At 53.4% G+C, this 142,089-nt stretch overlaps 3 protein-coding genes across 3 annotated transcripts; 1 reads left to right on the top strand and 2 right to left on the bottom strand.

Annotated features, from left to right (window-relative positions):
* Nucleotides 1-3,222: 3,222 nt before the first annotated feature.
* Nucleotides 3,223-20,619, top strand: LOC124522817 (long-chain-fatty-acid--CoA ligase ACSBG2-like). The gene is given in 15 exon segments (XM_047094451.1): nucleotides 3,223-3,283; nucleotides 3,757-3,980; nucleotides 6,604-6,692; nucleotides 7,219-7,339; nucleotides 12,075-12,173; nucleotides 12,283-12,421; nucleotides 12,542-12,729; nucleotides 13,699-13,795; nucleotides 13,798-14,048; nucleotides 14,544-14,725; nucleotides 14,874-15,110; nucleotides 18,464-18,681; nucleotides 18,938-19,077; nucleotides 19,959-20,205; nucleotides 20,530-20,619. Coding segments are annotated over 15 exon segments (2,382 nt in total). The 3' UTR covers nucleotide 20,619.
* Nucleotides 20,620-23,876: 3,257 nt separating this feature from the next.
* Nucleotides 23,877-91,204, bottom strand: MLLT1 (MLLT1 super elongation complex subunit). Its single transcript, XM_047095509.1, has 12 exons — nucleotides 91,168-91,204; nucleotides 81,406-81,586; nucleotides 74,375-74,457; nucleotides 44,939-45,082; nucleotides 41,490-41,615; nucleotides 37,018-37,572; nucleotides 32,134-32,221; nucleotides 29,757-29,865; nucleotides 27,577-27,676; nucleotides 27,136-27,207; nucleotides 26,859-26,930; nucleotides 23,877-26,658 (listed from the first exon to the last, which is right to left on the bottom strand). The coding sequence occupies exons 1-12, from the start codon at nucleotides 91,177-91,179 to the stop codon at nucleotides 26,530-26,532; spliced, it is 1,671 nt and encodes a 556-aa protein (XP_046951465.1). The 5' UTR covers nucleotides 91,180-91,204; the 3' UTR covers nucleotides 23,877-26,529.
* An 8,484-nt stretch (nucleotides 91,205-99,688) lies between these two features.
* On the bottom strand, nucleotides 99,689-120,182 carry ACER1 (alkaline ceramidase 1). The gene is made up of 6 exons (XM_047096837.1): nucleotides 120,090-120,182; nucleotides 104,956-105,070; nucleotides 104,732-104,873; nucleotides 103,895-104,032; nucleotides 100,645-100,782; nucleotides 99,689-100,330 (listed from the first exon to the last, which is right to left on the bottom strand). Exons 1-6 carry the CDS (start codon nucleotides 120,180-120,182, stop codon nucleotides 100,165-100,167), a joined length of 792 nt encoding a protein of 263 aa, XP_046952793.1. The 3' UTR covers nucleotides 99,689-100,164.
* Nucleotides 120,183-142,089: the final 21,907 nt, after the last annotated feature.

A 142,089-nucleotide genomic window follows, 5' to 3' on the forward strand; every position in this document is an offset into this window, starting at 1 on the left:
CAACAAATAATGATGGAATACGCCAAAAACAAACAAAACACTTCGGAGAACTTAGACCATCACCTCACACTACACACAAAAACGAAATCAAAATGTATCGCACACCTAAATGGAAAAGCCAAAACTACAAAACATTAGGGGGGATAAATGTGCCCTTGGATTAGGTTTCTGAGATATGATTTCTTAGATATGACACCAAAGCACAAACCACAAATTAAAAGAAATGACAAAAAATGGACCTCACCGAAATCAAAAACTCTTGTCCTTCAAAAGATACTGGCAAATAAACGTCAACTCTGCAAGTAAAAAGACAAATGTATTTAAGAATCATGTATTTGCTAGGGGTGTCTGGGTGGCTCTGTCAGCTAAGTGTCCGACTCTTGATTTCGGCTCAGGTCATGATCTCACAGTCATGAGATCAAGCCCCATGTCAGGCTCCATATTGGGCACGAAGTCTGCTTAGGATTCTCTCTCCCTCTCTCTCTTTCTGCCCCTCCCCTGCTCTCTCTCTCAAAAAAAAAAATTAAAAAAAAAGAATCATGTATCAGTTTAAGGACTTGTTGCCAGAATATGTAAAGAACACTTACAACTCAACAATAAAAAAGCAAATGACTCAATTTACGGATTTGAGGGAACATTTCTCTAAAGACAGACAGGTGGCCACTTAACATGTGAAAAGATGCCCAATGTCATTAATCATCAAGGACGTGCAAGTGGGAAGTACAACGTCACAGCACTTTACGCCCACCCACCCAATGCCAAGTGTTGGCAACCACGTGCAGAAACCAGAACCCGTTTCTGCTGGTGGGAATGCAAAATGGCACCGCAACTTTGGAAAGCAAGTTTAGAAGTTTCCTCCAACGTTAAACAAAGAGTTACTATGTGACCCAGCAATTCAGCTCCCACGTATATACGATGCCAAGGAGAGATGACGCAAAAATTTGTATACCAATGTTCATAGCGGCATTATGCATAAGCACCAAACGCTGGGAGAAAATCCGAATGTCCGTCAACCAATGAGTCACTACACAAAACATAGTACATCCAAATAATGGAATGCCACTCAAGCATAAAAATGCTCGAACAACCAACACGTGCAGATGAACTTAGACTACGTGGAAAAGGCCGGACGCAAGAGACCACACGATGCATTACCCTGCTTAGTAATTTCTAATTTCTAATTTCTAATAAAGGCAAAGCTATGGAGACAGAGAGCAGATCAGCAGTTGCCCGAGGCTGGGATGAGGTCTTTTCAGGGTGATGGAAGCGGCCAAAAATTAGAATATGGTGATGGCTTCACAATCGCATGGCTTTATTAAAAATCGTTGCACTGGGTGGATTTATGGGTGGATTTTATGGTTTGTAAATTACAGCTCAAAAAAGCTGGGGGGTGGGAATCGCTCATAAGGCTGGAGGAGGATGTGCAGGAACGACCCCTAGGCCCCCCGTCGAGAAGGCCCCATCACCTCTACAGCAGCCGACGGTGGAATCACACTGCCCCCGCTGTGATCAGGAACACTGTTCGTGCCCAAGAAGCTGCTGATTCGGGAGACTGCTGGCCAAAGCAGGAAGCGGGGGCTCCCACTGCTGGCCCCAGAACCATGTGGCTTCAGCCAGAAACCCCCTTGGCTCTCCCCCTCACGTGACTCACCTCCAAATCAATCAAGATTTGGAACTTCAGCAGCCACCCCAGCAACCTTTCTGTCTCTATGAATCTGACTTAAGTACCTCACAGGACTAGAATCCTACAGTATTTGTCCTTTTGTGTCTCGCTTATCTCACTGAGCATAATGTCTTCAAGGTTCATCCACGTTGTAGCAGGTGCCAGAAACGTCCTCCCTTTTCTAAGGCTGAGTAGTATTCCATTGCGCGGATGGACCACCACTTATCCTTCATCCACCAGTGGACGGTGGGTTTCTCTGAACTACCGTGTGCAAACCCTCTCCGAGTCCCTGCTTCCAATTCTCTTGGGTAGATCCCCGGAAACGGGATTGTGGGGTCACACGATAATGTGATGCTTACATTTTTGAGGAGCCAAAGAGGCCTCTAAATGATCTGTGTGCGAACCGGCCTCAACAGGGTCCAACAAGCTGTGCAAATGCAGCTGCCTACACATCTGGGAGACTAGTCCATCACCAGAAGGTGCTGGATGGACACATGAATTCATGACCAACCAGGCACAGCGAATCAAAGTCCTTGTCGACCTTCTGCCGACCTTGCCTAGCTCTTTGAAACAGTCGGCTTCCTTAGCCTCCGTGCTGCCAGTGCCTTCCAGGCTGCCTCCTCTGTCTCACTACTCCCTGTCAGGCTCCCTCGTGAACACGTTCACTCAAAGCTGTAACAAAGCCGGGCAGAGACTATAAAGTCCCTCCAGCCGCCAGACTGAAACCCAAGACTTTGCTGCTGCCTCCTCCCTGGGGGCTGTCACCTTGGGAACCACTGGCTGGGGGGAGGGGGGGTGGGGTGCAGATAGCGAAGGGCCTTCTTGGGTAGGCCCCGGTCCCCTAAGACGGGCCTCTGCAAAGCAGCAACAGGCCATGTCGCCATCGAGGCTCCAGGCTACGGAATCCACAGTGATGTCACAAAGGCTGGCCACAGGCGGGAACATTCTAGACATCCAGTCTAGAGACGGCTGTCCCCCCTGTGGCTACAGCAGAGGAGGGGGTGACCAAAGCTGATAAAAAGAAGCTGGAGACAGAAGTGGGCACTGCCCTCCCGACGACAGAGAAGGGTAAAAATGTGCTGTGGGTGGAAGGGAGGGGTTGGGAGCTGAGATGTTTCAGCTCCTGCCAGGGATGAACCAGTCTGCATACTGGGTGGGGGATGGGCACAGAAGGCACCAGAAAGCAATTTTTTAGTAACACAGCCGGCAAGACCCCATGCCAATTCTGCCCTCACCACCCATCGCACTTCATTTCCTTCTATGGCCCCCACTTTTCCTTGTACTCCAGCCCTGATGGCCTTCATCACATTACTCTCTTTTCTCAGATTCCTTCTCCCTCTCTTCTTTGGTCACCTCGTACCCCCCCCCCCCGTTTAGAGTAGCCTTGTCCAATCACCCCTGTGACCAGGTGGGACCCCTGTGCCTCCACACAGCTGGACACTCCCAGCCCTCCAACGGACTGTCACTGGATTTATATGAACGTATGTCTCTTCAGTCCCAGGAGACCAGATGCCTCCCAGGCAGTAAGAAGAAGAGAGGCCGAGGGTACTGTGGACACCATGTCCTCGAACAAGCCAAGTCCAAAGGAGAGAGATCCCCGAGCAGAAACTAAAGCTAGAGGTGGGGGGCTCCCTGGGCCCTGGGTGTGGCGTTCTAGAGAAGGTGGGGTTCCCAGAGAAGCCCCTCGGGGATGGCCAAGGGTGGCTGAGCCAGCGCTGGGATCTTTGAGGTCGTGTGGGGCTGGCCGGGAGCAGGGGAGGGAGGCTGTGAACGAAGGTGGATGCACTTTGTCATAGGTGCCCGGTCCTTGGTAAGTGCACGGGAGGGTGGCGGGCCCGTCACTGAGCTGCCCGCCTGCTGGCAGGGGGCCCAGTGCATCTGTCTGTCCACCCGCCCCTGCGCCCTTTTCTGCGTCTCCCCATTCACCTGTCTTCCTCCCTTGGCGGCTGTGTCTTTCTCCCTCCCGCCGCCCTGCCTCTCGCCCCCGACTCTCCCCTGCGTCCTCCGCCCGCCTGGGCCGCCTTCAGAGCCACGGCCCTGCCCCCTTTCACCTACCTGGGGTCTCCTGGCCCCCGGGCTCCGCCTGCCCACAGGCCCCCGCTACTGGACGTCAAGGCGCGACGGCGAGGTGCACCTGCGGCAGGAGGACGCCTTCGCCAGCCAGGCGCCCGTCACCGTGCACGACATGGTCATGAACACGGCCATCAAGTACGCCAACTACATCGCGCTCGGCTCCAAGCACAGGACCGGCTGGCACCTGCTCACCTACATCGAGTACTACGAGGAATGCCGGCGCGCCGCCAAGGCCTTCCTCAAGGTACCACGTGCCCTCCCGCGCCTGCGCGCCGCCCGCCTCTGCGCGCTTGCGCACTGCCGCGCCCGCGCCACTGCGCCTGCGCGCCGCTCCTCCTCTGCCTCCCCGCCTGCGGGGCGGGCGCGAATCCTTTCCCCTGGCTCTGCCCTCGTCTGCGCGTTCTTGCTCAAATCACTCAACTTCCCTCATCGAGAGGTGTACCTTCAGTGCCTGTGATCTTTTTCGTTAAACAATGACCTAGGCTACACTTGCGGTGAGCACAGCATCACGTGTAGACTTGCGGAATCACCGTGTTGTGCAAGTGAAGCTAATGTAACATTAGGTGTCAGCTGTATTTCAATTAACGTTTTTGAAAAATTACTCATTCTCATCATGCCCTCGTTTCCTCATCTGTAACATGGGGGTTCTGTATCTATTTATATATATACATATATATACATACACATATATATATAATATTAAAAGTAGGAAAGTTCTATATGGCCATATCCATTTTATACTTTATTTGTATAGAATTTAGTATAAAACATTGTTATATTAGGATTTTTGTGTGCAAATACATAAAATAAAACATCATAGCACCTCGCACAAAGGTTTGCTACAAGAATTCAGTGAGTGGACACATATCAAATAGCTCCTGGCTCGCACGAAGCATTACTCAGCATTTATTCTTATGGTTGTTACTGTTAATGTGTCTCTTCTCCAATGTCTCATCTTTTGAGCAAGGTCATCCCTGATCACCCTGGATCCCCAAACTCACCCCCCCACACACACACACACACTAATCTCTATCACAGCTCCTTTGAAAATTTTCTGCCCAGCTTTCATGGCCACCTGGTAGTATGATTGTATAATTTATTTGTTTAGCTGGTCAGTTATGAGGGCAAGGGGCCAGTCTGCCTCATTCATTGCAGGCCCCCAGAATCTAGAACAGAACCAGCCCCTTGGGTATGTCTTCAATGAATGAATACCCATCTATCAGATTAGGAAAGAGGATAAGGGACCTCAAGGGACTTCTCCAGTCAATGTAATAAACAAGGATGTGTGAAGTAGACAGTGGTCCAGAGAAAACTAAAGCAGGGAAGGGGGTAGATGAGCTAGGGGTGGGAGTGGAAATTTTAATATATGGTGGCCAGTGAGAGCCTCTCTGAGAGTGATATTTTCGCAAAGACTTAAACAACTTGGTGGGGGGCAGGGAGCCAAGTGAGTATTTGGGGATAAGTGTTGCAGGTAGTGGGAACAAATGTGCAAAGGCCCTGGGGCAGAACAGTGCCATGCATGTTGACTGAATAGCAAAGAGGCCCATGTGGCTGAAGCAGAATGAGTGGAAAGGAGAGAGGGAGGTGGTGAGGGCAGGGGGTAACGGGGACACGTCTTGCTGGGTCTTGTGGGGCTTTTACCAGGAGTGAGGTGGGAGCCATGGAGGGCTGTGAGAGGAGGGATGCGCCCAGAGTTGGTTGCTTACAGGCTGCGTGGAAAAAGAGAGACCCGTGAGGTTGAGATGAAGACGTTTTGGAGACCTGTGTGGTACCCGGAGAGGGGATAGGAGGTGGTCAGATTCTGAAGGCAGAGCCAACATCATTTCTTGACGGATTGGGTGTCAGAGAGAATGAAAGGCACTGAGGATAATCCAGATTTCTGGCCAGTGCAAGTTGGAGGGACTGCTACTGACTGAGATGGCGGAGGGCGGGGCCGGCAGAGGGGGGTGGGTAACGTCAGCAATTTTGTTCGGGCCGTGTTGGGTGTGTCGTGCCTGCGTGACGAGGACACTAGGAGTGGGCAGTGGTGCCCAAGAGTCTGGAGTGGACGGGAACGACCCACCTGGGGATGGCATCACCTGGTCCTGCCAGGACGGGTGAATGTGTATCATCTTGAATGTTTAAGTCAATCCAGATGTCAGCACAAGTGATCATGTGGGAATCCAGAACTTGAGCCATGCAGATGTTCACCCCAATATTGTATCTAATAAAAGTAGAGGGGAGAAAGGATCTTACTTAAGTATCAACCAGTAAGGCGGGGTGGGGAGGCAGTCGCTAAATCATGACATTTCTCTACAATACAATATCATAGAGGTGTTATATCTGATACCATAGAGAAATATTCAAAGGCTGGGGAAATAGGATGCATGGTTTTACGAACAATGGTGGGTTATGATCATATAGGGATAAGTACTGCCCAGATTTTATCAAATATTTATTCATAAAAATGTCGGGGGCGGGCATTTTGTTTGTCTTTTCTCAGTGTTTTCCAATCTCCATCTATCAACATTTGGGGCTGGATCACTCTTTTGTGGAGGGGTCTGTCCTGTACGTTAGACAATGTTTCCTAGCAACCCCGGTGCCCGCCCACTCCATGTCAGCACCATCCCCTTCCCCAAAAATGTCTCCAGATGTTGCCCAATGTCACCTGGAAGGCAGAATCATCCATGTTGAGAACCCCTGCTCCACGTGAATATATATGGTAGCTTGTAATGGGGGGGAGGGGGATGGGCTATTCTATTAGCAAACAGAAGCACCAATGGTCAACAGAGAAAAGAGAGCCCAAGGTTCTCAGCCTGAGGCTCCTGGGCACGTGGGGGCAAGTGGCCGGTGAGCCCCCTTTGCCTCACAAGGGCCTCCTTTCCCAGCTGGGCCTGGAACGCTTCCACAGCGTGGGGATCATGGGGTTAAACTCCGAGGAGTGGGTCATCGCGAGCATTGGTGCTATCATGGCTGGGTAAGAGGAACCAGGTATCGCCCTGGGGTACACGGAGTCAGGAAGCCATCAGCCCAGCAAAGGCTCTTCCCCCCTCCTTCCACCCACCCCCCCGCTCTTGAATCCATAGGGGTCTCACGGAAGAGTCCCCAGCTCAGGGAGCAAACTAAGGCTCCTGCTTGGTCTGTGCTCAGTGGGATTTGTCAAGGGCCCAGCCCTGGGCACCAGCCAGCTCGCCCTTCCGACACTCTCTACCTGTCGAACTCAAACACATCCTGTGAAGCCCAGCTCCCATGACCCCTCCTCCAAGAAGCCTCCCCAGGGCTCCCCAGCATTGAGACCTCCCTCTACCTGTCCAGACTGTTGGGGAACCCCTGGAAGGCAGGGTCCAAGCCCAAGCTGTCCCTGAGTCCCACCTTCAAACAAGGCATATTGGGGGTGTCAGGGGATGTGTGCCATACTCTATGCCCCACCCGAGGGACTGTCTCTCCTATGACGCAACCGGCCTCCTGGGAGCGGGTCCTCACTTCTTGGGTTCTGCTTCCAGAGGCTTCTCCGTTGGCATCTTGTCCACCAACTCTCCGAAAACCTGCCAGGTCATCGCCGAAAGCTCGGAGATGGACATCTTTGTGGTGGATAATGACAGACAGCTGCAGAAAATCATCCAGGTTAGTGACTCGTGCAAAGGCACGAACTTCGCCTAATAAAGAAAAGGAACCCAATGAGCGATGGACCCACCCTCCGTGGTCCCTCATGAGACGGGAACCGCGGATTCCACGGATGGATGGGCCCAGGGCCCCTGTGGGGTGCCAGGCGAGTGATGTTCTGGCCCAGTGCGGGTCCCGGCGCTAACCCCCAACGCACCCCCAACTGGGACTTACACCTTCCCGCTGCAAAGCAGGTAGATCCCCTCCTCCCACTTAAAACAAAAATTATTCCGGTAAAATGCACACAATGTACAATTTACCCTCTTAACCCTTTTTAGTGTACGATTCTGTGGCATTTAGTACGTTCGTAGTATTGTGGAACCATGACCTCTGTCTGGTTCCAGAACATTCCATCACCTGCAAAGGAAACCCTGTGCCTATTAGTGGGGACTCCTCATTCCCCTGGCCCCAGCCCCTGGCAACCCACTTTCTGTCTCTGTGGACTTGCCTGTTCTAGATGTTTCATCTTATCGGGATGGTACAACAGGTCCTATTTGGGGGGAACCCTGAATTTCCCTGGGTCCGGGGCTGATCCGAGTGAGGTGGTTCTGGGCATGGGCGCGATGGTTCAAAGCAACTCCCTGTGAAATGGGGACGCTAAGAGGACCATGACAAGCAGACAGAGGTAAGGAGGCAAAGACAACCACCATGAAACACCCACGAGGATGACTCAAAAAAAAATTTTTTTTAATGTTTATTTATATTTGAAAGAGAGAGAGTGGGGGAGGGGCAGAGAGAGAAGGAGACACAGAATCGGAAGCGGGCTCCAGGCTCTATGCTGTCAGCACAGAGCCCGATGCAGGGCTCGAACTCACGAACCGTGAGGTCATGACCTGAGCCGAAGCCGGGCGCTCAACCGACCGAGCCACCCAGGCGCCCCAGGATGACTCCGATTTTAAAACGGGTAATACCGAGCGCTGATGAGGACCTTCACTGCAAGAAGGTACCGCCACCCTGAGAAGCGGTTTGACGGTTTCATGTCAGGTTAGATAAACACCTACTATGTGGTGCAGCCCTTTCACCCGCGGATATGCACCCAAGAGCAACGAGAACGGGTGTCTCCACTGCGTGTCAGTGTCTGTGGCTGTTCTGTGCATGGAAATTATTCCTCAATAAATTCCATCCTCTCTCGGTCTTGGTGAGAACGTAAAATGGCGTAGCCACTGTGGGACACAACACGACGTTTCCTCAAAACTTCAGAGTTACCAGCAATCTCACTGCTGGCTACATACCCAAAAGAAGTGAAGGAAAGATCTCGAAGATTGTTTTTTTTTTAAGCTTATTTATTCATCTTGTGTGTGTGAGAGAGAGAGAGAGCAGGGGAGGGGCGGAGAGAGAGGGAGAGAGAGAATCCCAGGCTGTCAGCACGGAGCCTGACACAGGGCTCGATCCCACAAGCCGTGAGTGAGATCATGACCTGAGCCGACATCAAGAGTCAGTCGCTTAACCAACTGAGCCACCCAGGCCCCCCACCCCCCGGAAGATATTATTTGTTCGCTCAAGTGCACAGAAGTAGTATTCACAGAAGTCAAAATGTGGAAATAACCCAGTGTCCGCTGACGGATGAATGGACAAACACCATGTGGTCCATCCAAACAATGGAATGTTATCCAGCCTTAGGAAGGAAGGAAAGAGGGCATTCCTTTTTTAAAAACGTTTATTTATTTTTTAAGTGTTTACTTTTGAGAGAGAGAGAGAGAGAGAGAGAGACAGAGGGAGGGTGGGGGAGGGCAGAGAGACAGGGAGACACAGAATCCGAAGCAGGCTCCAGGCTCCGAGCTGTTAGCACAGAACCCGACGCGGGGCTCAAACCCACGAACCCGTGAGATCATGACCCGAGGCGAAGTCGGACGCTTAGCTGTCTGAGCCACTCAGGTGCCCCAGGAAGGGACATTTCTACACCTGCTACAATATGGATGGACCTTGAAGATACTGTGCTCAGTGACAGAAGCCAGACACAGAAGGACACGTCCTGCACGACCCCACTCGCAGGAGGTCCCCGGAGGAGTCCCGTCCACAGAGACAGAGAGTAGATGGTGGGAGCCAGGGCTGGGGCAGGGGGGTGAGGAGTCCGTGCTTCATGGGGACAGAGTCTCAGTTTGGGGGAGATGAGAAAGTTTAGGGGTTCTCTTTTTTTTTTTTTTTTTATTTTTGGGACAGAGAGAGACAGAGCATGAACGGGGGAGGGGCAGAGAGAGAGGGAGACACAGAATCGGAAACAGGCTCCAGGCTCTGAGCCATCAGCCCAGAGCCCGACGCGGGGCTCGAACTCGTGGACCACGAGATCGTGACCTGGCTGAAGTCGGACGCTTAACCGACTGCGCCACCCAGGCGCCCCTTAGGGGTTCTCTTTCACATGAATGCAAATATAATTAACACCACCAACTATGTGCTTAAAAGTAGTTAAGGTGTTAAACTTTGTTGTGTATTATTTTTACCACGATTCTAATTTTCTATGTCTATTAAATAAGTAAATAAACCCAAGACAGGGTCTGTGCAGGTGACAAGGTATGTGCGGCCTGGGTCATTCGCCACCCGGAAGGTGAGCCCCTGCGAAGGTGGGGTCGCAAACTCAGATGCTAAGGGGCCAGCGCAAGATGTAAATAGTGAAACTTACACTGCTCGGCTGTCCTCACTGACCGCTGCTCTTTGCCGTTCGTCTTGTTTGGACCTCAGTTAGAGGGCCACGTCTGGGACAGCAGATGGCTGCTCTGGGTCCTGTACTTTCCCCCCAGGTGATACCTATTTGCTGACATTTCCCACGTTTTCATCTCCAGCTTTCCCAATGGTCACACTGCGACGCCTAAGAAGCATCTTAGGTTAGGTCCAGACCTAACCTCCCGATCTTCCCGCCCACAACCTGCGCCTTCCCTCCGAGTTTCCTGTCTCAGGTGGCGGGTACTTCCTCCCTCCAGATTCCCAGGTCCCCTCTCTCAGGAAATCCTGTTGGCTCTGGGGGATCAGCAGAATGATGGCCGAAGACGTCCACGTCCTAATTCCCGGAGCCTGTGATCCGGGCGCCTCCCGTGGCAAAAAGGCATTTTGCTTTTAGGATTAAGAGTAAGGCCCTTCAGATGGGAGATGATCCTGGATTATCCGGGTGGGTCTCCTATAATCACACAAGCCCCTCAAAGCACAGAACTTTCTCCAGCTGGAGACGGGAGACGTGAGGCAGAAGGGACGGCAGAGAGATTCAAAGCAGGAGAGGAACGCAGCCCACCCTGGTTCTGGCTTTGAAAATGGAGGAAGGGCCCACGAGCCAGGGGATATGGCGCTATCTAGAAGCCGAGAACGGCCTTCAGCTGACAGCCAGGAGGGAGACAGGCAGGCCTCGGTCCTACATCTGCAAGGAACTGAATTCTGCCAACAGCTCAAATGAGCCAGGGTCCCAATGAACAATCCTCCTTGGAGCCTCCAGAAAGGGACCCAGCACCCACACCTGGATTTGGGGATTATGAGACTCTAAGCAGAGACCTGACCCAATCACGCAATATGTCGTACCTTAGTGGCCCCTATCAGCCGTAGGGAATTAACGCAGTCTGCCTTCAAAATGTGCCCAGGACCCCCCAACATCAAAATCAAAACACAACCACCACAACTAAAGTCCCAGTTCAAAAACTGGGCCGAGGACTTAAGTACCTCTCTCTAGAGAAGGAACGCAGATGGCCAATGAGCCGGTGAAAAGATGCCCAACACGTAACGTCATCGGGGAGAAACGCAGAGCGAAGCCACGAAACACCACTTTGCGCCCAGGAAGCCAGTTATTATCAGAAAAGCAGAGGGGCGCCTGGGTGGCTCAGTCGGTTGAGCGTCCGACTTCGGCTCAGGTCATGGTCTCGCGGTTCGTGGGTTCGAGCCCCGCGTCGTGCTCTGTGCCGACAGCTCGGAGCCTGGAGCCTGCTTTGGAATCTGTGTCTCCCTCTCTCTCTGCCCCTCCCCTGCCCTCTCTCTCTCTCTCTCTCTCTCTCAAAAAAAATTAGTTAATGAAAACAAGAAATTAAAAAAAGAAAAGCGGGTGACAAGTGTCAGGATGTGGAACAAGCTGGAAAAGTCTGGCGGCTCCTTACAAAGCCAAACGTAGAATGATCCCGTGACCCAGCGATCCTGCTCCCAGGTGTCTCCCCAAGAGAATGGGGCACAAGTGTGCAAACAAAAACCCGTGCACAGACGTCCACAGCAGCCAAAGCGTGGGGACGGCCCAGCTGCCCACCACCCCGTGAACGGACAAGCAAACTGCGACCCATCCACACCCTGGAGTGGTCGTTCAGCCGCAGGAGGAGTGAGGCGCTTGCACGTGGATGGATCTCGAAGACGTGACGCTCGGGGAAAGCAGCACATAGTGTGGGAATCCGTGTGTCCGAAACCTCTGGAACCGGCACGTCCGTAGAGGCAGAGCGGATGCGTGGTTTCCAAGGGCTGGAGGACGGAGGAAGGGAGTCACCGCTGATGGGGCCCGGCTTCCCTTTCGGGGAGATGGAACGTTCTGGAACCGGACAGAGGGTGACGGTCGCATAACGTGAATTTAGCGGTGCTAAGTGCCGCTGCATGGCCCGCTCTGACATGGTTAAAACGGCAAATTCACGTGCGTTTTGACACAATAAAAGGGAAGGCGGGGAGCGCCCTGGCCGCCCGTGGTAGGAAGCGCTGGGGCTCGGGGCCGAGCTGTCGCCGGCTCTCAAGCCCTGCGCCTGCTGAGCCCCGCGGTATCTGGCGGATCCAGGGCTACTTGAAGCACCTCAAGGCCATCGTCCAGTACAAGGAGGAGCTCCGGACCCGGCTGCAGAGCCTGTATTCTGTAGGTCCTCACCGGGAGCCGGGGGTGGGGAGGGGACGGCCCCGGGGGTGGAGGTCACAGGCCCCACCCACCGCCACCCCCGTGAGCCCGCGCGGCACCCTCTCCGCAGTGGAGAGGCTTCCTGGACCTGGCAGACGGCGTCTCGGAAGACACGCTAAACCAGGTCATCGACTCCCAAAAGCCCAACCAGTGCTGTGCCCTGCTCTACAGCATGTCAGTCGCCGGCCCCCCAAAGCCCGTGATGCTCAGCCAACGACAACGTGAGCGTCCCGCCCGGAGCCGGCAGGCCGGGGCTCCCGGCCTCGCGTGGTGGACGAGCGCGTGCCCCTGGGGGTCGCGGGCAGAAGGGCCCACGGGAGACGGCTGAGGTGCCTTGCAGGTCACGTGGACCACGGAGACCGCTGCCCAGACCCTGTCTTATAAGCGCCCCCCGGAGGAACAGGAGGTCCTGGTGAGCTACCTCCCGCTCAGCTACCTGACGGCCCAGCTCTTCGACGTGTGGGTCTCCATCTCTGTCGCCGGAGCCCTCTACTTTGCCCAGCCGGACGCTCTGAGGGTGAGGCAGAGCTCCTGGGTCCCCTGCCGCGGTGGGTGCAGGGGTGGTTGGGGAGGCCGGCCGGGCGGGGGGGGGGGTCACTCTGAGCAGGGGGGGGCTCACCCCAGCACTGGCATCCCCACCAGCACTGCCCCGCCGGTGGCTGTGCGACCTTGGTCCTTCTCCCCCCTGCGCCTCAGTTTCCCCATCTGTAAAGCGAAGGGGGTGAGCGGACAGGAGCTAGTGTCGTGCAGGACGGGGAGCGTGTACCTGGCTCGTCTCGCAGCGAGAAAATTCCCAGTGCAGGAAGCTTAACTGAGCCATTAAAAGCCTATCAGTGGAAACAACCCAAGTGCCCATCAACAGATAGATGGATAAAGAAATGAGTTCCATCCGTACAACAGAATGTGATCCAGCCTTAGGAAGGGAGGACTTCCTGCCGCCCGTCACCGCGTGGACGGACCCCGAGGACGCCGTGCGCAGTGACAGGAGCCGGACACAGAAGGACACGTCCCGCGTGACCCCACGCACGGGGGATCCCCAGTGGAGTCCCGTCCACAGAGACAAAGTAGATGGTGGGAGCCAGGGGTGGGGAGTCCGTGCTTCATGGGGACAGGGTCTCAGTCTGGGGAGATGGAAAGTTCTGGAGGCAGGTGGCGGGGGCGGCTGCACGACAGCGTGCATGTGCCTGAGGCCGCTGAGCTGTGCGCTCAGAGGTGGTGAAAATGGTGTTTGGTGAATTTTACTTGCAGTTGGAAAAAAAAAAAAAGCACACGAGGTCACTGACATTCATCATGAAATGTCAGTCACGGTTGTGCTGGTTCTCCGAATGTAGAAAAACACAAAATTCCCATCAAGACAGGAAATTAGGGGGAAACGAACACTGACATCGTTGCCCGGATCCTTAGGGCTCCCTCAGCCCAGGGGCTCGAAGGCTTTTCCTGCGAAGGGCCAGGCAGTAAGTGATCTAGGCTTCCCTACATCGTGTAGGTTCCCAGGGAGAGAACACGTACCTGCGGGTTCCCCGCGGCCCAAACCGGAAAACTTTACGGACGACGAAAGTTTCGGTGTCGTGCTTTCACGCGTCACAAAACGGTTGCCCTCCCGGAACTCCTGAGAGGCCTTTTCATAACGTCAAAGCCATCTCGGCTCTGGGGCTGGCCTCTGCCACCCGTGTCCTGGCCGGTAGAAAGGCTGGCTCGGGCGGGCGCGGTGGGATTTGCCTCGCTTGGTACAGATTTCACTCGCCAGCGTTCAGGGTCCATGTTTCGGTGGTGGTCTCGCTGCGGGAACCTTTCCCGGTACCTGGAAGGAGGTCTGAAAAGAGTGACAAGGGCGGAGTTTGTCCGTCCCCGTGCCCTGCTTCCTCCTATTCTCTCTTTCCGACCCCCATCCCTCCCTCGGTATCTCGTCTCGTCTCTCCCTCCCTCCATCTCTGTGGGTCTCTGTATCCGCCCCTTCCCTTCCCGGCTCTTCTCCACGCACCCCTTCACCCCGACTCAGGGGTTCTGGCAGAGGGTGGACAGGACCAGAGACAGCCAACGGCGCGTTGAGCCACCTGGGGAAGGACCCGGATCCTGTGTGTCCCGCTGATGGGGGCAGTTGGGAGCAGACGGTCCCTGCCATCCCCGCCGGAGCTCTGGCCGCGGCTGTTAACTGCCCCCCTGCCCCACTCACCACACGACTCCCGGCCGGGGCGGCGGGAAGGACTTCCAGCACCTGGCCCTGCCGCGGGGCGGGGCGGGGCGGGGGGGGGGGGCGGCCGAGGGCCCAGGGTGCCCGTGGCGGGGGGAGGGGGGGGCTTGGCGGGGTGCCCACTGTGCCGTGTGGCGCAGGGCTCCCTGATAGACACGCTGCGGGAGGTCAAGCCCACCATGTTCTACGGCGTCCCGTGGGTCTGGGACAGATTGCTGGACAGCCTGAAGACCGGCCAGCTGGCCTCCACCCCGTTCCGGAGGAGGCTCGACAAGTGGGCCGTGTGTCTGGGGCTCAGGACCAACAAAAGGCGGATGTTGGGGTGAGGCGGGGTCTCAGGGCCGCCCAGGGTGGCGGGGTGCGGAGGGGTGGGGCGCGTCTGCACCGGTGCAGGGGGGTGGGGGGGGCGCGTCGGGGCCGGGGCGGAGTCCGGAGGCCCAGCTCTGCTCCCCCTGCGTCTGCTCCCCAAGGCAGACCCGCCCCCCCCCCCCGTGCTTCAGCCTGGCCAAGAGGCTGACCTTCAGCCAAGCACGGAGGTTCCTGGGCCTGCAGCGTTGTCGCCAGTACTTCAACCTGGGCACGGGGCTCTCCGGAGCCACCACGGAGTACTTCCTCAGCCTCAACATGCCCATCTGTGAGCTCTACGGCCTGTCCGAGAGCACGGGCGTCCACACGCTGTCCAGGCAGGAGGGCTTCCGGCTGCTGAGGTGGGTGTGGGCGGGGGGGGGGGGGCGGGCGGGCGGGGCTGGCCTTGAACCCCCTTCCCCCACCCCCCCCCACCGCCGCCGCTCACTCCCGGACCAGGTGGGTGCCCGCTATCACCCGGCCCTGTCCCCCCGCAACGCAGACCCAAAGGCCGATGAGTGAAAAAGCAGGTGCACCCAGGTGTGGCATGACCTGGAGCCCTTCCGATTTGCTTTTTGGTTTTGTAATTCGCAAACCATCATTTTTACTAATGGCCGATTATTTCTGCCCCCCTGGCACCTTGGGAGAGAACGCATTCACTGCTGTTGTAAAGGCTGCAACAAACGTTATTTCCTGGTCCCCGGGGGTGGGGGTGGGGGTGGGGGTGGGGGCGGCGGGTGGGAATTGAGGGGCGCTGCTTTGTAGCTGTGTGGCTCTGGGTCCCTCGCGAGGTCGAGCTGCTGGCCCCAGTTCCTCAGTTGGGGGTCCTCCTACCACAGCATCTGCTCCCCTCATAGAGAGCAAGGTGGATGCCACCCTCTCCTCTGGGACAGCAAATAAATGTACGGGACACCCGGGGACGTTTGAAACTTCAGATAAACAACACCTCTCGGGTTATTTTAAAGTATTGGTATAGCCCCCTATAATATCTAGGACGTCCTTGTACTAACCCCAGAACTTGTAATCGAGAGCGCCGAATCCTCACCACTGGACCACCAGGGAGCCACCGAACTTGTAATTGAAACAGACGTCTTACGAGGCACCTCCCATTTGATCTGGCAACCCTATCACGGCCTCACCTCAGAAGTGGCCCTTCGTTATTTCTGCCACTTGTGACGGGTCGTGCGGATCAGCCCCATCCAGGGTGGGAGGGGGCCGCACAAGGAGGTGGATTCCGGGTGGGCAAAGGGATCTTTGGGAGCCACCCAGGAGGCCGGCTACTGCAGCCTCCGATCTAGTTGGGGGTCCCCCGCAGGCTTCCCGGAGGATTCGTGCCGAGTTGAAAGAAGAACGGGACAGAACAGGCGACCGGGGCGAGAGTCATGGCCCTTCTGGTGCGCCGGCTTCCTCTCCTGTCCTGGATCTTCCTCACCTGGGCTCACCTCTCCAACGGGGACAGGGGCAGATTTTACGCAGTACGACCGCGGCCGCGAGGAGGGTCCGGTACGATCGGACCTCCGTTTCCATTTGGGCCGAGGGCACCGGACATCTTAGAGTCTGTGGGGTAGGGGAGGCTGGTGGGGGCTTGAGTGGTCTGGGAGATGGCAGTCGCACACACACAAAAAGCAGGAAGGGAGGGGGTTCAGTAACTCATCCGGGTGTCCGCAGACCGGTGCCGCTCTAGAGAGAAATAAACTCCTCGCGCGTTTCTGGAAGGAGGCGATGGGGTAGGTCAGTGCCAGCCGCCCCTCCGCGGTGGGGCCCGTTACCTCCCACAAGAGCTGGAGGAGAGAGCCAGAGTTTATCTCCCGAATGTTTGCATTTCAAAGGGAGGAGACCGTTCTGGGGAGTAGATTTGCATCTCAAAGGGCGGAGAAAGGACTTATCCGCAAGCTTTTTAAAGGAGCTAGTCTACGGGGGGGGGGGGGGGGGGGGAGGTTAAGCGGCCATCTGGGAAATTCTCCTGGCAGCTCGGGGTTTTCTCGGGCAGGAATGCGGGGGGCGGGGGGATGGAGTCATCCTGGGGATGGGGCCCGCACTTTCAGAAACGCGAATATGTTCTCAGGTCTTTCTGTGTGGGAGTGGATGCAATCGTTCGAGCACAGAACCTGAGGCTCTTAGACGTCAAGGCTAGGACCCAGCGAGAAGAGGGCTCAGAGGAGCCCGACCAGAGTTTGGTCAGGGAGAGACTCACCATCCTTAGTGCGCCTTGGCTTTGGAGGAGGTGGGATCGACTTTCAGCAGAGACAGGACAAAGAGCCAATCACAAAGCACTTACTCACCTCGACCCCCGAACCCAGAGAGGCAGGGCAGAAAGGGGGTCAGGCAGGGAGGCTGAAGGAAGGAGAGGTTACTCGGCCGCTGGGAGGTGGTTTGGGGAGTTTCTGGTCCGGGCCCCAGCGGTGCTTCCTAGGTGGCTGCTTGGCCTGTGTCACACCCCTAGGGTTACAGCGGGGACAACCAGGCGTCACAGAATCCCTCCCACGCGGGGTGTGGGGCTTGCACTAGGCAGCCAGAGACAGCCCTTGATCCTTCCAGAACAGATCACTCCACACAAGCCGTAAAGCGGCCCGTGGTAGGTGGTGTTCGCAGACGTGAAGTCACAACAGGGGCCGCTCACTGAGGGCTCTCAGTTTCCATTCATTCCTTTTGGGCGGTTTGCGCATTCAGGGAGCGTCTGAACGTGAACTCGGAGCATTCAGGGAGCGTCTGAACGTGAACTCGGAGCTCGCGCTGCCCTGGGGGCTGGGCGTCGGCCCTCATGGGGTGTGTCTTAGCTCGGGGCTGGCGTAACGGAGCGCCCCAGACCGGAGGGGGTGCGGGGCTTAAACCACAGAGATTTACTCTCAGTTCTGGAGGCTGCGAGCCCAGGATCAAGGTGCCGTGGATTCGGTTCTGGGGGAGCGCCTCTCTCTGGCTTGGGGACGGCCGCCTCCTCTCCGCGTCTTTGCGCGGTGGGAGAGGCCTAGCAAGCTCACTCTGGTGTCTCTTGGTGAAGGACATCAGACTCATCACGAAGGCCCCACCCTCAGGGCCTCATCTAAACCGAATCGCCTCCAAATACCACCCCCGTTGGGGGTTAGGAATTTGAGGGTGACGCAATTCAGTCCGGGCAGGGTGCATCCTGGGTGTTGGCTGGGCCAGCTTGGAGGCCCTGCCCTGAGTCTCCAGACAGCCTGGGGAAAGCAGGGCAAGGACGGGGGTCTAGGTGCCACGACAGGAACCCTCGAACTTTGAGAGGTGAAGCAAAAGCATCTTCCCCCGGCCCCCATTTCCAAGGAGATAAGCAGGTGGTAAGCTGCCTCATTCTCGCCTGGATCATGGCTTCCTCTCCCTCCCAGATACCTTTCACAGCAACCAATTCCACCCAGATGGTGTCTTGAGTTTACCTGTCCCTTGCCTTGTCCCCCGTACTTACCTGTGGGTTCCCCAGGGGCCGGGGGCCGGGTGTCGTGCGTCCACGTGCCCTGCAAGCTTGGCTCTGAGTCAGGGTGGGCCAAGCCTTCCCTCCCTGGGGGACCGCACCCTGTTTCCCTTCTCCATCTGTCCCCTACTTTGGATCTATGGGACTCTAGCAGCCAGGCGGGCAGAGGAGGCCTGGATCTGACACCTGTGTGCCTGGGGGCAGAGGGGCAGCGAGCAGGGGGCACCCCTAAGCCAGTGGGGATCTGTACCTGGTGTCTATAACCACCCCCTCCCTGCCCACTGTCCCCAGCTGTGGGAAGTCCCTCCCCAGCACCCGCACCAAGACCCAGAAAGAAGATGGGGATGGCATTGGGGACATCCACATTTGGGGCCGGAACATCTTCATGGGGTACCTCGACGATGAGGAGAAAACCCAGGAGAAGATTGATCTCCGTGGCTGGCTGCGCACGGGGGACCTGGGCTTTTTGGACGATGACGAATTCCTCTACGTCACGGGCAACGAAAGGGGTGAGCAAGACCAGGCTGCAGGGTGCTCTCTGCCTCTGACCAGGCCCCACGGGGCTGCTGCGGACGGTGGTGCAGGTTGCACACAGCACGATGATGAGGGACGACTGAAGTCCAGCTTGGAGGAAGGGGCACCCTTTGTATGCTGTCTATCTCTATCTCCGTTGTTTCTGAGCATCCAGGGGTGGCTCTGGGCTCCAGGACAGCTGACTTGATGTAGCTTTTCAGGACCACAACCCTCCTCTCTCTCCGCCTGCAGATCTCATCACCCTCAGTTCAGGTGAGAAGATCAACCCGAACCCCATCGAGGAGCGGGTGAAGAGGCACATTCCCCTTGTCCGCTACGTCGTGCTGGTGGGCCAGGACGCCCCATACCTCTGTGCCCTGCTCACGCTCAAGGTACCTCGGCTGGTTTTGAGCCTCGTGGCAAGTCTGGGCTGTTGGCTGGATGGGGGCGGCCATCCTGGTTTCAAGATGGGGAGACTGGGGCGCCTGGGGAGGGGGTTCAGTCGGTGAAGCGTCTGACTCTTGGTTTCCGCTCAGGTCATGATCTCGCGGTTTGTGAGTTCAAGCTCTGCATCAGGCTCTGTGCTGACAGTGCGGAGCCTGCTTGGGATTCTCTCTCTCTCCCTCTCTCCCTCTCTCTCTCTGCCCCTCCCTTACCCATGAGTGTGCACTCTCTCTCAAAATAAACTTAAAAAAAAAGGGGGGGGGAGGGCACCTGCCTGGCTCCGTTGGTTGAGCGTCCGACTTCGGCTCAGGTCATGATCTCACGGTTCGTGGGTCCAAGCCCCACCTCGGGCTCTGTGCTGACAGCTCGGAGCCTGGAGCCTGTTTCGGATTCTGTGTCTCCTTCTCTCTCTCTGCCCCTCCCCCACTCACACTCTGTCCCTGTCTCTGTCTCAAAAATAAATAAACATAAAAAATTAAAAAAAAAAAAAGATGGGGAGACCGAGGCTGGGAGAGGAGAGGCAGTGGGTTGGTTGCTCAGCGCCAGCTCCCCATGTCGTGGGCCTGGGACATTGGCTGTGCCTGTAGGGGAGAAGCTCCTGGCCCGTTTCCAGAAAAATGGCAGAGGGACTTGAGCCCGGCCCACCCAGCCTCCAGGAAGCGGGGAAGTACTGGGCAGGTCCCCCAGGCTGAGCCCGCTTCCTCATTTGTACAATGGGGGTGGGGACCTGGCCCTCCCAGGGTCGGGACCACGAGTGCGAGCCCCGGCACGGGGAGCCGGGCTCGGGGGCCGCACGAGAGCCACCTGACCCGCCTTCCCCGAACGACAGTGCCAGATCAACACGGACACGGGGGAGCCTCGGAACGCGCTGACCAGCGAGGCGGTCGCTTTGTGCCGGCAGCTCAAGAGCCAGTCCACCAGGCTGTCGGACATCGTCTGTGACAGAGACCCGGTGGTCACAGAGTTCGTCAGTCAGGGGATCGATGCTGCCAATGCAGAGGTCACCTCCAACAGCGCCAAGATCGTTAAGTGGACCATCCTTGAGACGGACTTCTCCATGGCCGGAGGGGAGCTGGGTGAGTGGGCACGGGCCGGGGAAGGGGTCCGGGCGCGGTCGCTCACACCCAAGGCCCTGGGGTGCTCATCAAAACGCCACCATCTCCCGGGCTGGGATCCCTGGCACCTGCATTTTTAACCAGCGCCTCCGAGGAATCTGGCAGGCGGTCGCCCGCGGTGGTCCCCAGACCACCAGGCATTCGGAGACAGGCCTCTCAGACCTCTCTTCCCCGGGCCCCTCAATCCAGTCACCCCTCTGCGTCCTTAGGACAGATCTGGCTCACCGACACCTCATCCTGCAGGGGGTGGGTGGAGGCCCCGCCTCGGACGTGACTCTGTTTCAGGGGCAACCGCCAAACTGAAGAGGGCCAACGTGGGCAAGATGTACCAGCCTGAGATTGAAAGCTTTTACTCGGAGAAGGATGAATACTAGCAGTGGGGGGGGGGGCGGGGGGGGGCTTCCTGCTGCCTCAGGAGACCGCCTGCCGTGGGCCTCCTCCGTCCCCCATTGGATGATCACAGAGCCGCCTTCCAGTGGGAGGGAAGCCCCCATTTTCGCTAAGCCACCCCTCTGGGGCAGTGTTTCAGATTCAAAGGTAAAAGGACAATAAAAATGGTTTCGCCAAAGCAGTGGTGTTTACCCGGGGTGGTCCTGCACCCCCAGAACATGTGTGGCGACGTCTAGGGGACATTTTGGGTTTGTCCCAACTAGGCAGGCAGGTGCTAGGGGGCGCTCGGTGGGGGGAGGCCAGTCAGGGCTGTTGCCCCACAACCCACAGTGCACAGGGGAGCCCCCCACACCAGGAAAAACTGCCTGGCCACAAAAGGTCAGTTGTGCCTAGGTAGGTGAGGGGCTGCGAACGGAAGGCTCTGGAAAAGTCAAAAACAGGGCTGATGAAGCTCCTAGGTTTCTTTCTCCACTTTGAGAATGTGCACCGTCTACCTGAGAAGCCGATCCCGCTGCACCGCCCGGTAAACCTCTCCAGAGCCGGTGCAGGAACATCCCACCCCCCAGCCCCCCACCGCTGTTTGCAGTCACCTAGTCACCTGGAGAGAACGGCTGAGGCCTCGCCGGGCACCCACCAAACGCCAGGGCAACACGCGTTCGACAGTTACGGTTGCAACCAAAATGCTAACAGGAAACTTCAGAACAGCAAGATAAAGAAAACGCTAGTTCCGTGAGGAAAGCGAGCATGCAAGCCTGTGCGGGGAAACTCTGAAAAGGGAAGAATAATTAACGAAGCCGGAGGGGGGGGGGGGCTAGTCCTACCAGAGAATAAATTACAAAGCAGCCGTAATTAAAAGCTCAGGGATGGGTCGTAACTGACATCTGCAGAGGAGGGGAAGCCCGGCTCAGACAGAAACGCGTGCAGGGGTGGAGGAATGCACCAGAAACGGCGTTTCGGCAGGTGCAGGTGAAGGAAGCACCGTCAGTCCGCCGCTGGGGACTGAGCGCCTCGCATCACTTCCGGGGCCCTCCCTCATGGTGAAACGGATTCCAGATGGGACAAACTGAAGGGTGAAGGACGGAGGGAGGGAGGGAAAGGGGGAAAGACATTAGGTCGCTGGAAGAAACCAGGGGAAAGCGAAGACCTGTATCCTCCCCAGGGAATAACCACCCCGAAGCCCCGGGGCGGGGGGGGGGGGGGAAGCTTGACGTAAACGCAAGGCGTGGGCGTGGCAGGGACGCCGCGCGCCAGACGTACAGGCAAGCGGTGGGCGGGGGGACAGAACGCGCTGCCGAAAGCTAGTGTCGTGCTCCACGAGGGGCTCCCAGAAATGACTCGCAGACACACAAGCACGCAGGTGTCTACACACGCGGGCAGAAGGCGGGGGGGGGGGGTGGTGGGCGAGGCGGGTGCCCCGGGAGGCTGGAGACCCGGTGGCACCGTGCACGGGGAGGGGGGGGGGTGGCTATGCGCAGTCACGGCAGGGGACCGGGGAAGGCCGGCCAAATGAAGGAATGCTCAGATACCCTGGGGGAAAAGCGTGCGGGTGTAGGAGTTCTGTCTTGGTCGTGAGCGGACGATGGCTCTCCAGGGACACGTAAGAAAGTGGACACGGAGAAGCCAGGAATGAGGGTCACTGCTCACTGTGCAGTGCCCTTGGAGCCTTCGGACTGGTCTTGAGTTTGCATCACTAAAATACAAACTTAAAATGTAGGATTTGAAAATATCCAAGGCCAGAGCTTTTAAAAGGGACAAAGGTGTCATACTGATTGATGAAAGAAACACATCACGGGGCGCCTGGTGGCTCAGTCGGTTGAGCGTCTGGCTCTGGATTTCGGCTCAGGTCACGATCTCGGGGTTTGTGAGTTGGAGCCCCAGGTCGGGCTCTGTGGTGACAGTGAAGAACCTGCTTGGGACTCCCTCTCTCTCTCTCTGCCCCTCCCCCGCTGTCTCTCTCTCTCAAAATGAACTTGAAAAAAGATCCCCAAAATGTATGGAAACTGTTTTCACTAAAAGACAAAAAGAAAACTTTAAAGGCACCAGAGACCAGACTCAAAGAGGCAAGAGACCAAAGTGCTGGCTTCTCAACAGAAAAGGCAGGAGGCAGCCAGCCACACCCCTGCCCACCCTCAAGTGCACTTAGCGGAAACACCTTTAGGAACGAAGGATGAAACGGAGAGGTCTTTTTTGCACGAGCAGAAGCCGAGAGAATTCACTGCTGCTGCTAATTCCTCAGGCTTAAGGACCGTGATCCCAGATGGACCCACGGGAAGGAGGACGACGCTACAAGGCGTAGACACACGTCCGCACTTGCAGGAGCACGTGCCTGGGCTTGAGTCTCAGAAATGCGCCTACGTGCCATCCCCCAGGGAGGCGGACTCTCCAGGGCTGCCTCACCTGCCCGTGGGGACTCTGTCAGCAGCACCCACACCACCCCGTGCTTGCGACGAGTCCGCGAGTCCTTCTTAGCACGGCGCCTGGCCTGTGGCGAGCCCTGCTGCATTCTTACCCCCAAGTCGTCCTTCACTGCGTCGTGGGGGCTGGGAGCCGTGGGAGCCACTCCAGATCCTGCTTCGGGAGCTCTGATCAGAAACTGTCCCAGAAGACTCGCAGAATCTTTCTCCGATACGAAAGATAGGGCAGGGGAGGCCATTGCCCTGATGCTGGAAGTAGAAATTTTGGCTACTGCCAAGAAGAAAGGCTCCTGAGGTTCCGGTATGGCCAGCCGTCTCCCTTGCGCCTGCCGAGAGCGGGGTGGAACTTTCGCAGAGGCCGGGCCGCTTACATGGGACCCCGCAAGAGCTCAGTCTCCTCGGGGCTCACTCAGCCCTGCCACATGGGGTCCTAGGCAGAGCCCACCGCGGGCAAACCAGCAGACGGGCACCCCGGCTCTCAGCAGAGGTGGTCTTTACCCACATTTTCCTACCTATCTCACCTTCTGTCACCTAACTGTCCACCCATCCTCCCATCCTGTGAAGTCAGGCTTGTCTTTCAACCCCAACCCTGCCCCTTCCCCCAAGGAAAAGAACACACGTCAAAAGCTGGACCCGAGGCCACATTTTCCACCGTCATTCCCCTCTTGGATTTCCAGTAGTTCCGACTGTTCCTCCAGGATGCTAACCTTGCTCACCGCCCCCCCCCCCCCCGCGACCCCATCCCCACTCCTGCTGCCCAGGCTGGATGCCAGCCCTCTGTCCTCTTCCCGGTTGTACCAGGGGGAATGAAGCGGACGCATGAGGCTCTGCGCGTGAGTCTGCTTTCCCATCTGACTTTATTTCACTTTTTTTTTCTATAAAACTCCTCCATAATCTCACAATTTGACAAAAAGTTTAAAATTCAGGACAGAAACAATCCTGCGACTCGTTACAAACACGATTCTCCTTTATTCCTTTTATCCAGGAGTTGGTCTCAGGGCTGATGAGTGTCCTAGTTCCTAGTGAGACACATTCTTCGTAAAAACCCTTATGGGCAAGAAAGGTATTCGATACCTTTTGCTTTCAGGTGTCGGTTTACACTTTGTTCAGGAGAGAGCAAAACACAGGGATCTGCACTGGGGGCAGGGGACTTAACACTAAACACGCGGCAATCACAAAGTGCCGGCCCCTTCCTATGGAAGCGTCCCCAGAGCCCTCGTGGGCCCAGCTGCCGGGCAGCTGGGGGTGGGCCGGGGAGGGGGGCAGCCGGGAAGGCTGCGGTCAAGGCCCTGGTTGCCTGGCACGTCCATCAGGTGATCATGGGGCCAGCACTGGACCCAGAGCAGCTCTGGGGGACAGCACTGGGGCCTTCTGGCCAGAGGAGGTAACTGAGAAATGGGTTGGTGCTTCCGAAGGCCCCAGAAACAGCAGGAGGGGCCAGACGCTGCTGCTACTGAGGGCAGGCCGAAGCCTGGCCTTCCTCCAGCTGCTTCCTGGGGACAGCCCGGCTCCAGACAAGAACGCTGCCGGAGTCCGGTGTGGAGCCCGGGAGGGCCTGTGGCCCTTCCCAGGAGATGCTCCGGAAGGGGAAGGGCTGGCGCCCTGGGGCTCAGGCTCCCGGCCATGGCCCCCAGCAGCCTCTGTGCAGAGGGCCGGGCAGCTGCTGCCTTTCACATAGCCCACGTCAGGCTAGTTCCTTCTGTCCACTGTCTTAGAGTTTCCAGAGAAGAGAGGTGCCCCACTTTGGAGTATTGTTGGCCTGCCTGGGGAAGGGGAAGGGGACGGTGACGGCACGGAGCCTGCCACACAGGCCCGCCCTCTTCCTAATACCTCAAGGCAGTGGGGTCAGGAGAGAATCAGAGCAGATGGCGAGGAGTCGTGGCGGTTTCCTCTGAAAGTTCTCGGGCCTTCCCGGCAAGTTCTGGGGATTTCACCAGGGAGGCTGAAATTTGGGGAAACCTTGGAGGCAGGTCTCCCCAGGGAGTGTTTAGGGTCTGCCTGACAGACGGAATCGGGGACACACTAGTCGGGAACCACAGGGAAGGGGAGCTTGGCACTCCCCGCATCGGAGCTCCCGACAGGCGGGGAGGAGAGGCCCTCTGAGGGTGGGCTGGGGAGAGAGGGTGAGCCCACCTCGGGGCCCTGGTCCTTTCCCCCCACACAAGTCAGGGCGGGGGCACTGGGGGGTTAGAGGCTGAGCAAACAGGACCCCAGCCCCCAGGAGCCCCACCCAGGGTGGGCTAACCCCATGAGGGCATTCTGGCTGAGAGGGTGGGGAGCCAGCTTGGCCCTCGGAGAGTCTCAGGCATGCGAGGAGTCAGGTCTCTGGACTGGCGTTGACTTGAAGGGGTGGGACGGCCAGGCCCGAACCAAGAGAGGGGTGCCCGGGAGGGCCTGCTGCCGGCTGGGCCCTGGCTCGAGGGGCTGGCTCTAAGTCCTGACGCTCCTCAAAAAACTCCACAAACTATCTCGTCTTATTTGGCAAAAGCTCATTTTTTCAAAGTTCGAAGACTCCAACGACAGAGAGGAGGAAGAGGACCCATGGAAGGAGGAAGAAGACGAGCCGTGGGGGGCAACACACGACATGGCCCGTGGCTGGTGGAGGCCAGGAGGTCTGCTCCTGGAGGCGGCCGCCGGTCTGACCAGGCGCCAAGTGCGCGGAGGCCCCTGGGTGCCGAGGACCCGCTGCCCCGTCGTAGTGTTCGCCGGCCCTCGGCTGGGTCCTCCGGGCCACGGGAGGACGAGACATCCTTGGAGCCGCGAAGGGCGAGTCCTCCCCTCGCCTCTTAGAGGCGCCGGCGATGCTCCAGCTGGGCCTCCGGCCCCGCGACAAGACCAGTGGGAACGTCTTAACCTAAAAGTCCCGCCTTACTCACCCCCCACCCCCCACGTGCACTGCTGCCACGGAAACGCACACCCGGAAACCGCTCTGGTACCTACAGTGCATACACATACGCTAGAGAGAGAACTGTACAGACAGAGTCCCAGCACAGTGAGAGCCCGCGGGGGACTGCACCCGGCCTGGCGCGGCCCTGGGCACGGTGGGTGTGTGGGAACCGTTGGGGGAGGCTGGAGGCAGTGCCCCGGCTGCTCAGAGAGCCCAGGGCAGTGAAACCATGCCATGTGTCCTGCGGCGGAGCGGGGCCCCCACCGCGGGCCACGTTTCCTCCCCTGCTGAAGTGAGGCCTGGTGCTGCCTTCAACACAAGCTGCTTTCCGAGGGGGGCCCAGGTGATGGCCCCTGAGTGTTGGGGAGCAGCGGCGCCGGCCTGCCCCCCCTCAGCCTCAGGGCTCCCGATCCGGTGGTGGGGAGGGGGGGCCGGGAGCCGACGAGGAAAGTGCAGCTGGCCGTGCGGGCCGAGGACAGGGCGGTCACTAAGGCAGTGCTGCGGGTGGGTGAGTCGAGAGAGAAGAAGGAAGGCGGGGCCTGGGCGTGGCCTCCCGGGGCCCCCGGTGAAGAGGGCCCGGCACCCGGCCCAGGGTCATGTGGCCACGGCCTCCAGGTAGCTCTGCAGCTTACGCACGGTAGTCTCGTCCAGGGAGAAGAGATCAAAGTCAAAGGTGGTGTTGGTGACGTTGAAGTGGCCGGTCTCCTCAATCAGGTTCACGATCTGGAAGATGGGGCAGGGCAGGTGGCTTAAGAGAGCAGGAGGCTGGTCTGGGGTGGCCCTCACCCCTCACCCCGCCCCCTGTCAGGCTCTGAGGGAGAGGAGGAGGAGAAGGGCTCCCTGGGAATGTCCCCCAGCATGCACGCCTCCAGGGCACCCCGTGCCCCAGACGCATCTGAGAGAACCGCGGGGGGTCCCCACACCTGTTGCAGCACGTTGCGCTCCCTCAGGGCCATCAGCCTCCGGTGCAGCTCCACCAGCTCATCCGTGTAGGCCTGGGGGTGACGGAGGGGCGCTCAGCCGGTGGCCGCAGCGCCACCCTGCCCACAGTCCCACCCATCTGGGCCCAGGGCGCGGGAAAGAGGAAGGCCTCAGGCACCCCCTGGGTGAGGCTGGGACAGGGCACAGGCCAGAGGAGTCTGTCCAGCTCTGGGGGCCCAGAACTTCCCTCCTACCACCCGCCGGGCCCCAGTCGTCCACCTTGTCGTAGGTGCCCCTCTTGAGGATCTTCTCGGGCTTGCTGCAGGACTCTGGGCTCCTCCGGCCTGACGCCTGCAGGGCAAACCCAGATCTGCTCTGAGCTCTTGCCCTCACTCACCTCCTCCCCCAGCCCGCTGGAGGCTCTCCCACCCGCCCCCAGAGCCTGCCTGGAGCCCTGGGGCTGGCTCCTATCCTCCTCCTTCTGACCCTGACTCTAAAGGCAGCCAACCATGGGCAACAGATAGATCTCTGGGGTCTGGGGGGAACCAAGCCTCCCTCTGCCCCCACCCTCAGTCTCCATTCCTTGGAGACCACAGTCCACATCCCGCAGCCCTGCCTCCAGGACACGAGGGCTGAAGCAGAGACCTGCTCGCCCAACAGACCACCTCCTCCTCCTCCTCTTCCTCTGAGTGGGGGCCACCTGGGCAACCCCCAGCTTACCTTGCTGTTGGGTGGGGGTGGCTTCTTGGAGGGAGGGGGCTCCCGGCTGGGCAGGCAGGAGTCGGCACTGTTGTCACTTTCACTGTCACTGAAGCTCAACCTGAACACAGGACACAGCACCCTGTCAGGCCCCCGCCACCTGCTGCTCTGGGGACCTGCGCTCCCGGATCCTGCCCTTCGTTCTTGGTTCGGCGCTCCGCTAGACCCCAGGAGACCAGCCTCACTCGGCACAGAGCCCCAGAGCAGCACGCTGGCACTCTGAGGGGCTACGTGGGGCTCCGGGGCCAGCACACAGCCCAGTGTCGGTCTGCCGGTCTCACTCCTGAGCTCAGCTCTGCTGCTGGTGACCCTGCAGGCAGAGCCACCTGCGGCAATCTGCCCAGGGTGAAACCTCGGCTCCCACCTGAGCTGACCCCCTCTGGACGGCAGGCTTCTGGCAGGGACGTCAGGCACCTTGTGCCCGGGAATAAGCATTCAGGCTGTCTCAGGGGAAGGGCGTGGCGGCTCGGGGTCACAATCCCCAGCACGCATGAACCTATAGCCCCGTCTCTCTCACTACATCTCTTCACACAAAATATGTCGGCCCGTCCGTCGCCTTTAGCCCTCTCCAGAGTCTCTCGAGGCATAGTGAGCAGGTGTGGAGGGAACTCATCCGTGGGAAGAGTCTCCGTCCGGGACCCCCAGTCCCTGGGGACACCCCGGCCTTGCCATAGTCAGGAGGAGTCCCCCAGGCCTGCCAACATCTACACACGGCACATCCACCTGCTGCTTTCTCCTTCTGCCTGAAACAGGCCTCCCCGCAGAACGCAGCGCACGAAGTACCCGGGTACACGGTGGCCAGAACCTTGGCCCTGGGGGCTCTGGCCTCACTCCTCCAAGGCCACGGCTGTCCTGTCCTCAGACGGGCTTCTCCCACAAGAAGCACCAGCCCCCAGGGCCCTGCTGTTCTCGGGGGGCCCAGGGCCTGCTCTCTCCCAGACTCCTGCAGCTGCAGGTCTGCCGTGGGCGGGGGGTGGGGGGGGGGTGGGAACAGGCCGGCGGGAGGTCTCCTCGTTGCCCAGGTGGCACTATAGTGTCCCCTACGCCTGCGGGCCCACCAAGTAGCACCTCCCGAGAAAGCAGAGGGAATAAGGTGGGGCTCTGTCAGCTCACCCCAAGCAGCCACAGTGCCAGCGTGACCCCTTCCCTGGAGCCCCAGGAAGCCCCTGAAAAGGACACTAAAGGCCCTTCTGCACATCCGGTCCCCGTGCTGTGCCGGGAGCCCCTCAGGACCGGACTGACACGTGTTAGAGCTCTCAGCATCCCGCTCCCAGTGCCGCGCACTGCCAGCACACCGGGCGGTCATTCCCGTCATCCCCCCTGCCCGCGCCCCAGTTTCCCTTACCTGGAGGGTGCCGGCAAACGCAAGAGCCCGTTTAAGGACTCTCTCGGACGCAACTCTGGGCGGCGGGCTTAACCGGCATGACTAACAGCGCCACGGCAAGCACCCGTTGGGCGTCCCTGAGCCCGCTGGGTGCAGACCCAATGCCCAGCCCATCTGAAAGATGAGCCACTGAGGTCGCGAGGTCTTGGCCTCCCAGGCAGGAGGGCCTATATCAAGACAGGGCCGCTGGCTCCCGGGTCTGCCCGTTCTGCAGGCCTGGCGCCGAGGCCGGCATTTGCTCTGGGCTGCAGGCTAAGAACACACAGCCATCCCTGAGGTGGGCCCGCTCCAAGGGTCCGGGGGCGCCCAAAGGAGGAGCCTCAGCTCACCCCGCTCTGAGGAAAGGACAGATGTCACCCTCCCTAAGCCAGCAGGCAGCCACAGCAGCTCCCCACGCTGGGGTGTGTGCCGGTCCCAGGACGGTTTCCGGGCCGCCCTCACCCCGGGCCACACAGGGGCAGAAGGGTGAGGGGGAAGCGGCCCCCTGGCCCGAAAGCAGAGGAACGAGCCTCCCCCTACACCCTGAACCGGCCGTCAGGCTGCTGTGCGCTGCCTCACTCCCCTCTCGGCTGGTGACCGGACCTCCCTCCCTGCCCTCCCTGCCCAGCAGGCACCTCGGGAGCCACAGCTTGGTGGAACTGAGAGAGCACGCAGCCCCCAGGGGTGCCTCGCGTGGGGTGCTCCGGGGACACGCTCAGCCCGGCCCCGCCTCCTCGCCCCCTCACCCGCCCTGCTCGCTCCCCGAGGGCCCAGGCACCTGGAGTCCCTCCCAGCATTGGTCTTCCCAGAGGCCTCCTCGCCCGACGAAGAGTCGTCTTCGTCGGATTCCTCCGACTGCAGGTCCTCCACCATGGAGCGCAGGGGGCCTGGGGAGGGCAGCAGGGGAGGCAGGCAAGGGGACAGAAGCAGGATCAGGGCTCTGCCTGCACTCCACAGGTTCCCCTGCACGCCCGGGGCCACGCGGCCCTTCTCGAAACCGTGACCCCCAAACACACCCACACAAACCTGCCTCGGAGGTCCCTCCGGCCACCTGAGGTCTGCCACCCGCCTCCAAGAGCTACCCCCGTGGCCACCCCCTTCCTGAGGGACCCCCTGGCTCCCCACCCCCTACCTTCCTGGCCCTGCTCGCAGGCTTCTGGCCCCTGGCTCTGCTCGCAGGCCTCTGGCCCCTGGCCTGCAGCGGGACTGCAGGGCCCCTCCATCGCCCAGGCTGAGGGGCAGCCCTCCTCTGCTCCGGGTGTGGGGAGCACAGCCTCTGCCTGGAGTCTCGGCAAGCCAGCCCCGGCCTGGGAGGGCAAGGCAGCCAGAGCCGGGGGCACAGAACCCTCCCGGGCAGCCTGCGCCCCTACGCCGGCCTGCCCAGCCCCTCAGCAACCCCCTCCGCTGCTCTGGGCCAACCGTCCGCTCCTCTCTCCAGAGGCCCACAGTTCCAGTCCCCTACAGTCGGCATCTTGGTTTATATTCCTGTTACCAAGGCAACAGAGGGACACAAAGCCCTCAATTACCTTGGTCACATGATCCCGCTCGGGCAGGTTCCCCCTCCCTTCCCCATAGATAAGAACCCTTGGAGCGAGTGTGGGCTTTGAGCATCCCATCCCCCATTCCCCTCAGCGACTGCAAGTCTGAATTCCAGGCAGGCCATACCCTACCCCACCCCCCCCCCACGATCCACTCCCCAGCTCTCCCCAACCCTTGAAAAAAGGATTCTAGGCTGTGGGGGCAGGAAAATCTTGGCCCAGTTCAGCAGAAGTAATGGTTCCAGTTTGAGGGTGGGCCCCTTGCTGCCCTCACCTCAGCACCCTGTGTGTGGGCTGGGGCCCCGAGACCCACCCTGCACCCAAGGAAGGCCCTCCCTGCTCTGGGGCAGCCAAGTGGGCCTTATGCCCTCTTCCACCAAGCCTCCCCGAAGGCATGAGGGAAGACGGAAATGCAGACTGCTGGGGTCTGAGCCTGAGTATCAGCCAAATTACGCAGCAAGAGCAGAACCTATCCTGCCCCATCCACGAAGAGCTTTGCTGGGGTGGGGGAGAGAATGGGAGCGGGGGTAGGGTAAGGATGGGGGTGAAGACTGGGGCAAGGATGGGGTGAGGACAGGGATGGGGAGGGGTGAGGATTGAGGCAGGGGTGGGGTGAGGATAGGGATGGGGGAGGGGTGGGGGTGAAGACTGGGGCAGGGGTGGGGTGAGGACAGGGATGGGGTGGGGTGAGGATAGGGATGGGGGAGGGGTGGGGGTGAAGACTGGGGCAGGGGTGGGGTGAGGATAGGGATGGGGGAGGGGTGAGGATGGGGGTGAGGATTGGGGCGGGGTGGGGTGAGGATGGGGGAGGGGTGGGGATGGTGGTGAAGACTGGAGCAGGGGTGAGGTGAGGATAGGGATGGGGAGTGGGAGGATGGGGGTGAAAACTGGAGCAGGGGTGGGGTGAGGACGGGGATGGGAACGGGGAGAATGGGGGTGAGGACTAGGGCATGGTGGGGTGATGACAGGGATGGGGGAGGGGGAGGATGTGGATGGGAGGCAGAGGAAACAGTGGTCTATCTGGGATGGGCTGCTCGAAGGAAGGAAGGAAGGAAGGAAGGAAGGAAGGAAGGAAGGAAGGAAGGAAGAGAAAGGGACCCTCCTCCAGAGGCCCACCAGCAGCAGCACCTCATCAGCAAGGCTCGAAGCCTTTGTCACACAGCTGGGCAGACCCGAGGGCCCCGGAGACTGACCCCAAAGACGAAAGACCACCAGAAAGGGCAGCACCTCTCACACCTGGCTGGTGGTCAGGGGACCTGCTTCTGTTTTGTTCTTTCATACGGATCCCCTGAGCTTCCAAAGACCCAGGTCTGCGGATCTCCGGGGGCCAGTCCTGGAACAGTCCAGGGCAAGGCAGCCCAGGTGTGGGGCCCCCCCACCCTTTCCCACCACCCCCGCTCCCAGGAAGCTGTCAGTGAACTTTTATGGCAGGGGCAGCAGCGTTGAGACACGGGTGTGCCGATGCTCAGGCGGGGATCAGCCCCCATGTGAGTCGGTCACGTGGAGGAGACCGTCGCGAACCCCTCGGATTCAGTCCCAAACCCAGCGCCCTACTGGCTCCAGGTGGGCGGCGGCTGCCTTTGCACAAGAAAACTCCCTTCCTCGTGCACCACGCACCTTGACTGTGGTTCTGAGACGGCTCGAAATCCGAGTCGGAGCTGGAGTCGGAGCTGGAGCTGGAGTTGGACGGGCTCGACTGGGCAGACTTCACCCGCGACAACAGGGACGGGCGGGACAGTGGGAGAGGAGACAAGGAGACTCTTCAGTACGAGGGGAACGAGCGGGCGATGAATGCCTCTGGCCTTCACCGAGTCTCGGCCCAGACCCCCACTCCAAAGCTCGCCGAGGCGCCAGACCCCAGCACCCCCTGCCTAAGGCACACATGAGCTGGGCTCCACGGATGGCCCAGCTCCCGGCTCCCCCTCAGCCCCAGGACACCGGTTAGCATTCAAAATGCAACGCAGGACTTTTCTTTTCCCACTGAGAGACTTGAACTTTCTAGCAGTTCCATGAGAAGCTCCAGATCACACCTGCCTGGGCAGGGGGACAAGGAACTAGACAAGCCGTTGATGCAGGGCAGGGGGCGCTCCTCTGTTTGTGGGCCTTCCTCTGGTGACAGCATGCCCCAGCTGGTGTGGGCGGTGGTGGTGCTGTCACAGGGCACAGCTGAAGGGTCTGGACAAGAAAGATGGGTGCAGAGACCCCTTTCTCATCCTGCCCGTTCCTCACAGCCCATCCCAAGGCTGACGCATGATCAAAAGGCGTCTTCCTGCCACGTGCTGTCATCCACCGGGCACCTGAGGTCATGACGAGCATGTGTGCACATGACCAGCAGGTGAGGACACGGTGGCCTGTCACGCTCAGAGCCGGCCAGTCACACCCCTTCCTCTTTCCTTTTTGCGGTCAGCCACCCCAAACTCAGCCACCAGGGGGCAGTAAAAGCCAAAAGAGGACACTAGATGGTAGATAGGATGGGAGGTGGGGGGGTGGTTAAGATGCCTGGGGGTTGCGCCTCTCTTGGTGGACAGGGACCTGGATAGGGACCATTTGCTTCAGACGCATGCATGCTCGTGGCAGGGGCCTCCGGCCGTGCCACACAGTGCTGCGCCAGAACAGGGGCAGCGTCTGTTCCCAGGCCCTTGCTTTCTGCCAACAAGCTACTCCAAAGGGGCAGCATGGTAAGCGTGGGCCAGGGGGCACAGGCCCCAAAGGGCATAAGAGCATAGTCCAGAGCTCAGAAGGTCTGCCTTGGCCCAGAGTGCCCCCAATGCATGGGGGGGTACTGCCTGAGACCAGCAAGGCTGTCCTCGGGACGGGCTATCCAGCCCTCTGGCCTCAGGATCCTCTGAAGGAAATGACAGCTTCAGCACCTGGGATCAAGCACCTCCCCTTGTCAAGAGGAGGGAGGGGGCCGGGAGACGGGCAGAGGCACCCAGCAGCATCTGCGCAGGTGTCTCAGGAGTGAAGAGCCCAGAAGAGCCCCTGACCTGTTGGGGCAGAGGACAGCCCCTCTAGATGGTCTGTGGACCAGGGGCGGGCCCCAGCCCATGCAAGGGGCCCTAGGAAGGCACAAGTCTCCTCCTCTACAGACCCATGAGTGATCCAGGCTGCCCCGGGGACAGAATACTTTGCACCTGATGAGTTAAAGGAGTGAGTCCTCCAGGGTTTACCACAGTCTTCCAGAACCCACTCCCACCTTCCCGACGCACCCCTACTGATGTCCCCTACTCACCCACCTTCACACTGGCCAACGACGTTCTCTGGGAAGCCCTCCCTGGGGAAACCCGGCCTGGACTGCCATCAAGCACTGACCACTGAAGAGGGGCCATCCAGACCAGCATGACCCCACGACCCCCAGCAAGGGGCCCAGCTGGGCCTGGAGCCGCAAGGCGCCTCCGGCATGTAGACCCCGAGTTCTTATTCTGGCCCAGGGGTGCTGCATTCTGACCCTAGCTTTCTCACCAGCATCCCCAGTTTTAAGCCTCAGTTTCCCGATCTGTGAAAGAGCGAGTGTGCCGGCCTCTGCTCAGTGTGTACAGGTGTGTGTGTGCCGGATGCTAGCACATGGAGGTCAACGCCAACTGTGCCAACGGACCTCTGGGGCACAGGCCTCGGGCAGGACTGGGCCAGGGACGTGAGAGCAGCAGGGGCTGTGGGGCGGGCACAGAACAGCAGGGCCACGTGCTAGACCAGGGGTGGCGGCAGCGCCCGGTGGGGAGACGGGTCGGCAGACTCTGGACACGGGGAGCCCCCAAGAGGCCAGCCTGGACCCTGTGTCAGAACAGGCGAGCACTGGTGGTGTCCCTGCCGAGCAGTCGGACGTGCTTCTCAGAAGGACCTGTCCCTCTTCCTCCCACGCTAGCCCAGAGGACAGGGAAAGGGAGCCCAGAAATGGTTTCAGCTAAGACAGCCCAGAGCAGGTGTGGGTCAGAAGTGCACAGGAGGTCACTGTGAGCGCTGCAAAGTGTCCTGGTGCTCAGGCCACATGGAGTGTCCAGAGGGAGGACAGAGGGCCTCCTGGGCCGTGACTGGATGGGAGCCACTGGCTCAGGAACCCCATGGACCAAAGAGGCCACAGAAAAGCCACTGGAGGAGCTGAGGAGCTCGGCCCAGGGACTCAGACAAGGAGCTGCCCAGCTACCTCTGAGGGCTAAGGGGAGAGGCGACTCAGGGTCCACACACTGGTCAGAGCTTTCCGGTGGCGGCGTCCCATGTGGACTCCAGGGTCGATGGCCTGAGACAGTCAAGAGAGGCCCAGGAGGCCCGAGTCTGGAAGGCTATCTCGCCTCCTCCACCAGACATCTGTGCCTCACTGAGACCCCAGGGTTGTCAAATGGCAGCCAGTCACGATCTGGCATCCTGTTGGTGGCTGGGTCTCACGCCTACGTGGACCTCAAGTGGCTAAGCCTTGTCATTCAGAAGTCTCTCAGGATACAGAGCCCAGGGCCACTCTGGGCGTCCAGCCAGCCCACTCTGAGCAGAAGCCCCCAGGTGCTCACGACGACCACACCTGGATGGCAGTGTGGTCACTGGGGCAGGACACAACATGCAGCTCAGGTGGGGTGCCGGGGGAGGCCCCCGCCTCTTCCCAATGCAGGTCCGCCAGCCCCGGGCGCAGAACGGCCTCGCTTAAAAGCGCCTGGGATAGAAAAGAGGGACAGTGCCTTCTGGGTGTGACAAGTGCTGGGCACACGGCACTGCCAGTCCTGTGTATGTGTGTGTGTGTGTGTGTCCCTAAGCTGGTGGGATGCACTGTTACCCACAGGCTCAATCATCGCCTCCACAGACTGCCCCTAGGAGCCACACGCTCAAGACATCGGTGCTGCTGACACCATCCACCCATGGCTTCGTCTCTGGGAGCCACTGTCAAAGTCCCTGTGGAGCTCTGAGAAGCCACACTGGAAGGCAAGCCTTCTGCCCCCGAGAGTGAATGGGGATTCATAAACACAAAAGGGACAGTGTGGAGGTTCCTCAAAAAATTAAAAATAGATCTACCCTATGACCCAGCAACAGCACTGCTAGGAATTGACCCAAGGGACACAGGAGTGCTGATGCATAGGGGCACTTGTACCCCAATGTTTATAGCAGCACTCTCAACAATAGCCAAATTATGGAAAGAGCCTAAATGTCCATCAACTGACGAATGGATAAAGAAGATGTGGTTTATATACACAATAGAATACTACTTGGCAACGAGGAAGAATGAAATTTGGCCTTTTGTAGCAATGTGGATGGAACTGGAGGGTATTATGCTAAGTGAAATAAGTCATACAGGGAAAGACAGACACCATATTGTTTTCACTCTTATGTGGATCCTGAGAAACTTAACAGAAGACCATGGGGGAGGGGAAGGAAAACAAAACAAAACAAAAAGGTTAGAGAGGGAGGGAGCCAAAGCATAAGAGACTCTTGAAAACTGAGAATAAACTGAGGGTTGATGGGGGGTGGGAGGGAGGGGAGGGTGGGTGATGGGCATTAAGGAGGGCACCTGTTGGGATGAGCCCTGGGTGGTATGGAAACCAATTTGACAATAAATTTCATAAGGAAGGAAGGAAGGAAGGAAGGAAGGAAGGAAGGAAGGAAGGAAGGAAGGAAGGAAGGAAAAGAAAGAAAGAGAGAAAGAAAGAAAGAAAGAAAGAAAAAAGAAAAGAAAAAAAGAAAAGAAAAAAAAGAAAAGAAAAGGAAAAAAAAGAAAAGGAAAAAAGAAAAAGAAACACAAAAGGGCACTGTGGGCTGGAGCTGGTGATACTCAGCCCCCCCACCCCTGCCATCCATCCAAGCACCTGTTCTCTGACCCCTTGAGCCAAACAGCACTCGGAGATGGGCTGCCACCCGAGACCCCGGCGAGGTCTGGCTCCGCAGGCAACAGTCTGCCTACTGGCTGCTTTGTGGCTCAAGCCATCTCTGATGGTGACCTTAAGAACCGCCTAGAAACGCTGACGTGGCAGGAGTCCCGAGCCTCCCACGGTGACAGGACCTAGCTCCCAGAGAGGGGCTCCAGCCAGTGCTTAGAAAACATCCAAACTGTGTGCACAGGAGGGGGTGGTGGGAAGTATGGGGAGGCCTCGGAACCCACCGAGGCTCAATGGCCAAAGAGCGGGACGAAGACGCTCAGGGACGCCCCACTGGCACCGGGAGGAAGTCCCCGATGGCACTGACCCAGCAGCGGCCAGGAAAGGGGCAACGTGACACGCAATCAGCCACCGGGACCCTGGCCCGTGCAGGGGGCTGCCCAAGGAAGACAGCCGTGAACTCAAGGACAAAACCATCACGCCCTACCAGAACTGTCTTCCCCTAAGCCCTGTGTCCAGAGTTTCCCAACAGAAGGAGAAACTGAGCCTTAGCAAGGTGTGCAGGTTTGCCCAAAGCTACAAAGAGCAACTGGGGGACCCCAGATCCCAGCCTCCTCGTCTAACCTTTGGGCCAACAAGGCCCCAAACAGCTCAGAGCCAGGAGAGAAAGGACAAGGCAAGGGGGCCGGTGGGGGAAGGACCACCTCACCTCTGTCTTGAAGGACGCCTCATCCTCCGAGTTGGACTCCTCCACCTCCGGGGGTTTTTTGATCTCCCTGGGCTCACTCTCGGCCTTGACTTTCTCCCCTTTGCCGCTGCCCTTGTCCTTGGCTGGCTTTTTGTCCGAGAAGGAGGAAGACGAGGTGCGGGGCGAGGTGCTGGGGGCGCTCCTGGACCCCTTGGAGCTACTCTTCTTCTGCTTTTTGGCGCTGGGCTTGGGTGAGTCGGCGGCAGCCGGCCGCTTGCTGGAAGACTTGGGCGGGGGTGGGGGCGGGGGCCCGCCCTTGGGGGACATGCTCTCCAGTTTGGTCTCCTTCAGGGCCATCTTGGGTTCCTTGAAAGCGGCCTTGGCCGGCGGGGCCTTCTCTTCCTTGGGCGGCCGGCCTTCGCCTGGCTTCCGCGTGGCGTCCTTGGTGCTCCTGGCCTGCTCGCGCTCCGGCTCCTTGGAGGGGGCCTTGCCCTCGGAGTCCTTCCGTGGCCGCTCCCGGTGCTCCTTGGCCGTCTTATGGGTCTTGCAGGCCTTGCTGCTGTCCCTGCTGGCGTCCTGAAATGCCGGGGCAGGAGGGGGAGAGACACGGTCAAGTGGCATCTCGGGGTCGCCCTGCTCCGCCTCCCCCGACCCCTACAAAGTATAATCCACCTGATTCAGACTCAGCTAGAGAAAATCTTCCATAAAGCGAAAAAGTAAGGCAGCAGGTGAGAGTTTTAAATGGAGCTGTCCCTTTAAACTACTGGGAAGTGTCAGCAGGTCCCGGGCGACTGCAGGCTAAGATGCCCCTCTGAATTGAACTGACATATTCCCTGAGGGATTCAAGAAGAGCACACGGTGAGTCAGACACGAGACAGGCAGGCCACACGTACCCACTCCCGCTCCAAACTCGCTGCTTCCCGCTGGCCCGGGGGAGCAGAGGCTGCGTGCGGCGCAGGGGGTGGGGGAGCTGAGGGGCACCGGCAGGCGGGCCCCCCCCACCTGGTCCCAGTGCACGCCCAGCACAGCTCTTCTTTGGTCCCCACAGCCAGCATTTACTGAGCACCTGCTGGGCTCCCAGGTGCTGTGCAGAAACAGCTCCTCAGACCCCTCGCCCTCTCGCGATCAAAGCCGCCTGGGCAGCATTTCTAAAACACACACGATTCTTGGGTCTCCGCCTTGGGAATTCGGAGGGTTGAGGGTGGAGCCCAGAAGCTAGTGCTGGCCAGGCAGGTCACGGAGCTCCTGCTGGAGACAGAGGCAGAGAGGGGCTCTGCGCCCAGGCTGCTGGGAAGGCCCCCGCGTGCCTGTGCTATCTCCAAACAAGGGCAGGACCACCTACCTCACTGGGTAGTGGTGCAGGGCCTGGCAGGCAGCAAGCACTCAACCAAGGGGGGCTGCAGCCACTGCCACCCACCCCTATGCGGCTGGCACACCCTGCAGGTGGGAGCCCCATCTGACGCCTCATTTGGACCTCCTTTCTATCGACACCCCGTCGTCACCCCGTATATCCAGGTAAACCGGACAGGTGCCTGCCGTGCTTGGCTGCCAAGGGCTCTGGCCCCACTCGGCAGGCCAGGTACACAGCCGGGCCCAGAAGCTCTCGAGACAAAGCTCACCAGGAAGCCCAAGAGAGCCAGACCGGAGGGTGACCCGCACCACGAAGGTAGGGGCTCCTCTGAGGCAGCTCACCCCAAATGCCGAGGGGACAGACTGGAGCATGTCGAGGGGGGTAGGCAAAGCAAGAAAAGGCCCAGCAGCAAGGCCCCTGCTGCCCTCACAGCCCACCATGGAGCTTTCCCGGCAAAGGGACCCAGGGACAGACAGTGCAGCCCTGAACACCTCTGATCCACTCCGGTCGCCGTCTTCTTGCAAATCCATACCCCATGTCAGTGCCAAGGGTTCGGGGACAGCCCCACGTGGCCGAGGCTCACCGCTGCCTCCCTGGAGAAACATCGCTGGGTGCCCTGGCCCCAGCTCTTTATCACTGGGGCCAGGGGAAGGGATGCTCACGCCACGAGTCCCCAGCACACGGTCTAAGGGGGCAGCCCCCCTGGGGACTGGCTTGCAGAATGGGGCTCCACTCCCCAGCAAGCTGGTCTCCTGAGGAAGGAGGCCAGAAGCAAATTCCACGTGTAATTCCGGCCTCTTCTCGCAGCGTCTGTGTGCCCACTTAGGTCGCAGGAATGGGTCCAAGCACCGAGAGGCACGCTGGCCAATGCCTCCAATGCAGTTCCCACCATGACCCCTACCCCCCGAGTCCTAGGGCCAAGCAAGCCTCCACGGCTGCCCAGGACCTGCACAAACAGCAATGGCCTTCGGAGCTGCAGCTCCTCACCAGGGTCTGCCCCGGGGCTCCCAGACCGCGAGCCCTCTGAAATCACACGCTGACGTGAGCATAAGGTAGATATTCCCAGGGATAAGGACTCCTCCCAGTCGTATTCTCAAAGCGTTAATGACCCAAAAGTGCCTAAGAACCAAGTTTTAGAGAAAGGTCAACCAAGCCAAGTGGCTGACATCAGACAGAGAAGCAGGGTGCCCCTGGAGCCACGAGAGTACAGTTCAGGAAGAGGGGCCAACGGGGCCAACCGTTACCGGGGTGGGAGCCTCCAGTTCCCGACCACTACTGCACCCTCTGGGACAGAACCATCAGGGACTGATCTACCGAGGGCTGTGGCAGCCAGACTCGCCACCGGCCCCCAGGCCCGGGGCTCCCACGGTCAAGGCCCTGCAAGGACATAGCCCTTCCCTCCTGGCCCCCCTGCCTGGCCTGGCGCAGGTGGCCTGGCCAATCAGACCTTCTGGCTCCAGGCTGCCAGAGAACCAATCTGGGTGCCCAAAGGAAGGTGCTCAGTTGGAGGAAGCGGCTGGCGCACAGGCGGTGCTGTCCAAGGAGAGCCGAGAGGGACTGACGGCTCAGAAGCGGAAGGGTTTCTTTGAGGACCGTCAGCAGAGAAGAACCTGCCGTTCGCTGCCTGAGAAACCCGTGCAGGCGCCTCCTAAGTCACGCTGCCTGGGGGGCTGGAGAAAGACCCTGGGGCAGGGAGGGGGACGGAATCCTGCCTGCCCCAGCCTCCCGGACCTGGCAGGTACACTCTTCTGGCTCGGGGGCTCGCTCCCAGGAATCTCAAAGACGCTGGTGACAGATGCTGCGAGCAGCCACAGACGCAGTCTTGCCGGCCACCGGGGTGTCCTTACCACCCGGGGGGGGGGCATTTCTTTGAGACGTTTTGGGTGGCTTGCAGATGACACGTACAGAAGAGATACCAACTCCTACTCTTTCTGTTCTGCAGAAAGTCCCGAAAAACCGTAGATGGCTGAGATAGAAACCACCAAGATCTCTAGCAAGCATCTTCCTTCCATTTAACCTCCATGTGGTTCAGGGAAGGACAGGCCCAGGAGGCCGGCATGGGGCAGATCCCCAGAGCCACACTCCATACCTGGACTCTGACCACACACGTCTGGAGAGCTTAAGTCAGACAAAACCGGGGATATCAGACACCCACTGACCTTGTGGAAAGTGCCAGAAAGACCCTGCCTGGGCGATGTGGCTCTCCTCCAGTGTTGCTGAAGAGTAAAGCTGGAAGATGGCCTGAGAGTTCAACCTGTCCCACCTGGGGTGCCCCAGGTCCACAACACCCAACAGGTGAATGAAGCAAGAAACACGCAAAAAGATGAGAAATAGATAAGCTTGTGGGGTCGGAGACGGGAGGATAAGCAGCCACCCTGAGAGCCAGATGAGCTTGGCCTCCGGGACACGGGACTGTGTGGGCGGCTGCAAGGGAACAGGACGCACGCTTATGAGTTTATATGGACATCAGGACACCATCTGAAGAGCTCCAGTGACCAGTCCTGAACAGTTCAGAGAGAGGTCGCAGGAAGGCAGAGTGCCACCCGCCCAACAGGACTGAGACAAGAGGACAAAAACATTCCTTCTCGGGGAAAAATGAGCCTTCTCACCACATCGTCCCACTGGGCGCTTCCCCCAAATAAGCCTTCTGTGCTGAGAGCTGTTCCCAAAGAAAGAAGCCAAGCCTGGAACAGCCCAGGCCGGGGGCTGGGGGGGCACCCAGCCCTGGCAGATGGGGTGTCCTGGCCACGCTCAGGAGGCCTGGGAGTTGGGCAGTCAAGGCTGTGGCAGAAATACTCTGTCCATGGGCCCCAACCGTGCGAGACTCTCAGGGTCCTGTCTTAGGAGGGAGCCCTAAGGCCCACCGATGCAGTGGGAGCAGTGAGGATGGGGCAGGCTCTCTGGCCTTGAAAGGAAGAGGGTGAAGAGCCTACAATTACTTGGCTGCTCGTGCAATCCAGCAGGGACCGACCCTCCTGAGTGGCAGGGAGCCGCCAGGCGGAGCGAAGAGCTCTAAGAGGAAGATGCCAAGGGAGCAAGTCTGGGAACAGAAGGCCCAGCTCTGCAGAGGGGGCGCCCTGAGCCCAGGACCCACCACTGGGCCCCAGTGCTCCCATGTGACTGGGCCTTCCGCCTCACTAACCTTGGAGCCGTGGGACGGTTTGGTCTTCTTGGGGTCAGAGAAGGCAGAGAGTGGAATTGTGGGTAACATGGGGTAGTCGGGGCTGGGCCTGGACACCGTTTCTGCTCCTTCGGGCATTACCATCACCTAGTGATAAAGAAGAGACAGATGTTATCAGTGAGCAAGGAGGCAAGAGGAAGTGTGCCTGCAGGAGTCCGGCCAGAGGCTGGGGGAGCTGCCTTCTGGGACAAGGGCAAGGGGGAATGGAGCGTCACTTGTCCAAAAGAATCAAAGGCGTTTCCTCCACGAGAGGCTGGGTGCTGAGTGCTCGGAGCAAAGCGGGCTCAAGGTGGCGAGTGAAGAGAAGCTGGGGTCCCAGGATGGCTGGGCCCAGGTGTGGCCGCGTGGCCCCTGGGAGGAGAGCCCCGAGCGCGGTGGACAGAGGGCGAGGCCAGGAAGACCGGCGGAGTGTGCCGAGAAGCACGAGAAGGCAACCGTGGCCCACGCTGACCGGCACGCTGCGGTTTAGAAGGACCAGAAGCATGGTTTGGAAAGGCGAGAGGCCAGCCAGATACCCACACTGGGCAGCCGCGCGGCAGAGAGAGCAACTTCTGATGGGCGTGCGTACGGGGGACTTCACAGGGTCCCGCGTTTCCAGGGTGGGGGGTGGGGGGTGGGGAGACGAGCCCTCCTCCACGGTCAAGCAGGTAGAAGGTGACTGAACTGGCAGCATGGGAGGCAGAGGCAGGAGAGAACCGCACGGGGGTGGGCGCAGCACGAGCCTGCGGGGGAGGGCAGCGAGTGCCCCACTCTGTTAGCCAACTGCGAGGAGGAAGGGCCTGGAGTCCTGCCAGAAGGTGCTCCCGGGATCCCGGGCTCCTGCCGCACCTGCTGAAGGAGAGAAGGCTTGGGGGCAAGTTGTCCAAATACTGACACACTGCGACTTAACACTGCTAGCAGCCAGACACTCAGAGGCAGCCTTCCCGAGAGCGACGAGACACAACAGAAGAACGCAGCACACGTTAAAAAAAATAATCATAAAAGGAAGCGGGGGGGGGGGGGGGGAAGCATTCAGCTCAGTATCACGAGCACCATTAATAACCTTGAACGCCTGGGATTGATTCCCTGATGAGCCAAACCCCTCCTCTGAGGAGGCTGGTGTCAGAGAACACGGGGGTGATCCCCTCCCACAGCCCCCCGACCCCGAGGCAGCCCAGCCCGAGGCCTGAGGTCCTCCTCAGAGCCTGTCCGACCGCAACACTATGACCCACGGTGCCCAGAGCCCAGCTGAGGAGCCCCGGTCTCGGGCTCGCGAGGACGCGTGTGAGAGAGAGAGGCGACTGACGCCCTGAGCCAGGAGCACACGCGCGTCTGGGCTCCCTCCCTCTCTCTCGTGTTCGGGTCCCTCTCTCCCTTCAGGTTCACCTCCTGGCCTGACGCGGCTCCTATCCCTCTGCTCTGTGACAGCGCTTTGAAAACAGGCGAAGCGAACTAGCAGATCTGCTTCCTCCTCCGCCGCGGTGCTTCACGAGGACCCAGCTCACCCGGTGGAAATACAGACCCTCGGCCGCAGAAGGAGCTCCTTTCTGTGCAGCTCAACTGCCGACGGGGCACCGGATGAGACCCAGTGCCGAGGGGACGGGCGGCCGCCTCCTCAAGGCTGGCCTCTGGCCGTCGGGTCACCGCCGAGGAGGGGCCTGGCGCTCAGGCGGGTAATCAGTTCCGGGTGACCGCGGTGGAGGGGCAGCACGGTAGGCCGGTCTCATCGACCCACGACTGGGCGGGTCTGCGGTCATCTGTCGCAAGATGGCAGAGGCCGGCCCCACTGGGGACGCTCAACTCCAGGAGAGCACACGAGGACCCCAAGTCACGTGGTGGGAGCTACTGTCCCACAAGAGTCCCAGGCTGCTCCTAAGACCAGAGATCACTGCTTTGCCGTCAGCCCAGGGCAAGCCCCAGAAGCCCACGACCCCCCAAGGGTGAGAAGGTTCCTGACCAACCCACCGGCTCTCTGAGCAGCCCCCACAAGGGGGAAGAGCCCCTGGCAGAAACCACCGTGCTGTGGCACACGGGCCTCGCTCTCCCTCCTCCCTCCAGGACCGGCCCTTCTTCCCGAACGGCCAGCCAGACCTGCGCTCCCAACCTCTCCCCCTGCCGCTGCCTCCGCCCTCCAGTTTTATATGTTTTGGTGATGCACACTGAGCCTTCATCTCTTCTTAGCAAAGAAAAGCTCCTTACGCAGGGGACGGAGGGGGACGGCCCCTTGGTCCTGGAGCTCTGGGAGGCCCGTGGGATGTGACCTGCATGTCTGTCTCCCACAGAAATGCTGTCTGTGGGACCCCCGGGTGGCAAGGGCTTGGGGAAACGTTTGGCAGCAGAAAAGAAGGTGGACAAGCAGGGCTGGGGGAGACTGTCGACCCAGGCACCCCCTCCCCCTTCCAGAACTCCCAGGCGAAGTTCAGGACAAATGTCTCTGCAAACTGCTTCCAAGGCCTGCCTGTTTGTTCCCATCAGCCAGTACATGCTAGACTATAATCATAGACTCATCTGTTAGTAGGAACGCAATAGGACGTAGTCAAATTTTCTGCAATGAATAACTGATTCCCTTCTTTTTTTTTTAAATAAAGCTTACAGAAGACCCAACCGAATAAATGACGAAGGACTGCTTCAGAGGCCGAAAGCAGCAGCTCAGCCCAAACTCCCCGTGTGCACTGGGCAGGTGGGCCTCCTGAGCCGAACCCTCCCGGCTGGCACCCGGGCAAATGCTCAGTGATTCTGGGTCACTAAAACATGGCTCTGGATGTCCCGTGTCCTTGGCCTGGCCCTCCTTCGGCCACACGGCACACACAGTCCAGCCTACAGCCGAGCACCCCTCCTCCTCCACCTCAGGCACCCCTCCTCCGGCTCTGCACTGTGCTCCCGGCGCTCGGCCACCACACGCGCACTCACTAAGAGGCCCAGGCTTGGAGAGCTGCCACTTGTCTGGCTTCACTAGGACAAAACTGCCAGGCCACGCGCATCATCAGGGAACCCCACGGAGAGCCACTGCTGCTCCCCCCGATGACGCAGCCCCGGCACAGCCTTGCCAATCCGGTTAACAGCTGGCTCCCACGCCTCGCCACGCTGACAGACTGGCCTCACGCCCACTCCTCCCACCCCTCCTTCCCGTGAAGGAAGATGCTAATTAACCACAGTCAACCAGGAAACCATGGGGATAACTAGCGACCGGTCACTCACAGCGACAACGCCCCAGCACAGGCTCGGGGCACCCGGGTCCCACGGTGCTGCCGGGTGCCACCGACGCGAACTGCACCTCTGAGTCTCGGGCACCCGGCCAAGGCCGGAGACACGTGCCCGGGAGACCCCGAGGTACCCCCGGCACCAAGCTGCTCAACGTCAGGAGCCACGTGGGAGCCACGACCGAGCAGCCAGCGCGTCCCCAGCATCCATCTGCGCAGGGGCACACTCACCCCGCCAGCCATCAGGAGCTTGTACCGGAACTCGATGGTGGGATTGTTGAAGGTGAGCTTCTCACAGCGCAGGTGGTTCACGGGCGGGTTGCCCTCCAGGTTCAGGAACAGGTCATAGGTGAAGCAAACCTTCCTGGGCTCCTCCTTAAACAAAGAAAACAAGGAAGTTCATCTCACAGCCACGCAGAAGGGCGGGCAGGAGGCTGCAGGGACAGCCACGAGGCACGCTCCCCGCCACCGGCCCCTGCCCTTCTTTGCCCTCCGCGAGGCCTCCGTTTCTCTCTCCCGGTCCCTTATCTGCTTCCCTCTCGTGTGCCTCCTTCTCATCCATTCCGTTATCCGAAAGAAGTCGACTTCCTATTTGCACTGGACCCAGCAAAGCAGCCTCCACAACAGAAGCACAGATCGAGAATGATGTTCTCAGACGGTCAATGGAAACATTCCTGCTGATGGCACGTGCGGCCTGGCGCACACCTTCCCCTGCAACCCTCGCGGCCCCCGTCAACAAATGGAGAGACTGAGGCCTGAAGACACGACTGCCGGGTGGCGGTGCTAAGATCTGATCCGACTCTGAGGCCCCTGATTCTAGGGCCTCCAGCCCCTGCTCCCTTCCTGGAAGGGAAATGTCTCCAGAGACATCCAGATGGCCAGCAAGCACACTAAGAGATGTTCAACATCACTAATGACTAGGGAGCCACAAATCAAAACCACAACATAGCCCCTCACACCTACGAGGCCAGCAATTACTTGAAAAATGGAAAACAGCAAGCAGTAGTGAGGAGAAAACGGTGCCCTTGGGCACGGCGGCTGGAACGCACAACTGCCAATGCGGTCACTCTGGAAAGCTGTCCAGGGGTTCCTCAAGACATCCGACGCTGAGTAACGATGTGACCCATGTATCCCTCCTCACATACGGCCGAGAGAAGTGAAAACATACATTCACGCAAACACTTGTACGTCTATGTCCATAGAACAGTATTACTCTAGACTCAAAACTGGAAGCAATCCAAGTGTCCAGCAGATGAAGGGACACACGCAGTGAGGTCCCTCCACACAGTGCAGTATCACAGCCGCGAGCAGGAGCCAGGCACCCACACCCGCCGCCCCGCGGACGGACCCCGAACACGCAACACTCAGGGAGGGAACCAGACACGAGAGGCCACGCGGGGGGTGAGTCCACGTGTGTGAAACGTCTAGAACACGCTCATCCACGGATAGGAAGGGGGTTCCTGGGTGCTGAGGGCTGGGGGAAGACTACTGATGGGGACACAGTTGCTTCCTGGGGACAGGGAATGTTCTAGAATTAGAAAACTGTGATGGCTGCACAACACTGTGAATATCCTAAAACCACTGAATTTGTATGCTTTCAAAGGGAATTTCCTGGTATGTGAATTATACGCAATTGCTTTACAAGCCCTCCAGCAGGAGAGAAGCCCAGGGGTGCAGGTTGCTGGTGAGGAGCTCTCGGCAGCTGGGAGGAGACCCAGGACACGGCAGTCAGGGGTGTGAAGAAGGGGGGGGCTCCGTGCACATGCCCTCTTCCTTCCACCCAGACCAGCCGGGCCACAGCCCCGGGGAGAGAAGGGGGCAGAGACGGGGGCTGAGCCTACACTCCCCCCGCTCCAACTGCAGCCAGGGCCCCGGGCCACCCACCTTCCCCCTCAGTCTCCACAGCCAGCGCCACGGTTTATAGGAGCCATGCGAGCCCTGTGGGCCTTTTTGAGCTCTGATGAACGGGCAGCGCGTGGGAGTGGGGACCTGACTGGCCCCGAGCCTACTTCTGGACAGAGGGGACACCAGTGGGGCCCCGCTGTGCCCTGCGTTCAGGCCACAAAGGTAGAAGGCACACCTGTCAAGTAGGAGAGTTGCAGACGCTGCCTTTTGGGAGCCCTGAGCCTGGTGCAGGGAAGACAAGCAAACAGGCCTTCCCAAGCCAGTGGCAACCAGTGAGGGGACACTGGCCTCGCCCCTCCTCCCCAGCAGCCCTTGGGGTCAGCAAGAGTGGTTTCTACCCCAGCTGGTCCCATCTAAACCACACCTGGCAAGCCTTCTCCTGGCCCAAGGCAGACACGTGACCTGGTCTGAGTGAGTGATAGGTGGAGCGGAGGGCAGCCTAGGGACAGCTTTCCTTCCCAAGTCACACATGAAGCACAAGAAAAAAGGCCCAGCATCTCTTTTCCCTACCTAGTCGGGAGCTCAGCAATCCCGGAAGAGCATGCAGGGAAGCCGCGAGGATCTCTGGGCCACGAACACCGGCCAGCTGCTTTCCAACGTCTTGTTGAAGAAGAGAAAGGGCCCCCATAAAGCCCCCAAATGCAGCTGACCCCCTCCTCTGTGCCTGCACTGTTTTGTGCCCAACCTAACGGAGGTACCTGTCACAGTGTGTATGTCTCCCCGCCAAGCTGGGAACCCACTGGAGGCAGGGGCTGTGGGGACCCTGGTCCCGCACTCAGGTGCTGGCCTAGGGAAGACACTCCATTTCTGTCAAAAGACTGAAACACTAAGATGGACAAGAGTGGGGTGTGACCCAACAGTGTGGGTGGGGAGGGGTCGGGAAGGCCCCGGGGAGGCTGTGCCAGGTGTGGAGAGTGGCTATGAGTTGATCAGGGAAGGAAGGGGGTGAGGAGAAGCCCCACAGGCCACAGTGTCCTTCCGGAGCCCTGCGAGTCCACATGGCCCCAGCTGGGAGGGGAGGGGGGACCATGGTGGCAGTAGGTGACCGGAGAGATGGACCTTGGCCACATCCCAGGGGCAGAGGTGTCTACAGGGGGTTCTGGGCTCAGCAAGAACAAGCCCACGGGCACCTGGGTGGCTCAATTGGTTAAGTGTCTGGCTCTTGGTTTCGGCTCAGGTCACGCTCTCACGGCTTTGTGGGTTTGAGCCCCACATCAGGCTCTGCACTGGCAGCATGGAGCCTGCTTGGGATTCTCTCTCTCCCTCTCTCTGCCCCTCTCCCACTCATGCTGTCTGTCTCTCTCAAAATAAATAAACTTAAAAGAGGAAGGAAGGGAGGGAGGGAGGGAGGGAGGGAGGGATGCAGAGAAAGGAAGGAAGGAAGGAAGGAAGAGAAAAAAAGAAAGAGAAAGAAAGAAAGAAAGAAAGAAAGAAAGAAAGAAAGAAAGAAAGAAAGAAAGGGCCCAGATCTGCATCCCAGGAAGCCAACACCCTCTGGCCTGCAGGACACCACCACTGGGGGCGAGGTTTGAACCTGGCAGATAAAGGAAGCCAAAAAACAAAACAAAACAAAACAAAACAAAACAAAACAAAACAAAACAACCATATCAGACATCTGTCCTGTTCCACTAGGTAAACACAGAAGCTGCGAGAGGCGGACCACGTGGGTCACTCCAGCTGACGTGGGCACCACTGCTCTGTACCTCCTAGCGGGTCAGTGACTGGGGAGCCGTCCGTCAACTGTGGCCAGCATCACACAGGCCACACATGAGACCGATGCGTCACCTTTCGGGGAGGACTTCACCTCCAGATGCCGGTTCGAGTGAACCCGGGGAATAGACGCAGCGGAGGATGGTGCTCAATAACGAACGCCGCGGCACAAAAGCCACAAAACGCCGGGCGATACCAACTCTACAGGGCCAATGGCCTGGTTTCTTCAACAAGTCAACTGCACAAAAGAGCAACAGCAGAGGGAGACTCCCCGTCGCCGCCCCTTACCAACACGTGAGCCGCAACACGGTGGTCGTGTCTACATCCTGATTCAAACGGAAAAACAAACTTTTCACAAAACCCCTCGGGTGTCACGGGATGGTCAACGTGTAGGTTCTGACACAGATATTTTATTAAAAAGCAGTCCCCATCTTTTAGAGATGCGTTCTGAAACAGTGACACGGGAAGTTACGATGTGTGGGGTGTGCTTCAAAATGACACAGGCAGGAAAGTGGCAGGTCAGAGGCGGTCAGTGCTGGAACCAGGGGATGGCCACGGGGGGCTTGCTACAGCACTCCGACTGCCTCGATAGATGTCTCGTCGTTTCCTGAAATTTCTGTGAGTGGACACAGTGCCATGAAGCCACGCGCTTGGCGGAGGAACTCGGCGAAGGGAACGACGTGTCAGGGAGGGGTGGGTGGCTTGGGACCTCCGGGTCACCAGCAGGAGGTGAGCAACCTTCAGACGACCCTGCGAGCACAGGGTCAGACTGGGCCGGGGGCTCACTTCTCACTGGCCACGTGGCCTTGGTCACAAGGCCTGTCCTCCTAAGCCTCGGTTTCTTCAAGTACGAGGGGGAGTATTTGATGAGACAAAGCAGCTGATTGTCTCAGTGATCAGGGAAGCTGTTACTTTTATCAGAAAGAGATCCAGGCTGCAAGAGGTCACCTGGGACACCCATAGACAGACGGTAACTGAAGCCACAGGACTCCCCAGCAGGAAAATGGGAGCTCCCAGGCACACTGAAAGGCTGCCCCGTATCCTGCACTCAAGGGGTGGAGAGAAGATGAAGGCCTGGTGCCGAGCGGGGGTGCCCGACATTTATCACGGCCAGGCACTTTTTCTAAGCACTTAACATGTATGACTGTGTCCCAGCCCGAAGCACAAGTTCTCTCACTGGCCCCATTTCACAGATGAAGAAGCTGAAACACAGGTAACCTGCTTGGCGCCACGCCACTGGCTGGTCAGCGGTAAGCCAGGACTCACTCAGGGTGGGCGGTACTCTCTGGAAGCCGTGGCCCTCGGAGGAAAGCGGGAGGGACGCTTACGACTCCCCAGAGCTGGGCACGCAGCATCTGGGCTGGGCAGGGGCCCTCCCCCGAGTGCCCAGAGGGTGTCCTGCTCTACTGACCTGGGATCGGCGGCTGGCAGCTGACGTGTACGTCACAGCACGCTGACGACGACTGATCAGAGCTCCCTCTGGTAAGACCTCAGCCCGGTGCAGCTTAGGAACTTCCAAAAGGGTGACGCCCCCTCCCCAGGAAACCAGCCTCCTTCTCGGGAGGCACAGGCAGCGAGGAAATGCCTCCAAGAGTCACAGCATGTTCGGTGAGGAGTAGCCAAGTTCAAGGTGTGCTGGGCCCACAGTCCCAGGAGTAACATCCCTGTCCTTCCAGCCAGACCCTGCCTACGTGTGGAGGGTCTCTCTCAGCAAAGGCAGCTGAAGCCGGCCCCAAATGCTCTCGGCCCAGGCCACGGGCGGCCACCCACCGCCCAGGATACTGGCCACAGGCCAGCGTCTCTCTCCAGACTCAGCAAACTAAGACCCAGAAGAACTGGCCAAACTGGTGCCAGCGCCCAGAGCTGATGGCGCGTGGACCTGTCCACAGCTTTCGGGCAGTCCAGGCCACAGGAGGCCTGGGGGCATGGGCCCACAGCCCTGGGGCCAGCCGCCCACGCCTGCGGCTTCTGCTGCTGCCTCTCCAGCACCTGGGACCCTCCCCAGAGCTGTCTCCAGGGCCCCGCCCTCTTCTGCAGCCGGCAGAGCTAGCCCTGGAGGACCCTGTGTGCGACCAGAAGAGGAGCTGGCCCTCACTCCCCCGGGGTTCCAGAACTCACTAGCTGAGGACGACCTCGGGGCTACGTCCTTGTCATCTTGGCCCTGCCCACACTTCCTTCTAGGGGCCTGCCTGCCACCTCCCTGTTAGAAGGCCCCGGATTCAAAACACAGTTAAACCTGAATCTGATCGTGGCCCTGTATCTAACTGCCAGTTTACAGGGCTACTGTCAGCAACATCCCAACGGGGCAAACCATACAGCTGTGCAGAATGCTTTGCAAGGCAGAGAAAGAAAAGACTTAAAGAAGCTTAAGAAATGCAGCAACCAATTGCGAAGCACCGACCTTGTCTGAATCCTGATGTGAACAAATTATTAAAATATATATATATGTGATCACACGAAAGCTCTGACGTTGGATACTTGATATTGAGAATTATTAATTAATTTCCAACGTGATGATACTGCAGTTAGGGCACTTTTACAAGAGTCTTATCTTTCATACACACAGACTGAAATACTTTCAAATTAAAAGAGAGGATGTCGTGGACTTGTTTCAAAATAGTCCCGGGGCGCCTGGGGGACTCAGTCGGTTGAGCGACCGACTTCGGCTCAGGTTATGATCTTGCGGTTCATGGGTTCGAGCCCCGCGTCGGGCTCTGTGCTGACAGCTCGGAGCCTGGAGCCTGCTTCCGATTCTGTGTCTCCCTCTCTCTCTGACCCTCCCCCGTTCATGCTCTGTCTCAAAAATAAATAAACGTTAAAAAAAATTTTTTGTTCAAAAAATAATCCCACGGCCAAAGACGAAACGGGCACTGTACTCAAGTAAGTGCTGGCGTGGGGCGGTTCGCTACTCTCCACTTCCGCGTATATTTTAAGTTTCCTGTACTAAGACTTTTTTTTAATGTTTATTTATTTTTGAGAAAGAGAGACAGCGTGAGTGGGGGGAGGGGCAGAGGGAGAGGGAGACGCAGAATCCAACGCAGGCTCCGGGCTCTGGGCTGTTAGCACAGAGCCTGACGCGGGGCTCGAACCCACGAACGGCGAGACATGACGTGAGCCGAGGTCGGACGTTTGGCCAACTGAGCCCCCCCCAGGCGCCCCAGTATTAAAAGCATACAGACAGGGCCCCTCATGAAGCACAGAGAAGACCAACGAACCCCTCCACCCCTGGGGTCCTCTTTGACCACCGGGTGAATGCCCCGCTCTCTGCTTCAGGCGGCCAGCGGCACGACTCAGCGAGTCCTCCCTGGGGCCAGGCGCAGCACCACAGGCTTCACCCAGCACCTTCTGTCATCCTCACAAATGCTCCGGGAGTGAGCCACTGCTCTCGCCATACGTCAGGACAGGAAACTGAGCTTTAGTGGCCTTGAATCATTTGCCAAGGCCACACGGAACCCACAAAGGTCAGGCGCTCGAGTCCCTGCATCACAGCCTCTGGCATCTTCCTGCGGACGCAGCTCCGCCACGCCCAGCCCTTGGTTCCCCATGGTGAGCCCACAGGGACTGCTGCCAGCCCCCAGGGACAGGAGACACTGCCCACTGTCCAGTAAAGACAGCCAGGGAGGCGCCGTGGAGAACCTATGTTGGAAAGCAAACACCACCAGACCTGGAAGTCCACTTCCAAGATTCCAGATGTTCAAGGAGGGTCACTGAGGCGTTCCTGAAGTGAGAGGCCTAGAGATGCCCGGTGTCCCTCAACAGGAAAAGTCAGGGACATTATGGCCGGTCTAAGCTAAGGGGAATGCCACACAGCTGTCGTAAAGAACGAGGTCAAGCTATGGGTACTGATGTGGGAAGTCCACAGAGATTTCTTCCCTCCCTCTCTCTCTCCCTCTCTCTCACACACTCACGCACACGCACACACCCCATAGAAAAAAACTGTTTTTGGAAGGACTTCACTAATTGCTTACGTTGGTAACTTCAAGGGAACAGACTGGAGAGAGGACTCCAATTCCTAGCCCGCTACACACATCCCCCTTGCAGTAAGATGCAGAAAAATGACTTTAAAAGGCTTAAGGAAAACAGTGCAACGAGGGCTGAAAACCGTGGACTTCTAGGCCCAAGACCTCCTGCATGCCAAAGCAGCTCTGACTTCCTGTGTGACCCTGGACAAGCCACCCCACCTCTCTGAGCATCGATGAGAGGAGGAAAGAACACCACAGGGTTCTGGATGCACAAAGGAGGGAGCAATGACCGTGGCTCCGGCCAGTCCGGGACCCCGCCCACCCTCCCCCGAACTGCTCAGCCACGACAAACACAGGACAACCTGTCTCAGTCAGAACCGAGGCTGGGGGAGCCCACAGCTTGGCCCTGAGCGAGCGCAGGACTGTGCTAATGTTGACATTACGGCCTGTCCCACCCTACTCATCTGTGCCCCACCCTCACTTTGGGGGGGCGGCAGCACAAGTGACTCAGTTATGCGACTCCCGTCTTTACAGGAAACACATTAATTAGTCAGGAGAGATTCTGGGGGAAGCTGAGCCCGGGCCGATTCTTCCACTCCCTTCCCAAGGAGCCCAGGAGAAGGCACCGGTGGGAGAGCCAAGGAGGAGGGCCGACTGTCCCTCCTGGTGACCCAGGGTAAGGCTGAGCCTTTCCTTAAGCACATCTGCTCTCTCGAGGTGCTTCTCTGCCCCTCTCCAGACACCGCCCTCTAGGAAATACAGGTGCTTCTGGGGTCCCACACGGAGGAACAGAAGGATGCTGTAGGGCACGACAACCCAAGCCGCACAGCTGGCATCCGTGCGGCCTGTCACAACTCAGCAGCCCCCCGACCTTTCCCCAGGTCTCCCGGCACAACGTCCCTCCCGTTCTGGCTCCTCAGCGATCCCCCAGTGAGGGTCAGCCCCCCCTCGGCTGCATCAACCAACCAACTGTCCCCCGCCCCCCGAAAGCCCACCCAGGTGTGGCCAAGGGGCCAAGACGGTGGCGACTCTAGAAGGGGCAAGCTGGGTGGGGAGCATGTGGGTTCCCCACCCAGTCACTCAAGGCACACTTTCACCCAGCAAGTCTCAACTGAAACAGGGCAGGTGGGCAAAGCCCAGCCTGGCCCTACGGGAGAGGGTGTTTGCAGGCCAGGCCCTTTCCACTCCAGAGACGGGGAGGGGCGGGAGAGCACAGGACCCGTTGGCCCTGGGACTGCCCGCCAGCTCGTCGCCAATCCTACCATAGTGCCTACACAGCCGTCTCCCCAAAACATAAGTCGGCCAGGATGTGTCCAGGAAGATGCCTCTGAGGGCTTACACGGAAGCTGGCAAGCAGTGTTTTAACTTACTTTAAAACAAAACCAACCCTTCCAAATAAAACCACACAAACTCCCTAATAAAATGTACCAAAATGCCCTTCCTGTGACCTCAGATACTAGCATCTGAGTAAAGCCCAGGAGGGTTAGGGAAGGCCAGGACTCACTGTCCAGTAATAGCCTGTTGTGGGGGTGGGGTGGAGACGAGGGCAGGGAGGATGTCTGGCCCTAGCAGCCAATAACCAAAACGAACTCGCTCGCACTTTGCCACTTCTGAAAATCGGGCTTTCTCTTCCAGTCAGCACGCACACCTAGTACGTTTCTTTTCCTCCTCCTGGACCAGAGAGTGCGATTACAGTGACGGCACATCTCACCACGAAACGGTGAAGCTGCACGTTCAAAACCCAAATGTCTCCGGGCCCGTGTTCCCTCCCTGACAAACACCCACAGGGCGCAGGCGGGCCCCACGCGGGTGGAGCCTGAGAAATGAAAAGAGCAGTGGCTTTGGGCGTAGGAAAACTCGTTCCCATTTCACAACTGAATTCTCTTCTCTCCTCTCAGTTTTGCCAATAGGAACCAGCTTGAATTTGAAAACGAAAAAACCAGATCTAAGACAATTCCCAAGGAAAATGACATCACATCAAACGGTGCCTTAAATCTAGAACAGCTAGAGTCCAGCTAATGCTGGCCTCAGCTAATGACTCAAAACCAAACCAAAACAACTCCACGCCAAGGTCAATCTGCCACGGACGTGAGCAGGCAAACTGCAGGGTCACCAGCTGGCACAGCTGAAGGAACCCGCGAGAGCTGGTCCTAGCCCAGAGAGGAAGGGGTATGAGGGAAGGGCACAGGCCACATCCTCAAGGGCCACGTGCTCAGGCCGGGGCAGCAGCCCCCCCAAGTCCCACCCCAGCACCTGCTCATCATGCCCACGACCAAGCCCCGGAGCCTCCCTCCCACGTAGACACTGCAGGTGTCCACCCTCTGCCCCCAACGCCTGCCTCTGGGACGAAGACAAGTGCTTCCTGTTTGGCAGCCACTGAATTACTTCCGGGAAAGGTTGGACCACATCTGCTTTGTAATGTGACTGTGCCGCCACAAAACAGTCCGGAACAGGCATGTGACGGGCACTTTGCTGGGGATTCTGGAGCCGTGGCCAGAGGGACCGGAAGGACCGACGCTTCACTGAGGCCCTGATGGCACACCCACTCCCTAAAGGCCTGGGAGGTCTTTTTATAAGCAAGTGGCACCTCCTACTCCCAGCTGGCACACTCCAGTGGCTCCCCAGTGTACCTGGGTTGAGTTGACCCCAGACTCCCCTCCGAACCCAAGTGCCCCTGACGCTCCACCCCACCGTGCCGCCACTTTCAACCTGGAAGGGGGTCTCCCGGTCCTTTCCACCCCACTGACTCCTACCCACTCACAAGCCTCAGAGTAAGTCTGGCTTCCTAAGGGAAGCCTTTCCCTACGCATCCCCCAGCTCTCTCTGACTGAGTCTGCCGTAATGCCCTCGCACTATTAAGATAAAGATACTTGAATCCAGAGTACATTAAGAACCCTTAAAACTCAACAATAATGAAACTAACCCAGTTTTTTAAAAAGCCCCTCTAAAGTTCAAAACACTTCACCATGGGAACTATATGAATTGCAAACACATGAAAAGATGCTCGGTGTCACCAGCCAGCAGGCTAGTGCAAATCAAAACTTAATGAGATACTAGTCGACACCCACTAGGATGGTTGAAATCAAAAAGACAGAAAGCGTTGGTGAGGATGGGGAGAAACTAGGACTCCATTCATCTCTGGTGGGAACGTAAGCTGGTGCGGTTGCTGTGGAAAAAGGCACGGCGGGTCCTCAAAACATTAAACAGAGGGGCGCCTGGATGGTTCAGTCAGTTGGGCATCCGACTCTTGATTTCGGCTCGGGTCATGATCCCAGGGTCGTGGGATCGGCCCTGCATCAGGCTCTGTGCTGACAGTGCAGAGCCTGCTTGGGATTCTCTCTCTCTCTCTCTCTCTCTCTCTCTCTCTGCCCCTCCCCTGCTCTCTCTCTCTCTCAAAATAAATAAACTTAAAACAATATATTAAAAAAAAATTAAACAGAATTACCTTAAGATCCACAATTCTACTCCTATGTATATGCCCCAAAGAAGTGCAAACATTTATCTATGCAAAAACTTGTGCACAGAATTGCTAACAGTGCAAACAGATAAACAAAACCTAGTCCATCCATACAATGGAGTATGTCCAGCCATAAGGACTGAGGCACTGAGGTGTGTGTGCTACAGTGGGACGAGCTCCGAGAACAGGCCGGATAAAAGATGCCAGTCAGAAGAGGCCACAGACTGCATGACTCCACTTCCATGAAAGGTTCAAAATAGGCAAATCTACAGATAAAAAGTACATTAATGTTTGCCAAGGAGGGAGGGAGGATGAGGAGTGACTGCTAACGGGGACAGAGTTTCTTTTTGGACGGAGTGTTCTGGAATTAGTGGTGATGGCTGCACTACTCCACAAACACTAAAAACAATGCCGTGTACACTTTAAAGGGATGGATTGTATGCTTTGTGAATTATAAATCCATAAAGCTATGTTTTAAAGAGACAGACAGGACGGCACCATCCACGCGGAAAGCAGAGACAAGCGCCCATGCTCAGCGCAGGCGAGGGCACCGCTGGAGTCCCACGACATGCCTGCTCTGTGTGACCAGCCGTCCCACGTGAGCTGGGACCATGACCCCCGTGCGCCCAAAACCTACGTTCACACAAAAACCTGGACGCAAATGTTCAGGGAGACCTTGCTCACGATCACCCAGAACCGGGAACAACCGGGACGTCCTTCACCCGGCAGACGGACAAGCGGACCACAGGGCGTCCACATGGTAAAAAGGAACGAGCCGCTCACTCAGGCAATGACGCGGGTGAATCTTAAGTTCTGCAAAGTGACGGAACCCAGACACCAAGGGCTACGTACTGGATGGTTCTGTTTACACGGCAGTCTGGAAAAGGCAAAACTACAGGGATGCGAAACGGGTGAGTGGCCACAAGGGACTGTGGGGGCAGGGGGCTGACTTCAAAGGGGTGGCATGGGGGGCCACGGGGGAGGACGGCACCGTTCTGCACTGTTCCGGTAGATGAGGCTGCATGTCAAGACCCGGTGTGAACTTCACTGAAAACAAACCGAAACAATAAGGATGGACAGCTGGGCAGGGGCAGGGGGCCCAAGGTGCAATGTAGGCTGTGACCAACGAGCCTTGCCCTATTCCAAACGTACGACAGAACCGCATCGGCGAGGATGTGGGAAGCAGCAGTGTGTTTGAGCCACGCAGCAGAAGGCCGAAGACAGGAAGAATTCCACACAAACACTGCACTCAGGCTGGTAAATGTACTTCTTCCAGGAGGCCTGGTCAGCAATTCGGAAACTGCTTTCCCAGCCCGCTGGAGTTCAACAATAAGCAAATATATGGTAGATGATGAGGGTCGGGTTTCTCCCTTCAGAGAAAGTTAAGATAAGCAATGGAGGAATGCTAGGAAAAACCTGTCGGTGCGGGACTGGAGGTGAAGGCCCCGCTATGAACCGATGTTCGCTGTGATATCACACAGACGCAGAAGTGACGCAGGCGGGGGTGGTGAGCACAGGTGACCCTTGAACAATGCGGGGGTTGGGGCGCCGAACTCCTCCCACCCCGCCAGCAGTCAAAAACCTGCCTAGGAACTTTTGACTCCCCCCAAACTTAACTACCAACAGTCTACTGTTGATGGGAGCCTTATCAATAATATAAGGAGGATAAACACATATTTTGTATGCTGTATTATTATATACTGTATTCTTTATTTTTTAATGTTTATTTATTTTAAGAGACAGAGCAAGTGGGGAAGGGGCAGAGAGAGAGAAGGAGGAGGAGAGAGAGAATCCCAAGTAGGCTCCATGCTGCCAGCACAGAGCCCGACACAGGGCCCGAACTCATCAACTGTGAGATCATCACCTGAGCTGAAATCAAGTGGGACACCCAACCGACTGAGCCACTCAGGCGTCCCATATACTATATTCTTTAACAACAAATTAAGCTAGAAAAAGAAAATGTTATTTAAAAAATCATTAAAAAACACGTTTACGGTACTGTTACTTATTAAAAACAATCCACGCAGAAGTGGACCCACACAGTTCAAACCCGTGTTGTTCAAGGATCAACTGTAAAATGTGTGCATTTCCCAGCTCTGTCCCAGGAGAGGCCCAAACGCAGTGATATCACAGCAGCAAAAAGCACACTTCACTCCCAGATCTTGGCTTTTACATACCATTCTTTAATAAAAGGGACCAGGACTCCTTTACAGATGGCTGATTCTAGGGCTGGGGCAGGGAGACCCAGGATGAGCCTGTGGTGCCTGAAAGTGAGAAATCACCCCAAAAACCATGATGGGAACATAACGAAAGGGCACAAGGGCCCGCCTGAGGGAGGTCCCATTGGCCACAAGAACAGTTTGAATAACAATGGGACTCGATTATAATCCAAAGGAAAAAACCAAATATCCACGAATCCACACTGAAATAAATGAATGAGTGAGTAAATCTGTAAACGGGGGATAAGGGATAACTCTTCCTTACAGAAAAATTCCAATTAATAAATTCAGAAATAAAGGAAACAGAAATCCCCACAGAACACCCCTGATGGATGCTGAACTTGAAACGGTTGGGATGACACTTGGAAAAGAAACAGGTTATCTGCACAGTTGCAAAGAATCTCCCCCAAACAGCTATAACAATGTTACTATGGTGGTCTGAACCACCACCGCCAGGATACCAAGCTAGGATACCAAGCTGAATTTCTCTCCGCCTGAGTGTGGCCTGGACCGGACTTGCTTCTAATAAGTAGCAGAGTATGCAACCCCACCTAATCAAGAGGAAACACCACACAAGCCAAGCTGAGGGGCACTCTTCAAAATGCTAGGCTAGCATATTTTTATTTTTTATTTATTTTTAATTTTTGGATACAATTTAATATTATTAAAATGTCAAGATCATAAAAGACCAGCAAAAGCAGAGGACCTGTCACAGAATGAAGGAGAAAAAGAGGCATGATGCTAAATGCAATGTAGGATCCTGAATAGATTCTAGAACAGAAAAAGAACACTAGGAAATGGGGAAATCCAAATAAAGTCTGTTAATAAAAGTCTGTAAATTCAAATTAATATTGTGTGCCATGGTCGTGGAGAATGTTAATATGAGGGGAAGCTGGGTGTGAGGTACATGAGAACTCTTTGTACAACCTCTGCAACTCTGCAAATTACTTTAAAATTAAAAGTTATAAAAAAAAATCCGGATGATGAGACAGTCCATGCTCGCTTGTTAGTGAAAGATCTTTATGTATGTTTGGAGCAACCTGAGTTTGTGAATCTGCTTCTTTCTTTGAATGTGAATTTTATGGAATCTAAATACAGATCAAGTCTTTCTGAATAGGGGCACCTGAGTGGCTCAGTCGGGTGAGCGTTCGATTCTAGATTTCGGCTCAGGCCGTGGTCTCACAGTTCGTGGGATTGAGCTCCGTGCTGGGCTCTGCGCTGACAGCATGGAGCCTGGCTGGGATTTTCTGTCTCCCTCTTTCTCTGCCCCTTCCCCACTCGTGCACATGCACACTCTCTCTTAAAATAAATAAACTTTTAATTAAAAAATCTTTCTGATAAAATATAGCATCCAAATTGAGATGATTCAGTAACTGTAATACACCAAATTTTAAAGGGTTGTACGAAAAAAGAATACAAAATATCTCAGGGATTTAAGAATACTGATTACGTGTTTGGGGTGACTGGGTGGCTCAGTCAGTTGACTGCCACACTTCGGCTCGGGTTATGATCCCACAGCTCATGAGTTCGAGACCCACATTGGGCTTGCTGATGCCAGCACAGAGTCCACTTCAGATCTGCCGTCCACCCACCCCCCTTCTCTCTGCCCCTTCCCTACTCACACTCTCTCAAAAACAAACAAACCTTAAAACACAAAGACAAAACAAAGAATACTGATCGCATGTTGATGTTTTAGATATAGTGGGCTAAGATACATTATCAAAATTAATTTCACCCATTTCTCTTTTGGCCTTTTTTAATGCGGCTACTAAGAACAATTTAACTACATGGGTGGCTTAAATATTTTACTGGACAGCCAGAGTACAGGACGTAATTCACTCCCTGAGACAAGAAGGGCTTCAAACGCGTCTGGCCACTCCCAGAACAACATGCAGATACAAAGGGAGCATTTCAGCAAAACTCCACTCTCTTGATCCCTAGGACACTTAGGAACCGATTTCCCTGTCTGAACCAGGTCCCCTGTCCTGGGGCAGCACTAGCACGTTCTCCTGGGCCACAACCAACGCTCTAGTTGACTTTCCAAAGGAATAAACCAACCGCAGCTCCCAATGGCTTCTGGATCAACATGTGATCAGAGGGCAACCATCTGGTTCCCCCCGGATCACTTAAGCTCCCAACTCAGGGAACTCAGGTCACCCATTCACTCTGCCCCATAATGCGCTTTAACTGTTGGCATTTAAAAACAGGGGCCTATCCAGAATTCACAAAAATTCTCACAACTCAACAACAAAAAGACAAACTACCCAATTAAAAAATGAGCAAAAAGGCTTGGGTAGATGTTTCTTCAAAAAATAGGCAAGTGGCCAACGAGCGCATGAAAAGATGCTTGGCATCGCTCGTCACCTGGGAAACGCAACTCAAAACAACCACGAGATGCCACTTCACACCCTCTAGGGTGGCTAGGATGGAAAAGATTAATAAACGGAAAAAAAAAAAAAAGGAAGGCCGTGGCAGCAAGGGTGCAGGGAGAAGTGGGACCCTCATACACTGCTGGTGGGAACGTAAAACCATCCAGCAACTGCACAGAGCGGTTTGGTGGTCCCTTAAACAGCTGAGCATTGAGCGCTGCCTGGCTGGCTTGGCTGGAGGAGCATGTGACTCTTGATCCCAGGGTTGTGTGTTCAAGCCCGACGTCGGGCGTGGAGATAACTTTAAGAAAAGGAGACAGGGGAAAACAAAGAAAAAAAAACAAACACAGAAATACGGTCTGACCCAGCAATTCCACTCCTGGGTAGATACCGAAGGAACCGGAAACCGGTGACCGAACAAGCGCACACACACACGTGTTCGTGGCAGCAGGCGATTCGCGGCGGTCACGAGGCGGAAACAGCTCAAATGCCCATGAGCAGATGAATGGATGGACAGCTCCGTGCTGCGGAAAGTTATTCAGCCGTGAAAAAGCACGACATTCTGACACGCGGTACAATGTGGATGAGCTCATAAATGGCACTCTAAGCGAAGGAGGCCAGGCACGAAGGGTCACGTGAGGAACAAATGGGAAACGCACACAGGTTTTCGGTTTGGGCTGAAGAAAATGTTTCCGGAGCGCATGGCGATGGCTGCTGCGTAACGCTGAATTCCCTGATCACCACTCAGCTGTTTGTTCCCTTACAAGTGGCTGATTTTACGTTCTGTGACTTTCACTTCGGTTTTGGAAAAGGTAGGGGGGCGCACAACACACTCACTGCTCACGTCACGAGGCGTCTTGCCACCCTCCAGAATCAGTCTGACCCGTCCGTTCGGTCACTCATTTCACAAGCGCTGACCCAGAGCCATCGCCGTGCTGGAGGCCAACACACAGCAGAGAACATGACCGACGGGGCCCCGCCCTCAAGAGCGCACATTCCAGTGGCGGAGACAGACATCAGACACATAAACGCAGGCAGTTAAGGACCACGGAAAAGCGGAAGAACAGTGAACCAGGAGAAAGGCCAGGAGGGAAGCCCGAACTCAGAGGAAGATGAGAGCACAGGGCTCCGGGCTCTCCCACGTCCTCACTGGGGAACCCCGAGCAGGTTAACTTCTCTCATCTCTCATCTCTCATTCTCCTGCCTGTAAAACGGGACCTCCCCCTTCGCGGGGCTCTGCGAGGATCATGGGAGCTGCTGTGTAAAATGCCCAACACAGCCCCCTGGCCTAGGTTATCATTAAATACTTGTTTTCCTAGGGATAAAATCACCCGAGGGGTAGCAATACTATAAAAAACCCAAATCACATGATCATCTCACCAAATGCAGGAAGAGTATTTGACGATTCCACACCCTTCTGTGATTAAAACGAAAACAAAAACCTCCGCAAACTAGAAACAGAAGCAAACTACCTCAACATGATCAAAGCCGCATATGGAAAACCCACAGCCAACATCACAGTCAATGGTGAAAGACTGAGAGCTTTCCCTCTTCGGTCACAAGGCAAGGAAGCCTGCTTTCACCACTTGCACTTAACACAGTGCTGCAAGTTGCAGCCAGAGCACGAGGCAACAGAAACAGAAAACCAAGCCATCCTAACTGGAAAGGAAAAAGTGAACTCCGCTGTTGGCAGATGATACACTCAAATGCAGAAAACCCTACGGTTCCACAACCCCCCCCCCCACCAAGAAACCTGTCAGAATAAATGAATTAGCAAAGTTAAGGGATACAAAATCAACAAACACAAAAAAACCAGCTGCCTTTCTATACACTAACAAGGAACAATCTGTAAACAAAATGAAGAAAACAAATCCACTTAAAATAGCATCAAAAAAACTTAAAACACTTAGGAATTAACTTAGCCGAGGAGGTAAAAGATTTGTACAATAAAAACAAGCCACTACTGAAAGAACTTGAAGACCTAAGAGCAAAGACATCCGAGCTCGTGGACCGCAAGACTTGAACTGTTAAAATCTCAGTACTGACGGGGCACGGCAGCACGAAAACGTTCACCTTTAGCCGGGCAGGCTAACCTCTAGCCTGCATAGTTCTGATAAGGATCAAATGCGTGCCGGTCGCTACATTCTTACAGGGTCTCATGACTGCCTGTATATCTCACCAACAGTTAATGTCGAACTGAATGACAAGCACCAGAGAAATCTTGCGAAAGTAGTTTTGCAGGTAGAAAGTCGAAGAAAACCCTGGTGACCTAACACTCCCGGTACGTCCCCTCCCCCTCGAGCACTGAGCGACAACCACAGCTTCCCACAGCAAAGGCGCGGCTCTGTCTGCCCATGGCTCCTACCCCGGGGCGACCTGCATAAACTTACTAAGTTGCACCTACAGCATCTCAAGAATCCTTTCTTGGCTGTTGCACTCGACGACCTCGCCACAGTACAGCTGTTGTGGAAGACAGCATGGTGTTTCCTCAAAATATTAAAAATAGATTTGCCATGTGTCAGTAATTGCACTTCTGGATATGTACCCAAAGGAACTGAAGGCAGGATCTCAAAGAGGTATTTCTATACTCCTGTTCCTAGCAGCAGCATTCACAGCAGCTAAAATGTGGAAGGACCCCAAGTGTCTGCAGATAGACAAATGGATACGCACAATGTGGCAGGTGTATCCACACGATATAACACTATTTAGCTGTACAAGGGAATGAGGCACGGTCACACACTACAACGTGGATGAACCCTGAAAACACGATCCTCAGTGAAGAGAGCCAAACACCAAAGGACCAACGCTCTATGAGTCTACTTGTATGAGGAACCTACAGTAGGCAAGTTCATGGACGGAAAGTAGAACAGAGGTCGCCAGGGGCCGGGAAGGCGGGGAGAAGAGATTATTTCACAGAGACAGTTTTATTTGCGATGCTCAGAAAGCTCTGGAAACAGTAGTAATGGCTGCACGGCATTGTACATGTATCTCATGCCACCGAATTGTGCATTTAAAAATGGTTAGGGGCGCCTGGGTGGCCCAGTCGGTTAAGCGTCCGACTTCGGCTCAGGTCATGATCTCACAGTTTGTGAGTTGGAGCCCCGCATCGGGCTCTGGGCTGACAGCTCAAGAGCCTGGAGCCTGCTTCGGATTCTGTGTCTCCCTCTCTCTCAGCCCCTCCCCAGCTCACCCTCTGTCTCTCTCAAAAATAAATGTTAAAAAAAAATTTTCTTAATAAAAATGGTTAAAATGATCAATATTATTTCACAGATGCAGACACACACACACCATAAACCAGAAAAGACAAAAATCAATAAAATGGCTTCATCAAAATCAAGACCTTCTACTCTTTGCACAATGCTGGTGGAAGACTGAGAAAGCAAGCCACAGATGGAAAAATATCTGCAAATGAAAGAATCATAAAGGAATGATACCCAGAAATATAAAGAAATCCCAAAAACTCAGTAAGAAAACAGACAACCCAACATTTATAAAAATGGCAGATACTCTGAACAGACACCTCATTAGAGGAATGAAAAGTAAGCATATGAAAACATGCTCAGTGCCTTTAGTCATTAGGGAAAAGTCTGGAACCAGATGGTTTTACTGGTAAACTCTACCAAACATTCCAAGAATTAACACTAATTCCACTCAAACTCTTCCAAAAATAGAAGAGGAAGGAATACTTCCTAACATATTCTATGAAGCCAGCATTACTCTGATACCAAAGACAGACAAAGACACCACAAGAAAACTATAGACCAAAATTCCTTGTGAATATAAAATCCTCAAAGGATTTTCCACTAGCATACAGTATCACATTTAAAAGATTATACACATAAACCAAACGGTTTTTATCCCAGGAATGCAAGGGCAGTTTAATGTAAGAAAACCAATCAAAATGTAATATGCCATATTAAAACAAAGGAAAAAAACAACAACCCCATATCATTATCTCAGCAAAGACAGAAAAAGTGTTGGAAAAAATGTAATGTCCTTTCATGATGAAAACACTCAGTAAATTAGGAATAGAAGGGGACTTCCTAAACCCGGAAAGGACATTTATGAAAAACCCACCACTGACAGCATACTCAATAGCAAAAGACTGAAGACTTACTCTTAAGTGTTAAAACGTAAGATCAGGAACAAGGTAAGGATGACCACTTTCATCATTACTTTCAACACTGTAATGGCAAGTCCTAGTCAGAGCAACAAGGCAAGAAAAAGGGGAAAAAAGGAGGTAGGTTTCCAAATGAGAAAGGAAGAAGTAAAATTATCTCTGTCTGTTGATCTCTTACACATAGAAAATCCCAAAGAAGCCACACACATACACACAAATAAACAGATTCAGTAAAGTTGCAGGGTCCAAGATCAACACACAAAGATCAGTTGTTTCTATATACCATTGATAAACAATCCAAAAAGAAAATTAGGAAAACAACTCCACTGACGACAGTATATGCAAAAGGATAAAATACCTAGGAATAAATTCGACCAAGAAGGTAAAGGACTGTATACGGAAAAGTGCAAAACATGGCTGAAAGAAATGAAAAAAAATCTAATTAAATGGAAAGGTTTCCCATATTCATCATTTGAAAGACTTAATAACATTAAAAAAAAAAAAAAAGGTAACACCTCCAAAGTGACTTACAGATTCAATGCAATCCTTCTCAAAATTCCCGTGGTCTTTTTTACAAAAATGGAAAGCCAGGTATCAAATTCATATAGAACCGCAGAAGCCCCAAATAACCAAAACCACATTAAAAAATAAGCAAACAAGAGGAGCCTGGGTGGCTCAGATGGTTAAGTGTCTGACTTCACATCATAGTTCGTAGGTTTAAGCCCCGTGTCAGGCTCTGTGCTGACAGCATAGAGCCTGGAGCCCGCTACGGATTCTGTCTCCCTCGCTCTCTTCCCCTCCCCTTCTTGTGCTCAGTCTCTCAAAAAAAAAAAAAAAAGTTGAAAAATTTTTAAAAATAAACAAAACCCCCACAGAGTTCGAGGACCGTCACTTCCTAATGTCAAAACTTCCCACAAAGCTACAACAATCCAAACCGGATGGCACCAGTAGAAGGACACAAAAACCAATGAAGTACAAGTGAGAGTCCAGAAAGAAACCCAAACATCTACGGCTGCGATAACTCAACAGTCTCTTAAACAAATTCATTTGTGCTAGGACAAATGAATAATCACATTCAAAAGAATGAATTGGACCCGACCTCATGGCACATACAGAAATTGACTCGAATCAACTGTCTAGATGTAAGATGTAAAACTATACAAGTACTATAAGTACGCATAGGGATAAACCTTCACAACCTCAGATTTGGCAATGGAGTCTGAGATTTTTTTAACAATTTTTAATGTTTATTTATTTTTGAGAGAGACAGAGTGCAAGTGGGGGAGGGGCAGAGAGAGAGGGAGACACAGAATCCAAAGCAGGCTCCAGGTTCTGAGCTGTCAGCACAGAGCCCGCCGCGGGGCTCGAACTCACGGACCGCGAGATCATGACCTGAGCTGAAGTCGGATGCCTAACCAAGTGAGCCAACCAGGCGCCCCTGGAGTCTGAGATTTTGTACTCTGTGAGTAACAAATAAAAATAGATTAATTTGAACTTCATAAAAACCAAAAGCTTTTACACATAAAAGGACATTATCAGAATATGATAACCTACGGGATGGGAGAAAAGATTTGTAAATCATATATCTAGTAAGGGTTTACCATGCAGAACATATGAAGAACTCTTACAACTCAACAGCAAAAACACAGACAATCCAATTAAAAAATGGACAAAGGATGTATATAGACATTTCTCTAAATAACATATACAAATGGCCAATATAGCACATGAGATGTTCAACATCACTGGTCTTTAAGGAAATGCAAATCAAAACCTCAATGAGATACCATCTCATACCCACTAGGAAAGCTATAATAAAAAAAACTGGGGGCCACTTGGGTGGCTCAGTTGGTTGAGCATCTGACTCTTGATTTTGGCTCAGGTCATGATCTCACAGTTCATGGGATCGAGCCCTGCGTTAGGCTCCGCACTGTCAGCACGGAGCCTGCTTGGGATTCTCTCTCTCCCTCTCTCTCTGCACACACACCCTCTCTCTGAAAATGAACATTTAAAAAAAAACGTTTTTAATGGAAAATAACAAGCATTGATGAGGATGTGGAAAATAAGAGCCCCCATACATTGCTGGTGGGAATATAAAATGGGGCGGCCAACGTAGCAAACAGTTTGGCAGTTCCTCATAAAAGTTAAAGGCAGAACTACCACGTGACCCAGCAATTCCACTCCTAGGTACACACCCGGAGGAAATCCAAAACTGGAACTCAAACATGTACATGTACAAGGATGCTCACAGCAGCATGAGTCACAGTAGTGAGCAAGTGGGAAGAGCCCAAATGTCTACCGACAGATGAATGAATAAACAAATTACAGGCCAGCTGACCTTCACTGCTCATGCGTTCCATATTTATGAATTTGGCCACTCACTATAATGTATTTATACACCGAAAGTCACCACTCGTGGCTTTCGCATTCATTCTCAGACACGCACAGAGTGGTGAAAAGTTTTGAGTTGCGAGTTTCCTGACGCACTTGTTCTCAGCTGATGCAGAGCAAGGTGAGGCTCTGCCTTCTGGGCTCAGCTGTCAGGGTGCAAACAGGTATCCTTCTTGTGGTATATTTAGTGCCATGGTTTTCACATCTTTGTGCTCTTTGTTGGCGATTTTACTATCTGAAAGAGCCGCAAGCATGATGCCGAAGTGCGGTGCAGGGCCTAAGCACAGGAAGGCTGGGACGTGCCTTACAAAGAAAATACATTCGTGAGATGAAGCTTGGCTCAGGCAGTTGGATGAGTTCAATGTTAATGAATCCACGGTGTACGTTAAATAAGGTGCGTGCAGACACCACACCCGACACAAGGCTATGTGTCAGTCAGTTGGTGAACATGTTGTGACCACAGGCTTCAGGCACCCAACCCTATATTCCCCTCCCCCTTCCAACACTGCTCCGTTTTCCCTAATTCGGTTGGGGGTGACCTTACAGAACACAACCACTGAGAAAACGAAAATGAACTGTACACCCACAGACTGGACTGTTATCCAGTCATAACAAGGAATGAAGCATGGACACACGACACCATGGATGAACCTCAAAAACGTAACCCTAACCAAAAGAAGCCAGAAACGAGAGGACACATATTACAGGATTTCTTTCACATGAAGTGGCTGGAAAGGGTAAACCCACAGAAGAGAAAGCAGGTTAGAGAAGGGGAGAATGAGGAGATGAAAAGTTGGGATTAACTATATGTGAATTTCACCTCAAAAAAATTTTTTGGGGGGCACCTGGGTGGCTCAGTCGGTTGAGCGTCCGACTTCGGCTCAGGTCACGATCTCACGGTCCGTGAGTTCGATCCCAGCGGCGGGTTCTGTGCTGACAGCTCAGAGCCTGGAGCCTGCTTCAGATTCTGTGTCTCCCTCTCTCTCTGCCCCTTCCCCGCTCATGCCCTGTCTCTCTCTGTCTCTCAAAATTGAATAAATGTTAAAAAAAAAAAAATTAACAACAACAAAAACAAATTTTCTTTGACAAATATGGTATCACATTTGGTCCTGGTTCCTGGCACAGATCTCCAAAACCCTTGGAATGTCCTGAGTGACAGAGGCATCTTTGATTCTCATGAGACAACTCTTGGTGGCCCCTAGACGGGGTTGGCTGGATGGGGCTGGTTACCAGAAAGGCCAAGCCTTGATTAGACACTTGGATCTTTCAGCCCCACCCCAATCTCCAGAGAAGGGTGAGGGGCCGAAGGCTGAGTTAGTCACCAAGGGCCAATGATGTTAATCAATCATGCCTGCATACTGAAACCTCCATAAAAACCCATAACCAATGGGGTTTGGAAAGCACAGGAGGTGCCAGGAGGGTGGCGCGTCCTGGGAGGGCATGGAAACCCTGCGCCCCCACCCTATACACCTCTTCCAGCTGGCTGTTCCTGAATTGTATCCCTTACAATAAGCTGGCAACAGTCAGTAAAACAGTTTATCAGAGTTTTCTGAGCCGTTCTAGCAAATCATGGAACCTGAGCAGGGGCGTCATGAGCACCAGCCAGTCTGAAGTATGGGAGACGGATGCTTCAACTGGCATTTGGAGTGGGGGCAGTCCCATGGGACCAAGTCCTTAACCTGGGGGCCTCTACGAGCTCAGAGTAGGTAGTGTCAGAATTGAATCAAACTGGAGGACACCCAACCAGTGTCCGGAGAATCAGAGCTGGACAAGTGGTGTTGGAAAGGACAACTCTCGTTTGGGTCAGAAGTGGCGTTAGTAAAAATGCTCAACAATGCATAGATCTCACTTTTGCACTAAGACAAATCTTCCCACCTCGCCCACCCCACGGCACCATTTTTTCCCCTTTCGGGAAAGGAGTGCTTTATCTGCAAAAGAACACACCACCAACAGGTCAAACAGAATGTGGCCTCGCCTAAGTGCCAGTGCCAAACCCCACATAAAGTAGAATGCCTTCACTTCACCGACAGTGCCATACATTCAGGGTCACGCGTGGCTAAAGCCCCTCACGCTTACACAAGAAAGTGTCCTGTGCCTGACAAAGTGCCTTTCCCTGCTGTGGGCACAGATCCACTGTGCTCACCGGGGAAGCCAATCGCCATCTTTCTTCATCTCTGGAATGGTGACTCCCTCTGGGCGGGTGGGTCTCAGAGGCTGCTTTCTCAACCCGCCTTTCTTACACAGATCAACCAGAAGGCGAGGACACCACCTCACCAGCGGCAGTAACAACGCATGCTTGGAAATGCTCGGCGTGTGCTGGGCGCTGGGCCGAGCACTTGCCTTCCATCTCCGAATCTCCCTACCAGCCCTGAGAGGCAGGCACAACTAGGAGCCCCATCGAGCGGACGGAGAAACTGAGGCCCAGGGAGGGGACCTGTCCACTCCCCCTCTGCTTGCTATCTCAAAGATCAACTCACCACACCTACAGCTGAGGAGGAACCAAACGCAACCCTTGCCTACGTCAGGGCAGAAAAGCCATCAGGACACCCGCTCACAACCACCCTGCTTCAACCAGTACTCCGAACCTACGGGAGCTCCTTTCAGGGTTAACCGGCGTCTACTTTCCCACAACCGTCTGATCTTCACAAAGCTACTAAAGCAGAGACCTATGTTCGGATATCTGCAGAACACAATACATAAAACCCTGTCCCTGTCGCACAGATGTGAGCAACCAGCGGGATTTGTGAACAGTAGACATCCTAGGTCATGCCTGTCTTGGGTATTTATGCAACACGTGTACATCCATGATCACAGGCTTGCTGGCTCAATCCCAGCTCTGACAATTACCGCGTGGCCTTCACCACACGACTGGGTACCCAGGAGCCCCTTCATCCAGAGACTGGGGCGGCGATGACCTTCCTCCGTGACTCATCTGGAGACTCAGTAAGTACCTGCTGTGCAGAGCACCTGGCCCAGGGCGCACGCCTCAGGGGACCTGTAACTGGGCTTGTCCCCAGGCCCCTCCCACAGTGGGCCTCGATTCCTGGGTTTTCTCAGTGCAGGGCTGCCCTCTAGAGCTCTGGGGACAAAACCTCCTCCGGGGACAAAACCTCCTCCAGGAACAGAGGAGACCAGCATCCGTCCTGAGCAGAACAAGCTGCACTTCTGCTAACAGGCTCACAGCGGCCCTTCTGCCCCGGGCACACAAGCCTCTGCAGGAATTGGTCAGACGAGGAACCCCTAGGAACAGGACCTTCCTTTTTTTTTTTTTTTTTTAAACAGAAAAAACTAGCCGCACAAAAACAGAGTTCAAAGGAAAACACGAGCCCAAACTTGAAAAACCTACTATACCTATAATGAGAGAATCATACCGTAAGTAAATCATACCTCAAGGAACTGGACTCGAACAAAAACTCTTAACCTGAAACCAGAGGCTGCCCTGGCTTGCTGGAGGCCCAAGGGCAGTGAGCTGCACGTGTGCGCCCTCTAAAGGGGCATCTGGGGACGTGGCGACATGCAGGGCGGGGCAAAGGAACTGGGAATAGAAGCTCCAGGAGCCGGGGTCCCACCCCGCCCTTGTAAGACACACGGGAGCACGCGCACACACACACCCGCTCACCCCAAATAAGAAAGCCTAGGGATCCCGAAAAGAGCACGCGGGGATGCAGGACACCCTCAGAGAGGCCCTCTCTGCTTCCTCAATGCCCCAGTGTAGCCGAGGGTGCTGTGCCCGGGAGGGACAAGTCCTATGGCCACAGGGTCACCGGGAATACCTCGGGGAACCCAGTCCAGGAAGTCTGGACGCAAGGCTCACTTGAGATACATGAGCTCAGGGCTCGTGTACCACGAGATACGGGAGAGGCAGTGACCCACAGGGCGGACCTCTCTGTGGCCCCTATGCGGGTGGGCAGGTTGCACCTGCTCAGTCTGGGTTTCGGAGCACCTGGGGCTTCGGCTTGGGGCTGGCCTAGGTCTCCCCCACTGCGCCGCACGAGGCTGAGAAGCAGGGCTGAACAAAAGCACCAACCGTGCTCTGCCCTGCCCCAACAGCCCCAGACATGCAGCCAGCCCCACAGAGCCACCTGCTGAGCCAGGGCACTGCAAAGGCCAGGCACTTGATCCTCCCTCCGAGGGCTCCCTAGCTGCCCTCCCATACGTGGTCTGACATTCCACAAACGCAGGGTGACCACTCGGCCTGGAGGGACTCTCTGGAATGCAGTCCTTACGCACACCAAAACGTCAGAAGGGACAGACGTGGCTCTTCTCTGGGACAAGTGTTCTTAAATGATCTCCTGCCGTTCCGCAGTGAACTTCACGCAATCCCAAGTGGTGGACGTGCCAGAGGGGAGAAAACACTGGGTCATCTCAGCTCTGCACCAACCGCCTGTGCAAGCTGGAACAGAAGACACCCCCTCTGGGCCTCAGAGTCCTCAATGGTCTCGAGGGAGACAAAGGGGTCTGACTGCAGCCTCAAAACCAGAAAAAAAAAATGCTTCTGAGAGAAACAACCCAAGTGTCCGTCGATGGGTGAATGGGTCAAGAAAACACAGGGTGTGTGCACGCACGTGGATACACATACACACACACACACACACAGAGGAATGTTATTTGGGTTTAAAGAAGAAGGAAATCCTTCACGGATGAACCTGGAGAGAGTATGTGAAGTGAAATAAGCCAGACAGAGAAAGACAAATCCCACATGGTATCACTTATAGGTGGAACCTGAAAAGGCAAGGAAATCATAGAAACAGAGTAGAAAGTAGTTATCAGGGACTGGGGGGCGGGGAGGGGGGAGATGGTCGATCAAAGGGTACAGACGTTCAATTGTAAGATGAACAGGGTCCGGGGACCTGGGTGTGATGCGGTGACGAAGGCTGACAACGCCAGCATTAGCTCAAATTTGCTAAGAGTAGAACTTAAAAGTTCTCACTCCAAAAAAAACAGGGCATGTAAGGTGACGAACGCGTTAAGTCAACGGGGAAAATCTTCTCACAACTGTGCGGATGCCAAATCATCACGTGGTGCACTCAAATGTCTTACAATTTCATTCGTCAGTTATACCTCAGTGAAGCTGGAGAGAAGAAAGTGCTTCTGGGTCCCGCAGTAATCGGCAGCCCCAGGGGAGCAGTCCTTGCGTGGGCCCGTGGGCTAGTGCAGCTCCCAGTGAGGGCAGGAAGCAGCCGAGAGCCCGGTGGGGGAGACAGCGAGGGCTGGGGTCACAAATGCTGAGCAACCACCCCTCCTCCAGGGGGCGAGCCACTGGGGAAGGCTCCACTCGGCTCGCCAAGAAGCTGGAACGGATCTGGATGGCCCCCGCGGCCCCTCCCAGCTGCCAAACCTTCCCTGGGGCTGCGTGGGCACTGAGCAGCGTCCCACACCCGGCAGGAGAGGCCTGGGGCAGCGACGGGTGCTAACAGAGGCGGCAAAAGCCACCACAGGAGAAGTGCCAGCTGAGGCACAAGCACCACGCACCCCTGTCTCTTGCCAACGTTTGCCTCTCGCCAAGAAAACCTGGAGAGCAGCAAGGGTCCCCGGGCCAGGGGAGAGAGCTCCACGAGCCAGTGCCACTGACACAGCAACGTACAGCCTCTGGGTGGGACCCTCTCCCCCGGGCCAAGCCCCAGCCTCCTGGCAGAACCTTGGGGGCACTGGCAGGCTGAGCGGGCACCACCAGGGTCCAGGTGGCTGCAAACACAGCTCCCGGTAAGGAGGGGAGGGTGTGCGTGTCAGGGACCAGACAGCAGACAGGTCAGTTTCGGGGAACACAAAAGCCTTGCTGGGCTGTGGGACCCCAGACTGCTTCTGAACCTCAAAGGAACTAATCCGCGCAACCCAGAGATTTAACTGGCCACGGGGCTCCCATACCACCCACCCTGCAGAATAACCAGTGTGCACAAATGCCAAGAGCTTTCTGCAGATGGACGCAGTCTCCCCAGCCAGTCGGCGGGCGGCTATCATCATCCCCTACACACAGGCTTCCCCCAGGGAGCTGAGAGGCCAGCGACACCTGCCCAGAGACTCATCCTGGCATCAGTCCCCGCCCCTTCTCCACACTCCCGGAGCAGTGAGAGGCCTCCCGACGCACCACGTCGGAAGACCGCCCTGCGGCTTGCTGCACGGCCCAGCCAGAGCCGGGCGGCATCGCGCCCCTATCCCCTGCCTCAGCCCCTGCTGAACAGACACGGGGCCTCTGCCCATGCAGACAGGCTGGCCTCTTCTCTCTAGAGTGGCCGGTCACCGGGCCTCTCGGGTCTTGATTCCCTGAAAGCCTCAGGACGACCCAGGCTACTATGACCGGGGCCCAGGAGGGCCCGCAGCCCAGTCCCACTGAGTCACGCCCGCTGAAATGGCACTTGGCTCCCGGCGGGCCAGCACACCTGAGCACCGTTCCCAGAGTCCTTGATGCCTGGTGGATTGCAGAACAGCCAGGTACAAGCAAGGGGCCCACTAAGCAAGTGGTGGCTTCCCAGGGAGATCTCCTTCCTGAAGGAAGGCAGAGCTGCCAGCAGCCAGTCTAGCTAAAGCTCACCATGGCCTCTTGGTGGCGCCTGTGAGGAGCAGAGGTAGGCTGCCAGGAAGGCACTTTTTATTTTAATTACTGGGCTCTAAAAAAAAAAAAAAAAAAAAAAAGCTATGATCTGAATGTGTCCCCCCAAAACTCCTACGTCCAGTCCTAAGCCCCAAAGGTGACAGACTGAGGAGGTGGGACCCACCCTCACGAATGGGATGAGTGCTCTCATAAAGGAGACCCCACGGACCCCTTGTGCCATCCACATGAGGACATGGCGAGAAGTCTGGGACCCAGGAGAAGGCCCCCCCTGACTGAGCGGCCACCGTGATCTTGGACTCCCAGCCTCCAGAACTGTCAACGGTAAATTTCTGTTGTTTATGAGCCATTCGGGCTGTGGTATTTAGTTACAGCAGCACAAACGGAATAAAACTATAAAAATACATACACCCATAGCGTCTAGAAAATACATATGGAGGGAAAGAAAACGACAACCCTTTACAGTCCTTCCACCCAGAACACCATTTTCAACACTTCTGATCAACTTCATTCCTTTTGTCTAGAAATACCACACATAAAGTTGCTTTTTTCACCCAACAATATTCAACACCTTCCTCATCCCAGCAGGTCACTGAAGCTTCCGCTAAGAGGCACCGAAAGCACATCCGCCCAGTCGCCTACCGTCGGACAGTCAGGTGACTTCGCATGCCGGCCCCTGCTCACGGCCCAGTTACCGACCCTCCAAGACCACGCACGAACTCTGGCCCCGTCACGGCATGTCACTGCCGACTCGGGGGCCGCACGCACCTTCAGGGCAGCTGAACGGGACGTGGCCCGGCTGCTCCCCAAGAAGGCCACGTGCACCTGCGCCCCCAGCCCCCGCCTCCCACGCGAGATGGACGTGCCAGCGCTCTGACTCGGGCGTCCGCTCCCAGGGCTTCCAACACCCCGCCGCGCGTGCGTCACCGGCTCCACCTCCTCTTTGGTGAACTGTGTGTCCTTCTCACTGCCGTCCCCGGATCCTACCTTGTTTTTGAAGTACACCTCGATGGGCATGATGAAGCCAGCGTAACCCGACTCCTCCACTTTGTAAGGGGGCTCCTTGCACACTAAAAAGAAAGGGAAACGCATCATCAGCTTCCTGCACATCCAAAAGCCCGGCCGCAGGCGGCGGTAAAGCACGCAGACCCTCCACACCTCCCCTCCGGGGCTCAGCTGGCCTCACGGGACTGCGGGGCTTTCCGGGAGGCCAGCTCCCCCGGGAGTGTCAAATCCCATGGAATTCGAAGCATCACAGGGCACAGGAGGAGCAGAGCGGGAGAAAGGTGACCCCAACGCGGAAGTAGAGCAGCAGAGGGGCACGGGAAGGGGCGCGACACCAGCTGAGACGGAGGAGCCACTGCCGGCCACAGGCCGCTCAAGTCCAACCGAATCAGGGCAGTGAGCGTAACTTGGGTGAGGTGCCAACCCCGTGGGGCCCCGGCATCCCAGGCAGGGCGGTGTCCACCACCTTCCTCTGCTCCCTCACACCCGTGAACCGAGGCCCAGCTGGGAGCCAGCGCACAGGCGCGGGGAGATGGGAGACGGTGATGGTGGGTCTAAGCTGGGACTCTCCTGGGTTCTATTTTAGTGCTGAACAAAGGCATTCCCAAGTGACTAGACAGAGATTCGTTAACCTCAGAGGCTGAAAAGAAAAAAAAGCTGAAACTAAAAAGAACAGCAAAGTACAAGCAAAATGACCTCCAGCAATCTTACCCTCCGGAACAAACCTCAATGTTTTGACATGCATGCTGTCATGAAAATACCGTTCTCCCGCTTTTAAGAAAAACCAGCACAGTACAGGTCAAATCTCCTGGTCCTCCACCCCTCCCTCTCCAGAGGCAATCACTATTGGAAGGCAGGAAAACATCCCGTCAATCGTGAGAAACAATTATGCACACCTCTGCCCCGGTCAGGTAATTCTTAAGTGGGCCAGAAATTGCTGGAAAAAACAGTGCATGGAAAAAAATGAAAGCGGGCTTTTTAAAATGAAAACATTGTAAGATTTTTCTCTTAAAAAAATCTTTTAAGCTCTCAAATCATCAAATATCAGATCTCAAATATCTCATGAGTCTCCCCTAACCCAAACACTGGCCAATGGGGTAGATTTGGAACAGGCAGAGGCCATCATAGGCAGGGCAGCCTTGCATGGGACCCCGGGTTGCAAACCACAGGGGAGCAGGGGAGGGGTTCGTGGCTCAGGCCTCACAGAGAGCAGTCTGGAGCTACAAGGACAGCTGAGGGGTAAGAGCTGGCCTTGGCTCCCTCCACCCCATCCCACCCTCCCTATGAGGCCGGCTACCGTCTCCCCAGCGGTGTGCTCACTCGGCACTCTGGGTGCCAGTCCCCACTCCCCACTGTACGAAAAGCACATGGCTGGTAAACGAGGCTTACTCAACCGGACTGGCCTCCCCAGTGGTGTCGGGGAAGGGGGCTCCCTGAACAGTCCCAGGACATGCCACAGCGCACAGCACAGCCTCCTGGAGGCCAGCAGTAGCCCTGGCTGCCTCTGAACCCTGCACCCTGAACACTGTCACTGACATCAGGGTCTACACCTGAATCATCACTGCCACCAAACACAGCAGTGACTGCATTCATTCGTGTACTCTACACCATTTACGTCGGGCACCGTCAGGTGCTGGGATGATGACAGAGGCCATGAGAACGTCTCTGGTCTGTCGCGGGTTTCTCTGGGTGTCACCACCCTCTGTCTGACAGTTAGCCCACCTAGAAGTATGGAGCAGCCCTGCCCCCAGGAAACAGGCGGTGACCCTGGTAGCCTGGGACACTGTCACAGGTGAGCTCAGCAACAAATCTCTATTCCAGCCAGTCTCCTTCTGCTCCTCGGATATCCTCCTGTAGGTGCTGGATGGGAAGCTCAGGTGTAGCCGACCCCAAGACACCTCTTTACCTCCCCCTTAAACCTGTATCGCCCAGCATCCACGCTCAGGACGCGAGCTGCCCACCACTCACCCAAGGCCGCACGGTCAGCCCGACTCCTCCCTCTCCCAAGGTCACCCAAGTGCTATCATGTCTGCCTCCAAAACACTCTAGAATGTACCCCACCGCCCCAGCGTCCTGTACCACTGCTCCAGCCCAGGCACCCTGCCTCTCTCACATGGGTTACCGCCAGCGCACTAGCCGTTCTGCCTCGGGCTCACTCCCAGGATCTTCTGCACAGGCAGCTGTAATGATCATTCTGAAGTGTGAACCGGACCGGGTCCCCTGATGGCACCCCACTGCCCTCAGGACCAACTTCAAGCCCCTCCATGGGGCCGCAAGGTGTTTTGTCACCTCCAGCCTCACCTCTCATCAGCCTGGCCTCAGGTCCCCTAAGACCCAGCCACAGTGACCCTCTCACATCATGGATCACTTCCTTCTAATGACCTCATTTTGAAACTGGGGGGCCACTCCCTAACCAGAAGCCTGCTGGTCAACAGAACCCACCCTGACTTACAAAGAGCTGTCAATAACAGTTCCCATCCACCTGCAGCGAAGAGCCCAAAGAAACAGGAAAAATTTGGAGACTACAGGAGAACTTGGGGAAAATTAAAAAAAAAAATTTAAACCAACAAACTAGAGCCAACGTCCTTAGATCCCAGATATGCCCAACAAATAAAAACAAGACATCTAAAAAGGGACAATTAGAGAGTAGGAAAGGGCTCCTAGATGTTACAAATATACCACTTGCAATTTTATAATTCAATGGAAAGACAAAGTTGAGACTGTAGAATGAAAAGACACATTTTTAAAGGGTGAGATGTAAGAAAACAATTCAGATTAAACAAATACTAATAGCAACTGATATTTATAAAGTACCTACTGTGTGCCAGGCACTATTCTTAGCACTATTCTATACATATTAGCTCATTTAATCCTTAAGACAACCTTGTGACACAAATACAATTGTTTCTGTTTTACACAGGAAAATATTTGAGCATAGAGAAGTTAGGTAAAGAAGCATCCCAGGAAGAAGAAAGAGAAAACAGACATTGTCAAAGAAGTAGGAGAAAACTTTTCTGAGCTAAAAATGAAGAACACCAAACATCCAACGCTAAGAACAACAAGAAGAGCCTAGAAATAATGCTATAAAAAATATTCTAAATGTTTCTAGAGAAAAGCAAACAAACAAAACAGGTCCTCTGCAATAGCATGAGACCCTGATAGCAACAGACTCTTCAGAAGACAAAGAAGCAGTACTTTAAAAGCTCTAAGTGATAGTGATTCTCAAATTAAAATGTTATACCCAACCAAACTATCAGTCACGCATGAGAACAGAACAGCTAGCACTTTCGAATATCCCAGGAGTCAGAGTTTATTTCCTACACACCTTTCTTTAGAAACTGTTTAAGTAATTAGTCTCTTAGGACATTACTCATTAGAAATTACTCCAGTAAAACAAGGCAAAACACCAGGTAATAAATAAATCCCTGGAAGAGAACAGTAAAATCCCGGGGTAATAGCTACAGAGGTGGCCTTGAGAGCTGCCAGTCCTCATTAAAGAAGGAAGACAAAGAGAACCAGATCGGAATATCCAGGAGGGGGAAGAAACGCCACCAGATAAAGGAAGTGATGGACAGAATATGAAAAAAATGCGGCTCTTCTGATGAAGACACAAGGCAAGGGGAAAAAAGGGAGAAGCAAATTTTTCACGAAGTTACAGCCCAAACATGAGGCAAAGTAAACAGGGCTATGTTTTCACTAAGAATGATAAAAAGAACTCATCTGACCTTGACATGACCTTGAGTGGTCTCCTTGGAGTGGCCCAGGGCTCAGCGGATGAGTGGCATCCTGGCAACCCGACCAGCCTAGCAGCGAACAGACTCAATACAGTCACGACGGTGTGTGGTTTCCAGCGTCTAGAATTAACCCCTAATCTGGGAGCAGAAGTGCCCGTTTCAGTTCAACAGCCTTAACGGGGCGCCTGGGTGGCGCAGTCGGTGAAGCGTCCGACTTCAGCCAGGTCACGATCTCGCGGTCCGTGAGTTCGAGCCCCGCGTCGGGCTCTGGGCTGATGGCTCGGAGCCTGGAGCCTGTTTCCGATTCTGTGTCTCCCTCTCTCTCTGCCCCTCCCCCGTTCATGCTCTGTCTCTCTCTGTCCCAAAAAATAAATAAATGTTGAAAAAAAAAAATTTTAAAACAGCCTTAACAAGGTCAAGTGTGGCTCCCAAAAGGAGGGGTATAAGGTTCAAGGGAAGACAGGGATGCTCACGTGTTTCTCTTCCCAGATGGAGAGTCAGAAAGCACTGACCAAAGCTGACAGGGCTGAAGAACCCATTCGCTCGCTCAGTAAACAGTAAGCGCCTACGATACCTTTCAGCACCAGGGTCACGGCAGCAAACTAAAGCAAAACACAAACCTCTGCCTTGGGGGAGGAGGGAAGGTGGAAAATACAAGTGATATGTACTCTATGTTAAGGTGGCTAAAGAGGGGAGAAAACAGAAAAAGGCTAAGAAGCGTGTGGCCGTGTGGGCGGTTAAAGAAAGAAACCATGAGTTCGGCCCAGCAGCCAGAGCTCTTTCCAAAACGGTGACTGCAGCCTCTGCGGAGGATGCAAATGGTGAGCAGGTTGGGCTCCTCACTCAAGGTCACAAGACTCACAGAGATGACCACTGAAAAGATGGTCACTTACCCGCACAACATTGGAGGAGACGCTGGAGGAAGGGCGGGAGTTTGGGATAGAGCTGGTGAGTCAAAGACAGGGCTTCAGTGTGGAAGACCAAGAAGCAAGTAGCAAATCCAACGTTACTGCTCTAAGATGCGAGGGAAGGACAAACCCAGGAAGGGCCAGAGCGCCCCCGGGAGGGGTGACAGGTGTGGGACAGTAAGGGGAACTCCGCGCCCTGCACACCTCTGTTGGGTTTGTTATGAGCACGTATTCGATTTAAAAAATACTTTTAAAGCCCATCAAGTGTAATTTCAGACAGCCCTGCCCCAAATTCTCTTCAACCTGATCCACGTTGCGCTGACAACTGGCAAGATGAGTTCTGTCCACACAACACACAGGGAACTGGGCGTTTATCATCTGATACATTTGATGCAGCCGCTGTGTGTGGGCATCCGTCCGTCCGCACTCACAGGCAGACTTCGCAACCAGCTCGATTCAGCTACTGATTACACCTCTTCCCTTGATGCGCTCAGAGGGCGCACCCCACTCATCACCCCCCTTCCCAAGTTCCTGGAGCTCAGAGGCTGTGCCGCTTCCATTGACCACAGCGGCCCACTGGGCCTCTCCGAACCTCAGTGGACACATCCACCTTGCAGGGATTCTGGGAGGCCCCACGTCGCCGGGCTGTCGTGGCCCATGGCACAGAGCAAGGGCATGATAAACACCGACTGCCATTAACATTACTCCTGGTGGCTGCTTGCTTACTGGCCTGGTGGGGACAGAGATGAAACACGCAGCTTGCAGGTGGATGGACGGCACCCTGGGGCCACCCCAGAGAGAAAGGGAGAAGAGAGGGGAGGGCAATGGTGGAGGAGAACTGGAGAGGAGGCAGCCCAAGGAAGCACGGAGGGCCCAGGCCAGAAGGCTGGCAGCCACAGACGGCACTCTGCTGCCAGCACAGGCACCACCTGAGCGAATGGGCGTACCGGCCGCCGGTAACACGCTGCGGCACTGACCCAGCCCCTGGGCCCGTGTGCAGACCCTGCTTTAAAGCACAGGCTGCGTAGCCGGCCCGCTTGCACCTGCCCCCCATCTGGAAGGGGGTTGTGGGGAGACTGAACAGAGACCCCGCACAGGAAAAGAGCTCAGCAGAAAGTGCCCAGGAAGCACCATGGCTTATTATTACTGAAGATGCTTTATAGACAGCTGCTGTTGCAGGAACCAGATCCACTCTCCTCCAGGATGTGCAGAAAGAAGGAAAAGCAGACAAGGTGAGGACCCAGGAAAGCAGAAATGAGGGAAGGGAATAAATGAGAGCCAATAGAAGAAACCAGAAGAAAAAAAAATGGCTACCACACCACTAGGACTCTCCAGCTGCCTTCCCTCGTGAACCAGAACTTTCTACATGTGTAACATACATCACTTCCCCAATAGACCACAAGTCACTTGCCGGCACAGGTCCAGGACCCCAGGGGATCCTACAATGTGCTCCTGCTTCAGCCTGAGGCCATCCATGCCTGCTTATGGCTTGGCCCCATGGCCCCTGGCACTTGGGACGGAGGGCTCAGCAGTGGCTCTCACCACGCTGAACTATTCTTCCAGCAAGAGGCCCTTCTCTCCTCTGTCAACACATCCATTCAAGAAACCATGTACTGGACCCCTGTGATGTACCACACCTCACCCAGGGGGCTCCACAGTGAGAGCAGACACGGCCCCGGCCCCCACAGAGCTGACAAGACAGCCAACAACTTCATTCCAAATTCCCCAGGAGTGTTCCCTGAGCCCCATACACTGAGTTCCCATTCTCTGCCTCATCAGACCATAGGGCCACAGATAATCAAGATCTGTGCAGAATGCATGAATGAGGCACTTACTTCTGCCCAAGAAACGGCAGTCTGAGTGTGAAGGGGTGAAGCAGAGAAGGAAGACACATAAGACAGCAGTAAAATGAGATTTTTGCCCCAAATGTCATGAACTCCTTAAAATGGCATCTCTCATCAACTGTAGGCCCAATAAGCAATTTCCTGACTCCTCACCAGGTGGGTGTAAGTCGCCCTTCCCACCCACTGGCCTTCGGCTACGTTCTCTGGGTGCTTCTCAGAGACCGAGTCTAAATAATGACACAAGACACAGTCACCACCTCCTTTGGCTTTTCTCTACAATGAATTCATCAACTGAAGGAAAGGCAGGCAGGAGGGAGGAGGACCATTTTAAGGTCGGACAAGGGCCACATCTTGGCTGGGCACCTTCTCTCCAACCCGGCGAGGGGGGCAAGCCAGAAGCTCCCAGAGTGTGGGCCCTGTTGCTCCTGGGGAGAGGATGGAGACAAGCCTCCAAGAAGCGATGACACATGGGCGGTGGCACAGCCCTGAGCCCCTCAGGGCTGCCCAGCCAGGCTGGAGGCACTCACCGCGCTTGGGCTTGGGGAAGCTGTCATGCAGCCGGAAGACCACTTTCTCCACGAAGTGCTGGATTTCACATTGCTCGGGGCCACGGACAAACACCATCCAATCGTGGGTGAACCCCTCCGTTGTGGGCTTCTTGCGCAGTTGGGCACGGTGTCCCAGCTCTAACTTGACCTGGACAGTGCACTGGAGGGAGAAAGAGGCGGGCACGGGTCAGTGATGAGCCCAGGGCAGGGGACGGCAAGATTCCCACCCCATCGCCTACAGAGCGTGGCCAGCACTGGCCATGGGAGGCGCAAAGACCCCTGGGCACTGCCACGGGCTTCCCAACCCACAACGAGAGTGCAAAGAGCCTCCTGGGGCTTACAGTGAACCAGGCACTGTGCGAGCGGCCCTGCGGGCCCTTTCTCCAGCCCGCCCCCTGGAGGCCCTGTGCTTCCTCCTTCTAGCCCTCACCCTCCACCCCAGCAGGACAACCTCCCCACTGTTCCTCCAAGTCTTGCTCATTCCTGTCTCAGGGCCTTGGCACCTGCGGTTCCCTCTGCCTTGGACGCTCTTTCCCTAGGCCGTGGCTGGCTCCCTCTGGTCACTGAGGCCTCGGCTTGAATGTTACCTTCTCTGGGAAGACCCCCCCCCCCCCGCCCCGGGCCACCCAGTCTGAAAGCACCCACCACCACCCCCATCACCCTGTGTCACATTGTACATTCTCAGCATCTGTCACTATTGGAGCTCATCTTGCTAACAAGCTGCTGGCTCTGCTCGAACACCTGCTGACTCTTGGGGCTGCCTCCTGGTCCAGAGCTGGAATCCTCACCAAGAGCTCCCTGAATACAACCCTCAGTGTGACCCAGAGTGCAATTACCTCATGAGGAAAACAGATGAGGAAAACGAGGTTCTGAGGTGGAGCTGCTAAGCTGCACACAGTCAGCTGGCAGGGAGCGGGGCCCAGACTCAAGCGCAGGGGTGCGTCCCCCGAGGGCCCACTCCCTTAGCCCCTGCCGTCTTGCCTCCCTGCTCAAGTCACCCAAGCTCCTTGATGAAAGCGTTTTCACTCTCCTCCGCCCCACAGGATGCCTCTGGGGAACAGAGACCCTCGGGGTCACCTGAGTCCACAAAAGCATCGCCTGTCAGCGTTAAAAGCAGAATGGTGGTTCGCAGTTGGAATGGAGGGGGCCAGGAGGAAGCCCCCGGGGATCTGGGGACCTCGGCAGTCAGGCTCTCTGCGTGTGTGCGACACTGTGCCTGAAATGTAAGGTAGCTCCTGCCGGTTCCACTCCACCGAACACAAAGCCACAAAACTTTTGAAGCACTCACACCCCTCGGTGGGCCAAAAGCACTGATGGGGAAACCACTGTAAACACGCACTCTGGTGTGTGAGATCCTCCCCAGTCTGCTGGGAGATACAGCCTGACACCTAGTATCAGATGCAAGAATGTTACAAAGAAACCAGAGGCCAAGAGGACACTTGTTCCTAAGTGCCGAGGACAGCCAGGAGCAAGTTGTCCGCTGGCGGGTAGCGGGCAACCACGCTTCCCCAGCCAAGCCACCTCCCACCCGCCCCGTGCCCTCTCTCCAGCCTCCTCCCCGACCGGAGACGTCCTGCTCTGGACTCTGGACCCCCTTTCTCCCCAGTTGACCTCATGTGACCTCCTGCCTCTTCTCTGGGATCCCTCCACCCGGGCAGATCCCGCTGCCAATGCCAGCGGCTCCCTCCCTCCGCGCCCTCTCACTGGCTGCCAGGCCAGGAAAGCAGGACAGGCACCAACTGTCGCTTTGCCGGTTCAGCTCTCAATGGCTCGCCACTCCCTCAAGTAAGGTCCAAAGGCCTCAGCACACCTCCCGTTTCCCGCTGGTGTGTTTCCTCAGGCCCAAGACGCCCGTTATTTTTCCCCTTTTAAGCTGTTTAAAAATTATTATTTATTTGGGGAAGAGCGCAAGCAGGGGAGGGGCGGGGGGGGGGACAGAGGATGTGCAGCAGACTCTGCTCTGACAGCAGAGAGCCCGATGCGAGGCTCAAACCCACAAACCGGGGATCGTGACCTGAGCTGAAGTCGGACACTCAACCGAGCTACCCAGGTGACCCCCCGCTTTTTAAAGCTCTTTCAGGTCTGAGTACGTCTTGCCATCTACACGGAAGTTTTACGTGTCGAGGTGTGCGCGTGCCCACACAAACACAGGAACTGGCCCTAAGCTGGCGGCGTGCCTTAGAGGGTCCACGGCAGTCTGTGCGCCGATTCCGCCGCGCCCACTTCACCCCATGCCGGCTCCCTGGTTGCTCGCTGCTGCCTCCTCCGCAGAGACCCCATCTAGCCCGCCCTTTCACGTCCACGTCGGGGGCACACGGGGCATTGATGACACCAGAGAATTTACACTATATAAGAGCCTTCCTAGATCAGCAAATTGTAAGTGGTGCTCTCCCAAGGGGAGGAACCAGTAAGGACACTGGGAAGGACAGGGCAGGCCCAGTGAGGGAGGGGCTGGCGGGAGGCTCCGGGCGCTGAGTGAGCCAGCTGTCGACCACAGAGCAGGGGTACCCCCCGCACAGGCTGCCGGTCACTGCGGGGCTCCACAGGGAAAAGCGCAGGGACTTGCAGGGTCCGGGGCCACAGGAGGGAGGAGGGAGGGTCGGGGTGGAGCATTTAGATTCCACGCGGCAGGAATGGCAGCCAACTGTATGCAGATGATGGATGCGAGGAAACGGTATCTGAGTCAAAGTTCCCCGGCAATTGTGTACAGCCTGGGCTGAAGGCAGAAAAGGACAGACAGACAGACAAACAACAAGCCTGCTAGGAAGCAACCAGAGGGAGTGGCTGGAAAAGGAGATCTAGTCGAGTCTGAAAGGGGAGAACTGGTAGGACTTAAGACTGGACGGAGGGACGCCTGGCTGGCTCAGTGAGAAGGGCATGCAACTCTTTTTTTTTTCTCATATTTATTTATTTTGAGAGAGCGCATGTGCACGCATGGGGGAAAGGCAGAGAGAGGGAGAGAATCTCAAGGAGGCTCCACACTGTCAGCACAGAGCCGGACACGGGGCTCGATCTCACCTACCATGAGATCACGACCTGAGCCAAAATCAAGAGTCGGACGCTCAACTGACTGAGCCACCCAGGCGCCCCAGAAGAGCATGCAACTCTTGATCTCGGGGTCATGCATTCAAACCCACGCTGGGTGTAGAGATTACTCAAATAATAAATAAACAAACAAACTTAAAATTAAAAACAAAAGAGTGGACGGAGGGGACACGAGGCAGCTCAACCCCAAGACCCAGGGCACTGGGGTCCTGCCAAGCAGTGGAGGGGGTGGGGGGGAGGGGGACAGGCGACAGGGGATATTCAAGGGGAAACACACCAAAAGCTAGATGTGAGAGACTAAACGTCTAGATAAACAAGCAATGCTCAAATCAACCAGCCTCCCTCTGCAGAGCACTGTACACGGGCCACGTTCAACGAACCCAAACAGTGTTTCTGTTACCCCGATGGGCTGTAATCCCCAGATGCCCTTACACGCATGACAGAAACTCTGCCCCTCTCGCCGGTGTGTCCTCACAGAGAAATCGGGAGACATTCTCTGGACTGCGGGGAGGGTTACAGGTGAACTGAACACATGTCATCTTAACAATACACTGGCAAACGACTTTGGCTTTTGGTTCTTCGGAGTTAACTCCTACGCAAGGCGATGTCGCCTCAGATTCTGCAATCCACCAATCGGGCCGCTCCAACTTTGGCTGCCTTCTCAGCATTTCTGATGAGCTGGGGCTCCTACCCGGGGCACACAAGGGGCAGGGCAGCTATTGAGAAAGAATGGAAGGCCACAGTCCCGTCGGAGGGGGAACAAAGTGCCAAAAGAACGCTCCAGAGGCCAAAGTAAACAGGAAGGTTCTGAAGCGGCACCGGATGATCTCTGTCGCTGGCAGACCGTGCCCAAAGCTCTGCCCGGGCAGCATCTAGGCCCCGGGGGCTGGCACCAACTCAGCCTGGACACCCCCCAGCCTTGAGGTGCCAACGACAGCACATGCTGGTGCACTAAGGGGAGGAACGCTCCCCCGAATAAAGACAGGGAACAACACAACCTCTGGGCCACTCTCTTAGAGAAGAAATCAGATTCAGTAAGACATTCGTGCTACTCGCACTGGAGGCAAGCAAGACACTGGGCCCGGCCAACTGCTCCGACTTGTCAAGTCATGATAATTTATTAACACAACTAAGCCAATTCCGCCTTCAAGGTTCTGCCCCCCTCCTGCCTTACTCCACCTGGACTCCTGCCCCATGCACGAGAACCAGAGAACTGAAACACAGTTAGCTCTTTCTCCAGGAAGGGTGCCTGGCTAAAGAGGTTAACTACCGGTTAGGTTAAGCTCTCAACGGTCTTGGAAGGAATGAATCTCATGTGTCCTGCCTGTTGCTTGGAGGCGCTCTGTGCAACCTGGCCCCTGGGGACCAGGGGACCCGGCCTCAGTTCCTGCCATGTCCCAGCACCCGGGAACTGTTTTGCCACCCACTCCCCTAACAAAAGCTGGGAACAAAGGGGGGAACGTTCCAGGCCTGTCCTGGAAAGAGCTGACCATTTTACTTCTGGGAGATCATCTGGAAGGTCTGTAGATGGAGACAGAGCAGCTCAAGGGCTCTGAAGGCCGTCCTGGGACAGCTAGGCTTGGGCTAAGGGCCTCGGCAGGGCACTGTCCTCCCTCCAGATCAACTGGAACCCAAGGGCCATAATGCTAAGTCCTGCAAACCAGGCGAACAGATCCTGGAGGGCAGCTTCCCAGGCACGTCACTGAAGAGTACAGGTCCCTCCAAGTGTGGGCTCAAATGGCCAATGCCTGGCAAAGAGGGCGAACCAGCCCAGTTCCAACATCTCCCCTGCTTCCAAGGCCTTTCCTCATCAGATTCTTCCCATATCCCACTAACCCTGCCTTCAGCCTGGGCCCCAGAAGGCAGGTCTTTAACGAGTTTATCTGGAAGACCGCCCCTGATTTCCTGGTGGGAATTCTCTTCAACAGATGATGCCCTTTCCTCAGGGAATTCGTACTTTACCAAGTGGTATAATTATGCCTGGAGTTTGGCTACTGCATGCAATTCCCTCAGATACAACAGTCCCCTCCCCTCCCCTCCCCTCCCCGGAGGAGGAACACCGAAGAGCCTTCTCCCCTCATCAGCCTAGACTGACCGTGCCAAGTCCGGCTGGATTCGGCAGGGCTGCCACCGACCCGGTCCACACCACAGAAACGGGAAAAGGTGCTGGCCCTCATAGAGCGACAGCAACACAGACCAAATAAGATACTCTTGGCAGAACTTTCTCCCCCAGACCCAGCTGGGGGCTCTCAGGAGCAGCCACTGGATCAGAAGGTGAGAAAGATGGGGACATGATGGTTATCCCTCGGGGACAATCCTCTCAAGCAGAAGACTGCCCACACAGAGGCGGGACAGAGCCGAGGGCAGGGGACCTCCCCTAACACCTGCATCAGGCCTTGGTCTTTTCACTGGGGATGCACAGGGGGCTGGTGGCCAACAACGGCACTCATCGGGCCTCGTCCCTTTGGCCCAGGGCACAAAGTTAATGACGAAGGGACAAGAAGGAAGGAGCTCAGTGAATGTCTCTTTGAAAACTAAGGATAAGTGTGTAGACCGTGAAGATACTCGAGGACACCCCAATCCCTGGTTTTCAGGTGCCCAGGAAGAATGCCCTTACCAGCCTGCCAGGGAGGCCTGGGACAGGGTTTATATTACATCCATTTGAGATGCCCGCAGACACGTAGATGGAGAACTGGCTGTCACCAAAGTTCTGCGGGAAGCAGTGCTGGGAAATTTCTGAACGAGCACAACCCCAATAAAGGCATCCGTCACCAGGTCAGATGGGCCTTGTTACAAAAGGACTGATCCCTAGTTGCTTTTTCAACCGACGGCTGGCAAAGCTAAGGGCAAGACTTTGTGTTAGAAACTATGATGGATGTAAAGGCGAACAGAACTCTGGTCCCCACCTCAAGTACTGTGCAGGGTTATTAACTTTAGGACAAACCACTTGGCACGTCAACTGTTTCGGAGACAGGGTGGCGGAGAATAGTGCTCTGCACAAGTCTGAGCGTTTCTCGGCAAGGTTTGGGAAAAGGACAGTTACCTAGGAATCCCACCTGGCCCTGACACCTCCCGGGGCCATCCTGAGGCTCCATCATGACCATGTCTGTAAAACGGGCCATCGCGGTCAAAAACCAACCTCCTCTTCTGGAACAACGGAGGACGGTCGACAGCAGGCGGGTCCCAAATTCAAACTTGGGAGAAGCAGCAAATATCAACTCAACTGGGTGATTCAACGGGTCGGCCGCCCTCCTCGGGTAACGGGCCCAATGCTTCTGTGAAGGGAGGACTCCCTGGTCCTTGGGAGAACCCAGACTTCTAGATCCCCCTAGGCAACCCCTGTGACCAGAGACCCTCCCCCATCGCCCTTTCTCCATCCTTTTACTGTCTGCTCAGCCTTCACCCACACCCACTCCTTCCCCTCCATCCTCGGAGATAAATCACAAGCCTCCCCCCATGCACCAGTCTTCCCCCCTAAAGAAACGCAACCCCCACACACAATGGGCCTGTAAGTATGGACTAGGCAGGGTGGCTGGCGGAATCAAATAGGTGGGTAACAGTCAGGGCAAAGGAAGCCAGAAGGACTTTTCCTGGCCACGGGGAAAGGATTTCAATGCTGAGAAGTTGGGAGCGCAGGGCAAAGCGCAAGATCCCCCTTCTCAGCTGGAAAGTTCTAGAGAACACAACAAGAAGGTAAGGAGAATCAAAGCCTCCCGAAGCAAGCAGGCCCTTGGGGGAAAGTCCTGTTGTTCCCCATCGGACTGAGGCATTTACAGGTTTGGGGCAACTCAGGGGAGAGAGGGAAAGCTGCGATTCTGCTGGGTTCAAAGCATTTGCCCCGCACCCAAGTCCTAGGACGCTCACAGCCAACTCACCCACTTGGGTAGAGGACACCATTCTCTCCTGTCTTCCCAGAGACTGCTCTCTCTGTAAAGAAGGGACAGAGCTCCTGGGCCTCTCCCAAATTTGCAGAAACACAGCCAGGGATAAAGAATCAGACTACGGAATGCCACACACTTTCCCGTGGGATCGGGTTCACTTGCAAATACTTCTGCAAGGAGTTAGGCTAGCACCTATGGTGCTATGGAACTTTCTGCCATGAGGGAAATGTCGTCTCTCGGAGCTGTGCCTTAAGGTGGCCAGCAGCTCACTAGTGACAGTGAATGGGCCCTTAAGACGTGGCTGGTGCCACGCAGAAATCGACTTTTTCCGTTTTGGTTCATTGACACGTAAAAAGCCACAAGGACTAGTGGCTACACACCAGGCAGTGGGGCTCTCACTGACCAGCCCAGCAGAGTTCACCAGTCCACCGAAGCAAGACCGTTCTCTCTCTCTGTCACAGGCCAAGAATGCCGTCCACCCTCACCCTTCCACTTACATAAATGACAACCACCCAGACCGCCAGGGCCCAGCAAGTCACAGGGGAATAAACACACTTGGGCCTAAGATACCTCCCTGGGGGACTGACTCGCTGGTGGGGTGACAGGCAGGAGCCACATCCTATGCCTGAGAGGGACCCAACATGACTTTCCCACGGGTGGGTTCCATTCCAAGTGGACCCTGAAGGTATATTCTGTTTTGTTTTCGTAACTCAGTACAGACTGGAGGTAATAGGCTCTGTCCCTGCAGAAGTGAACTCCCACCCGCTGCCACGATCCACCACTCCAGCCCACCTCTCAAGAGAAAGGTAGCAACGCCAAAGACGAAAGAGAGATCGTGGTGAGAAGGTCCCACAAGCACAAGCCTCAGCGATCCTGTACCCCCACAGTTGACCGGGATGGGCAAGGGGCGGTCTCCTGCCTGCACACCTCCCAGCCACACAGCGCCTTACCAGACAGCACCGCCTCGGTGGCGCCAGCCGCCAGGGACGCCCCAACCTGCCCTGACTGACTGCAGAGATTTCAGCTGCCACCCCCGTAGCCCCACACTGCCGCCTCTCCTGGCCCCGTGCCCCTGGGAGCCACGGGCACTGGGGAAGGATGAAGAAATAAATGACCCCAGGTCGGGGGCCGCAACAGTCCCGAAGAGGGTTAGGGGCTTGGGTACTGAAGAGGAGACGGTGCAGAGCTGGTGAAGGGGGCCCCAGGGGCCTGAACGGCCTGGGGTTTATTTCAACTGACACAATTGTCTCCGGGTTTCCAGACAGAAGGGCAAGGGGGGCCATGGGGAAAGCGTATGGAATCTGGGGAGCCCCCCTGGGTTTGAAGCAAGGATCCCAGTGAAGGCTCCAAGATGCTGGGGAGGGAAGGGACATGGGGCATGCTGAGGGGAGGGGACAGTGGCTGAAAGCCAACACATCAGGCTGGGGGATGCTGGAGGGAAGTGGGAAACCCTGAATTCAAGGAGAGAGGTACAGGGGGCTGGGGAAACTGCAGGTCTGTGAAGGGAAGCCAGTTGAGCTCGGAATGGGCAGACCGAGATCTGGACTGGGGGAAAATGCGGGGAAGTGTAAACCAGGGTTGCAGGGGCAAAGAGGACCCAAGCTGAGGGGAGCGAGGCATTTGGTGTCTCGAGGGCTTGGGGGGCTCCAGGTCGGAGCAGAAAATGCCCCTAGGCCTGGTCTGAGGGCTGAAAGAGAGCCCCTCAGACACTAGGGGCCGAGGGACTGAGCAGGGCCTGAAACCAGAGGGAGCTGAGAAAGCAAGCCCAAATCCAAAGTGGGGGTGATGGGGTGGGCTCAACGCAGGCCTGGGTCCTTGTGTGAAAAAAACCCAGACCTTAGCCAGAGGTCGAGGGGAAACGGTCACTCAGGCTAAGGCAGTGGCAGGAGCAAGGGGGAGCAAAGGCTCGGCCCTGGAAGAAAACGAGGGAAAAAAGGCTTAGGGTGGGCCTAGGTGAGAGGAAGCAGGGGGCTGCACCAAGGTTCTGGGGGTTCTGCGGGGTTGGGAGGAGGGGGATTTCAAACCCCAGCAAGGGTCTAAGGAAGCAGCAGCAGCAGCAGCATTAGGCTGCGGGCTCAAGGAGTTTGAAGGGACTCAGGCCCAAGAGTCCAGAGAGAAAAGGAGACAGGCCCTGGATCCAAAGAAGGGTGGTACAGGGCCAGATCTGACAAATCTGAAGGGTCCCGGGGACAGCTGTGGGGCTCTCTGGGCTGGGCCGGTGTCCCCAGGGGTGCCTGTGGGACTCTGGCGGGGGTTGGGCTCCCCACGGGGTTCTGGGCCGCGCTGGGGTCCCAAAAGGCATCCCAGGGGTTTCTGGGCCACCAGTGGGGGCTCTAGGCTGGTTCAGGGGCCCGAGGAGTGTCCCAAAGGGTGCTGGGCTGGACTGGACTCCCAGGGGGAGTCCCAGGAGAGTCTGAGCCGCCTGTGGAGGCTCTGGCCTGGGTCGGGGTCCCGAAGAGCGTCCCAGAGCGTTCTGGGCTTGCCTGGGATCACAAGGGGGCATCCCGGGGGGGGGGGGGGTCTGGGCTGCACTGGGGTTCCGAGGGGCGTCTCAGGGGGCTCTGGGCTGGGCCAGGCCGGGGTCCTCATAGAAGTCCGAGGCGCTCTGGCCGGGCCGGGGTCGGGATGGGGGAGGGGCGCCCCCGCCCCACATAAAGGCCGGGGGAGCGGCGGGCGAGCACAAAGCGGGGCGGGCGGGAGCCGAGTGTGGGCGGGGAGGCCGGGACCAAGGAGGGCCGGGCGGGCGGGTCGTGGGAGGGAGGGAGGGGACCGGGCGGGCGGCGGGCTGCGCTGGGGCGGCGCGGCCGCTCCTCACCTGATTGTCCATGGCTGGCGCCCCGCCCCGCCCCCGGGCCCCGCGTCGCTCGCCGCCGCCGCCGCTCAGCGCCGCCCCGCCGCCCTCATTGTCTGTCAGGCACCGCCGCCGCCGCCGCTCCCGGCTGCCCGCCCGCCCGCCAGCCCCGCGGAACCGGAAACCACCGCCAGTTCGGGTCGCGCACCGACCGCGGGCCCCCGCCGCCGACTCTGGCCTGCCGCCCCGACTGGCAGCCTCCCGGGCCAATCGGCAGCGCGGACGGCCGCTCGTGGGGCGGGACTTCCTTCCTGGCGGGGGCCTGCCGGGCTGCGGTCGGAGGGACGAAGCCCGCAGCCAATGGGAAGCCCGAACCGGAGGGGCGGTGGGAGGGAGGGAGGGAGGCGCGAGGCGAGCCCTGCGGAGGGGAGCGCGAGGTGTGCGCCGCACGTGGAGGGGGGCGGGGGCGGGACGGGCGCGCCGCGCCGCGCCTGCGCACTGCGGCCCGCAGGGGGCGCTGCCTCGTGGCCGGAGCTCCCGGGGCCTGAGCCTAACCTAGTCCGGCTGAGGTGGCGGTTCGAGCTCTGGGGTGGGAGCATCAGGACCACTTTTGTTTCCTAGCCACGTGTTACTACCGGTGTCATGGAATGGGCTCTGGGCTCTCGAACTGTAAATTAATTTTCCAAAGCTGGATCTGCTTCGGGGAAAGCCTGGGCGACTCGCTCCTCCCCCTGAGTCTTAGTTTGCACATCTGGGAAACGGGGACACTCAGTACCATGTAACGCTAGGTCAGGCCGATTTGAATGATAACACATTTGAAACCTGCTGCATTAAAATGACCAAGATACTCATTTAATCCATGAAATCTATAAAGCTAATCCCTCTAAAACCGATTTTTAAATTTTTTTTCAACGTTTATTTATTTTTGGGACAGAGAGAGACAGAGCATGAACGGGGGAGGGGCAGAGAGAGAGGGAGACACAGAATCGGAAACAGGCTCCAGGCTCTGAGCCATCAGCCCAGAGCCCGACGCGGGGCTCGAACTCCCGGACCGCGAGATCGTGACCTGGCTGAAGTCGGACGCTTAACCGACTGCGCCACCCAGGCGCCCCTAAAACCGATTTTTAAATTTACCCGTGATCGTGTAATTTCACAGTTTGTAAACCTTGTTTAGATGAGATATAGACATAATGCTCCATCTTTTTCAGGATCATGTGAGCCATTTGTCTCTTGGACAATAGGACTTCTGCCTGCAACTTGGGGACCATTGTACAGTTATTTTTAATTTCTCATAGGGGCGCCTAGCGTGGCTCAGTCTGTTAAGCTCCTGACTTCCGCTCAGGTCATGATCTCGCGGTTCATGGGTTCAAGCCCTGCATCCGGCTCTAAACTGACAGCTCTGAACCTGGAGCCTGCTTTGGATTCTGTGTCTCCCTCTCTCTCTGCCCCTCCCCTGCTCACTCTCTCTCTCTCTCTCTCTCTCAAAAATAAATAAACATTTAAAAAAAACCCTCTGAAGAAGGCCAGATGCTGTCATAGTAACACACCTTCTAATCTAGGGTTACGTGTGCTGGGGGGGGGTAGAAATGAAGAACACACTGAGAAGATGAGCAGCAACTTTAATGTGGGTACAGCTTTTTTTTTTTTTTTAAATCCTATAACTGGGTGGGCGTAAGCAGATCAGTAGTTCTTTTTTTTTAATTTTTATTTATTTTTGAGACAGAGAGAGACACAGCATGGGCAGGGAAGGGGCAGAGAGAGAGGGAGACACAGAATCCGAAGCAGGCTCCAGCCTCTGAGCTGTCAGCACAGAGCCCGACGTGGGGCTCGAACTCACAAGCTGTGAGATCATGGCCTGAACTGAAGTCGGACGCTTAACCGACTGAGCCACCCAGGCACCCCGGCAGGTCAGTAGTTCTAAGTGGCCCTTGAACCAGCGGGCTTGGCATCACCTGGGAACTTCATTCAAAATGCAAATTCTAGTCTCCCTTGATTTATGGAATCAGAAACTCCAGGTGCATGGTCAGCACACAGAGGGATGGCTTAACTAGCCCTTCCGATGATGGTGAAGCTTGCTCAAATTTCAGAAGCACTGCCCCAGGTAAAGGGACAAAAATTGGAGGTGGCGGGAAGGGGGGGTGGGGCGGGAAGGGGGGGTGGGGGGGGTGCGAGTAACTTGCAGCGAAGAACCTTCACGCTACAATTGTTGCAAAGAGGAGCTTCAGGAACCCAGCCACCTCCCCCTTACTCTCTGGGAAATTCTCCTGGAATTAGACTCTGAACTATTGGGGGTTTTCAAAACTACATCCCCAGAGCTCCCACTAAATCAGGCGTAACCCTTTAAGCATTGGAAAGAATAATGGAGCAACAACCCAAATCTCCATCAACAGTCGAATGGACAAGCAAAACGTGGTCCATCCGTGCAATGGAATATTACCCAGCCTTAAACAGGAAGGAAATTCTGACACCTGCTGCACCCTGGATGAACCTGGAGGACATTATCCTCGGTGAAATAAGCCAGACACAAAAGGACAAATCCTACGTGGTTCCACTCATAAAAGGTCCCTAGGGGAGTCACATCCATAGAGACAGAAAGTACGACAGGGGATGCTGGGGCTGGGGAGTCAGCGTGTCATGGGGACAGAGTTTCGTTTGGGGAAAATGAAGATGTTCTGGAGATGGAGGGTGGGGATCGGTTGCCCAACAGCGTGAATGTGCTTAATGCCACCGAGCTGTGCACGGGAAACTGTTAGGATCACAAATTTTGTTATGTCTATTTTACCACGATAAAAAATTAATAGACTTCCTGACCCTGTGAACATATCAATATATCCATGAGTCCATAAGGGTATTAAGACAACAGCAGATGGGGCACCTGGAGGGGGAGGGGGGCTCAGTCGGTCAAGCATCTGACTTCGGCTCCAGTCAGGATCTCGTGGTCCGTGAGTTCAAGCCCTGCATCAGGTTCTCTGCTGTCAGCGCAGATCCCGCTTCAGAGCCTTTGTCCCCCTCCTTCCTGCCCCTCCCCTACGTGCTCTCTCTCAAAATAAACAAACAAACATTTAAAAACAACAACATCAGCAGAACTCATTCATCACCTTTGAAAATGACAACTGCACCCACTCCTTATTTACCATGCCTTTATGGCAGGAAACCAGCCCCAGTTGATGAGGAAAAGCACTTTTCACGGAAAAACACCAGCTGATGATGTTGAAAGGATGATAGCAAAATCACTATTTTGAAGCCACTAATGAAACAGCCATTGCGGACAAGTCACAGGTGAATGCTAAAACCATTCATTGAGAGGTTACGGGACAGGGGGCGGGGGGGTGGGGGGACTGGATAGCCTCGAGTTCACCCAAGATCTTCCCTCAGATTTCCTGCTTGGTGCGAAGAGGAAAAAAGTAACTTTACCATGGATGCTTCATGCCGTCACCACCTTCGTACAGTGACCCCTCTCAGCAGCAAAAGGAGTGGGTCAAGCAGACTGGCGGGCTCCTGCTAGGGGCGACAGCAAGTACCCAGCACCAAAAAGAAAGTTCATGCCCAAAATGTTTAACTTGAATCTGATCCCACCTGTAGTCCTAACTCCCAAGTTTATAGGAGAAACGCAGAAATGTCGACAAACGGAAACGATTGACACCATGAGAAGCGGTCACACAAATCTAGAAGGTGAAATCTCTCAACAGCCTGGCTTCCTAGAGTGAACAGGAGGGAATGAGAGAGACGAGGTGACTGTCCAGAGTTACAGGACATGGCATCACCACCAGCTTCGATGTGGGCGTCTGTCATTGGACCTTGGGTTTAGATCAGATGAGCTGTCAGCCAGAGAAATATGGATATGGATAATCGTAGGTGATACTTGAAAATGTATCGGGTTAGCAGTGATAATGAGATCATGGCTGTGTAGCAAAATGTCCTTGTTTTCTAGAGATGCATAGGGGTGAAATGCCAGCATGCTCATTGCGTTTAAAATACATTAATAAAAAAAATAAAGCAAAAATGGCAAACATTAAGCGTTGTTAAATCTAGATGATGGGTGTTTGGGAGTTCATCAAACTGTTCTTTATACTCATCTATATGTGTGAAATTTCTATAATAGAAAGCAAATTTAAAAAAATGCATCCTGCGCCTGAAATAGAACCACGGTATTCCTTCCTTTAAGAGGTAAACAGAGGGCTGCCCCGTTTTCTCATTGGGGGTGGCCATGTTATATCCAACACCTGCTAGGTGCAAACTCATATTATCTCATTTCATCCATAATGCTGAGAAGTAGGTGTTACTGCCCCCATTTCAGAGATGAGGAAACTGAGGCTCAGAAGGGGTGGGTGAGTTGCCCAAAGTTGCATGGTGAGTATATGGCAGAGCCGGGGACCTTCTCAATGAGACCCACCCTGACCACCCCATCTAATTCTTCACACCCCCCCCACCATAGCTTCCCAACCCACCTGACCCTGCTTTAATTTTTCCTTTATCCACAGCACTTACCACCTCCTAATATATGCATATTCACTTATGACGTCTGTCGTCTGTCTCCCCTAGATAGAATGAAAGCTCCAAGAGAGCAGGGATCTTTGTCTTATTCACTGACGTATCCTGGGCACAGTGCCGGCCACAAAGAGGGCGTTCAAAAAATATTTGTCGCACAACCTGAAATAATACTAATCACACGATGAGAAGGTTAGTTCCTCTTCATTTGTCTTCAGTCTTTCCAATTCCTTCAAGAAAGCCTTGGCTTGGTGCTCAGGTGTCTTTAAGCTCCTCTCTATCACTCACTCTCCTACCTTAATGACAAGAGGACAGTCCTAGAGTTCAGATCCCAGGACAGACGATCCTATCTGGTGTCTGGACATTGAAATCTTCTGAGGGTCTTTTAAAAATGCCAGTGCCAGCAACCTTAAAAAAATCCCACCTTCAGAGACTCTGGTATCATGAGTCTGGACTTAAGACACCCTCCCCACCCCCCCCCCCACACAAACACACACTTGTTTTTTTTTTTTTAAGTTCAACTGCGGATTCTAATGTGCAGACTGGGTTAAGAATCACTGAGCTGTAGTTAATCACACTTTTTCGTTGTTACTGTATCGAGTTTTCTGGTTGTTTTTATCTAGGGCAAATGACTTCTTACAGTGGTAACAATGTTTCCTATTTGAACACAGCAGGAGAAAAGGGAGTAGATTTAAAGAAAGACATAAAGCAAATAGTAACTTGAGCTTTTGGCAAAATGCATGATTGATACATGTTATCTCGGTGTTGCAAACAATGAAATTGAGCCACAGAGAGGCTTCAAGTGGCCGGAGTCCCACAGCTAGAAAGTAACATTTTGAACCTAGGGAATCCAGTTTGCCCTCTGCTGCTGAACGTTAGGTGCCTATTGCCGCCTAGTGGTCTCGTTTATTTGCTCCCAAGGGGAGGGCTTGGCCTTTATTTACTGGCCTACCTTTCACCTAATAGACAGCTCAGCCCTTCACAATTTGGGGGGAATCCTCTTTCTGATCTCCAGCATGTTCCCTGTACCCACCAGGTTCTTGCCAGCCACAAATGCACACACAGCCAGCATACTGAACATGACCAAGCTGGAGTACAGCCCAGTGGCCAGTTGGAGTCCCATCTTAGATGAACTTCAACTCGGAGCGGGTCTTCTATATCACATCGAAGCCTGTGTCCCTTATCCCAGAGGCAATGGGGAGCGGTGAATGGTATGAGAGCAGACCCAGAATAGGTGCAACAGAGTATTTCCCCGGGAAAGGGCAGCACAGCGGACGTCTGCTATTTTCACTGTGAAACAATCCCTGAGCCAGAGCCAATATGAGCCTGTAAGTCCCTTTGGTGTGAATTTTTAAATGGCAGCCCTTCCGGGAGAATGCCAACCCATGACAGGGCATACGACTTGAGGGGGAACCTCAACCCCCAACCCCCACTCGCCCCCACCTGCCCCTCTCAGACACCAGTTAGAGGGGGGCTCCCTCCTGGCAAGAGGAAGCACAGGTCCCAACCCAGCCAATCAAAGGACTGTGCCTCTCTGGCTCCCGGGACTGGTTTAGTGGGGTCGGGCATGACCTAAGACCGGCTGAGAGCGGCTCTGGGAGCCGCTCACAAATTTTAGTTGTGGAGAAACTCACATAACATGAAACTAACCATTAATGATGTTAAAGAATATATACAATTCAGTGGCATTGCGACCACCATCCATAGCTAGCTCCAAAACATACTCTTTACCCCAAAAGGAAACTCATCCCCATTAGCTGTCACTCCCCGTTCCCTCCTCTCAGCTCCTGGCACCCACGCATCCGCTTCCTGTGTCTGTGGCTTTTCCTGTTCTGGACATTTCATATCAGTGAAATCACAAACCGCGTGGCCTTTTGTGTCTGGCTTCTGTCTCAGAGCATCGTGTGTTCAGTGCTTCACCCCTTTTTATAGCAGAATAATATTCCATTGTATGGTCACACCACATTTGGTTTATCCATTCATCCCCCGATAGACACGAGAGCGAGGGGGACACAGAATCCGAAGCAGCTCCAGGCTCCGAGCTGTCAGCAGAGAGCCTGACGCCGGGCTCGAACTCATGACTCATCGTGACCTGAGCCATGAACCGTGAGATCGTGACCTGAGCCGAAGTCGAACGCTTCACCGACTGAGCCACCCAAGTGCCCCATCAATTTACATTTCTATCAGCAATGTGCAAGTGTCCCATTTTCTCCACGTTCATTTTTCTGTTTTTTTTTTTTAATTTATTTATGACCAACTTCATAGATACGAAATGGCATCTCATGGCTTTGATTTACATTTCTCTAATGACATTGAGCATGTCCCCTTGGAGCTTCAGTATGTACTTTTCAATTTGGAAGGATGTGAAGCCCAGCACTGCTGAAAGCCGCCTCCCCCCCCACCCCCTCCATGAGGTAGACCCGAGGGGTGGAGGGAGACCGACCCTGGTGATGTCACTCGGAAGCCTGGACCCGGCCGTCTCTGCAGGTTGCTTCTTCACCTCAAATGTTTATATGCTGATTGTCCTGTTGTCAGTTCAGCCAGCTGGAGTGCAACGCTTTAGCCTTTGCTACAAAGAGTCCTCCCTGATGGTGCCCGGGACTTGCCAAGGTCACACAGCTACTTCAAATTAGACGAGCCCAGTATCCAGGCCTCCCACCTGGCCGCTGCCTCTATGCCCCAAGAGGAGGCTGTGAGGAGGGGTCGGTCGGGGACACACTGTTGCCATGCACTTAGGGACAGAGGCTTGGGTGGGAGGGACGGGAACAGATTTCCCTCCACTCAAAGTTTTGAACTAAGGTTCTTCACGTCCCTTTAGAGACTCTCTTGCGAGCACAGCTCCTCTCCCCCACCGAAAACGCCGAGGCGACATTTTGCAGACAATTTTGCAAGTTGGCAGAAACACCCTCCCCTCTCTGCCCCTCTCTTCCTACCACCATCCGTCCTGGGACCAGAGGTGAAGAACCTCAGGCTTCTAGAACGAGAAAATCCCACAGGGTTCTGGAGGCAGTGGGCCTGAGACCCCGGTTCGATCCCCCAGCTGACTACCCGCGGGGCGAGGGACTTTGGGGAAGGACAGACCGGGTTCACATCCGGGCTGTGTGGTCCTGGGCAAGTTGCTTGCCCTCTCTGAGACACATCTATAAAACGAGAATATTTGTGTCTATCTGAAGGGCTGTGGGAGGGGGGTTAGGTTCGATGATGTGTGTCCTTGGCATATAGCACACGGTACTCAATAGACGCGAGTAGAGTAGAGGCTTTCAATTAGAGCGGAGGCTAGCCCAGCTCTCCAGCGGGCCAGAGGCCCGATGGGCTAGCCTCTACTCCTCTGGGAGTGAGCGATGGCCTGGATGCCAATCTTCCTTTGCAAAGAATGTCAAGTGGCCCATGGGTACCAAACCCAGCCCGGGCCCTCCGGTTACGAACTTCTTGCCATTTCCTAACGTCCAGTTCATCCACACCCTGGCAGTTACGCACCTGCCATTCTCTCTCCCCAGCACGGCCTTGCCAAGTTCTCCAGGATGGCTGGTCTCCTCTGGTCATGGAAGTTCATCCGGAAAGCGCACCCCCCACCCCCACCCCGAGCACCCACTTGAAAGGGCTGCTTCCCCACCTCACGATTCTCTGAAACATCACCTGCTTTATCCCCGTGGCAGCACTTATTAGTGTCTGGAAATGCCTTCTGTGTCTTTGTATTTGTCCAACAGGTGTCTCCGCGTGACAGCAGGGACATCGTATGTCTCTGCTGTCTCATATCAGCAATGGGTAGTGTCAGACATGAAGCATCTGTCCAACTCCACGCGCATTTGTCGAAGAGGTGAATGAACGAACGGGAAAACAGATGCAAAGCACATTTTCATATTACAGACAAGATGCTTCCGTTTCAAAGGTAGGAAAAATCACTTCCCCCAGATGAGACAACTAGGAAATCACGGAGCAGGATTCAAGCTTAGCTCTGCCCGACTCCGAGCCTGGTGCTCTTTATATTTCTTTTAAATGTTTATTTATCTTTGAGAGACAGAGCACGAGCGGGGGAGGGGCAGAGAGAGAGGGCGACGCAGAATCGGAAACCGGCTCCGAGCTGTCAGCACGGAGCCCGACGCGGGGCTCGAAGTCACAAACCGCGAGCTCATTGCATGGCCGAGGACAGGTCCAGCAGTGACCACCGCTATTGATGAGACGCCCGGGGACCAAGCCCCCCCCCCGAGGCCATTCGCGGTGGATGCCGGGTGATCGCAGCCCGTGGGGACCCAGCCTCACAAAGTGAACACGAAAGAGGAACTGAAAGAGAGTAAGGGCGGGTCGTGGAGTGGACCCATGCCGGGCAGCTCCCCCAGGTCATCAGACTACTGCACGGAAGGGTCGCGAGGTCCCCTGTCTTGGGGCGGGGCCGCGCAGGACGGGGAGGAAGGGGAAAGGGAGCCGGAGGAAAGAACCGCGAGTGTCTCTCAGACTCCCGATACAGTCCTCCTTCCTCAAGACACAGGGGACTTGACTTGGCGGGTGGTTGGCTGGTCAAGAAACTGGCAGACATCAGCAGTTCTTGTCATCACTGACTTCCACGTAGGGGAGCCCCACGGGCCACGTGTCCCGAGGCCAGTAGCGGACTTTGAGGGTGTGACCTGGCATCTCATACCTGGCGTCCACCAGGGCCATGGTAACCATGCCATAAGGAAAGGTGATGCTGATAAGCACATGCCTATGGGGAGCAGGGAGGAGGTGGTGAGGGCACAGGATGTCCCCGAGCTAGCCCGATGCCCCCTCCTTGCTTCTCTCCTTACTTCTCATGGGTCCTGACCTCTCCCGGGTCCTGACCTCCCAAAGGGACCTTCTGGACTTGACCCTTGACTGAAACCAGCACCCCCCCCCACCACACACACACACACACACACACACACACAGGCGCTCCCAGTATCCGTGCCTCCCCTCTCTGCCCCCAGGCTCCTCCTCCAAGCTCTGGCATCTTGAGATTTTCCGGTCCTGGGGCTCCGTACCGCCAGGGCAGGTCCTTACCAGATGCTGTGCAGGTAAAAGAAGTTAATCCATTGCCAGAAACTGCAAAGCACGCGGTCACTGATCCAACTGGTCAGCGCGAAAGCCCACAACACTACAGACACCTCCATTATGTGCCGAAGCTCCTTGTTGTTGGTCCTAGGGAGAGAAGGAGGAAGATCAGAGCCTGGCTCAGATAGCAGAGCCGGAAGGGGCTGATGGGAAATTCCTCCATCCAAGGAGATGAGGCCGGGAGCAGGGAATGACCAAGAGTACAAGGGGGAGGGGGCCCAATTTGTGCTTGTTGTCAACGTTTGCTGAGCACTTATAGGATGCCAGGGACAGTTCTGAAAGTCCTTCGGGTCAGGGGCGCCTGGGTGCCTCAGCTGGTTAAGCTTCTGACTCTTGATTTCATCCCGGGTCATGCTCTCACGGTTCGTGAGTTCAAGCCCCACATCGGGCCCTGTGCTGACAGTGCAGATCCTGCCTGGGATTCTCTCTCTCTCCCTCTCTCTGCCCCTCCCGAGCTCTCCTGCACGCACGCTCTTTCTCTACCTCTCACACACAACATAAATAGGCTTAAAAAACAATAATAAAAGTCCTTCAGATCAAAACTCGGCCCTGACAGCAACGCTATGATTCTCGTTTTGTAGACGAGAGAGCGGGTGTGCGAGATTAAGGTATCGCTCTAACCGCACCCAAGGTTACACAGCCAGCAAGTGGAGCTGGGGGCTGAGCCAGGCTTGTCGGACTGCGGATTTCTTAATCAACTAGCCCTTCCCTGTTTGTGAGTTTGGGGCTCTGAGTGTGTGCACAACTGTGAGTCAGCGCAGGAGAATTCCTGTCCGTGTGGCTATGAGAACGTGCATGTCCATATGTGGGAGGGTAAATTCCCTGGAGGCCACGTCTCTTGGGACGACTCACGCTCAGAATCTGTTTCCCCAGCAGCAAAGCTGACTCCGTGTCCTTCAGGAAAGAGCATATGAGGGAATATGGTGAGGCAACGACTCCTTTATAGTTTACAGTGCGGGCCCTGCCCCCTAGTCTAAAACGGGAAGTTTGAACGTCACACGAGAAAAAGAACAGTGAGGAAGCACTGGCGAAATCTGGACAGACTCTGAGGTCTAGTTAATACCATCGTCAGGGGCGCCTGGGTGGCTCGGTCGGTTAAGTGTCCGACTTCGGCTCAGGTCACGATCTCGCGGTCCGTGAGTTCGAGCCCCGCGTCGGGCTCGGTGCTGACGGCTCAGAGCCTAGAGCCTGTTTCAGATTCTGTGTCTCCCTCTCTCTCTGCCCCTCCCCTGTTCATGCTCTGTCTCTCTCTGTCTCAAAAATAAACGTTAAAGATTAAAAAAAAAATACCATCGTCAATTTCCTCCTTTTGAGGCTGTACTACGGTTACACGAGACACTCCATTGGAGAGGCTGGGGGGAGCTGGGGGAAGGAGACACAAAACTCTGTACTATTTTTGAAACTTGCCAGGAGTCTGCAATCACTTCAAAATAAAAAGTTAAAAATAGGTGATTGCAATGGATCGAAACACCTCTAGGACGTAAACATCCGTGCGTTCATAATACTTTTTAAAAACTTTCCGGGGTCCCTACTCAGGTAAGGCCCCAACTCATTACGCTAGAAATGGATCAGTTAAAGGAAACACTCAATGATCAGTCCTATCATTCCTGTGCAAAGCGTATTTCAAGGTTGATGAGTGAAAGTCCTTCTTAATGGAGGAACTCCAGATAATCACTGCAGGAGGAATTATGGGCCTGATCAATCTTAATGGCACTAGATGTGGAATAACACTCATTATGGGGGTAATGGGATGGAAAAAGAAGCACCCAGAACCACACATGACACATTCTGGCCTAAAAACATGTAAAGCTAAATCCAGATCTAAATGTTAATTTTCAGGAAATAACAAATATGTGTCTATCTATATCTATATATCTATATCTATATCTATATCTATATCTATATCTACACCTGTATCTATTCTATATCTATATCATCTATATCTATATCTATATCTATAAACACAACGAAAGACACCACACAGGAAGCAGACAGCTACATCTAGAATATTCTACAGGACAAAATGATGAAGCTTTTCTGTTATCAAATCAGAGGCAGGAAGACAGGGGAGGGAGGCAGAGACTGCTATGATATAAAGAAAACCTAAGAGACTGTGTTTGCATCCCGCTTTCAACATGACTAGTTGTAAGAAGACATCTTGAGAAACTGAGGCAACATCACTTCAATCTGGGTATTGTCAACTTGGTTAGCACTCTGTGCGCCATATCTAACATTTGTCCCTCTAGATCCTTCCCTGACGCTCTCCGGTCTGCCCTATGCCCCAGGGAGGTGGGATGCTGAGTTGTGTGGACTGAATGCTTCCAGTTAGATTAGCTAATGGCTTCTAGTTGGATAGCCAATGGTTCCCAGTTGAGTTGGCCAATGGTTTCCAGTTGGAGTAGCCAATGGTTTCCAGCTGGGTTGGCCAATGGAGCACCCCAGCAACAAACCAAAGGATACGGGGAGAGTACGGTTAGAATATTTGTTTCTCTGGCCTCCTCCATGTGGGGTTGACTCAGGCTAGCTGCAACCAGCAACTGGAGGTGACATTTCTTGCTAAGGAGGCCCTCTCCACAGGGCTCTCTCCTTCCAGACTCTTGTAATCACTCCCTCCCATTACCCCCACCCAGGTATCCTGATGGTCATAGGAGCCCACGCTTATTAGCACAGGGGTTTAAATTCCCTGGTGATTTTCCTACACCTGCCATCTCCTTTGTAAATAAGCCTTTTATTCAGCTCTCCTCAAATGGCCCCATTTGAGAGTCCCCCCCCCCCCCACCTCTATCCTGTCAAGGTCTAGTATGGGTTAAAAAAAAAAAAAACCTCTTAATTAGGAGGGTTAAATCCTGAAAAGTTCATAGGTGCCAGTGTATGGAATCTGGGGGAATGCATAACGCAGACAGTTGTCGAGGCTGGTTAGTGGGCACACGGAGGTTTATGGTACAATAGTCTCTGCTTGTACGTATGTTTGGGGTTTTCATGAGGCAAAGGACAAGTTCTGCTATCAGACAGCCTTAGGTTCCAATCCCAACAGTATTCCTTGTTAGTAGATGATCTTGCGGAAAGCATATCCTCTCCTTGAGCCTGGAGTCAATGAGCACTCTGGGGCTGGGACTCAATGAGTAAGCGGGGGGGGGGGGGGTGCATGGAGGGTGATGGGAGCCACCTCCCCGGGCAGGCGCCTGCGGCCACTACCCACTTCTTATACTCCTGGAACACGATGTAGAGGATGTGCATAGCGATGCTGTTGAGAGCGTATGCGTTGATCACAGGTTTCAGGAAGGACAGGAAGGTGCTGACCACCGTGGTGATGAGGACCAGATAGGTGAACCGGGGCCTGAGGGAAGAAGGACTCAGCTGTGGGAGGGTGACTGGAAGGGTCCGGGGGGGGGGGCGTGGTTAGGCAGGGTCAGAAGATCTTGTGGCAGAGGTAGATGAGCAAAGGGAAGGGGTTCTAGGGAGCCCAACTGAACTCAGAAAAAGATCTTGAGGCTCCCAGGTGGGCTCAGCAGAGGGTCCCAAGAAGGGTCGAGGCAGGGTCTGAAGGGGGTGGATAGGGTGATGAGAGGGTCTCAGGGCAGCTCAAAGGGCTTAGTCAGCTCAGCAGACGGTGCCAGGGCCCAGGCCAGACAAGGGGTTCAGGGAAGTCAGGTAGGATTAAGGAAGGAATTACGTTGGTCCCAGACACTATCAGAAGAGGGGTCCAGGGAGCCTCAGGTGGGTCCAATAGCATCAGGAGAGAGATTCAGAGGGGTCTCGGGTCAAGAGAGGGGCCCAGGAGGATCCAAGGAAAGTTCCAGGGAGCCCAGGTGATAGGCTCACGGGAGAGGTCCCTGGGGCCCAGGTAAGCTTAGGTATGGGCTTGGTGGGTTTAGACACATTCTGGAGAAGGTACCAAACTATCCAGGTAGGATCAGGGGAGGAGTTAAGTCAGACAAGGTCGGGAGAAAGCCCTGATCCGGCTGGTCGGGGGAGGGATTCCAAGGAACCCAGATGGGCTCTGATGGGACCCACAGAGGACCGGCCCCAGCCCCACCTGTTCTCTCCTAGGAAAGTGGGGAAGTAACAGCGAGGCATCCATATGCTGTAACTACTGGCCAGCAGCCACAGGATAGCAATCTCATCCAGCAGCTGGCCCAGGAGGCTAAGCGTCATGTGGAAATACATGGAGAATAGGCCTGGAGCAAGAGACAAAGGTAGGTGGTCAAGAGGGCTGTCCCCCCAACCCCCGCCACCCCAGTGTCACAGACCCCCACCTACCTATGACCATAAAGAGGATCCAAGTGATATAAATGCAGCGGGAGCGTTTCTGGGCATAGGGGTACATCAGAAACATCATGAGAGGCCCAAAGATGAAGAAGGTGACATTGCTGAACTGGAAAAGAGGAGGACATGGGGAGGGGGTCGTCAGAAGCGGAGGCAGAGGAGGAAACCCTCAGTCCTTAGCCATTGGTCATCTGCCCTCTTTCAGGCAGTTAAGGAACCCAGAGTCTGGCAATCGGTCAGTTGATATTGGCAGTCAACCAGTCATCAGTAGATTTGTCACTCCGTTTTTCTATGAGTTCATTCACTCATTCGTTCAATGAATGTGGCAAAGTCTATCTACTGACTTTCTGCAGCATGCATTCTCCCCCTTTTCCTTCTAGAAATAAGATCCCCAACTTTAAGACACAGTGACGCAACTAAAGACTACATTTCCCAGCCTTCCTTGCAATTCGCTGAGCCCTTGTGACTTGGTCTGACCAATGGGATACGAATGCAAATGAATCTATTACTTTTTTTTTTTCATTAATGTGAGCTACATTTATCAGGATTTGCTGTATTAGAAAGTGAAACTGAGGGGGGCGCCTGGGTGGCTCAGTCAGTTAAGCGTCCGACTTCGGCTCAGGTCTCACGGTGTGTGAGTTCGAGCCCCACGTTGGCTTCTGTGCTGACAGCTCAGAGCCTGGAGCCTGCTTCGGGTTCTGTGTCTCCCTCTGTCTCTGCCCCTCCCCGCTCATTCTCTCTCTCTCTCTCTCTCTCTCTCTCTCCATCAAAAAAAAAAAAAATAAACATTAGAAAGTGAAACTGAGAAATTTTCAAAATGCAGGACTACACCAGCACACATTCCCTTGGCCATCTGAGAGATGATGTCATCACTCATCACAAAGCCCCTAGAAGATTCTACGGTACCCTGGTGAGATAATTAGAGTGAAAAAGGCAGATAAAATCTTCATGTTATTATGAAAATAATTTTCATCTCGAGGAACCTGAAAGCTCTAGAGACCCCACAGTGTCCCTGGACGCTGTTTTGAGAACCATTTCCCTATGAATGGCAGAGCCAAAGGGCTTGATAATGTCGAGTTGCTGAATTCAGCTATTCCAGAACCATCTACCTCCAGACTTCCATTTCAAAAAATAATCAGATATGATCCTTTCTAGTTAAGCTGTTTTTAGTGGGCTGTTTCATTTGAAACCAAAGAATACCTGTTACTGGGATTCTGGGTCCAAGTGACGTGGGATTGGATCCATACTCCCCCCACTCACTAACTAGGAGGAGGTAAAATCAATGCTCTAACCTTCCATATCTGCATTTCTGACATCTGCATTATTGCTACCTCTTTGTGTCCTTGACCCAGAGGTCCCCAGGTCTCACTAGTCTATGAGTACAATTAAGGTGACAAGAACGTTTGCACCAGAATTCCAGGGGTTCAGAGTCCCTGACTGCTGATACAGGACTTCAACGCCCCTCAAAGTTTCCCCCAGATATGTCTGGGCCACAGAGAGTATCTCACACGAGCTCAGAAAAAAGGTGTTCTCACATATATTTAAAAAAGGGGGGGCGGCGCGTGGATGACTCAGTCGGTTGAGCGGCAGACGTCCGCTCAGGTCATGATCTCATGGTCCGTGGGTTCAAGCCCCGCATCGGGCTCTGTGCTGACAGCTCGGAGCCTGGAGCCTGCTTCAGATTCTGTGTCTCTCCCTCTCTCTCTGGCCCTCCCCTGCTCATGCTCTGTCTCTCTCTGTCTCAAAAATAAATAAAAAACAGGGGCGCCTGGGTGGCGCAGTCGGTTAAGTGTCCAACTTCAGCCAGGTCACGATCTCGCGGTCTGTGGGTTCGAGCCCCGCGTCGGGCTCTGGGCTGATGGCTCAGAGCCTGGAGCCTGTTTCCGATTCTGTGTCTCCCTCTCTCTCTGCCCCTCCCCCGTTCATGCTCTGTCTCTCTCTGTCCCAAAAATAAATAAACGTTGAAAAAAAAATTAAAAAAAAAATAAATAAATAAATAAATAAATAAATAAATAACATATAAAAAAGAAAAGAAAAGAAAAAAACGTGAGGTCAGCCTGCTTGCTCACTCATTTGCAGCCTTCTCTCCCCAATAAAATCTTCCTCTTGTAAAGGTCTCTTTCATTGCCTGAATCCCATCTTAGAAAGTGAAGAAACAGTGCCCTGTTAAGTAGGGCACTCCGTTATTTCTCAACGTCCTGAAGACTAGGGCGCAAGTCAAAAGCAATGAGCTATCACCCCACACCAGTCAGAATGGCGAGTATTAAACAAGGGAAGAAGAAGAAATAACAAATGTCGGGGAGGATGTGGAGAAAGGGAAACCCTCGTGCACTGTGGGTGGGAAAGCAAATTGTGCAGCCGCTGTGGAGGCCCCTCAAAAAATTAAAAATAGAAATACCACATGATCGGTTATTTTGCTGCTGAGCGTTTACCCCCCAAAACACAAAAACGCTAATTTGGAAGAGAGGGAGACACAGAATCCGAAGCAGGCTCCAGGCTCTGAGCTGTCAGCCCAGAGCTTGACGCAGGACTCGAACGCACCCACTGTGAGATCATGACCTGAGCTGAAGTTGGACACTTAACCGACTGAGCCACCCAGGCACCCCCAAAATCTTTAAAACCTATAAAGAAGATGTGGTCTATACATATATCGGAATACTACTCAGCTGTAAAATAGCATAAAATCTTGCCATTTTTGACAAATGGATGGGCCTAGAGAGTATCATGCTAATAAGACAGAGAAACATAAATGCTGTGTAATTTCACTTTTATGTGGAATCTTAAAAAGAAAACAAACGAACAAACAAACAAAAAGAACAAATTCATAAATACAGAGAAGGATCTGGGTGTTGCCAGAGGGGAGGGGGTGAGGGGTAGGCAGATTATGTAAAGAGATACAAGCTTCCAGCTGCAAAATAAATAAGTCTCAGGGCTGAAAAGTACAGCACAGGGAGTACAGTCAATAATGTTGTAGTGACCTTGCGTTGTGACAGATGGTAACTATACTTACCGTGGTGAGCATTGTGGAACATACGTAATTGACAAATCACTATGCTGTACCCCTAAAACTAATATAATATTGTGTGTCAACTACACCTCAATAAAAAAAAAAACTACAGAGCGCAGTGGTGGGTATAGGGAAATGATTTACCTGGTACAAGGCCACCCTCTAGGAGCCTAGGTCCTGGGCACCAGGCCGGTATCCCAAGGCAGGCATCCTTCTGATTCTAGGGAAGCCCATGGCTCTCCTTGGGTGATGGCAAACCATCTCAAAAGCCACCATGAGGACCCTTGGAAAACTGGTTTGGCATGAGTAGAACTGGTCTGGTTCCACTCGTTTTCCATGTCCTTGTTTTCCACGCCAAGGTGTCTGATGCCCACCAACAGACAAGTCAAACACGTGTCTGGCATGGCCACCTAGCTCACAATGACGACACACTTGGTGTGTCTGAATCATGAGCCCTGCCCCCCCCCCCACTGGAGTAGACGCCTATCCCAAACTGGGCGAATCAGATTTGTTGGGAATTTGAAACCTGGAGCGAACGCAAAGCCTGGGAATCGCCAAGATTGTGTCACGCCGTTGTCAGTTCCCTAAGATCTGGGGATATTGTCTTGATGTTTGAGATACGTCAGCCGTCTTGCCACCACAAACAGACAAGACTGAGGCCACGGGCAGTCTGCCTTCGAGCTAAATCCTCCAGACCTGCCTTGGATCCCAGCCTTCCCAACCAACTCATCTTTCCATTTTGAGATACCCCAGCACCTAGCCAATGCACTTTTCCTCTTTGATTTTTTTTTTTTTTTTTTTTTTTTTGCTTAAGCTAGCTTTCTATTTCTTCAATCCAGCAAAACCATCACCATTGGTATATTAGCTAGGGTTCTTGGGTAGCAAGCAACAGGAAATGTATTTGGTGAACTTTTACCACAAATATAAATATGTGTGTATGTAATTACTCATTAAATTAGTTATCATTCAGTCATTTATTATGGCGAACTCATTAATCAAAAGAATTGCGGAAGACAAAGAAAACCGGAAACCACAACAGCTCTGAGCCTTGAATGGACAGTCTCTGAAGGAGGCAGCTTTTGGGCAACTTTGTGGCTGTTCTATCCAGGCCCAAGATTCATCCGATTCTGGAGATGTTGCCGGGACCACACCCACCCTTGGCCAGAGGAGGGGGAGCTCCTTGACTGACCACCCCACTGAGACCATAACCAGTTGGAGAAGGGCAGCTAGGGGGTCACAGGGAAAATGGGGCCATGGATACTGAATACGGGCAAAATCCCAAACAAATCCTACGTTCCCTCTGCCTTCAAACACCAGCCCTTCGGGTGTATGAAGCGTGGCCAGAGGTGCTAAACCAACCAGTTTCCCAAACTCTAAACCCTCCATTTAAAACACATCTGTGACTCCCGTAAATAAAATGCACACTGTTAAACTTGACTTATAAACTCCCTCCATGACTCACCTCTCTCCACCTTCAACTTTATCATCTAGGTGGGAGGGATGACCCAGTTCTTCCAAATGAGCCATACTTTCTCTCACCCCTTAACCTCCAGAAGTTTGCACGTGCCGTCCCTGCTGCCTGGAACATCCCTTGTCCCCACTTACCCCTCCTGGCCAGGCCAACTACACCTCCACCTGTCACCTGGGCATCACTTTCCGATAAAGCCTTCCCCATTCCCCAAGGCAGGGTCAGGTGGCCTCCCGCTGTGCTGTGTCCCTCTGTCCTAACGTTTGTCTGCCAGTTCTGGAACTGTCTCGCTCTCCCACTAAACCTGGCTCTCAGAACAGGGGCTGTGTCCTCCCCATTCAGGAAATATTTCCTGTTGACTGGACCTCAAAACAGGTTTACACGGATCACCAGTCACATACGTGAAAACACTTGGCAGAAGAATGTCTTGGGCCTGGAACATTCTGGATGGAAGGCGTTAGGACTGTCACTTTCTCACCTGTTGACAGCACGCTTTTATAGACATTGCTTTTAATCCTCTCATGTCCCCTGCTCCGCCTCCCCATCCCCCCAACGTCTGGCTTTCTAGTTCTTTTTCTAGCAATGAGAAAACTGGATCTCAGCGAGGTGGAGTGACTTCCCTGAGGTCTCACAGCTCTGGGGGACTCCAGAGTTTGCTTTTACCCCCTGCCTTAAGAGACAAGAGGACTAGACGGGTGGCAATGATTAAGAGGGAGCGTCCCTGCTCCCTGGCTGCGTGACGTAATGTCTCTGGGTTTCCCTTTCCTGCATCAGTAAAATGGGGGAGCATAATTAATGCTACTGTGGAGGCTGTTGGAGGGGAACGTGTGAGGCCAGGCACTGAAACACTACATTGCCAGGGATGTGGTCCTAGCTCAATGAATAGCAAGGGCCTGCTGCGGCTGTCGTTGTTGTGGGAGATAACAGTAACAGGCTCATCCTTGGTTTCCTTGCTCCAGGCTTGGGGGTCAGCAGAACCCAAGGCTGAAGTTTCCGAGAACGCCCCTGAGCGTGCAGAATGAGGGCAAAGCAATGGGCGGAGCCTCTGATTAATGGGCTCCAACTGTTCCAGAGTCTCTGATACCATCAGAGACTGCCCTCTGCCAGGGCCTGCCTCCCTGCCTGGGGCCAGCCCGTTTCCCAACCCCTGGCCCCACCCAGCCTCTGTGAGGCTGGAGACGCACCTGCCCAGGACCAAGAGCTGGACTCTCTGGGCCCCAGCCCCAGCAGGTGTCTTCATATTCATTCATTCATCCATTCACTCACTCACTCACTCACTCATTCATTGTTTGCTTACCAACCATTCCTTCAGTACCTACTATGTTGTTCAAATGCCACAACGGAGCCCCCAGACACAATCCGCCTTCACGGGTGTATCCAGTCGGGGTTTGGGACACATGGCAGGCCTCATTTGCCTTCTCTACCTCTGAGCGCCGCAGTGAGGATTAGAGAACCAAGGGCTCTGGGGCCAGTTTTGCTCACTGCCGTGCAATTCCACGGTCTAGCGCGGTGCCTCACACACAGCAGGTGCTCAGAAAGTTTTTGCAGACAATGATGCGTGCAGAGAACACACGTCAATAACGTAGCCATGCGCCTGGCCCGGGTGCTATCGTGGCTGCTGTGTTGCTTTGATTCTGGAATAATTTGCTCTTTTGATCACCGGTACCCTGCAGGGTCTCTGGCAAATAGATGTGGCTGGGTGCCTCAGGTCTGGAAGAAGGAAAGGAGGGAAAGGAGGAAGGGGGGGGGAAGAAGAGAGGGAGGGAAGAAGAAGTGAGAGAAGAAAGGCGGGGAGAAGGGAGGGCGGCAGACAGACCAGAATTGACTGCCCACCTCGGCCTTGGGAAAAGGCAGTGAGGGAACCCCTTTCTCACTTACCCCGGCCACCCAAGCGGCCCCTCCCGCCCCCCACAAAAGGCTTCTCTCCCACCCGTCGTTTCATTTGTGGGTTCCACCGATTCAACCTTGACGGTGACCTCCGTGAGGACAATACCCACCTATTCGACCCCTGGCTGTGTCCCCAACACCCACCGAGCGCTCCAGAAAAAAAAAGCTGCCGAATCAATCAAATCAACGAAACACCCCCAAGCTCTTTCTCCCCACCGCCAAAGTTCAAACTCCCACCACCCACACCTGGCTCTGTCACCTGTCGAGGACCCCCCTCCGCATCCACTCAACGTATGCGCGTGAACGTGGGGGCAGGGCTGGGGGTGTGCAGCTAAAGCAGCAGTCACAGACCCTCCCTGAACGGGACTTACTTGCATGAATTAAGAAACACATAATTAATTCTTAATCACACAGTAACTGAGCGGCCTCACGATGCTGTGGTTAATTAAGTGAGAGACTCTGGGACCAGGTGGGCAGACGCAGCTTTTGGGCCCGTGCTATCTACCTGCTGTGCAACCCTGGGAAAGAAACGTACACTCTCTGAGCCTTTACCCCCCACTTGTAAAATGTGGAGAATAAAGAGCCCCTACTTCTTAGAATTGCTCCGGGGGTTATACGGGAAGTGCCACCTGTTAAGTGAAGGTAATACACCAACACTTCCGCGTCTCTGGCCATGTTTACCTTCTAATAGTAACAACTTTATTCAATGCTTGGGATGTGCCAAGAACTGTACATTTTTTTAGATCTGTTTTTTTTTTTTTTTTCCAAATGGAGGTTTAAATCACATATGCTCAAATTCACTCTTCTAACGTGTGAAGCCCGGGGGCGCCTGGGTGGCTCAGTCCGTTAAGCACCCGATTCTTGGTTTCAGCTCAGGTCATGATTTCACAGTTCACGAGATCGAGCCCCGCATTGGGCTCTGTGCTGGCAGCGTGGAACCTGCTGGGGATGCTCTCTCTCCTCTCTCTCTGCCCCTCCCCAGCTCGTGCACACACGCACATGCGCTCTCTCTCTCTCAGAAATAAATGAATTACCTTTAAAAATAAATATATAAAGTGTGCAAGTCTGTGGCTTTACTCTACTGTTCATGAGGTTGTGCGACCATCACCACTCTCTAATTCTAGAACATTCTCACCTCCCCGGAAGGAAACCCTGTATCCATGAGCACTCCCTCCTCCCCCCGCCCCCCAGCAACCATGAATTTGCTCCTTCGGCGCTGCAGATTTGACTCTTCTGGGCATTTCACGTGGATGGAATCCTACCAAACGTGGCCTTTGGTGGCTGGCTTCTCTCACGGAACGTCCTGTTTCCAGGGTTCATCCACGTTGTGGCATCAGCGCCTCCCTCCTGTTTATGGCTGAGGAGTAGTCCATTGTGTGGACGAACATTTGGGATGCCCAGCAGTTGTTTCGTCCTCTCCACGGTCCTGTGAGTTAATTACTATTAGTACCCCACAGCTGCTCCCTTTCTGAATAAGTACTCAGTGAATATTTGCTGAATAAATAGGAAGGGAGGAAGGAAGGAAAGAAGGAAGGAAGGAAGGAGGAGGGAATAAGGAAGGAAGGAAGGGAAGAAGGAAGGAAGGAGGAGGGAGGGAGGAAGGAAGGAAGGGAAGAAGGAAAGAAGGAAGGGAAGAAGGAAGGAAGGGAAGAAGGAAGGAAGGGAGGGAGGGAGAGAGGAAGGAAGGTAAGAAGGAAGGAAGGGAGGGAGGGAGAGAGGAAGGAAGGGAAGAAGGAAGGAAGGGAAGAAGGAAGGAAGGAGGGAGGAAGGAAGGGAGGGAAGGAGGGAGGAAGGAAGGGAAGAAGGAAAGAAGGAAGGAAGGGAAGAAGGAAGGAAGGAAGGGAGGGAGGGAGGGAGGGAGGAAGGAAGGAAGGGAAGAAGGAAGGAAGGAGAAGGGAGGAAGGAAGGAAGGAGGAGGAAGGAAGGAAGGAAAGAAGGAAGGAAGGAAGGAAAGAAGGAAGGAAGGGAAGAAGGAAGGAAGGGAAGAAGGAAGGAACGAAGGGAGGGAGGGGCGAAGTAAGGAAGGAAGGGAAGAAGGAAGGAAGGAGGAGGGAGGAAGGGAGGAAAGAAGGAAGGGAAGAAGGAAGGGAGGGAGGGAGGAAGGAAAGGAGGAGGAGGGAAGAAGGAAGGAAGGGAAGAAGGAAGGAAGGGAAGAAGGAAGGAATGAAGGGAGGGAGGGGTGAAGGAAGGAAGGGAAGAAGGAAGGAAGGAGGAGGGAGGAAGGAAGGAAGGAGGAGGGAAGAAGGAAGGAAGGAGGAGGGAAGAAGGAAGGAAGGGAAGAAGGAAGGAAGGAGAAGGGAGGAAGGAAGGAACGAAGGGAGGGAGGGAGGGGCGAAGGAAGGAAGGAAGGGAAGAAGGAAGGAAGGAGGAGGGAGGAAGGAAGGGAAGAAGGAAAGAAGGAAGGAAGGGAAGAAGGAAGGAAGGAAGGAAGGAAGGAAGGAAGGAAGGAAGGAAATAAGGAAGGAAGGGAGGAAGGAAGGAAGGAGGAGGGAGGAAGGAAGGAAAGTAGTCTTTCTTTCTTCCCAGTACCACCTGGCATGCTGTACCCTTGACTTCTGTTTATTTTTTGTCTCCTCCATACCCAGGACACCAGCCCCATAAGGGGAGGCATTTTGGTTTGCGTTGGTCATCTCTGTGCCCCCAGAGCCTGGAACAGTGGCTGTCCCAATTCTTGCTGACTCATGCACAAAATGGAGGGGCCATTATCTCTTTGCGTTGGACCCCTCTGTCACCCCCCAGAAGGCTTTTTCTGAAGCAGAAAAGAGGTCCAGAGGGACCTATCGAGTCTGGGCCAGCATGTGTCATGGGCATGATCACCATTGTGTGAAATTATTCAGTTAATAGTGTCTGCCCTCCCTGAGAGCGGGAACCATGCCCCTCCTCGTTTTCCGGGAGCAGGGCGGCTGGCACAAATGCTTTTGCTGTGAATTCGATGAGAAGGAATACAGAAGAGGGGGGTATGGTTTAAAACTCACGGGGGGCACCTGGGTGTCTCAGTCAGTTAAGCATCTGACCCTTGATTTCAGCTCAGGTCATGATCTCGAGGTTGGTGAGTTCAAGCCCCACATCGACCTCCATGCTAAAGGTGCAGAGCCGCCTTGGGATTCTCTCTCCCCCCTCCCTCTGTCTGCCCCTCCCCTGCTTGCATGCTCTCTCTTAAATGAATAAACAAACAGTAAAAAAGAAAAAAACAAAACAAAAGAGGGGCGCCTGGGTGGCTCAGTCGGTTGAGCATCTGACTTCAGTTCATGTCATGATCTCACGGCTCATGAGTTCGAGCCCCACATCGGGCTCTGTGCTGACAGCTCAGAGCCTGGACCCTGCTTCCGATTCTCTCTCTCTCTCTCTCTCTCTCTCTCTCTCTCTCTGCTCCTCCCCTGCTCATGCTCTGTCTCTCTCTCCTTCAAAAATAAATAAACATTTTTTTAAAAACTTTTAAATAAAATAATAAAATAAAACTCATGGGACCTGCTACTCACAGCCAGGGGCTCAGAGAGGGACAGGTCTCCCCCTGCACTACACAGCATTCAGAGAAGAGGGGCTGAAGCCCTCGCCCTGCAAAGGCCAGCAGCAGAAACGCTCAGTTGCAGAAAGAGGTAGGAGGTGTGGGCGCTGCAGGCTCCCACTCGGATCGCTCTGTGCCTTCCACTGTACCCACCCCCATACTCTTCCCACTCATTCCACCCCTGCACCCCTGCCTATCCAATCCCCCCCACACCCCCATCCAGCCATCCCCTCCCTTTGTCCTGTACCCAAGCATCTGAGAAGGAGCTTTCCGGAGAGGATGAGACGCAGAGCTTCTGAAGCTTTGGCAGGACCCCAGGAAAGAAATTCAGCAACACAGCTGCTTCTCAGAGCTGGCGGGGGGGGGGGGGGGGAGGCTTGAAACTTCCTCTCCCGCCACTTGAAACTCTCCTAAGTTGTCAGCAGCCCAGAAGGAGGCCACACCTGGAGGCCACCAGGCTAATGCCAGCACAAGCAGACTGAAGCGGCCCACACCTTGACTTCTCCCCTGCCCCACCCAGTCCAGGCCCTCCCACACCCTTGACCTCTATTCCTGTTGGATCTGCCGTCCTGTCTCTCCGGGGCCCATCTATGGCGGGCAAGCAGGTGTCCCAGCCGCTCCCCACATCATTGACTCTTCGCTGTTCAAAAGTCATCCATGGCTCCCCGGTGCCCTCACCACGGAGCCCACACTCCTCTGCTTGGCATTCCTCATTTGGCACTTGGAAACCTCACCCACCTTTCCCTCAGCCCTCGGTTCCTCCCCCACCGGCAGCCTGGGCTCTGGCTTTCAACCAACTGTGTCTTGAGATGCTGTTCTCTCTCGCCTCAAGACCTCTGCTTCTGCTGGCCCATTTGGTCTGTATGCCTTGGAGACACTTACTCATTCTTCAAGCACTGAGATCCCCTCCACATTCAGCAGGCACAGCCCTAGTGGGTCATCCCCATGGCTCCCCTCTGCTCCCTCTGGTCCCTTTGCCCTCCCTCTGCCACAAGCTAACCATGGGGCGGGGCAGATCTGACCCTGGACCCCCCACTTCCTTAGCCCGGGAGCACATAGCATCTCTGGGACCCCGGGATCAATCAGCACGCATTGGTTTATGGCGTTCTTGTTGGACGAATGCATGAGCCCAATGAGTCTATCAGCAAATGTGGGACGTATTTCAAACACTCCGACTCAGCAAGCAAAACTTGCTCGTCTTCATTTCTTCTCATATTCTAGCCACGGAAACACTCCTACCCTTCCCTAACTGTGCAGCCCCTTTCGTGTCCAGAACTCAGCACATCCTTCTCTCCTCCCCTCCCTTTTCCTTGACTCCCACCCTGCTTGGCAAAACTTCCTGCTCATCTTTCAAACCCGATTCCCAGGTGTCCTCCTCTGTGAAACTTGCCAACACGCGGGATGAGTCCTCCAGTGGTTCCTCCTTCCTGCTTCTATTCCCTGATCATGTGGCCCTGGGTTTTGCCCCAGATTCAGCCAACCCTGCGAGCAGTGCATTGAGAAAGCGAAATATCCTTCAGAGGTGCCTGGGTGGCTCAGTCGGTTGGGTGTCCAACTCTTGATTTGGGCTCAGATCGTGATCTCACGCTTTGTGAGATCGAGTCCCGCATCGGGCTCTGTGGAATATGCTTGGGAGTTTCTCTCTCCCTTTCGCTCTCTTTGTCCCTCCTCCACTTGTGCGTGTGCTCTCTCTCTCTCTCTCAAAATAAATAAATAAACTTTTAAAAAACTCTTGCTACTGTTGGTGGGAATGCAAACCGGCGTGGCCGCTCTGGAAAACAGCGCAGAGGTCCCTCAAAAAATTAAAAATAGAACTACCCTACGACCCAGCAATTGCACTACTAGGAATTTGCCTAAGGGATACAGGAGTGCTGATGCATAGGGGCACTTGTACCCCAATGTTTATAGCAGCACTTTCAACAGTAGCCAAATGATGGAAAGAGCCTAAATGTCCATCAACTGACGAATGCATAAAGAAAATGTGGTTTACATATACAATGGAATACTACTTGGCAATGAAAAAGAATGAAATCTGGCCATTTGCAACAACATGGATGGAACTAAAGGGTATTATGCTAAGAGAAATAAGTCAGTCAGAGAAAGACAAATACCATATGATTTCACTCATATGTGGAATTTGAGAAACTTAACAGATGATCATGAGGGAAGGGAAGGAAAAATAAGATAAAAACGCAGAGGGAAGCAACCACAAGAGACTCTTAAATATAGAGAACAGACTGGGGGTTGATGGGGGGGCGAGGGAGAGGGGAAAGTGGGTGATGGGCATGAAGGAGGGCACTTGTTGGGATGAGTACTGGGTGTTGTATGTAAGTGATGGATCATTGGGTTCTATTTCCTGAAGCCAACACTATACTGTATGTTGGCTAACTTCAGAATTAAAAAAATAACAAAAAAAAATATTGCTACATATTTTGTCTTCACTTACAGACCTCGAGCAAACACATGCTTTTAAAGAGCTTTGTGGTATTTCGCCAGAACGTGCTGAGCCCTCACAGGTTGGTGAAAGTGTTATGGCTTCCTTTTTATTTATTCATTCATTTATTGCAGTTACAAATGACTCAGACAGGACTTTGTACGTAAATTTTGTTCACCATTGGGATTATCTCTGTGAGGCAAGTTCCTGGAGGTTCAGTGACCGAGTGGGGGCGGTGAAGGTGCTGGATGTACATCTACATCTCAACACAACTTGACACATTGCACACAGAACGCTGCGAGATAGCAGCTGCCCGCATTTGCGTGCCCGCATTTGCTGCAAAACAAACTCGGTTTTAATTACTGATTTGAGAAGCCAAAAAAGAAAAGATCTTATTATTTTCTAGTCGGCTGCTTATTATTTATGTATATGTAACAATTATTGTTATATCATATAAGATATACTATATTATATACAGCATATAATACACAATATGTAATAAATACATTATTATATCTTATGAATATTATATATGTGTGTATATCATATACCATATAATAAATATATTATTGTATAATATAAAATATTATATATTGTGTATGTATATTATATACAATATGTATATACAATTCTATCAGAAGCTGGCAAACCATGGCCCTGTACCGATTCTATCCAATGTCTTCTTTTGCATGGCTTGCGAGCTACGAATGACATTTGTGCTTTTAAATGGTTAAAAAAAAATAAAACAAGAATAGTATCTTGTGACACGTGAAAGTTACATGAAATGCACATTTCAGTGTCCACAGATAGAGTTTTATTGCCACACGGCCCCCCTCATTTGCTTATATACCGTCTGCGGCTGCTTTCCAGGTACAATGGCAAAGCGGAGTCCTTTCCACAGGGATCGTATGGCCCCCAAAGCCAAACATATTTAACATCTGGCCTCTACAGCAGACGTTTGCCAACCCCTGACCTATAGGACTGATTAGCTCTGCTGATGGGTTCGGGCTACTCAGAAGTGTTTTAGAGGAGAGAATCTTGGGGAGACCCTTTATAACCTAATCTGCATTCAATTCCTTAAGTTCTGGTGGTTTTGCCAGAGCCTTTTCTTTTCTTTTTAATTTTTTTAATGTTTATGTTTGAGAGACAGAGAGAGAGAGAGACAGAGCGCAAGCGGGGGAGGGGCAGCGAGAGAGGGAGGCACCGAATCGGAAGCAGGCTCCAGGCTCCGAGCTGTCAGCCCAGAGCCCGACGCGGGGCTCGAACTCAAGGACTGTGAGATCGTGACCTGAGCCAAAGCCGGACGCTTTAACCGACTGAACCCCCCACGTGCCCCTGCCAGAGCCTTTGTGATAGAAGAGAAAATATCCAAGTGTGTTCACACCAGGGAAAGGTAACTACTATTTTGTGAAACTTTTGTTTCCGTTTGATAAGTACCTGGAAATGCAGGTACCGGGTGATGACGCTGTGGACCTCTGGTACGTGTCATAGCCATGTCTCCTGCACCCTGGAAGTGTCCCCCACTCACTCAATTGGCTGCATTTAGAGGCAGGCTGAAGGGAGGCTCCCTGAACGCTCCTCCCCGAATCCACGCACAGAGGAGCGTTTCGCGTAGGCATGTGCGGCTAGACTGGGGTCTCAGCCCAGCCCTACGGCAGCCCTTTCTCGGTGCCTTCTCTGGGGCCCCCACCTCAGGGTGGACTGCCAGGGACTCCAGGGAGAAGGGTCCCAGACCCCCAAACCTCTTCTCCACCTCAGAGACCGGCACGTTCAGCCCCCTCCCGTTTTTCAGGCAAGAGCACTGAGGACCAGAGTGAGTATCTCTGTCCAGGAGGAGCAAGAAACAGGGAGACCACAGAGAAGCCCTGAATCTCAAACTTCCGTGCCCCTCCCCCCGGCTCTGGAAAGCGGTGGGGTCAGAGTAACAGGGCAAGAGTGAGGGAGGCATCTGGGACTGAGCTCCCAATCCCCAAGCCCCCAAAACATCTCCTGGACCCACCAAGTTCAAATCCTAGCTCTAAGTGCCACGGTGACCCTGGGCATATCTTTCGCCTCCCCTTTGACCGAGCACCCTCAGTATGCGCAGGGCACAGAGCGAAGCACGTTGCCTGCACCACCCACCGACCGTCCCAGAAGCTCCAGGGCCAAGGGCGGCCTGCCTTATTCACCACAGTCTCCCCAGCACCCCGCAGGAGGAGAGGCACGGCCACATGAATCTTCGGCCACTTGCGTCTTCTAAACTTTCCTGAAACGCCACCGCCATCCAGGCCTTTTGAGCCCTTCCGATATGGCCTCATACCAAGGATGGGGGGAAAGAGGACTACTGTGCCCAGAACTGAGGGGTCCCCGGGACATGAGACTTCCGATGCTGAAACCAGGATAGGCCCCAGCAAACTGGAATGAGTTGGTCAACCTAAGCTGGGGGTACAGCTGAGAACAAAATAGACACAGCCGTCTCCTCCAGGAAGCCCTTCCTGGTCCATCCCTCTGCCACCGGCTCATGGATCACCTCTGCCCTCCCCGCTCCCCAAGGCTGCCGCCGCACCTCCCATTAGAGCACCATCACCCTGGCTTGCGAATGCCTGGAGTCACATGCGTGTCCTCCGCTCCAGGGGAACAGGGAGCCTGGCTATTTTCCTGGTCACTGCTGCATTGCCAAAACCTACCACAGATGCCCCGTGAATGAACAGAGGCCAGCACTCCTTGCCTAACAGATGGACGAAAGCTCAGAGAGGTGAGCGCTCCAGCAGGTTTCTCCAGCGGCCGTGTGGAGAAGCCGGGGTTTGAACCCCCCGTCCGGCGAGACCGCTGCCCCCAGCCCTCTCACCGTGTTGTAGAACTCGGCCACCAGCTCCGAGTGCTGAAAGTTACTCTCACACCAGTCCACCTCGGAGCTCTGGTAGGCGAAGATGCTGGGCATCCTGACGTGGTGCCCGCTGCCCACTGGCTGAGTCTGGCGGAGAGCAGCATGAGAGCCTAGGAGGGCCGGGCCGGGTGAGACGGGCAGAGGGCAGCTGTTGCTCCACAGCAGGGAGGAAAAACCTGCCGAACCGCTCCCCGGTTGCACCAGGACGGCCTACCTGTGCGGTGGCGGTGGCAGCTGCCCTGGGCAGAAGCCGAGGGGCTGGCACCGTCCAGGCAGGGCACGGGATGGCCAGATCATGGGCCTCCCGTCCCTACCCACGCGGAGTGGAAGTTAGGGGTCTGGTACGAGAACGGTGATTTAAAATATTAATGAGCCCCTGGAGATGAGTACCCTGGCTACCCCCGCTTTGGAGGCGGGCAGACGGAGGCAGAGAGAGCAAAGCCACCTGCCGAAGGCACGCAAGGTGAAAACGCCACGACGTGGAAACAGGCAGCTGAGTCCAGACTCTAGGCTCTTACCCATTAGGCTGAACTATGTCCACGCTGTCAAAGCTCTGTGCTGCTTGTCGCCACACCGGGGGCAAGGGCAGCACACGCAGCCCGAGGGGCTTGGCTCAGCTCACTTGTCGTCCTTGGCTGTGTAACCTTGCCCTATCATTTCTCCTCTGGGGGCCTCAGTCTTCCTGTTTGTGCTATGGGAAGGCGGGGCTGGATTGAAGCCATTTCTCTCGGGTGGTCAAAACTACGCCCAGAGTGTCCCAGCTTCTACCAGAGGCCACCTGCAAAACCCCCATGAAGGGAGGGATCTGCAGAGTTCCAAGTCTGGGGGTCCCTGGGCCTGGCTTCCAAGGGCTGTGGCAAGCTCTGGTTTTGGAGTCAGCAAGGCCTGAGTTTGAATTCTGACTTCCTCCCCTTCCTAAGCTGTGTGACCTCCTGGGCAAGTGAATCCACCTCTCTGAGCCTCAGTTTGCTCATCTGTAACACGAGGAGGGTGGCGGTGGGCCCAGGTGTCTTTATAAAGGCACACAGAGATAAAGCCAGTCAAGAGCTTAGCTCAGTGCCTGGCCCAATGTGGGCCCAAGACAAATGGCAAAATGGGTTTTCTTATTGTAGCCGATCTCGAACTTTAAGGCAACCCGTGGGAACAGTAATAACAGTGGCACATTTTACTGACTACTTACTGGTGCCAGGCTCTTTCCTGAGTGCTTAGCATTCAGTATTATTTCACTGAATGTTCTTGGCAGCTCGAGGAGAGACTTACCATCTCCAGGTCACCGGCAAAGAAACAGAAGCCCAGAGAAGTTAAGTGATTTACTCAAGGTCACACAGCTAAAAAGTAGGGAGAGACTAGATCCACACTTCCCTCGTGTGTAAGATGGGAATAATAGTGCCTCTCAGAGCTGCTGTGCAAAGTTTGCCTTAACTGCTGGTGCATCCGCTTCCCATTCATGGCAGGGAAATAAATTGATTTAAGCTTTATAATTCTGGGGGTGGTTACATAAATCTATACATGTGAAGAAATTGCACACACACACACACACACACACACACACACAGGAACGAATATAGCAGGTGTTGAGATCTGAATCAGTTCTGTAGATTAATCGATGTAAACGTCCTAATTTTGAAACTGTACCACTGGAGAAAACTGAATATAGGGTACAGGAGACCTCTCTGTGAAATCTTTGCAACTTCTTGCGAGTGTACAATTATTCCAAAATAAAGAGTTGTGTTTCTTTTTCATTAACTGATTTAGGTTTTTAATTGGAGAAAGAACAGATCAGCAGACTGTGGTATATCAATACGATGGAATATAAAGGAGCCTGCCTTATAGAAGGAAATCCTGGCACCTGCTACAACGTGGATGAACTTTGAGGACATTGTGTTCAATGAAATAAACCAGATACAAAACAACAAACACTGTCTGGTGTCCCTAGAGGTGTCCCGTCCACAGAGACAGAGAGCGGATGGTGGGAGCCAGGGGCGAGGCAGGGGGTGGGGAGTCCGTGTTTCATGGGGACAGAGTCTCAGTCTGGGGAGGTGAAAGTTCTGGAGACGGATGGTGGGCAGGGCTGTACCATTATATGGAAGTCCTTTATACCACAGCTTAGCCATGCAAACCGTTTCAAAATGGTTCAGATGGTCAACTTTAGGTTGTGCATATTTCACCACAGTTTTATTTATTTATTTTTTAATTTTTTTTAACGTTTTACTTATTTTTGAGACAGAGAGAGACAGAGCATGAACGGGCGAGGGGCAGAGAGAGAGGGAGACACAGAATCGGAAGCAGGCTCCAGGCTCTGAGCCATCAGCCCAGAGCCCGACGCGGGGCTCGAACACACGGACCGCGAGATCGTGACCTGAGCCGAAGTCGGACGCTTAACCGACTGAGCCACCCAGGCGCCCCACACCACAGTTTTAAAAAGCCAATGGTTTAGGTTTCTAAAAGGGGTTTTGTCTGATAAAACATCAATAAACAAGAGTTCAGGCAGAAGGTAGATAACATGAAAATCTTGAGGGTGGTCTGTGAAAGTCAGAAATTTGGGGACTACTGAGGTGCGTGCTCAGGGCCCAGCCCAGAGCCTAACGTGGCTGCTGTCACTGGTATACTCGTTGTTGTTATTATTATCCACAACTTGTCAGAGCTTCCATTTTCCACCCCCTGCCAGGTGCCCAGAGAGCTGCCTTCCAGATCCTCTGGAAAGACGGGAAAGATGCCAGGTTTGGAGATGAGATAAGTTCCCAGAGACTGAATTAGAAGTGCTGCCCGAGTGGCTCTCTACTCCCCCAGAGCAGCTGGAATCCCACTGTCTAGCCATAGCCCTGGCCCCCAAATTCCCTCCCCAGGTGGGCCAGGAGAGCAAACATATACCAACCCCACCTCTCCTAGCCCAGCTGAACGCGGAGAGCCTGAGTCCCTGAAGGCGGGGGGGGGGGGGGGGGCGAGGTGCAGGGGGCAGGGTACTGAGCACTCTGAGGCCCCTCCCTGTTCAAATCCAGGGCAGGGTACAACTGTCGGGATCTGGCCATCAGGGACCTCAGTGAAGGGTTTAGCAGCAGGAAGCAAGGTGGTGACAGGTGCCCACGTCCGGTCCAGCCTGGAGAGTTTGGGAAATCATCCTGCACAGAGCCGACTAGGAAAACAGCACAGCCAGATAAGTGTGTGATTTCTCTCTCTGCTAGGGAGAGAGATGGAAGCTAGCGTGTGCACAGGGCCAGAGCCTGGGAGAAGGGGTGTAGGGGTTCTGGGGGCTGCTGACAAATTAAGACAGTGGCTTAAAACAACACACACATATTATGCTACAGTTCTAGAGATCAGGAGTTTGAAGTGAGTCTTATGGGGCTAAAATCAAGGTGTCCACTGGGCTGGCTCCTCCTGGAGGCTCTAGAGGAGAATCCATTCCTTGCCTTTTCCAGCTTCTAGAAGCTTCCCGCATTCTTTGGCTCCGGCGGGGGGCGAGGGGGGGCATCCTCCATTTCAATACATGCTGCTCCCTTTTGGATTCCATCATCACACCTCCCTCGCTCTGACTGTGACCCTCTTCCACGGACCCTGGGATGACACAGGGACCACCAGGACAGTCCTGCAGAGTCTCTTTGGAGGTAACATTCCCAAGTTTCAGTACCAAGGATGTGGGTATCGGGGAGAAACACTAATCTACTCACCACAGGGGGAAGGAGGAGGGTCTGGGGGTAGCGGCATTGGGGGCTGAGAAGAGGGGTGAAATAAATTCGGGCTAGATGGATATGTGCACAGAATTGGGGATGAGAATGGGCACGGGGCTGGGGAGTGGACAGGGCGATGGGGTGTAGAGGGGTTTGGGAAGGGGCTGGAGACTGGGTTGGGGTTGGAGAAGAGGTCAGGGGTTTATGGCAGAATTGGAGATCGAGGTGCTGGGGATGGAAAGGGGCCAGTGTGGGCCTGTGGGTGGGGCTGGGACTCTGTCTCTGGTGGACAAGGGCATCCCTCCCACTCCCCTCACCCGGGCAAAGGTCTCACGTGTTCCTATTGGGGGGGAGGTCTCTTCCACTCTTCTTCTCCCTCCCTTCAACACCCTCCCCAGGTTTGAAGCTGGGGTCTGTCCTTGGCTTCTGTCAACTGCCAGTGCGCACCTGGTCCAGGTAACCGGTCACAAAGACCATCAGGCATCCCAGCCCCGCCACACTGCTCAGTTGCAAGGCCACTGTTAACTCCTCTCACCCCCGTCATGAGCCTCAATAGGAAAGGGACGGATTTCTTCTTATCCGTGTTCTCATAAGCATCACATAACAGGTGCGCATCACAGAAAACACGAGTCAGCAAAGAGAAAATTAAACCCCCTGATCATTTTACAGTCTGGACATCCTAAGTGCTGTAAATATGGAGATATTTTCAACTTAAAAAATTGTTTATATAATTTTTTTAACAAAGATTTGGGTATATGTATGTTTGTTACCGAATTTTTTCACTCAAAGTGTCATTAATACCCTTCCATAGTTCAAAGCATATAGAAAACCACATATGACACAAAACTTACTATCTTAGCCATTTTAATCTATGTATCTATCTATTTATAGAGAGTGGGGAAAGGACAGCGGGTGAAAGGGAGAGAGAGTCCCAAGCAGGCTCCACACTATCAGGGCGGAGCCCGAGGCGGGGCTTGAACCCACGAACCGTGAGATCACGACCTGAGCTGAAATCAAGAGTCTGATGCTTAACTGACTGAACCACCCAGGCGCCCCACCATCGTAACCATCTTTAAGTTCACAGCTCAGGGGCACCAAGCATATTCACATTTTTGTGCAACCACCCCCACCATCTGTCTCCAGAACTTTCCATCTTCCCAAACAAGACTCTGTCCCTAAGAAATACTGACTCCCCACCACCTCCCCCAGCCCCAGCACCCATCATCGACTTTCTGTCTCTATGGATGTCACTCCTCTAGGGACCTTCTATGAGTTCCAGTCTGAGTTTGAAGGCCAAAGAGCCAGAAACACCCATGTCCAAGGGCAGGAAAAGCATCTCTCTCAGGCATAGAGCAAAGTCCCCCTTCCTCCACTCTTTTCTTCTATTTGGGCCCTCCGTGGCTGGGATGATGTCCATCTACACTGGTGAGGGCATCCTGTTCACAGAGTCCACTGATTCAAATGCTAATGTCTTCTAGAAACACTCTCACAGACACGCCCAGAAGAAATGTTTTACCAGTTACCTGGGCATCAGTCAAATTGATACATAAAATGAAGCATCACAATGGGTGCTTCACTATCATTTTCTTTTCCTTTTCTTTTATTAATAATGTTACAGTGAACGTCTCAGAAGGCTTAATCTTCAAGCAACAAATAATAATAAAGTCTAATGCTTCTCTATCCAATATGGTAGCCTCTGGTCACAAGGCTAAGCCCTTGAAATGGGGCTAAGTGCCATGTGTTAAAATAATAGTGTCTTGGATATTGGGTTAAATAAAGGATATTATTAGAATTCATGTCAGCTGTTCTGTTTTTCTTTCCCAAATGTGGCTACTGGAAAATTTTAAGTTCCCACAAACGTATGGCCAACTAACCTTTGACAAAGCAGGAAAGAATATCCAATGGAATAAAGACAGTCTCTTCAGCAAATGGTGCTGGGAAAACTGGACAGCAACATGCAGAAGAATGAACCTGGACCATTTTCTTACACCACACACAAAAATAAACTCAAAATGGATGAAAGACCTAAGCGTAAACAGGAAGCCATCAAAATCCTCAAGGAGAAAGCAGGCAAAAACCTCTTTGACTTTGGCCGCAGCAACTTCTTACTCAACACTCCTCCAGAGGCAAGGGAAACAAAAGCAAAAATGAACTATTGGGACCTCATTCAAATAAAAAGCTTCTGCACAGTGAAGGAAACAATCAACAAAACTAAAAGGCAACCGACAGAATGGGAGAAGATATTTGCAGATGACATGTCGGATAAAGGGTTAGTATCCAAAATCTATAGAGAACTTACCAAACTCAACACCCAAATAACAATCCAGTGAAGAAATGGGGAAAAGACATGAATAGACACTTCTCCAAAGAAGACATCCAGATGGCCAACTGACATACTAAAAAATGCTCAACATCACTCATCATCGGGGAAATACAAATCAAAACCACAATGAGATACCACCTCACACATGTCAGAATGGCTAAAATTAACAACTCAGGAAACAACAGATGTTGGCAAGGATGCAGAGAAAGACGAACCCTTTGCAATGCAAACTGGTGCAGCCACTCTGGAAAACAGGATGGAGGTTCCTCAAAAAATTAAAAATAGAACTACCTTGGGGCGCCTGGGTGGCTCAGTCAGTTAAGCATCTGACTTTGGCTCAGGTCATGATCTCGCAGTTCATGAGTTCAAGCCCTGCAGCAGGCTCTGTGCTGATAGCTCAGAGCCTGGAGCCTGCTTTGGATTCTGTCTTCCTCTCTGTCTGCCCTTCCCCTGCTCACACTCTGTCTCTCTCTCTCTCTCTCTCAAAAATAAATAAATATTTTCAAAATTTTTGATTAAAAAAAAAATAGAACTACCTTAAGACCCAGCAATTGCACTACTAGGTATTTATCCAAAGGATAAAAAAAATGTTGATTTGAAGGGGCACATGCACCCCAATGTTTATAGCAGTGTTATTGACAATAGCCAAAGTATGGAAAGAGCCCAAATGTCCATTGACTGATGAATGGATAAAAAGGATGTGGTATATGTATATACAATGGAATATTACTCAGCAATCAAAAAGAATGAAGTCTTGGGGCACCTGGGTGGCTCAGTCGTTGAGCGTCCAAATTCAGCTCAGGTCATGATCTCACGGTTCATGAGTTTGAGCCCACATCATGCTCTGCACTGACAGCTCAGAGCCTGGAGCCTGCTTTAGATTCTGTGTCTCCCTTTCTCTCTCTGCCCCTCCCCCACTCACATTCTGTTTCTCTCTCTCAAAACAAAAATGAATAAACATTTAAAAAAATTAATGATGTCTTGCCATTGGCAACAATGTGGATGGAACTAGAGTGTATTATGCTAAGTGAAATAAGTCAGAGAAAGACAAACATCATATGATTTCACTCATATGAGGAATTTAAGAAACAAAACAGGTGAACAAAGGGGAAGGGAAGGAAAAATAAGATAAAAACAGAGAGGGAGGCAAAGCATACGAGACTCTTAAATACAGAGAACAAACTGAGGGTTGCTGGAGGGGAGGGGAGGGGGGGATGGGCTAAATGGGTGATGGGTATTAAGGAAGGCACTTGTTGGGATGAGCACTGGGTGTTATATATAAGTGATGAATCACTAAATTCTATTGCTGAAATCATTATTACACCATATGTTAACTAACCTGGATTTAAATAAAATAAAAAATATAATGAAAAAAAACTGTAAGTCCCATATGTGGCTCACATAAGATTTCCACTGGATGGGACTGGACTAATGATGTTGTCAGGAAGTACCAAGCACTGTGCTACCATTATCTCCTTTCATTGCCCCAGATACCGCAGAAGCCCCAGGATATGGAAGTAAAACTGTTTCTGTAGCTTAGTCGCTAAGACACCACCCCCCACCTCGCCTCATGGGGTGATCTTATGGAGGAGAAAACAGAGGCTCAGAAGTTCAAGTGATCTCTCCCAGAGTCACACACAATGAGGGGACACCGTTTCTCAAAGGGTGGGGACCTCTTTATAGTCTTAAATAGCGTTGGATCCCATTGTGAGAAAGTCAGTCTCTTGATTTCTCTTCCCGGCTGTTTTTGGTCAATGAGAAAGCCTCCGTTGGGTGTTCCGGTACCTTCAGAGCCTCTCTATCAATTCTTGGTCTCCCCTTCTGGGCTAGAATTTCACCTTTTGGCTTCTCTGTATTGATTTTTAGACAGCTTTATTGAGGTGTAATTGACATAGAATAAACTTCGTATGTTTAAAGTATTATCATTCAATACATCTGGACATATGCACACACCTTTGAAACCACCACCAAAATCCAGATAATAAACAGACCTATATTGTTGCTTTCTATTTATCTTTGTATTTATCTTGCCTTCTATTTACTGCTTTCTAGTTGATCTACTTTTCTAGCTCTCCATTTAGGGCAGCACTGTAGAATTGCCTTTGGGAATAAATGTGTTTATTAACACTTTTGAAAAATGAGTTCATTTGAAAACAACGTTTAAGTAAATAATGGCTGCAGATACAGCTGGACAAAGTTTAAAATGTGAAAATTCCCAGGGTTGTAAAGGATGTGATTGAACAATTGGTGAAATTTGAATATTGACCGTATGTTGAAATAGTATTGTATGACAATACGATTTTTGAATTTGATACATGAGTTGCAGTTATGTATGAGAGTGTCCTAGTTGTTAGGAGACACATCCTTCAATATTTAAGGGTGAAGGGACATGATGTCCACAACTTGCCCTGAAATAGCAAAAATGGGGGGAGAGATGAGAGAAGGAAGGGGGGAGGGAGAGAATATGGCAAAATGTAAGTGATTGGGGAATTTGGGTGAAAGGTACATGGTTCAATGTATTCTTGCCATTTTTCTGTTGCAACAGAAATATTTCAAAAGAAAAAGAAAAAAAAATATGTTGGCTCATCAAAAGCCAAAAATATGTTGGCTCATCAATAATGAGGATGGGGAGAGCATCCTCTTATCCCTGACTGGTGGAAATGTGAGATGGTCAACCACTTTGGAAAACGATATGACATTGCCTAGTGTGTTATTGAGCAGACCAGGCCAATTGCTAGAATAAGACAATACATCAAATCTCAACGTCTTAAGACATAAAGTGCGTTGTGTGCCTCTGCCCTGGAAGGCTGTCTGTCTGTCCGTCTGCCGGTCTGTCAAGTGGCCCAGGCTCCTTCCATCCCCAGCATGAAGTTTTCAGGGTGCCCCCCCCCCCCAAGTAGGAAAAAGAGAGCCTATGGAAGACACGTTGGATTCTCAACCGCCTCAGCCCAGGAGGATTCCCCTCACTTTAGCATACTTCTTATTGGTCACAGTGGTCCACGTGACCTCAACCAGACGCAAGGGGAGCTGGGAAATGTAGTTTCTGGCAGAGCAGTGACTCCTCTGTGAAAACTCTACCCTGTGGAAAGGGAGCCTGAATCTTTGTCACGGAGCAGGCTGCCTCTGCCACATCCAGCAAAGCTGCAAACGAACATACCCTGTGATTGGGAACGTCCCTCCTGGGTTCACATTCTTCGGAGAAATTCTCGCACATGGACACAGGACTCGTGCACGAGATTATTCAGAGCTGCTTGAAACCCTGGAAGTCTGAATACTCACGAAAGGCAGACTGGATAAATGAACGATGGCATTTTCATTCAGTGGAATACACATAAGTGAACAGCAGGGACATGCATCCACATGAGTGACTCCCAACAAGATAATGCTGGACCAAAAAAAAAAAAAGTCACAAGGCAGTACATCTATTCATAGAATGGCAAAAATCAGGCTACATTAAATAAATGATATTTAGGGTGGGGCTGCTAGCCTCACACACGTGTATGGATGTATCTGTTGTTAAAATATTGCAGTATTGGGGGGCGCCTGGGTGGCTCAGTCGGTTGGGCGTCCGACTTCAGCTCAGGTCACGATCTCGCGGTCTGTGAGTTCCAGCCCCGCGTCAGGCTCTGGGCTGATGGCTCAGAGCCCGGGGCCTGCTTCCGATTCTGTGTTTCCCTCTCTCTCTGCCCCTCCCCCGTTCATGCTCTGTCTCTCTCTGTCCCCAAAATAAATAAACGTTAAAAAAAATTTTTTTTAAATAAAATAAAATATTGCAGTATTGGTTGGTACCTAGCTGCTGCTTCAAGGCTCCCTCACTCCAGTGGACCCCCGACCACCCTGACTTTGTCCCTATGACCCTACAGACTTCTTCACGACCCAGCAGCTAATGGGTTAAGATCCAGTAACTATCTTTAATATTGCCTTGGGTTTAGGGAGACAGGCATATATGATTTTTTTAAATGTCTTAAAAAAAAAAAAAAAAGCAAAGGGATCGTGAATACCAAATCCAGAAGGGTGGTCATCTCAGTGGGAGGATCGGGGGAGACTATGTATCCACTAAGAGCCCCACACGGGTTTTCATTGGGGTCAGTGTGTCTCCTTCCTGTTTACATCCCAATACTCCAGGACAACAAAGGGAAGATATCATTAAGCCCCATTAGAAGCCATCCTCAGGGCCATGTGAACTGTTCCTGCTTCCGACACATCCCCAAGTGGCCTCAAGTCTTCAAGAAATCCATCACCACTGCCTTCTTTTTTTTCAACGTTTATTTATTTTTTTTTGAGACAGAGAGAGACAGAGCATGAACGGGGGAGGGGCAGAGAGAGAGGGAGACACAGAATCGGAAACAGGCTCCAGGCTCTGAGCCATCAGCCCAGAGCCTGACGCGGGGCTCGAACTCACGGACCGCGAGATCGTGACCTGGCTGAAGTCGGACGCTTAACCGACTGCGCCACCCAGGCGCCCCTCACCACTGCCTTCTAATGTGGCTTAACTCCATTACTTATTTGCAGAAGCATTGTCAGATAAAATACAGGACACCCAGTTACATTTGAATTTCAGATAAGACAAACCATGAATAATTTTTAGCACAAGTGTGTCCTCAATATTGCGTGGGATGGACTGAAACTGCTGAAAAAGTATTCCTCGTGCATCTGAAATTCAAATTTAAATGGGCCTCCTGTATTTTTATTTGCTCAATCTGACAACCTCATTTTGGAAGCTTTTCCTTCACCAGACCCCTCACCTTTTACCTCCCTCCCATAAGAGAGTTTCACAAAATGTATCATTCACTGCCTCCACTTCTGAGATCCAATAACCCTGGATGGTTATTCTGAGGCTCACCTTTTGCTTTTTCTCCTGGTATTCACCTGTAGGGGAATACTGACACTTTGGGAGACATATTGCCGACTGGGATTTCTGCCAGATTTTAAGGTTCAGAGGATTTAGGCTTGCAAGTTTAGCCCTGAAATTCAACGTTTCTCTCCAACATCACAGCCAAGATCACTGTGGTCCAAAGGGAGAGACTCTGCCTGTTCCTTCTCTTTCAAAGGGAGGGAGGAGAACCCCCCCCCTCAAAGTCTAAGTTATGGATCAGATTAGTCGCAACTCCCCAGGACCTTGGAATGCGACCTTATTTGGAGATGAGGTCTTTACAGAGGTGATGAGGTTAAGACGAAGTCATCAGGACGGGCCATAATCCATATGGCATCCTTAGAAAAAGAGGAAATTTGGACAGAAACCCACAGAAAGGGAGGAGACCATGAAAGGACACAGGGAGCATGCCATGTGGGGACAGGATGGGTCTACAAGCCAAGCAAGACCATCGATGGCCAAAAAACCCCACCAGAAGCTGGGACAAGCAAGGAAGAATGCGCCCCTACAGGTTCCAGAGGGAGCACGGCCCTACTGACACTTTGATCCCAGACTTCCAGCCTCCAGAACTGTGAGACCACGCAGTTCCGTTGTGTAAACCCCCCGGTCTGTGGTGCTCTGGCAGCTCCAGGAAACCCATGAAGATTCTGGGTTTCCATCTCGAAACTGACTTGGTGGGTTGAGATAGTGCTGCCCGGAGCGCAGAGCAGGACAAAATGTTCCCGGTAGGGTGGCCAACCCAGCCTCAACTGATCGGGGCTTTCCCACTTTTGACAGCGAAGATCCCCTGTGTTGAGAAAAGTCCCAGGAAAGCGGGGAGGGTTGCTCGTCCTGGTGCCCCAAATGGTTTGCCTCAAAAAGGCTAAAATTAGAATTCCTCCATGATGCAGAGCAACTTCACTCCTACTTATCCAAAAGAACTGAAAGCAGGGTCTCAAAGACATTTGCACACCCATGTTCACGGCAACATGATTCACAATAACCCAAAAGATGCAGCAGTCCCAGTGTCCATCAACAGACGAATAAACGAAATGTGGTGGGGATGGTTGCACAACGATGTCAGTGTACTTAATGCCATAGACTGTACACTTAAAAACGGATGAAATGAGGGGCACCTGGGTGGCTCAGCCGGTTAAGCATCCGACTTCCGCTCAGGTCATGGGCTCACTGCTCGTGAGTTCAAGCCCCAGGTTGGGCTTTATGCTGACAGCTCACAGCTCACAGCCTAGAGCTTGCTTCAGATTCTGTATCTGTCTCTGTCTCTCTGCCCCTCCCCTGCTCACGCTCTCTCTCTCTCTCTCTCTCTCTCTCTAATATAAAAAAAATAATAAACATTCAAATTTTTTAAATGGTTAAAATGGTAACTTTCATGTTATATATATTTTACTGCAATTTAAAAAAAGAGGAAGTGCGGACTTCAAGCTGTGTTACAAAGCTATGATCATCAAGACAGTATGGTACTGGCACAAGAAGAGACCCTCAGATCAATGGAACAGAATAGAGAACCCAGAAATGGACCCACAAACATATGGCCAATTAACCTTTGACAAAGCAGGAAAGAATATCCAATGGAATAAAGACAGTCTCTTCAGCAAATGGTGCTGGGAAAACTGGACAGCGACATGCAGAAGAATGAACCTGGACCACTTTCTTACACCACACACAAAAATAAACTCAAAATGGATGAAAGACCTAAGCGTAAGACAGGAAGCCATCAAAATCCTCAAGGAGAAAGCAGGCAAAAATCTCTTTGACTTTGGCCGCAGCAACTTCTTACTCAACACGTCTCCGGAGGCAAGGGAAACCAAAGCAAAAATGAACTACTATTATAAAAAGCTTCTGCACAGCGAAGGAAACAATTGGCAAAACTAAAAGGCAACTGGTGGAATGGGAGAAGATATTTGCAAATGACATATCAGATCAAGGGTTAGTATCCAAAATCTATAAAGAACTTATCAAACTCAACACCCAAAAAACAACCAATCCAGTGAAGAAATGGCCAAGAGACATGAATAGACACTTTTCCAAAGACATCCAGATGACTGAGAGACACATGAAAAAATGCTCAACATCACTCATCATCAGGGAAATACAAATCAAAACCACCATGAGATACCACCTCACACCTGTCAGAATGGCTAACAGTAACAACTCAGGCAACAACAGATGTTGGTGAGGATGAGGAGAAAGAGGATCTCTTTTGCATTGTTGGTGGGAATGCAAGCTGGTGCAGCCACTCTGGAAAACAGTATGGAAGTTCCTCAAAAAACTGAAAATAGAACTACCCTATGACCCAGCAATTGCACTACTAGGCATTTATCCACGGGATACAGGTGGGCTGTTTCGAAGGGGCACGTGCACCCCCGTGTTTATAGCAGCACTATCAACAATAGCCAAAGTATGGAAAGAGCCCCAATGTCCATCGATGGATGGATGGATAAAGAAGATGTGGGGTGTGTGTGTGTGTGTGTGTGTGTGTGTGTGTGTGTGTGTGTGATGGAGTATTACTCAGCAATCAAAAAGAATGAAATCTTGCCATTTGCAACTACGTGGATGGAACTAGAGGGTATTATGCTAAGCAAAATTAGTCAGAGAAAGACAAATATCATAGGACTTCACTCACGAGGACTTTAAGATACAAAACAGATGAACATAGGGAAAGGGAAGCAAAAATAATATAAAAACAGGGAGGAGGATGAAACATAAGAGACTCTTAAATATGGAGAACAAACAGAGGGTTACTGGAGGGGTTGTGGGAGGGGGGATGGGCTAAATGGGTAAGGGGCATTAAGAAATCTACTCCTGAAATCACTGTTGCACTGTATGCTAACTAACTTGGATGTAAATTAAAAAATAAATTAAATAAACAAACAAATAAATAAAATACTATGGAAGAGTAACAATGTCATAAACAAAATCAAAACTACTCTAATGAAAAAATAAGATTAAAAAAATTTTTTTACATTTATTTATTTTTGAGAGACAGAGTGAGACAGAGCACAAGAGGGGGAGGGGCAGAGAGAGAAGGAGACACAGAATCTGAAGCAGGTTCCAGGTTCTGAGCAAGTGTTCAGCACAGAGCCCAATGCACGGCTCGAACCCACAAACCATGAGATCATGACCTGAGCTGAAGTTGGTCACTTAACCAACTGAGCCACCCAGGTGCCCCCCAAAAATAAGATTTAAAACAGTATAATTCTATTTATTTTTTGAGATTTTAACAATGGCTATTTTAGGTGACTGAATAAAGTTCTTTGTTCTCTGCTTAAAAAAATAATAAAATTTTATTTTTTTTATTTTTTTTTTCAACGCTTTTTATTTATTTTTGGGACAGAGAGAGACAGAGCATGAACGGGGGAGGGGCAGAGAGAGAGGGAGACACAGAATCAGAAACAGGCTCCAGGCTCCGAGCCATCAGCCCAGAGCCTGACGCGGGGCTCGAACTCACGGACCGCGAGATCGTGACCTGGCTGAAGTCGGACGCTTAACCGACTGCGCCACCCAGGCGCCCTTTTTTTTTTATTTTTATTTTTTTTTCAACGCTTTTTATTTATTTTTGGGACAGAGAGAGACAGAGCATGAACGGGGGAGGGGCAGAGAGAGAGGGAGAATAATAAAATTTTAAAAAGAAGAAGTGATAAACTGTGTCAAAAGCTGCTACTAGGACAAACAACACAAGGAAATGATGATTGACCATTGAATTTGTTGTAACTTTAGGTCATTGATTTCTTATTTTTAAAAATTTCTTCTTTTTTAAATGTTCTTAATACTTACTTTTGAGAGAAAGAGAGACAGAAACAAAGTGCGAGCAGGAGAGGGGCAGACAGAGAGGGAGACACAGAATCCAAAGCAGACTCCAGGCTCTGAGCTGTCAGCACAGAGCCTGACATGGGCTCGAACTCATGAACCATGAGATCATGACCTGAGCCAAAGTCAGATGCTTAACTGACTGAGCCACTAAGTCACCCCAATCTTTCTTCTTTTTTAATATAGGCATATACAGCTATAAATCTTTCTCTAAGCCCTGCTTTAGTTGCACCCCAATACGTTTTGATGTTATGTCTTCATTTCCATTCATCTCAAAGCATTTTCTATTTTCCCTGTGTGATCTTTGAATTTAGCTATTGAAACTGGTCTTTGAATGTGGCCATCTAGAAGCCACTAATGACTTTGACTGACAGCTGGTGTCTCAGTGGAGTCATGAGGGGGAAGCCCAATTAGAGTGGGCTCAAGAGACAATGAAAAGAGGAGTAGAAACCAAGAGGAGATCCAACTCTTAAAATTTGTTTTTTTTTTTTCTGTAAAGGAGAATGAATAAATGGGTAATAACTGGAGGACAATGTGGGATCATGCATCTACCTTTTTTAAAGATGGGAGCTATTAGTACATGTTTATAAGCTAATGGGAATAATCAAGAAAAGAAGCAACATCTGATGTAGTAAAAGGAAGTAGACACTTAAGAAGAGTGATGACCTTGGGTGGAATGGAATCCAGTATGTAGGTAGGGAGAGTTGGCCTTGGCTGGGAGCCTGGGAGTCATGATAACAAGAAAGAAGGCAATGTTGGCAGCCTATGTGCTGTGGAAGTCCCCTTCTGTGGCTTTGTTTTTGCAGAAGATAGGAGGCAAGGTCAAGAACTGAGGTTCAGGAGGAAGGGGAAGACTTGAGGGGAGAAGGAAAGGTGAGATGTTACCATACGAGAGAGTGGATAAGTGAATGGACCAGGACACATAGGACTGCTGGGCAGGAAATTGGTGGTCAAAAATCTCAAGGGATACCAGTTGGCATGGCTGTGTATGAGGCTTCCCAGGTGCAGGTGAGGAGTATACGCAGGGCTGGCTTTAATCAGGCCAAGTCTGACCACATAAATGTGATGAAGGAAGAGGCAGACGAGGGAGTTGAGGACATATGTCAAGGAGCGATTGTAATGGAAGACCATGGCTCTAAACCGAGTGAGGGGACAGGGGAAAGGGAGGAAAGGGTCCACGGATTATAGGTTCTGGCATAGTTAAAGGATTGTTTGGATAGGAATACCAAACGCAGTGAGCTATCATTGGACCAATGATTGGGGAATGAAAGAATCCAGTCACCAAAGACTATATACTATGTGATTCCACATATATGAAATTCTAGTTAAGGGAAATCTAACCTAGAGTGATGGAAAGTTGGACCAATGATTGGGGATAAGATGCAAGGGGTGGGATTGATTACAAAGGGACCCAGGGGATCTTTTGGAGGTCATGGAAATGTTCTCTCTGTTGACTGGAGTAGTCATTACACGGCTTTATCAAAACTCATCAAACTGTACACTTAAAGTGGGTATATATTATTATACAAATATACTTCAATAAAGTTGACTTTAAAACAAGATGGACAGGGAAGGAGAGGGGAGAAAAACAGAAGTGTACAGGGCTGTGGTCTTTGGATTATGGAGTCCACATTATCTAATAACCTCCTTGTTTTCCCCCTTCGATATTACATCAAGGGGATAAAAATGGTGGTATCTTGGACAGTCCAGGCTATACTGAGTGAGAAGGGGCATGAAGGAACTTTCTAGATCTTGAACATGGTAATGGTGACACAGGTGTAGACCATGTGAAAAACAATTCATTGACCTATACAGTTAAGACGTATGCACTTTACTGAGTGTATGTTAAACTCCAGTAATTTTTTAAAGTTACACCATGGAAGTCTTTTCATGTCAACAAAATGAATGCGCAATATCATTTTTATGACTGACACCCCATTTAAATGGCCCCCCTCTCCACTAAACCGGCTCCCCAAAGCATCTGACGCTTCTGAAACTGATGGCAGATCTCAACAGCCTATGCCCCTGCCAGACTTGCCCTACTTGATCCATTATCTTCCTTGCACCTGTGGCTGCCTCCCCACACTCGGGTCCCCTCCTACTTCTCTGACTGGCCGGCCCTGCTTCCTCTTCTCTCACTTCAACCCATTCTTGGGACGGGGTGGGGGAGGGAAGATCTCACCTGCTCCATACTCCCTGGGTCCCAGAATTACAGAATCATCAGCTTCCTGGAAATCTCCAATTGGATATTTATGGGCTGCACAAACTTACCAGGTCGTAACCCAATGGCTCTCAAGTGGGGACACTGAGTAATGTCTAGAGACATTCTTGGCTGACATATCGGGGAACACTACCGGCGTCTAGGGAATAGAGGCTAGGGATGCTACTGAGCTACTATGCTACAATGCACAGGATGACCCCATACCACACAGAACCTAAATGTCAAGAGTGCTATAGTGGAGAAACCCTGCCCTAAACTAGCTCATTATCTTCCCCCCAAACCTATGTCTCCGTCTCTGTAAAAGGCACTTTCATGCACCCAATGGCTCTAGCCAGAAACATGTGAACCTTATTTACCCATAAAAATGAATTCAGTCATTCATATTCAATCCATTCCTGAATTAGTTAGGTAATAACTAGCTGCTGTAATGAACAAACCTTAGAATGTCTAATGACTGAAATATGATGCAACCTTGTTGCTCACTCATCCAAATCCAAAAGGAGTGTTCCTAATTGACAGGTGGCTCCCTTCCCAGGCTTCTTCTATGGTTCCACCCTCTTTATCAGGCCACTTCATTTCTTTGCAAGAGCCTGTGGGAGGAGATTAAGAGTGGAGAAGTCACAGTTGCTTCCAAGGTGCCCTGGCATAGAAGTGTCACACATCGTTTCCTTGCAGGGTCCATTAATGAAAACTCATCAAATGGCTCGTCAGATGCAAGGAATGCTGGGAGATGTAGTCTCAGGGTGGAAGGATATGGTGACCACCCTCCAAGATGGCCTTCAATAATGCTCACCTCTTGGTATTATCCCCTTGCAGAGTCCCCTGCCCCACATGGAATCATGTGTGACCATTAGAATACCTTGAAAGTGACAATGTGTGCCTGGCAAAGCTAGGTTGCATAAGACATTATAGCTTCCTCTTTGCCCTCTTGGATCATTTGCTCTAGGGGGAGGCCAGTCACCATATTGTAAGGACATTCAATTAATCAAAAAGTCCATGTGTAGCTACACATCCAGTTTGTCCAGCATCCAACTTGTGAATGAATCATGTGAGTGAGGAATCTTAGAAGGGGATCCTTCAACTCTGCTTAAGCCTTTGGATAGGACTACAGCTCTGGTTGACATTTTGAGGCCACCATTATGAAAGACCCCGAGTGACAACACTTAGCCAAGTTGCCCCTAGATTCCTGACCCACAGAAATTATGTGAGATAATGTTTATTGTTATTGATAATGTTTTTTTAAGATCTTATTTTAAGTAATCTCTACACCCAATATGGGGCTCGAACTCACAACCCCAAGGTCAAGAGTTTCATGCTCTACTGACAGAACCAACCAGACGCCCCAAGTTATGGATAATGTTTAAAGCTATTGTTATTGTTTTCAGCTACTAAATTCTGGGTTAATTTGTTATGCAGCAATAGATAACTGTTACAAAGGAGAAGCATGACTTTTAGAAGACAATTTAGTCTGCAATCTGCAAGCTCTGTCTGTTCTACCTCCTCCTACAAACACTTCATAAGTCCGTCTCCTCCTCTAGATTCTACTCACACAAGCTGCCACATTCCTCTTCTGAATGGCTACACCTATCCCCTCACAGGTCTCCCTTTGTAGAAGACGTTCGTCATGTCTTTTCATCTTATTGGTTTGTTTGTTTGTTTTGCTTTCCAACATCCAAGCATTTCTTTTGGGAGTGGGAACTTCGTGCTCATCCAGAGGTGGCTGTGACCTCCTCAGCCAATTGTCCCTAACGCTCAATCTCCGGATCCTTCTGTCTATTTTTTCCAAGTGGATATTCCAGACTGTCACCCATGCTGGAAAACCTCCAGTAATCTACAAGATTCTCTTTGTGCTTAAGACAATTTCTGTTGCTTTCAACCAGCAATGCTGACTGGCACATCCGTCTGGACCATTGCCTCATACAATCCATTCTCCAGCCATTAGCCATTCCTTCATTGATTCAATAAATGTGTGCTGAGTATCTACCATGTGCCAAATACTGTTCTGGGTGATGAAAGTATAGCAGTGAAAAAAAAAAATAGAGAAAACCCCTTGCTCCAGAGGGAGCATTGTACCAGGGGAGACAGACAGTAAACAAAATAAGCAGTAAATGTATCACATGGGAGCATTTTCAAGCTTCTGTGTGCATATGGATCACCCGGGGATCTTGTGAAAATGCAAGTTCCTGTTCAGTAGGTTTGGGATGGACCCTAAGAGTCTGCATTTTATTTAAGGTTTGGTTTTTAAGTAATCTCTACACTTAACATGAGGCTCAAACTCGCAACCCCAAGACCAAGAATTGCATGCTCTACCGACTGAGCCAGCCAGGCGCCCCTAGGAGTCTGCATTTTGAACAAGATTCCAGATGATGCTGACACTGTTGGTCCATAAAGCATACTCTGAGTAGGGAGGTGCTATGCTCATAAGTTACGCATCAAGAAAAAAAAAAAAGCCGGGGATGGGGGTGCCCGGGGTGGCTCAGTTGGTTAAGCCTCTGACTCTTGGTTTTCGCTCAGGTCGTGGTCTCACTGTCGGGAGATTGTTCCCTGCGTTGGGCTCCTGTGCTGATGGCACGGAGCCTGCTTAGGATTCTCTCTCTCTCTGCCCCTCCCCTGCTCATGCTCTCTCTCCCTCTCAAAATAAATAAATACACATTAAAAAAGAAAACCAAAATAAAAAATAAAACGATTCCTCCAGCCACTGAAGGGAACAGAATTTACAAGGGAGCAGGCGTGGGGGCTGGGATACATAGGAGGAGGTAATGTCTACAACTGTCTGGGTGAGAGGTGATGGCGGTTCCAACCAGGGGGGAGGTGCTGAGCTCTGGGCAGATGTGCAGGGTTGAGCCCGCTGGATTAGCCAACAGCTTCTGGGCCGTGAAGCAACAGAAATGAAGAACACCTCCAAGCAGGGGCAGGTGGAAGGGGCAGTGCTTTGGGTGGGGGATAAGATCAGTAGTTCTTCTCAGACGTGTCATTTCGGTGCCTAATCAGACATCCAAGGGGAGATGAGAGGGAGGGAGGTCTGGAGCCTGGGAGAGATATCTGGGTGGGAGAGACGAACCTAGGAAGCATCAGATACGCAGGTATTTAAGGCCAAGAGCCCCAAGGGGCTTCCTGAGGGAGTGTGGATAAAGAAGGCGTCTCCAAGGCTGGAGTCTCTTTAAAAGATAAATCTGAGGGGTGCCCCGGTGGCTCAGTCCGGTTGAACGTCCGACTTCAGCTCAGGTCACGATCTCACGGTTTGTGAGTCTGAGCTCCACGTCGGTCTCTGTGCCCACAGCTCGGAGCCTGGAGCCTGCTTTGGATTCTGTGTCTCCCCCTCTCTCTGCCCCTCCCCTGCTCACACTCTGTCTCTCTTTCAAAAACAAATAAATAAACATTAAAAAAACATAAAAGACAAATCTGATAAGAGAAAAATGTATTTCATCGCAGTGAAGATATCCATCAGCAAGGAACAGGTTAAATATATATATAATGAGTATATTAAATATTATATATAATATATGCTAATTATATACTCATTAATATATTAATTACAGTTGTATCATATATGATTTCACATTTCTATTGTATAATATATGCTTATAAGATAATTAATCTAATAATTAAAATTAAATATAATTGATTTATTAATTATATATGAATAATATATAGTAAATATATATACTCATATATATATATTTAAATTTTTTTATGCTTACTTTAAGAGAGAGAAAGAGAGAGCATACAAGCAGGGGAGGGGCAGAGAGAAGGAGAGACAGAATCCCAAGCAGGCGCCACACCATCAGCCTGATGCGGGGCTCAGAGTCACCAACTGTGAAATCATGACCTGAGCTGAGATCAAGAGCTGGACGCTTAACCGACTGAGCCACCCTCATAGGAGCCAAGTGCCCCTATGCTGATATATTTACATGTGTGCATATATACACATACATATACACATATTTATATATATTATATATACATGTGTATATATATACGTATATATACATACATAATGGAATCCATGGAATGCTATGTAGCCAAAAAAAGTGGAGGGGGGGGTGGTGGCCCTCCTTCAAGACTGATTGACATGCACAACGTGGATGGAACTGGAGGGTATTATGCTGAATGAGATAAATCGGTCAGAGAAAGACAGATATGATATGTTTTCACTCCTATGTGGATCTCGAGAAACTTAACAGAAGACCATGGGGGAGGGGAGGGGGAAAAATAGTTACAAACAGAGAGGGAGGGAGGCAAACCATAAGAGACTCTTAAATACAGAGAACCGAGGGTTGATGGGGGGGTGGGGGGAGGGGAAAGTGGGTGATGGGCACGGAGGAGGGCATTGTTGGATGAGCACTGGGTGTTGTAGGGAAGCGATGAACCACGGGAATCTACCCCCAGAACCAAGAGCACACTTTACACACGGTATGTTAGCCAATTTGACAATAAATTATATGAAAAAAAAAAAAGACTGACATGCGTCTTTTGCCTGTTTTTTTCCTCTCGACCTCCACCCAGCTTCTTGGAATGGAAATATGCCAGCTGAAGCCCCAATTTCGATTTCGAAACAGGGAAAGCCCCGCCCTAGAAATGGCTGAGGAGAAGGCTTCTGGAGACGCCATGGTACAGAGCCACCCTGCCCACCCTGAGTGCCAACCTCCAGACTATCACTTGGATGGAAAGACATTTCTATCTTGTCTAAGTCACTGGCACTCACAGTCATGCCTAACTAATAAACCCTGGATCAGAGGAGGCAATGTTGATAATTGTTGTAACTTAACATTTTATATGATTTAAAGAAAAAAAATTTTTTAGATGATTTAATCAGCCCCTCTTTCTGGACACTCCTTTCCAATTCTTTGCTAATGTAAGCGTGCTAGACTTGTCTCCGAAGACGGCCACCATCAATTCTTTCCATCCCGTGCGTCCCTGCCACGTCCCACACCAAGAGTCATTTCCCCTTTCCTTCTCCTTGCATCTTGGTTTGGCCATGTGACTTCCTCCGACTGACAGACGGTGGCAAAGGAGCTGCCATGTGATGTGTGGGCCAAGCTTTTAAGAAGACAGGTAGCTTCAGGGGCGCC

Source organism: Lynx rufus, unplaced genomic scaffold, assembly GCF_022079265.1.
Source record: "Lynx rufus isolate CCGP_SWC_20201006 ecotype Redwood Valley unplaced genomic scaffold, mLynRuf1.p SCAF_4, whole genome shotgun sequence".
NCBI lineage: Eukaryota > Metazoa > Chordata > Mammalia > Carnivora > Felidae > Lynx > Lynx rufus.

Excerpts from the sequence above, each read along its gene's own strand:
- ACER1 (XM_047096837.1), bottom strand. The coding sequence starts at position 120,182 with ATGCCCAGCATCTTCGCCTACCAGAGCTCCGAGGTGGACTGGTGTGAG. Across the intron at positions 104,033-104,731 it reads ACTTTCCTAGGAGAGAACAG|GCCCCGGTTCACCTATCTGG; the intron begins GTGGGGCTGGGG and ends TTCTTCCCTCAG. Across the intron at positions 100,783-103,894 it reads GTGTTCCAGGAGTATAAGAA|GACCAACAACAAGGAGCTTC; the intron begins GTGGGTAGTGGC and ends TTCTCTCCCTAG.
- MLLT1 (XM_047095509.1), bottom strand. Across the intron at positions 74,458-81,405 it reads CTTCCCCAAGCCCAAGCGCG|TGTGCAAGGAGCCCCCTTAC; the intron begins GTGAGTGCCTCC and ends CTTTCTTTTTAG. Across the intron at positions 37,573-41,489 it reads AACCGTCCCACGGCTCCAAG|GACGCCAGCAGGGACAGCAG; the intron begins GTTAGTGAGGCG and ends CCGGCATTTCAG.